This window comes from Pteropus medius, unplaced genomic scaffold (genome assembly GCF_902729225.1).
Source record: "Pteropus medius unplaced genomic scaffold, Ma_sr-lr_union100, whole genome shotgun sequence".
Lineage (NCBI taxonomy): Eukaryota > Metazoa > Chordata > Mammalia > Chiroptera > Pteropodidae > Pteropus > Pteropus medius.
The window spans coordinates 1699858-1844036 of NW_024349800.1; the positions used below are offsets into that span (position 1 = coordinate 1699858).

Sequence of the window (144179 nt, forward strand, 5' to 3'; positions counted from 1 at the left end):
TAACTATGTGCCAGGCATCACACATGTTAGCTCATTTTGTGCTCATCACAACCCAGTAATTTAGGTGCCATTATGATAGATAAGAAAACTAAAGTACAGAGAGGCTAAAAACAAGCCAAATCCCACAGCCAGTATGAAACACAAGCAGGACCCAAGGCCAGGGAATGTGGCAACAGCATCTGTCCTTAACCACCAGTTTGAGTCATTTCTACTCTTATTAGTCTTAAGTCATTAACTTCCCTAGGCTTCGGTTTTTCCTTTGGTGATGTGAGATGTTTGGACATGACAACCTCTCAAGCCCCTTTCAAATTCACTGCTTGGTGCTCTTGCTCCTTCTCAATATGTCCAGGGTAGCCCCATGCTAGTCACAGAGTTGAGCCTTAAAATCAAAGGTCGCTGCTGCCTCCATACCCTGGCTTTCTTTGTACCTCTCTGATCTGGCTTCTAAGAAAGGGAGGTAGAGAACCCAGGAGAAGGCTTCTAATCCTATTCCATGCTCTTTCAGGCAGGAGAAACTGCTCCAGAAACTCCCATCCTAACCCCTATCAAGGTCTCATGCTTCTTCTCCCAACATCAAAAGGTGGGAGCTATAAACAAGCAGAGAAAGCCTGGTGTGTCAGGGTCTTAGCATTGTGCTCACATGCTCACGCTCGCTCTCTCTCTTTCTGCTCTCTCTTTCTCTTTCTTTCTCTCTCTCTCTCTCTCTCTCTCTCTCTCTCTCTCTCTCTTCACACACACACACACACACACACACACACACACACAATGTAAAGTGGGTCTTTCTCTGACTTAGAACTTAGAATGTGCTAGGCACCATACTAAGAGCTTTATATCTATTCAATTCTTTAACCCCCACAACAGATATGGAAATCAAGGCTCAGAGAGGCAAAGTCACTTTCCAAAGATCATGAAATGGGGAATTGTCAGAGCCAGGATTTATACTCAAGCAGGCTCCAATGTCTGTGTTCTTGACCTCTGATGACTCATGGGCCTCAAGGACCCCCACCAGCACTTATTCAAAGTAAACATGCTCCCAAACAGTCCTAGCCACACCAAAAAGCAGGAGACTTAGGGAGGTTAAAAGAAGAGAGAGGGAAGGAAGTGGAGTGAGAGAGGGGAGAGAAAGAAGACAGGCAGGGAAATGCAGGCAGAGATGGCTGAAGTTGTCAGCCAGTAGTGCCTACATGTAAGGAAATTGCATCATCTGGTTTTCTGGTCTGACACCTGTCCAGGCAACGGCTAAGTTATTCCTTCCTTTTGTAGGGATGAAATAGAATTAAAAAGAGAGTAGGCAGAGGGTTGGGGGCTAGGGAAAAGAATAAGCAAGTGTCCATTGGTTATGAGCATGCTAGTCCCCAAGAAGTTCTTTTGACATATGCTAACTTGTTTAATCCCTATGACAGCACTATGAGATAGGCACTTCATGATCCCCATTTGCAGGTGAGAAAATTGAAGTTCAGAAGAGTGAAATAATTCACCCACAGTGATGCAGACAGTAAGTGTCCCCGAGTCTCATCTCTAATTAGCTCAGTATCTTCAGTTTCCATGTTCACGAATTACCATCGTAGCACATAGTCCAGCAGTGCTAGCTGAAGGAGGAACAAAAGAAACATTGTACTATGAGTTAGGAGACCTGGTTTCTGGTGTCACTTCTGCCCCCCAGCAAATTCTGATCTTGGGCAGGTTCTTTCCTATCTCTCAGCCTATGTTTCTCCATTTATAAAATGACCAGATTGATATACATCATAAGCTCATATAGTAGTAGCAGTAGTAGTAATATTAAAAGTAGAGTAGAATTAGTAGCTGTGGTAATAGAAGCAACAGTAGGTGCAATAATAATAGAAGTAGTAGTAATAGTAATAGAAGAAACCATAGTAGTAGCAGCAGTAGTCCTAGTGATAGAAACAGTAGCCGTGGTAATAGAATTAGTAGTAAAAGAAATAGTAGTACTAGCAGTAGAAGAAGTCATGGTAGGAGGAGTCGTAGTAATAAAAGAAGTAGTCATCAAGGAAGGGAGGAGGAGGAGGAAGGAAAGTTGCCAGCAGTCTCTGGTGACCTCCCCTGCACCAGGCTCTGTGCAGAATGCGTCTGGTGCATTCACTCCTTACATCTCTCTTGTCAAACAGCTATCTATCATTATGCCCATGTTACAGATGGGAAAACTGAGACTTGGATATGTCATCAGTGCAAGGAGGTGGCAGAGTCTGTACCATGATGTTGCCTGTTACTGGGGCCCCTCTACCAGGCCAGGCTGCCCCTAAGTCTTCCAGCACGGCACTCCAGAGGGAGTGTCCTTCAAGCTTTTACAATGCTCATTCCAAAAGCCTTGCTACATCCAATGATTTGATACTCTTGTCCTCTGAATAGAAGGAAACTGAGAACTAACTTCCCTCAGATAAGGTTCTCTATAAATATTTTTCATGGAATGCCCTCTTTGCTTTGTTTTAAAGATCGGCATGAGACTGGTTGTCACCCAACACTCTGTTGACATTTCCTTTTTAAAGAACATAACATACATTCTTGGGCTAGACTCAAATATTCTTACATTTTGGTTTTTTAAAAAAAAAAAAAACTATGGAAAAACATAATCATTGGAAATGCTAGGTGGAAGCCCCGAGTTCTTTCTTCCTCTATGATAAAGGGCATAAAATGTCAACCCTCTACAATTCTAGAATTACTCCCTTCTCCAGCCCCAGCCCTAAGGACTGGCACAAAGCTTCAGAATAATAATTGAGAACATTAATTGAGCACTAAGTATATTTCAAGCACCACGTAAAGTATTTTATATGAATCATTTTCATTTAATTCTCACCATAACCTTATGAGACAGGGTGTTGCCATCAGCCCCATTTTATAGATGGTGAAACTAAAGCTCCCGAGCATTAGGAAAAATTCCTAAGGCCACAAGTAAGTGACAGAGGAGCAATCTTAAACACAGTCCTCTTTGAATCCAAATCGGATCCCAGACTGACTGGGAGTAGCTACAAATAACCAGCTAAGGGAATTTAAGTAACTGTAGAAAGACTGAAAACTTCATTCAGGACCTGCCCTAAAAGGAAAAAGCCTTGAGAGGTCGCTGGCAGCTACCTAAGTAAGATGAGGAGAGAGAGGCTCTGAATATATTCACAGTCACACATTCATTGTTTATTCAACAAACATGTACTAATCACCTGGAATATCAAGCAAATCCCTAGGAACTAGGGGTATAATGGGAACCAAGATGGACATAGTCCCTGCCCTCAGAAGCTCGCAGTGGGAAAGACAGCAGTCAATAGACAATTACATTCAGTGGAAGAAATGAAACACACATAGGTTAACATAAAGGAACTATAGCAACCTGCCAGGTGACCTGATACAGTCTAGGGGGAGGGAGAGTATAGTCAAGGAAGGCTTCCTAGAAGAGGTGACACTAAACTGCTATTTGAAGGGCAAACAGAAGTTAGCCAGGTATGGCTAGGAAATAGTGTTCTGGGCAGAGAGAGGGGCACGCACAAAGACCTGGAAGAAAGAGAGAACAAGGCAAGAATGGGGAAGTTCAGATGGTATGGATGGATGGTGGAGATAGAGGTTGTGATTCATGGTTGCTGGGTGATATGAACCACTATAGTCATGCAACTAAGAACTAAGTCTCCCAGTTTTGGGAGCAGTTCCAAGCTCGTTCTCTAGTTATCATCAGGGTCTCGTGAAAGTTAAGAGAGAGAATGTCCAGACAGTAATTAAATTTCAAATGCAAATAAATACTTTGACTTTTCAATTTTTACTTATCATTATCAAGTGAATCTCATTATCATCAATAAGTCAGTCCTCCAGAGCCCAGTCACCCAAGCTTCCAAGTCCACACAATGAAAAATCAGACATAGATCACGGTGCCCTCACTCATATGGACTTATCTGGTCGGGCCAGACAATCTCTCCAGGAGGCACACTACTGCCAGTCCATGCATCAATGTTAATTGAGCATCTGCATCTGTCAGAAATCCTTCGATTGTGAGCAACGGAAAACCTAATCCAAAGTCTTAGACCATAAGGGAAATTATTATTTCACATATCAGGAAGTCTAGAGGACCCGGAGTCATTTAATTCAGTAGCTCAATAATGTCATAATGTTCCAGATATTCTCCCCCGCATTTTTTCTCTCACATTGTCTTTGCTACAGCTCCTGGTGTCTTGCCCTATTGTTTGTTATACCCCAAAGTATACCTCCCCCAGAAGATATCCCTTCACATCTTATTGGCCAGAAATTGGTCATATGCCCTTATAATTAGGCCAAAATTTGGCTTAAAAGAAAAAAGAAAAGAATTGTTTAGACTGGATTCACCATGGGGAATGGAGAAAGTACCCGGCCCATAGCTCTTTGGAGAAGGACAAAAATAAATTCTTATGGGTTCTGTTAGCCATGAAAGGTGGGGGTGGGTGAAAAATGGATATGGGTCATTGTCTGCTGTAGTGGTCATGTATCTAGCATACAGTAGGCACTCCATATATGCTTTTGAATGAGGAAAAGGAACAAGCAAGTTACAAGAGGTGGGACAGCATAACAGCTGTGGCCATATATTTAATACAACCCTTTGAGTTTTAAGAAATAGACACCCAATTCAAAACTAGTGTCATAGAAAAATAGATTATATTTATTGGTTCATATAACTGAGAATTATGAGGCTGTATTGGCTTTAGGACATGGCTGGATCCAGGTATTCAAATAGCATTTCCAGGAATCTACCTCAATTTGTCTCTCAACTCTGCTATTCACAAGATGATCAACAGCAGCTGCAGACCCCAGTGCTCCCGCTCAACAACCCCAAGAGAAAGAGGGTTCTCTGCCCAACCTTCCAGTGCAAGTCCCTGATCTGATGCTCAATGGCCTGGCTCAGACCATGTGCCCATCCCTGACCCCATCCCTGTAACCATGAAGGGGCTAACTGGTCAGCTCCAGATCACATGACCATCAAGTCTGGGTCACATGACCATGCCATGGGCAGGGGAAGGGGAGGAGCAAAAGGGAACAAAGAGGCAGGGCAGGCACAGGGTGAGGAAGTGGGTAAAGGCTGAAGAAAGGATGTGACTTGGCTCCCTTTGGCACTTTCCATTGTTTCCTCACATCTTGCACCTGATTCTTCTTTGGTAGGAAACAACTGAACAGTCTGTTCATTTCGAAAGTCTCCTCTCCCTGCTAAACAACAAAAAGCACTTCCAAAAATCATTGTAAACCAAGAGTGGAGCAAAGTTCATGTTTAATGAATGGAAACTGACAGTCTTCAAATGATCTCGGTGGTAAAAACCTCAGTTCACCTAGGTTTAGAAAGGGAACACGGGAGATTATTAATAAAGTTGTATTTTTAATGGCCACGGTAAAATAAAGAGGGAAACTTAATTAGTGCCATTTGTTTTAAATGTAGCCATTTAATCACTGGTCGTTTTGTTCAGATGGAAAACAGTAGAGACAGAGCCAGAGCAGAAACAAACACAGCAGGCATGTTCTAACAATGCACAACCTAAGTTACATTTCAAGATGCCTGTCCATTTGGAAAAGGAGTTGGGTTGAACACATGAGTGAGTTTTACGTAATTTGGAACTGACTATAAATGCACTAACTTCAGGAGGATTTCCAAGATGAGGCCCTCCTGCATGAGCCTGTAGGAGGCAGCAAATGTCACGGCCCACTGGGGTGATTATATTACAAACATAAGAACATATTGCAATGTAGTTTCAGTGGGACATATTCTTTGGCCCAATTTTCTGACCATAAGACTTTTGCTCTTGCTGTTCTCCCCACTTGGAATGCCTCTTCCTGTGATCTCTATGCAGCTGGCTCATGCTTGGTCTTCAGATCTCTACTTAAATGTTACCTCATTGGAGAGGCCTAACCACACAATCTACTTCAAATGGCACAATGTGAGTCCTCAGCATCTCACCAGCTGCTGTGTGTGTGATTTGTTGGCATGTTTATAGATTCGTTTATATTCTCACTCGAGAATGGTCCCACATGGGCAGAGCCCTGATCCATTCTTAGTCACTGGTATATGGCCAATACCTCCACCAGCAACTGGCACAGCATTGGCATTCAGATATTTGCTGAAAAGTATGATTATCTCTGGTCTCTTCTCCCTGATACTTAGCCCAGGAAGGGGCCATAGCAGACTCCTCGCTCCTGTACCCTTTTTGTGCCTCCAAACCCTTACATAAACTGTTCCCTCTATTGGGTGTGCACATCCTGCCCTACTCTCAACCCCCTGGGCAACCTAATGAACCCCATTCATTCTTCATGGCCTACGTCAATATCATCATCCTTCTGTGCTTGCCTCAACCCCCATGTCAGCCCATGACAGAATCAATTCTTCTTCTACTGCCCCAGTCAATGCTCCTGCTTCTCTCTGATTGCACCCAGGAAGGTGATGGTAGAGCATGATAGAAATAGCACTCAGTCGCATGTCTGAATCTTGGCTCCAATACTTACTAGCTATGGTTGCTCAGAAAAATGTTTCACTTTTCTGGGCCTCAGTTTCCTCATCTAAAAAACTGAGATCATAATAGCTTCAACTAACAAAATTTCTGGGAAGACTGAATGAAATTAACTACATAGAAAATGTCCATACAGTCCAGTGCCTCACACCACTGTTTTAGAATCTCAGTATTAGTCACACCTAATATTGTGTGCTGAAAGACTGTGAATTCTTCAGGGGAGAAACAACATGTTTCTCTTTGTATTCTCATGGCTTACATTTTGCCTTGAACATAGTAGGTACTCAATAAATGCTTATTGAATTAAATTGGATGCCATTCCAACACGACCCAGGCATTTGAGTGGCTTCTGTATTCCTCCTTGACCTGCAGCTCTCTAGAGAAAGTACACACATATGGTTCACATCTTAAGCAAAATTTCAAGAGTAAATGTTGCCAGCCATGAGAAAATAACTATGCCTTGTGTTCCTGCACCAAATAGAATTGTTTTTAATCAAGTGTCTAGTCTGCACTGTGCCCTTCTAACCCATGTTTATTAGTATGAGTGATCAAGAGTTTACTAAGAAAAACTGCACAGAGGGAGGAGGAAATAACATTTGGTTGGTATCTGAGCCTCTCATCCCTCTCTGAAATGGATGCATCTTCACATTTCTCAAGCAGAGATCTGCGTCAACTTTAAAATTCCAATCAAAAGGCCACAGAATAGACACACGCTAACAAAATATTGTTTGCTTCCCTGGTTTTTAGTGTTTTCCACAAGAGCTTTCAGCTCCGAGTCCCAAGACTCTGCAAATTCCTTTCCAAACCCACAACTTCACCATTCACTCAGGCACCAGCCATTTTCTCAGACACCTAAGGTGGCTCCAGCATCTCATTCCAAGATCTGACTACGCTTTCTTTTTTCCAACATTATGAATGTGCTTATTTTTAAAACATATTTTTCTTGGAAAGACCTGTATGTCCCCATTATAGTCTTTCAGACTTCAACAGAGCATAATATGCCCCTTAAAAAGTCAACCACAACTGATTGAATAGCTTCAGTGCATTCATTTAACGGGAAGGCAATGAGATCTGTTACGTCGTTCAAAGATGGTAGTGGGGTTGGGAAGGGAAGGCAGTTATGGGTTATGAGGTTACAGATGTGCCATCTGGGGACCCTTCTTCATTCAGCAAGTTGTCATTAACTTGGAATATCTCCTCCATTCCATGGATTTTATGCATGTTTTCTTATTCAATGGAAAAATAAAAGGAATAGGTCATTGAGACCTTTCATTTTTCTCATTCCTGTCATTATAAACATGAAGAAACTGCCCTCTTTTAAAATGCTACTGAGTTAGGGCAGCCCAGGGATATTTCAAGCCTGCATTCTGGCCATTTCTCTCTGTTTTATGTGGCTTCCTGCTCTCATATCCGATGAAAATAGCTCTTTCCATAGCAACACCACATAGAGATATGGCAGGTTTTGGTTTCTTTTTTAAAGCAATACTGTTTATCTTGAAACTGAACAAAATTTTCCCCCTTTTTCTCTCTTCAATCACACCAGTGTTGGCAGGCTCTCTTAAAGGGCATGTGAGGACACCTTAGCGATCTTTACCAAGGGATTGCAGTCCTTTCTCTAGTCCCCCAAATGACATTAATCCTGTATACTTGAAAACAGGTATTTTTTTTATTAAAATTATTGGAGTGACATTGGTGAATAAAATCAAGTAAGTTTCAAGTGTACAATTCAACAATGTGTTATATATATTGTGTGTTTACCACCCAAAGTTAGATTTCCTTCCATCACCATAAGAAAATGGTTTTTAACTTTCAGTGCTTGAGTCCAAGTTCTGAGTTTGATGTGCAAGGCCATTTTCACAATTGGCCCAGCGTGCTTCTAAATTTTCATGTCTTAACACTGCCTACGTTTTACTTGACATGCTAATAATACCAAGCTGCTTATCTGGAACCCAAATGTACCTGGACTTTCCTGGCTAGCCCACCACTGTATTATAGTCGAAATCAAGATATCATCTCCTGCCAAACACATACATGTTTACATACACATAAATATAAATACATTTGCACTCAAATACACTCCCTATAGCATTCAGAAGTAAAGTAGAATTTTACTAAAGGCCTATAGAGAGGAAACTGAAGAAAGGTATTAAACTGTACATCATTTGTCCAAATCCTCTAATAATTCCTTTTAAAGTATTTTCTCAAAGTACCTTTCTGCATGATAACTGTCAAATACATCTCTCTCCTCTTTATGTAAGATTCTTCTCCAACTGAAGTTAACTCTTTCTCCTCACACCACCCTCAGCTCAAATATCCACTAAACAAAATAAGAGCCAGGAAACTAGCCAATAGATTTCAGTGAAACAAGACCATTAGGCGGAGCCTGATGACCCAGCATCCCTAGTGAGTTCCGGATTGGGTAGAGGTAGGTGCTGAAACTCAATTACTGTGTAGAGTTTACAGATACATCAAGCAGTCCTGACTCCATGGGTGCATATGTTGTTCTCTCTTCTTGGAATGTCCTTCTAACACTGCCTATCTGATGAGCTATTTAAGGCTTCAATACCCAGGTCAAGAATCAGTACTTCTGAGAAACTGTGGAGATTTCAGACATGTTTCTTCATCCAAAGGCAAAAAATGGATATCCAGAGCTGAGTACTCTGACTTAGCACTGTTACATGACTTGTTCACACATCCTTTGGCCTTTTATACCATAAATTCCTCAAAGGGACAGTCTTCCTCTCTGAATCTCAGTTCAGCACAGTGCCCAGTAGATAACATAAATGTACCAGTAAATGTTTGTCAGGTGGAATTTTATTTTTACCACACACCTGAGAGTTAGGTGGAATGGGTGTATACGTGAATAGAAATCACTGGATGAATTATTTTCCTTTCTAAGCCACAGGATATATTGTGTGCATGCTATAAGCACTTCCCATGCATTAACTCTTTCAATTATCACAATAATCCTATGATGGGAACACTATTATCATCTATATTTTACAGATGGTAAAGTTGACCTTTAAATTTCTCTTCCATAAATTTCTTTATTGTTCAAATATCTGTTGCCCACCCTGGGAGGCTCCTCCCTGTAGCAGGATTATACATTCAGGCATGGCTACATGACTTGCTTTGTTCTGTGAAAAGTAATAAGTGATATGTGTTATTTCCAAAGCTGCAAGAACCAGCAGGTGGTGTGTCCTGTCTCTTTTTCTCCTGCCCTATGATCAGCCTCTGCTCTATCTTCCTGGGTCCTAAAGTAAAGATGATGTGGAACAGAAATGCAGCTGACCCCTATGGTCAAATAGCACAGCAAAAAAAATAAACCTGTTTTTGTAAGCCACCGAGATTTAAGGGTCATTTTTTTTTAATCTCAGCATAATCCAGCTTAAGCTGACGAATGAACTCCACAAACCTAGTCTATTTTTGATGAATGAGATTAATATTCATCTATCCACATAAGCTATGAATCTTGAATTTTTGTCTCTGCTGCCTCTTCTCTCTTCCCTCCACCACAACCCCAACCCCAAAATGCACAATCTGTCAGTGCACTTCCTAAATCTCCCTGTAATGGAATGTCTCCATTTCTTTCTTCATCTACGATTCCACCGTCTTAAGTTAGGCCACCATCATCTCTCCCCTTAAGTGTTTCTTCTAATTTATCTCTCTTTATACCCTTGACTACGGAAATGATATATCTGAACTCCCCAGCCCCACACTCTACCAGCCTTTCTTCCCTCCATTCTCTACCTCACTATTCAAAAGTCACGTCCTCGGAGAAGCCTCCAGGAACCCCATAGTTTGGGTCTGGCCCCTAATTAAATGCTTTCATTGGACCACATACTTCTCTTTCATAATATTAATCACAGTTGTAATTTTAGATGTATTTATAGGATTATTTTATAAAGCTGCCTCCCCAACTAGACTGTAAGCTTCATGTTAATGAGAATTATGCCAAATTTATCTGGATACCCAGCAATTTCTGAAACATGGCAGATGCTCATATAAAATGAAGGAATGAATGAACATATGAAATGAAGACACTTTCTACTTGGATATTCTAGGGGTCTCTATAATGCTTAGAAAATACACCGACTTGCTATCCCTATTTAGCAGAAAAAAGGACAACTTTCCCCATTCAATTTGTTGGGTCCAAAAACCCCAGATACCACAGCAGTAATATTTTGTCAGTGTTTCCAAAGATCCTTTCATATGTACTCCCATCCACTTAGGCCCTCAGGCCATGTACATAAATCAAACTCTGGATTGCTCTGGACACTGACCCTGGGCCACAGGCAAATAAGATGAATGTGAGTACTGACAAGTAGGGCTGGGTCTCTGCAGTCTCAAAGTTAACTTGGTCTTGAGCTAAAATGGACTGTTTGTCTCTGGGAATGTGTACAGATGGTAACCAGAAATGGAGCACTGGCTGATATTTTCTCTCAACGACCAGCTAGGGCTTTGGGCATCCCAGAGGCATGGTCTGGGAAGTTTCATATAAACAGTACCAGAGGCCCACAGTGGGGCTCCTGTGTTTTTCTAGGCCACTGATTGTGGCATTGGCTGTGCCACTGTTCTTACTGATGGTGGTCCGATGAAGGAGGGCTGAGCCAGCTGCCAAGTGATGCTCTACGATTGGTAAGGCTATTTATTTCACAGAATTCCAACCTGAGTTCTAGAAAACGGCTTCACTTGAAGTTCACAGTACAGGGGAGCCCAAGCATGAGCAGCATCGTTCAATGAAAAGAACCAAGTTTTGCCCATGCTCTTGGGTTCAAATCTCAGCATAGTCACTTACCAGTGATATAAAATTGGCAAGTCACTGGATTTATCTGAGCCTTAGTATCTTTATCTGTTGAATATGAAGCAAGGTAAGGAGAATTCTTTCTACCTCTGGGATAACTAAATGATGTAATACATATAAAGCATCCAGCACGTAGTAGGCACTCAATAAACATTTACAGCTCCTCTTTATCTCTAATCCTTCTTCAAAGTCCATAGCAGAGTGAAACCCTCAGTTTTTATCTAAATAAGAGAGTAATTCTTTGAACCTCATACTCTCATCCTCACTTTAATGGAAAAAATAAAATATTTTTTGTTCCTTTAGAAGTATGGACAATTGGGGGTGAACTTTATGAAAACCAGTGGAATCTTAGAGAAAGAACCGAATATTGAGAGGTATCTGTTCCTATTGCAGAAGCAATAATATCAATGTCTATCTCTTCTTGGATGCCTCCCTGGGGCCAGGTACTGAGTTGAGAAATCTGCATCTCTGCTGGCAATGTGATCTTGGGCAAATCACCGGTCTATGCCTCTGTAGCATCTACTATAGAATAACGATAATAATGATATCTTCAGCATAAGGTTGCTTTGAAGATTAAGTGAAATAGAATATATCACTTAGGTTAGCTTAGAACTGTATGCATAGTAAATGTTCAGTAAATAGTAGCTATTGCTTTTATCTGTGAACATGCGAGAACAAGTATGCTGGCTCCCATGAGCAGATTACATTGTTCCCAACTCAGAGTTAGTGACATCGTATACATAGCATGAAATTAGCTATAGTGGACATATTTACACCACGGAAATCAGAAAACACTACAAATAAGGGCTTTTTATTTTCAGAGAGCATATTATCAATTATTTACCAACATGCCACACTAATTATTCTATTTTTACCCATGAAGAAAATGATGCTTCTGGAAAGGTCAAGTGACTAACCCAAGATCACACAGCCAGCAAATGGCAGAGTTGGAGTTAAATTAAATCTATTTGACACTTGACACTAAATCCCATGTTTTTTTCCACAATCAATATGCTGACATTTAAAATAAAGAAGAAGCAACCTACTCTTTTAATAGGTTCCTTTTATATTATGAGGGTCTTGAAAAGAATCCAAATATCTGACCTGTTGATTTTAATTTACCAAACTTTTATAACATTTAATTTTACTCTTCACAAGTATTAATTCTTTAAATCCTAATAACAACCTATTTATTGTTGTCCCATTTTCTAGATGAGGTAACTGAGGCAGAGGAAATCTAAGTAACTTGTTCAGAGTCATGCAGCAGAACAGAGATCCAACCCAGAATCTCTAACTGCAGAATCTATGTTCTTAGCCATGTTGCTAGACTGTGCTTCCATGTTAACAAGAAGCATTTGCTTCAAGATTCAGGACAACATCTGCTCTACTCTTTTGTCCTGGGAACTTAGTGGCACTTTTTTTTTTCACTCCTTGAGTCACAGAGAAAATATTTATGGATGCCCCACAATTGCACTATGGGGGCAGAAGTCAGTTTGCATAAGGGCCTAGCATGTGGACTTTTTCAGTCAAGCCTTCCCTTTGGAACAAGACCTTGTGTTGCTGAGGGTTGATGGCTGGAGCTTCTGAGAGCACAGCCTGAGGTTGTGCGTGGGAAAGATCTATATTGCCTTTTTAACTTTTTATTATAGACATTTCAAGCAGTCACAAAACTAAAGAGATTGATCATTTTCGATTTGAGGACTGATTTCTTTGTCTAAGTAGACAGTGTTCGATTCACCTGTTTAGAAGGTAAATGAGGCAAGTCCAAATATATTCCAATTCTAATCACTTCTCCCCAAGTCCACTGCTGTAACTTTGGCCCCAACTAATAGCATCACTGCCTGAAAAACTGTGGGTGATGTCAGTGGGTCTCCTGGCTTCCACTCCTAACTCTCTTAACTCTGGTTTCCATAAAACAAACTGTGAGAATTAAAGTATAAATCACATGGCATAACATCCCTACAAAAGCCCTCCAGTGGCTTCCCGTCACAAAAGAATCAAGTCCAAACTTTTGCAATAGCCTGTAAGACCCCAAGAGATAGCCAGTCTACATCCTCAACCTCATCTCCCACCAGTTGGTTCCAGCCAATGGTTCCCTTTCAGCTCCTCCAACGGGCTAAGTTCTTTTTAACCTCAGGGCCTTTGTACTTACTAATTCATTACCTTAATTTTTTTTCCCCCAATTGATGATATGGCTGAATCCTTGTCATCATACAAGGATCAACTCAAATACCAAATCCTCAGAGTGCTTTCCTTGATGGCCCTATTTAAAGCACTTCCCTAGTATGTTCTATCCACATTTTATTTCCCTCAGAATATTTGTCACTTGCTTATGAATTTCTTTCTTTAGTTGTCATTGTCTCTCTACCCTAGCTAGAATATAAATTGCATGAGAGCAGGGACTTTCGTCAAGTGTACAACTATCCCCCCAGTGCCTGAAACAGTACCAAGCACCCAATGCTGTTCAATTAATATTTGTTGAAGTAATAATAAGTGATGAAAAATGAAATATGCAATGGTGATGACATCTATTTAATGTCTGACAGTCTTGGAGTTCTCCTGATTAGCAGAGTTGCTGTGGAAATGCCCTGTAGTATCAATTCTGAATGGAGGAAGTGGTTTCCAAAACTAAGTGACATCCAGCCAGAAGTCCTCAAGAAATCAATGTGATTCATGCAACTAAGAGGCATCTGCCATTCTGCCTGCACTACATCTTCAGATTGGAAAGAGGAGGTGACAAACAGACTCTCCTGTTAGTTAAGACTTTGTGTAAGTATGGCAGGACCTGTGACTTGCTTCTAACCAGTTGAATATGGCAAAGGTGATGAAGTCTCAATCTCATGATTGCATTGTATTGATAAGATTCCATCTCAGCAGACTGGAATAAGAGAGATGTTCTCTCTCTGTTGGTGGCTGCCATGTTGTCAGAGGACCATGTGGCAAAGAACTGTAGGTGGTCTCTAGAAGCTGAGAGTGGCCCCAAATGACAACCAGAGAGAAAACAGAAACTTCAGTCCTACAACCACAGCAGATAAATTCTGCTCTCAACCTGAGGGAGCTCAGAGTGATTCTTGCACAGTTAGGCCTCTGATGAGACCACAGTCCTAGCTGATACCTGGATTGCTGGTTGGTAAGATTCTGAGTAGGGAGCCCAGCTAAGCTGTGCCTGAACTCCACACACACAGAAACTGTGAAATAATTAACATTTATGTTGTTTTAAGCCACTAAATTTGTGGTAAATTATTACACAGCAATAGAAAACAAATACAGAGGAAATTAAAGTTACTCATTCATTTACAGAAAGGTTTCTTCATTAACGATGTCTGTATTAAGTCCAAATCAGAAGCAATTACAATTTATAGAGTCTGCCTTCAAGAAAATGAAGAACATGATGTTTTTATTTACCATTTTAGAGACAAAGTTTGTTAACCAATGGCCAATATGGTTGTGATGTCCGCTGGTAGTTCACATTACATTAAGCAAAATGTCCCTGTGGACTCGTCTTCTAGAGCAGCAGGTTAAAGAGTCAAGGAGATTTGCTCCATTCCCCAGCCAGGCCTGGGGGGAGAAAGTCCCAAGGGATGGTATATGTAGTGGCAGCTACTAAGAATAGAACATAGCAGACTGAGACCCCATGGCCTGTGAGAAAAAGAAGAAAAAAGAACATTCTGTCATACACAACAAGGGCCCTAAATGCAAAGCGGGACATAGCAAGAAAGGATCATTGGTGGGCCCCAGTGTGGTAGCAACCCTCTCTTTCATCTCTATGTCACTCTGGGAAAAGCTATAAACATCTTCAGATCACTGGCTTGCTCAGGCAGGAGCTTAAGGGTGTGCAGGGGTGTGCATAATCTTGGTCTCCCTGGCACTCCAGATCACTAGTTGAGCTGGACTCCCTGGGAGTTATATGACAATGCTGGACAGCACCAACACTGGGCTGAATTCTGAACGACCGCTTCCCAAACTCCTAAATTTCATGACACACTCGTTATGGTCCCATGGGGATTATCTTCATCCCTCACAAGTCATTAAAGTCAGTGCCTTGTGGTGGCTGCCACCAGACACCAAACAAATTTTGGAAACGAAAGTACAGAGATGTAGCACAGATGCAAAAAATAAACCATCATAAATAGAGCCAAGAGACCTATCTACTTCCTAGGACATTATCTTCATATCAACTGGCAATCTCTGTCCACAACAGAGAGTGTTTTCCTCCTGGAGGCTGACGGTTGTCTCAGCTGCCTGGCTGTGACAGGGTGTCTGTTGGGCACACACAAGCCATACTCTGGGTTCTACCATCTTTTAGAAGCAAGGAGTAGAGGAACACACATCAAGGTTCTAGAGAGTAGGAGGAGAGCCAAGGAGCTCTCTGGGAAGAAAAAGGGATTGTAGAATCAAGAAGGAGATTGATGGAATTGAGGGATGAAAGGTGTTGGAATAGGATTGGCATGAAATCAGAGGGGAGAGTGTTAGACCAAGCTCAGGCCAGACCATCACTAATGAATACCGGCTTGCCTTCAGTAATAACCATGTCCCCTGAGAAGTGGTCTTCAACGTGTAGTTCCTATAAGAACAGCATCAGCATTACTTAAAAATTTGTTAAAAATACAGATGCTCAGGCCCCACTTCCGACCTACTACATCAGAAACTCTGGGGGTAGGGGCCATCCATCTATGTTAACAAGCCCTCCAGTGCATTCTGATGTATGCTAAAGTTTGAGAACCACGGCTCTTAGATACTCAATGCCCTCACGTTGTCTCCGAGTGTCCAAATCACTACTCCCTCTAGAAGATAACTGGGCTTTGTCTATATTCTTCTCACCTCCCCTCATGGAATTGTATGAGTCCTATGGGCCAGGCCTTCTCATCACTACTCTCCTTGGTCTAAGCCACCTAATTCATACTCAGGCATTAATGTTTGTCATAGATTGAATTAGTGGCCCCAATTTTTCACCCCTCCCTATAACCGGTGGCCTTTGCCTTGAATCTATGCAGTTCCTCCACCAAAGGCTGATTATATAAACCTATTCCTCTTCTTTGGACTTGGTCATGTGACTTGCTTTGGCCAACAGGATGTTAGCAGATGTGATGTAAGCAGGGGCTTGAAATGTGTTTGTGCAGTTGAGCTTGCCCTCTGACACCTCTGCCATCCCCATGAGATGGGCTCCCCCAGGGACACATCACCCCCTTCAGCCTGTACCCAAAAATGAACACATGTGCAGCAGAGCCAAACCAGCCACTAAAGCCAATGCATAGACCTGCCACTAAAGCCAAACGAAACTGTATACCACAAGATCCTGGGCTGGTTTTTTTAACCAGCAATAGCTTCCCAGTACATTGGGCAACCATGAATTTGGGTACTAGCCTCCTAGGTGATCTATTTCCCAATATATGAGCCTCCTACTAGCCCAGTGTCTTATGGCAGAGTGGACTTTCAGGCCTTGCAAGGAGACAATGAGAAATATATTTTAAGGGGGAACAGTTTGGGGGATGGGAGCTCTCCACTTCTCTCAAGCCAACTGAGAGCAGGGCTGCCCTGTGAGACACTATTGAGTCAGACAATGAGAAAGACACAGAGGACAGAGTGGGAGACAAAATAGGAGGAGAGACAAGAAGGGGTTTGAACGGAAAAGGAGGAACAGGTCAGGATGAGAAAAACATGACCTGCGACAAGTGTCATGTTGAATCCTCACTATCTCCTACTGCTGATGGCCCCAAAAGGGATTTGCAAGTGTCTCAGTTCCAAGCAAACCCATCTTCATTCGCTCCTGCTTCTGGCCATGCTACCCTGTCACTGCTCCTTACTTAGCATCCAGAATTGCAGCAGTGCCAGGATAAAAAGCAGCATTCCCTTGGTGGGAGGTATCCGGGAACTGTTTGTTTTGAGTGAATTATTCACTCTGGAAGCCAAGCACTCCCACCCAGATTCCTGCATTGCAATTAATTGTTGCTGAAGTGCTCTCTTAGGTGGGGTCATGGCAGTAAAATGCCACACAGGCTGTACACTCAGAGCTGCCTGGTAACTTAGGTGGTGAGAGAGGCAGCATGTGTAATGCCCTAGCCACTATGGTACTACCCTGGTCATGGCATGTGCCTTCCCTGTGTGGCAAATGATGCTTGCTATGAGCATAGCAGAGGCATTGTCCTACAAGCCAAATTCTATTCAAAGGGGAAATAATTTAATGAGCACTTTCTGGGTACCCAGAGGTGGGGATTTGGCAGCTTTCAGTACTGAAATAACGGTATCTGAGATATGTTGTAAAATACCCTCTCGTCTCAACTTGAGTGAATTCAGCTGGTTTGTGTCATACCAGCGTCAGCCACCCCACCGGCAAAACAGGGATGCAGGCTGGCCCCAACTTCTCAGAAAGAAAGAGGTGAAAGATAGTACCATTGGCTGAGCACTTGCTTTGTGCCAGGCATTGCGCCAAGTGGTTTATATAAATTACCTAATTTGCCTCCTAACTCTGTGAGGTGGTATCCTTATACCCATTATACAGAAAAGAATAGTAAGTCCACACAGCTGTTAAGTTGTTAAGTGGACAGGCGGGTTGGAATCTAGATAGCTAGAAGCCAATGTTTGCATTCTTGCTGTAACACACTACAGGGGCTTGTCCATTCTATCAATAGTCATTTTACTATTAACATTTTGATAACAAAGACTGGATCTGCTCTCTCCCTGGGCTAAATATTACACTCATTATCACATCTAGTCTTCTCAATGCCAGTGTTATCCTCATTTTAAAATTTAAAAAAGTAAAGCTCAGAGAGGTTAAGTAACTTGACTAAGATCACACAGCTATTAAATGGTAGAGCCAGGATCTGAACATAAGTCGGCCTGCAAAGTCTGAATCCCTAATAATGTGGATTTCCTTAGGTTGTGGGTATCTATACAGTATGGCCCAATCATGCCAGTTGAGAAGTGGTTACCAGTCAAGAAGAGAACTCTCTAAAGAACATAGCTTTCTCGAAGTCACATTAGACACCCCAGACCTCTAAGAGACACGTGACCTTGCTAATGTCTATGTCTATGGCAAACGTGAAGCTTCAAAAATACTTTGGGAATGAACTCTAATCCCTAATGCAGCTGCCTTGACCCAGCCTTTGGAGCTCACCTTTGGACACACCAAGAATGAAAACAATGACAACAGTGGATTTGAATGAGTGTCTATAAAAGTAAGTCACTTCTTGGACGAAAAACATTATTAAAAATGTATTCCAATGGATCACATTTCCCCAGCCTGAAAATATCCAAAAATGGAGATAAGAGAGATAAATTAGAGGAAACAGAAAGAGTCGTGTCCTATGATAGCTTTCTCCTAGTTAATCCAAAATATTCATGAGCTAGACAGAGACATACGAACATCTTCTATGTGGACATTTCAGAGGCTCCCTACCTGAGCTCTTATCATTATAAAACCATTTTTTATTTCTAAAAACCTGTTTTTTTCTGTTTGGTTTGGTTTTGTTTGGTTTTGCCTGCCTAGCATTGAGTCTCTCTTCTTCTGGGAGCATCGCCCTAATTTTCCTGGAGGGACCCTATTATCTCCCATTTGTGTTCAGAGGGTTGGGGAGAAGAGAGCTCCACTCCCAGTGCCAAAGGTACCTGATGTACCCAGGTTTCCCCAACTGGTATATTTTGTCGCCTGGTCATAGGGATTGGCTCAGGACTGGTTCTAAGTTCCGTCTGGGCCACTCGGAGGGAGCCAAAGGCCTCTGGGGAAAAGTCGAGCAGCCCTCCTCCCCTGTCTGTGCCTGTAGCTGCATGAGGGGGTGGTAGCAGGGAGACTGTGAGGGGGACCTGCCTGAGGGGGAAGCTGAGAGATGGTAAGGAAACTGACTCCTGACTATTTTGCCAAAGGAGCAGGAATAACCTCTTTCCCTCTGTGGCCAGACTTGTACTGTGAGAAATGCAGAGTTCAGTTGTCTACCAATGGCTACCAAAAAAATCTCAACTAATATAATATTAATGAGCAGAATACAAAAGAGACACACAAACAACCATCCCCTAAATTTTGCGGTGCTGGATTGGGAATCTAATATTAACCTGGCACCTCCTAGGAGGTACACCCAGGCCAACACTTTCCTTAGTTTGAGGGCATCTATACTGTTTCTACCCAAGTGGTCTTTCTTCCTGAAATAATCTCTCTGCTCATCTCCATCCAGTGCACTCCTACGTATCCTGCTAAAGCCTCCATCACTTCCTCCTCTAGAGTTAGGTGCTGGCTCATCTTGGCTCCCACAACACCAGCCCACAACTCTGTTATCACCTCTGTCACACTCTCTTGTTTCATATCTGACATATGGTGATCTTTGTTATTACCAATGTATGATATAGTCAATGTAAAAAAGAAAATCCTAATAAAACATGAATGAAAGAGATGAAAAGTAAGATAAATCTTCCCTTTCAACCCAATATTTCTCTCCAGAAGTAAACATCACCAACACTCAGTGTGAATCCATCCAGATGCTTTCAATTGCACTACACGGAAATGTTTGTTTGTCTCAGGACACAAAATCCCTCCAAAAGATGTGGCTTTACTTAGTTTGTAATGGTACTGTGGGGCCATTTGACCATGATTCCACCCCTGGCTCAAACATTTACCAATTTGTGATCTGGGATGAGTTAATTCAACTCTCTGTACCTCAGTTTCCTCATCTGTAAAATGGGACTACGAGTTGTCACCTATCTCATCAAGTTCTTATGAACATTAAATGAGTTAATATACTCAAAGCACTTAGGACAGGGCCTGGCATTGGTAGTGCTGTATAAAAGTTTACTATTATTAATATTAGTCTCTATCTTCACTTCTAGCCTTAAACAAAAATTCTAAGTGAAGATGCATTTCTCTCCATCTGTACAACTTCAAGTGATGCCCTCTAGTGATCCAGCCCATTTGCAGTCTCTGGCACTATCTCACCGACATTTCCTCCCCTTAGTAAGGCCCACCTTCATCACCATCACAATTTATTGAGTTATTATTTGCCAAGGCATATCTTATCTCATTTAACCCTCCCAATATTCCTATTAAAAAAAAATACTGACCAATGTTCACAGCAGCATTATTCACAAGAGCCAAAATGTGGAAACAACCCCAAACAGGAAAGAACTTGGTCAAGTTTCCCACAACTAGTAAAAGGCATTAAACTCAAGCCTGCCTGACACCTGGGTCCTCTATCTGCCCAATGTGCATTGTACGTGCTTAATAAATATTTGTTAGATGGACGAGATAAAAGCCATCATGATGATTATCCTTAATTGTCCCTTCTGCTAAGTTTAATCAGTGGCTTCCTGGAAACAGGGAGATGGCAAATGATAATCAAGGGAGAATAAGAAAGATGCTAGTGCTATCCTTGTTCACTTCAGGCCTCTCAAACCCCAGCGCAAGGAAAATCCTTAGAGCTGCAAGTCTGGGAAATTTTCCAAGACCATGTAAACCATGTTGTAGACTGAACAGGATGGAGTGGGGGTCTAGAAGGAGATATTCCTCCCTCAAAGCAGTAGCCATATTGGTACTTAAAAACAGTATGAATCAAAAAAAATTAGAGATAGGTTCATAGAGATTTGCTGGGAGTAAAGCTATCATTGTATAGGTGAGAAAACTGAAGCCCAAAGACATAGCGGACCAATCCAATGCTCTCAGCCCACTGGTGGTACAGCAGGAGCCAGAACCAAACCTAACAGTCCAGGCCCACAGACTGCAGTAGGAAGACAGCATGGTCCTGGTGTCCTGGATATACACTGGGTCAATCAGACCCCATGTGGATAGCTACATGATCTCGAGCAGGTCACTAAATCTCTAGGATACTCAGTTTCTCCATTGATAAAATGCAAATATTAATTTTTTCATTGAGATTAGTATCAAGAATATATTAACCCTCCCCCCTAAAAAAAATCAGTAAGTAAAATACAACCAATGCAATAGAAAAAGTAGGCAAAAGAAACAGACAATTCACAAAAAGGAAACATATGGCCAAAAACATATACATGAATTGAAGTTCCATATCATTAGTGCTCAAGGAAATGCAAATCGAAACCACAATGGAAGACAATTTTTTTTATGTGTGTATTAGTTTGGGAAAAAATTTCAAATCTAACAGTTCCAAATACTGTACTAGATGTAATCTGAAGGCTCTTTGATATATTGCTGGTAAGTGTGTAAATTGGTGCAAGCACTTTGGAAAACCAAGATGCACAAGAATGTTCAAAGCCACACTGTTAAGAAGAGCAAGAGTCTGGCAATCACCCAAAAGCTCCCAAACAGAAGAGTGAATGAATAAACTGTGGGCTATTCTCACAGTGTAATCACCTAAGCCATTACTGTGGATGAATTACAGAGAAGTACATAATATGGATGGATCTCAGCAAAGTATTATATGGGAAAACCAAGTCTCTAAAGCCGGGTAAAGTGTAGTAGTCTTTTATATAAAGTTAAAACAACTAGAATGAAACACACACACACACATACTTACGAGTACACACAGATGCATACAGCTGTATAAAGAGGAAATGCAGAGGGTAGTAGACCTGGGAATGAGGACAATGGCTACCTCTGTTGGGGTAGGGGAGGGAGTCATATGCTTAGATATGAGTTAGAGTCAATGTTTTTGATTTAAAGTCTAGGTCATGAGTGTTTATTGCATTGTTAAAATATGTAATTTTTAGTGTGTGCCATGGACCCGGAGTCATTATTAATTTAATTCTGCAAAGCTGAGGACCAATCATAATGCCAACCAAGATTCCTTCTTAGCAGGGATGCTGTGAGGCTTCGGAAGGAGTGGCCCGGCTCTGAAGCACTTTCATAATAGCAGCCAGCTCTGAGGTGGTGGTTGTTACAGTGTATGTGGCTTGAAAACATCGTGAAGGGAACTAAAGAAAATAAAATTTCCTTTTGCAACTCCTCCTTCTGCCTCCTTCTTCCACGGATTTTTGCAAATCTGTACTCTCTTGCCTGGTAGATAACAAAACCCTGCTTATTTCCAAAATCTTCACTGAGCTTTTCTGAATAGTAATCTCTTTAAAGTGACCTGTCTGCGCTACCTTCCCTTCAGAATCATAGTTGCATCTCTAGCCCTGTCCTTTTGAAAGATTTCAACTGGCCTGGAATTTGGGTTAAATTAAAAGCTGGCTTTCAGCAGGAAAGGGGTGTGCAGGGGGGCACCGTGTTGACACTGCTCTCTCCCACTCGACTGTAGGTGAGAGTTTTCTTTTTCCTCCCACACAACACAAGGAACAGAGAAGTCATTTAAGCCTTATAAATACTGGCAGACTCAAAAAGCAAAGTCGCCAGCCTTAAAAACATGTCTCTGTTTCCTTTGGCTAATTTGCAAACCAGTCATACTTTCAGATAAGAAGGTAAACAGAGGGTGGAGGAGATTAAGGAGGACTATCTTAGGCCAGTATCTTTATAGAGAAACTAGGAGAAGAAATGTTACTGGAGTCTTTCCCTTTCAGGGAAAAGAATAGTAGCCAAGCCCATAATAGTCCCAAAACCAGAATGGTGGTAAGAGCAGGCATTTCTCACTGCACCTTCAAGAAAAAATCAGAACACCAGTGAAGAGTGCCAGACATATTTGCGCCAGATCCTAGTCTCAAGGCTCAGAGGCAGGGAACAGGGTTGGAAAAACATTGGTCAAGTCTATAGTATATAGAGCTCTGGGATGGAATGGGCAGCCTGGAGAGGTAGCAAGTGTCTCATCTCAAAAAAAAAAAATCCCACCTTCGGTAAGCCCCTCTTAGCAAGGATGCTGAAGAATGTTCTCAAAATAGTAGAACCAGATCAGAAGCTTGAAGGTGGGGAGGTATGGAGAATGAGACTGAAATTCTCTGAAACTGAAGGCAGAAGTTTACATAACTCCAGTATGGGTTCACAGTACCACTTATGTTCTCCAAGAAGCCTGTGACCCTAAGAAAGAGAATGAACCAATAGACTAGATGATCTTTAAGATTCCCCTGCCCACTCCCACCACCAAACTCCAGCACTTAGAATCCTTTATGTCTCTGAATTCAGGCTGGGGCAAGTAGATCTCTTATGACTTAAAGCTGGACCCTAACTGGAATGTGGGCTCTACGAAGGCAAAAATTTCTGTGTGTTTGCTTCACTGCTGCACCACCAGTGTCTACAACAGTGGCTGACACTTCCTAGGTACTTGGGAAACATGTGTTGATGAACATGGTTGAATGAACTCTAGCCACAGCCTCTATTTCTTTTTTGTAGGTGACCCAGAACAAACAATGTCTCTCATCTGGCCGGCAGTGGAAGCGGCTGGGCCTCAGTAAATGCTTATCTTTGGACCTTGTCTGCACAGATTCAAAGACACCTGAAATTTAATGTCAGCTCCTGATTATTTCATCTGATGAAACAACCATAAAAGGTCCCTCTACTCCGATTCTAGAAAGGAAGGTGTTAATCGTGGCCCCGGACACCAGATGTATAAAAGGCTTCCGCTATCCTGGACTTCAAACCTTCCCATGTTGTTGATATTGAAACCTAATTGTGTTGACCTTGGTCTCCAAGGTAAACAAAGCTTTACAGGGGAAATGTTTGGGTCTCAAGATTCCTGTTTGCTCCAAGTTTGGACGAAAGGCCGGAATAATGAGTATTTCCATTCATTTCCTTTTAAAGTGCTGCTGATAATGGAGCTAAGAGGACTGCTCAAAATCATCCCTATTGGTCAATTACCAATAACATTCTCTGGAATACAATCAATACGTCCCACCCCTGTGGAATTTCACTTAGAAGAAATGCCAAGAATTTTACCTCCATGAAGGCCCCAAGATCCTGAGAATAAAAGCAAAGAGAGAAAGGAGAAGGGAAGGTTAAGAAAGAAGAGGCTGACAGACAGCAACAGCTAATCTGAACTGTTGATCTTCACCCTTAGGCACAAAATTAGGCCTCTTAAGTATATTTGCTCATTGAACCCTTTGACAGCCTAAGTGAAGGGTTTTATTTTTTCCCATTTAATAGATGAAAAAACTGAGGCCCAGAGACTTGTCCAAAGTCACGCAGCTGAGGTGTGAACAAGCTGGGACTTACGCTAAAGCCTATGCTTTTAACCACTAGTTTGCACTGCCTGTCTCGATGCCCGAATCCTGTTCTCGCTCTTCTCCACGCTTCCCATCATCTGAAGATGGTTTCTGAGTTAAACTGTGACTTCTCAGGCCTGAGAGAAGAGAAAGCAAGCCTATGCAACAAGGACCTCATAGTGGTTCCATATGGGTGGGTTCTAGATTGTGAAGGCTGGAGATGGAAGTGAACTTTGTGAGTAGGCCGGAGAGCTTGACAGGGGCCAGGGCAGGGTTTGAAGCGGGAGAAAGGCATGGTCAGAACTGCATGTTAGAAGCGGCATGCTGATTGTGGCATGCCAACCCTCATAGGGCCCCAAGCAAGACAGACACTGCTGGGCTGAGGAAGTTGTCTGGCCTACGGCACTCCCGGAAGAGACAAGCCTGGCCAACCTCAGCCTCGTAACCCAGTCTGGGAAGCTGGCCCCTGTTGGGTTTGGCAAGGAGGCATTCATGAGCTCAGCAGGAGAGAATGCAGAGTGTCCTTGGTTTAGAGAGGAAAAAAGATCTGCTGCACAAGATTACAGCTGGGCTATCACACAGAAGGGCTTGGCAGAGAGCCTGGGCTACCTTTGTTTCTGACACGCATGGTGTTGCATCCAAACTGGAGTCAGGCTCATCCTTGGCACATGAGGACTTAAAGCTCTGAAAATGAGCTGTGTAAGGCTCACTACTCCAAGTGTGGTCCAGGGACCACCAACGTCAGCTTCACCTGAGGGTTCCTCATAAATGCACACTCTCAGATTCCACCCAGACCAGCTGAATCAGAATCTTTAGAGTCAGAGAAGTGCTATCCTATAGCAGGCTTGGACATAGGATCAGAATCCCTGGAGCTACATTTCTTGAATCTGCTTGACATATTAAGCTCCCCAGATGAATTGAATATATGCTGAATTTTGAGAACCAGTATAGGAAAACTGTGAAATGTCCTAAGAACCTCAATATGATAGCATTCAAACCATATCTTTCAGATGCCTCCTCCACTCAGGAGTGTCACAAAAATTCCCTTTGAGACATCCGTTAATTAGCAGTCCATCTATCTCTGAAAAAAAGGATATATGACAGCTTATAAATAGAGCAAGTGGTCAGCGAAGCAGCCTAACATTGGATTGCAGGAAAACTCTACAAGCCTACAATCCCCTAACCACCTTTCTCCACATCTGGAGTATTGCAGAATCTAAAATCTCACAACTGGGTTATTCCCATGTATTCCCATACTTCTTTTTAAAAGCATATTTACATTTAGACTAAGTTGTTCATAATTTTTCAGAGCCTGCTTTTCTGGATGGCAATCTGTAGGCAAGTCTTGTCTTTTTACCTCCAAAGAAAATCTTGAATGTCCCACTTCTCTCCACCGCCACTGCTGCAGCACATCTCGCTTGTATGCCTGCCAAGAACTTCCCAGCTGGTCTCTCTGCTCCTATACTCTTGCCCCACTCTGATCTCTGCCCCACATAGCACTCAAAGTGGTCACTGGAAGAAGTAATTCACATCATGTCATACTCCAGCCTAAAGCCTGTATCAGATTCCTTTGGCTGCTGTAACAAAGTACCATACACATGGTGTCTTAAAGCAACAAACACTTATTGTCTCACAGCTCTGGAGGCCAGAAATCCAAAATCAGTATTAGCGTGTCAGCAAGACCATGCTTGCTCTGGAGTATCCGTTCCTTGCCTCTTCCAGCCTCAGGAGGCTGCCAGCATTCCTTGGCTTGTGGCTCCATCACTGAAATCTCTGACTGTGGGCACATTGCCTCCTCTTCTTCTGTCTGTAACAACTCTCCCTCCACTTCCATCTTTATAGAGATACATGTGATGGCATTTAGGGCCCACCTAGTAAACCAGGATAATCTCAAGATCCTTAACTCAACCACATCTGTAAAGTTTGTTTTTGACATAACAGATAACATTTACAGGTGCCAGGGACTAGGATATGGATGCCTTTGGGGATCATTATTCAGCCTGCCACACTGCCTTTCGATTGCACTTGAAAAAATCCAAAGTTTTGACCATGGCCTCCAGGGTCCTATGTAACATGGCCCCTCCCCACCTCCTGGACCCTATCTCACTCCACTTTCTTCCTATCATAACCCATCCCTCTGGTCCACTTTTAGATCTTCAGATAAGTATGTTCCTGCCACAGGGCCTTTGTTCTGGCAGTTCCTTTTGCTTCGAATGCTACTATTCTTGGTCTCATTTGCTGAATGAATGAATGAATGAATGAATGAATGTTATATTCCTATGAACTCAGGAAACAAGATGGTAGGAAAAATAAAGCAGCAGCATGGGTAGAGATTAACTTTGCCTGCTTTCCAACTTTGCCTAGAAAGTTGTTTGGCTAAAGATGCTTCTACCCACTCTTTTTGCAATTGCCAAATGCCTTGAAATATTTACAAATCTTAGTTACTTGTAGGCTCTCTGGAAAGGAGTTGCTTTAGGTAGCGGTAGCCAAGCTAGAACTGAGTATTGATAGGAAAAGGTCACAAGGAACCATCCCCAGCCTCCTTGTTCTTAGAAAAATAAGATAGTCCTAGTTATAGAAAGCTTTTTGACATTCAACAATTCAATGATGTATCTTCTTCCTGTGGCCAATGAGTCATCATTGTAGATTTTGGTGGCAGTTTTATGAAGGCAACCACTAATGGCTGCATTCTGCCCTACAGATGGGAGGCCTGCCTGTGGTTAAATGACTTTTAATTATCTGAGAGCAGGTCTATCATTAAATGAAATTTCCTGTGTGCTAGTATGATGAAATTGAAGTTCTTTCTTGCCCCTAGAAAGAAGGAATCTGAGTTCTGTACAGTTATACAAATCAATAGCAGTCACTATATTATAGTTAGTGGTTGGTCTAGAGTGATCGACTCACCTTGTTCCAGTTTGCCTGGGTCTTTCTCCATTAGCATTTTAAATCCTGCATCCCAGGAAAGTCTTTAGTCCAGGTAAACTGGAACGACTGTTTGCCCTAGTGGTAGCTAACAGGCTTATCCCTAACACTTGAAGGACCAAGGACAAAAAGGTGTAAGTAGAGATCTCTGTAGTGTATGTCTAAATATATAGAAGTCATAAATCAAACTAATACACTGCTAAATAAAATTATATTCTATCCTCCTACCATGACAAAGGTCTTCAAAACAACCTAGAAGGCCAGGTTTGAGCTCTGAGCTCTGGGAGTCCCCTTTGGCTTCTAGTCTACCTCCATCTTCTCTTCCCATATCTAGCTCTGCCTCTCACCCTCAAGGGGTCTTTCTCACATAAGTGCAAATAGTCGAACTTCATCCACACCCCATAAACGACTACCTTTGGCTCTCCCCACCCTCAGGGTCTAGGGGTAACTGTGACAAAGTCTATCCTTGGTGGAAAATGGCCCTTGGGAAGAAGCCCATTCTGCTCTGAAAGTAGGATTAGAGCCCTTTGAGCAGGGAATTCTGGGGTCCATGGGATCTAAGCCTGGCCTGGAACAGGTGAGTGACCAGAAGGCCAGAGTGGAGTCCCCAGGACAAAAGCTACTCTTGCCTAAGTCTAAAATCAATCCTGGGAGTCACCACTCACTAGAGACTCCTTGAAATTAAAAATCATGGGATAATTTTCAATTTCCAAACATATCACCATGTCCTCCTGGGAAAATGTTAGAGTGTTCAACCGAGAGAAACAAAGTTTGCACAAAACCTCGTAGATGCCCTCAGACTATTCCTAGAAGGAACTAAGGTCTTCACTGGAGGAAATAAAATTATAGTATAGTAGGGAAAAGAAGTCATAGAGCAAAGAGGATGAACTACTCAGAGAATGGCTCTCCTGCCTGGAGATTGGTAAGAAAAGTATCTGCCACGGCAGACAGACTGGGAGCTTAAAACCCGTCCTTCTGAATCCATGCTGATGCAGGATTTCTGCTTCCCTTCGTGGGATTTACTCTGATAGACGATGCAGACTGTGCACAGAATATTAGTAGGGTAAGAGAACCACACACTGAAAATGACTGCTCTGCTCTTATGGCCTTGTTCATGTGAGGGCAGCAAGTGCCAGGCAGCTGGTGTTATGCAAATAACAGCATAGAAGTGATATGCTATGAGGTGGTAGAAAAGATCATGAAGACAGAAAACACTGATGTCATGATTAAAAGCATAATGTCAGAGAAGTTAGATTTAGATAATGCCTCTGCCATTTGCTAACGGTAAGACATTAGATGAGTTACTTTGCTTATTTGAGTCTTGGTCTTTCTTCCTAAGGAGAATCAAGATCCAAATAGCACCTACCACATCTAATTGGATTATATGTGGTACAAGGATTAATTGAGATCCAGCATATAAAGAACTCAACCAGTGTCTGTAACATAGTAAGTGTTCCAAACTATTGCCTACTAGTAGTAAGAAAAATGGTAGTAATCGTGGTGGTGGTGGTGGTAGTGATGATGGTGGTGACAGTGACAGTAATTGCACTATTGCACTAGAGGAATACTAGTTGTCAAGAAGAGGTAGTGCCATTGTAGTTATACGGAGTTTAGACAGACTAGTTGGACAGCGAGGCTCACTGTTCTTGAGTCTGGAAAGAAAGGAGGCATTTTTAAAGATAATGAGATACTGGGTAAAAGAATCCCTTTGGGAAAGGAGATGACTTATGAACTAACCCTGTAGGAACTACAGAATACCAAACAGAACTGACTGGGAGACACATGGAAACATGACTCACTCACGCCTTCACTGAGACAACATGGCACAAACTCAGCAATGCCCATGAGCACAGAGTCATCACAGACCAAGTGGGGGACACCAAGAGAAGCTGCTGAGGGAGCTCACGGTTGCATTCACAGTTGTATAGACTCAAGCTGAGTCACTGTAGCAATTCAGTAACATCTTAAGCGATAGAAGATGGCTCACTCACTGGCAAGCCTAAATCACCACTACCACTAGCAACTATCCTATCCCTGGCCAAATTTAGGTACTATTCAATTTGTAGATGAATCATTTCTAAATTAAGCATGAAGATTTCCAAATTAGCTCAAAATGATCTAACATCTGGACAGGAGATATATATTACTGAGTTGGAGGAGGGGACATAAGAAAAAATAGAAAGAAGGCTATGTTCTCTAAGAAAACTATTTTCTTTTGAAATATAGGATCTATTTTTACAAAAATGACTGACTCACTTTATTTTTCTGATCACTGAAAAGGAAAGAGAGTGCGTGTAATGGATTGCTTTACAACCAAATAAAGATGTCACGTGGACATTAGGCTTTCTAATTCAGTTTATATTATTCAAGCTGCGTTTAAAATGCACATGCGCGGCTACAAGATTGATTCATTTCTCAGTTGGATTGCCTAAAGTCTTTCTACTGTTACAAATAATTTCTCGAAAAGCTTTCTCATGTCTTCTGGGATACAGGAACATAGCTCACCTCAGGATGCTCTCTGACTTGGTCACCCCAAGTTCTTGCTCTTGTTCCCGTGGGCTGTGAGCCTCACTGCAGAGCTCTTTGGTCTTCAGAAGGCCCAGAGGCTCTCTTTGTCCTGACTTCTCTTTGCCCTGCTTTCTGTTACAGGTTTTCCAATCCCTAGGCACATAGTGGGGAAAAGCATTTATGGTTATTTTCATGAACTCTGGAATCAGACAGACCAGCGTTCAACTCTTGACTCTGCCACTTCACTGTACATGATTACAAACAAGTGGTTTATCCTCTCACAGCCTCAGTTTCCTTATCTGTGAAATGGGGATACTTAGACTTCTTAACTGAGAATTCTTGAGAGGATTAAGTGTGACACTTATATGTAAAGGACTTGGCTCAGTGCCTAGCTACATGACAAGAGCTTCACAAATACTAGCTCTTATTCTTTCTAATAGATGAGTATTTGGAGTTATTTATTTAGAAACTCTAGAAGTTAAGCCCCTGGAATTTGATGTTTTAGGTAATAAAAAACTATAATCTCCAGCCAAACTGAACTTTCGCCTCAGGCTCATGCTTTTCTTATCACAATGCTCCCCATTCATCACCTTTTGTTATAATTGCTTAAGATCTGTCTTCTCCAGGAGATTAGACTCTGTGAATCTTTTTTCACTGCTGCAGACCCAACACACAGAAGAGCTCTTGGTACAGAAAGAGATGTGCAATAATTATTTGTTGAATTATTGAAAGACTAAACGGCCAATGAACCAATGGAATGACAGACTGAATGACTAAATCACAGACCAAATGACTGAATGACCAATTGAGTGAATGAATGAATGAATTCATGAATGAATGAAAGAATAGTTGAATTGGTTGTCTAAATTCAACTGGATGATACGAAAATACTTTCCTAGCATGGTAAAAGATGAGACCACTAAATAAAGAATTTTAAGTTAGAAAAGTAAGGTGTTTTTTTTTTGAGGGGGGATATATAATAACTGTTTTTAAATATCTTAGCGTTCAATTCCCCTCCCCCCCACAATCACTGATATGATAGGTGATAATGCCCTATTGGAAAACATTACTCACTCTACACTCACATGGCCCTCAAATTGCACAATCCTTCCAACCTCCATCATAATCCAGGATCTGCTTGACAGCTTCTGGCCTCAGCATGTCTATCTATGTCAGATGACATCATGGCCAAACCATGTGTCTTGGGCTGTGAGAACAACTCGGGGAATCAACAGGAAGCCCCAGAGGTTTCACTTCCTAATTTCTGATAACTAGGAATCTTTCCTGAAATCTCCCTCCCACCCCTTTCTTTTGAGTGAGCTCATCTAGTCTTTCCAGAAAAGATGGTCAGTGGCAAAGCATTGCTGGACTTTGTCAGAGGGATTTGATGTCTTCATACCTTGTTCATCAGCCACAGGACACACTCATCCTTCAGAAGCTCTGGAATTCTGCCCACAGATGTCTGGACATTTTGCTGCATTCCCAGGGGGACTCTTAGAATGTACATAGAAGATCCAGATTATTCATAAATTATAACCTGCCTCAAACAAACATACTTAAAATGACCATTGAACAGTAATTTGACTATCCTATCCTCCTCCTAAGAATCTATCATTGTAATGAAATAAGTGAAACACTTATTTAATGCCATTTTTCCTGGCGTATGGGAGAAAAAATCTCAAATCCAGTTTGATCAAAACCTTAAAGGTTCCTGGAAAGATTTTCTAAGAGAACTAAGCATGGTGACTACCTACACGGCAATTAGCAAATAGTAATTACACAGCTGTCAGGTATAAAACATTCTCCATGCCAGGCGTTAGATTGCATGCTTTCTGTACATTAGCACATTTAATCTGCATGGCAGTGCTATGAGTTTAGTATTATTTTATGGAGAGATAACTTGAGGTTCCCAGCAGGTACCCAAGCAAGGATATGAAGCAAATTAGCCTGACTTTAAAGCTAGTGCTCCTGCACCTCCACAGGTTGCACCACAGACCCCATAATAGGAAGGAAGGATGACTGCCAATGAAGTGGAATGGAATCATGGAATATAACTTAGAACAAAATGGTGCCTAAAATCTAGAGGAAAGAATGGAGGGAAGACCTCATGAACATATGACCAAAGTTTTCTAATAGATAAGCTGTCATGATGCGAGAAAGGGAGAGCCACTCAAATAAGTTCCAAAGACTGGAAAGAACAGAAGCGTGACAGCTCTAGGAAGACAGATGTCAGCCCAAGGTAACGAAGCATCTTCTAACTATGAGAGTTGTCTAAAATTACTGGAACTGTCTGGTGATGGTATGAGCTCTTGGACATGGAAAGCATCCAAGCAGAAGGTAGGAAACATCCTATTGGGTGCCACAGAGGTGAGGATGGGATACCTTTGAGGTCCTGTCCAACTCCCAGTCCCTCTGTTTGCTTTGGGTGGATGCTCACTAATCATCTAAGAAAGTTCACCCTTGCCTGCACCCAATCACCATCATTGACATTCATGTAAAAGAGTCTATGCAAAACCAGTCCAATGTGACAGTTTAATCTTCTTGTGGATAGAGGAGGCAATAATGGGGAACTGTTATTCTGAATCTGCTTGTGATAAACAAGGAATAATTGGGTGAACATTAAAAGGGAGAAAAATCTTGACAGATGAAAGAAATTTGGGGTGTTATTGAGTGCCAAGAAATGGGCTAGGCTTTATATATGTTCCTTCACTAAAGCTAGGTACCACCCTCTTGAGGTAGGGCTGATCACTGCCATTTGACAGCTGAAACCATCTAAGAGAGAGGTGAACTTACCCAGGGCCACAAAGCTAATAAACAGTAGAACCAGGGTTTGAACTCAGATATGCCAGACTTCAAAATCTTCAGTCTTTTCTCAAACAATATGCTACCAAACCCAGTGAGGGGATGCTGAGTGGGACACTGAGAGAATGGTACTTAGAACAGGTCAATTTTGATGGGTGGAAAAAGAAATGGTAAGGCTGAAGCATGGAGTAAGGCATAAGGAAGTCAGAATGAAATGCTCAGACAGATCAATTTAATCACTGAGTAAAGGCAAGAAATAGAGGAAATGGATCAAACTAGACATCACTTCCTTCACAATTCAGTCTAATTTTAGTCTTGACCCCAATCCACAGAACTGGTCCCAAATCACAAACGATATTTAGGACATCAGACATTTCTGTCTGACCAAAACCCATATGTCAACTTTGCCCCCAAAGGTAACATAAAGAAACATCTTCACTATTTTTTTCTTCAGAGTACAGGATGATTTTAATATTCCATGGGGAGATATTACCAGGTAATTCAGGTTGATGAGGCTTTGGAAAATTAAAATGCCAACATGGTAAACAAAATGGAAAATGTGATAATGAGAAAAGATGTTAATGACAGCTTTAACTATACCAATTTTTATCTCCTCTCTGTCTCTTCAGTTCTCCTAAGAAACAGGGGTGCCACTATGCTCCCCCTACCCCTCACAATTTAGAGATTTTCTGATGGGTTGGGCAGGCCTGATTTTCCCCATTATCTCATGAATAGACTCTTATTCTAAAACTGAATTATATTTTAAATAATCCCCATAATTAGGTTGTTGAGAGTTACCTACAATTAGATCACAGGTGTTACATGCATATGTGTGGCGGGGGGAGATGAAATGTTTTTTATTTCCATGCTAGGGACCCAGACCCTATAATGTAGGGATTGCACATGATCAGCAAAGTGTGGCACATGGTGGACACTGCAAGAAATGGTTGCTGATGCTTCAGTTGTCATTTTCTATTTTTTATCAGTACCAACTTTGTAGTCTAGTACCCATGTTCCAAATTCAGGTTCTGCAATGAGCTATGTGACCTTGGGAAAATTACTTGATCTAGGGCTCAGTTTGTTCTTTGGTAAAATGGTGAGAAGACCGCCTGCTTCAGGAAAGTGTTGGGAGGATACAGTAAAACCACCCATGGATAGAGCCTGGCAAAGTCATGTTGGTGCTAGCTCAGAAATAGCACTTAGTACCAGTCATCCTGGGCATGTCTCGTGAAGCTTAAAAGTCTCCCCTTTGAAGGCCACTGTAAACTCACCACCCAGCCAGCCCCTCTCCAGCCTAGTGCACCCCTCCCACTACCCCCATCCCCAAAGATCAAAGTTATTCTTAGACTAGGAACTTGTAACTTCGATATTGTCCCCTAATCCTATTCAACAGGCTTTCTCCTTAGTGAGTCACGCCAACACCTCTCACTTTTAATGGGCACGTAGAACACTGAAGTATTTTGCTACATTTTGGCTGCAAATTCCATGCTGGCTAGCAAATTACAGTGATTCAAGCTTAGGATGAGAGTCCAGCTCAGCAAATTACTCCATGTTCCCCAGTGTCTCACACTCCAGCCTCATCCCCAAAGGCTCACGTCTAGATTCATGTTAGCTGGAACCCTGGCATGAGACCACTCTGCATTTGGGAAGGCCATCAGCACTTAGATCATGCTCTTGCATACAGCCTCATACTCACTCATCACAATAGGCTCTGTTTTCACAGATGAGGAGACCCAGACACAAGGGAGTCAAATACCTACAGTCACTGCCAGTGGCTAAAGGAGAACTCTTCAGTCAATCTCATGATGCAAGAGCAGCCGGCAGACCTGCCCAGGAGAAGGCCCTCAAATTTTTCTTGCCTCCCCCAGCACCTCTAACTGGCTTTCGTATTCCAATTCATTGCCAAGTCCCAAATCCTTTTAATGAATTCACACGTCAAAGGCCAAAAAGACTATATAAGAAACACACAGGCAGTCTATATCTCAACAACCTAGTGAAGGCTGCACTGGCATCACCTCTAAACCCCACTTTTGTATTTGTATGGGTCAGGGTCCTCAGTGGAAACTCTAAAGGGAAACTGAAGGGATTTTAATGAAGGGGCTATTAATGAAGGAGAAAACAGTATTCAGTGAACACAGTCGGAAAGAGGAAGCACCCTGGAGCCAGTGACAGCAGGAGGCAGGGACCACCCTAGGACTGATGGGAACAAGGGAGAGAACTGTCCCAGGCTGACATGAGCTGTGACTGTAGGCAGAGGAACACCACAACCTTCGAAACTAAGGCCAAACAGGGGGTAAGTTGGGGATTAAGTACACCCACCTCTGAACTCCCACTGGAGCCTCCTGCTGGCTGAACTCCGGAAAGACAGCAAAGGAGTCTGTTGCTGAAGTCCGGGATCAGCCTCCCAGGCACAGAGCTGGAGGGGGAGAGGAGGGGAAGGAGTTGATTTGGAGGGACACAGTGGACATCCATAATAGTCCCCAAAGGCTAGACTCCTGTTTCTCCACCTTCATCCAGGCTAAGCCCTCACTCCGAAGCCCAGCGTCTCCTCAGTGATCTCAGATGGGTTTGATCCCAACCAGATTTGAGGCCTTGAGCAGAGCTTTAGTTTCTCCCCAACATCTACCACCTGGGGTTGTTTTAAGGATTAAAACAATTTAACCTCATAAAGAACTGAAACAGCATGTGGAAAATACCAGGCATGTGTATTTTCTACATGCCTGCTACCCAGACAGGGACTGCTCCAGTTCTGCAGCAGAAAACCAGGTGATAGAGATTTGTGCATCCTCTCTCTCTCTCTCTCTCTCTCTCTCTCTCTCTCTCTCTCTCTCTCTCTCTCTCTCTTTCAATCTCTTTCTCTCTCTCTCTCTCACACACACACACACACACTGAGAGGATGAATAACCTGAGTGTAGCATTAAATATTACACTTATATATAAATTAAATATGCAATATGGTTCAATCCTCCAGGACCATAACTAGAAGCCTCTCCTGGATAAGAGTAAATGCTACTTTAAAAAGGAGATACTTAACTCATGTAACGTATTGCCCCAGGAAGCTTTAAGAATTAAGAGAAGTATTTCTTTTAAAAATAGATACCAAACTTCTTTGCTCCAAGAAATAGCAGAGAATTAAACATTTAAAACAGACCCAAGAATGATAGTGTTCTCTATGCTGTGTATCAAATGGCCACAAACTTACCAGCTTAGAACAATATTCATTTATCATCTGATAGTTTCCATAGTTTCCATCAATTAGGAGTTCAGACATGGCTTAGTGGAGTCCTCTGCTCATGGTCTCACACATCCCAGGTGTCTGGGGTCTCTTCTGAGGTTTGGGGTCTTCTTTCATGCTCACGTAGTTGTTGGCAGAATCCATTTCCTTACAGATGCAGAACTCATGGCAGCTTACTTCTTTAAGGCCAGCAGGACTGATGTAGAGGTTTTTCCTGTTTCTGACTTCTAGATCCTCTATTAAAGGGCTCATCTGATTAAGTCATGCTCGCTCAGGATGATCTCTCTTTTGATTAATCTATCAGAGACCTTAATTACATTTGCAAAATCCCTTCACTTTTGTCATAAGACACACCATAATCATGGGAGTGAAATCCAACACCTTTGCCTCATTCTATTGGTTAGATGCAAGTTCTAGGTTCCACTCAAACTCACGGGGAGGGGATCATACAAGCGCCTGGGTCATTGGGGAGGCATCCTGGAATTCTGCCCACTACAGATAGTTGTAAATGAACATCCAGATACACTTTCGTAAGGTAGAAGGAATAAAGTTCAATATTCTCATTTTTCAGAGACTCAAAGAATCTTAAATATATTGCCCAAATCACTGAGCTTGCCCTTATGATGGAGTTAAAACACACAGAGATTTTCTGGGTCTAAATCTTGTGCTCTTTCCACTCCCTCATCAACTTGGCAAAGAAGGGAATGGCTCCATTGCACCATGACGTGGGATATATACCTGATCCGCAGAGCAAATGGATCACTTGCTCCCAGTATATAATAATAAATTTGAATTGTAAGTGATCCTGCAGATAATGGTCAGCCATACCATTTTTAGCAGACCTAGGATCAAAATACAGGGTTCTAGACTCCTGATACAGCTCTCCTTCACAATGAGCAGATCTCCTTATGTCTTTCACTGTCCCTATCAAAGACAGTCTATGAGGCAAGAAAATACTTGGGTCTAACAATCATGTTTTGTTTTTATCCAGATGTTTTGGCCTTAAAGGCAAAGCCTTTCTCAATCTAGGAGATCATCCAAAAATCTGGAGAAAATTAGATAGTTATTCTAAAATTAAAGTTACTTTAAGAATGGCAAGAAAGAAACCAAAAATTTTAAGCTGTGAACAATTCACATATATATGGTACAAATGATGGTCCAAGTTGATACAAATTAAAATGTTGTGTGGTTCATGGTATATTTATATCAATTAATACACATTAAAATATACTATGTGGCTTATGGATTATTTATATCTACCTACTCTTAAGTATAGAGTGTTTTTAATGAAGACAATATGTTTTTAAAGAGCATAACCAAAGAAACCATCACTCAACTGAGCCATGCTTGCTACAATATAACCAAAAAAAAAAAAAAACATCATCAATGTGAGCTAGGATTATTGGGAATTTCCTAAGTGTCTGGCATGAAACCAAAAGATCTGGGTTCAAGGTTTTGCTTGGTCTTTCTAGCTTTGTGACTTTGGGCAAATCACTTGTCCCTCCCAGTGAAGTGCTTGAAACACATTATAGACCGGACACTCAGCTATGGACTCCCAGCCTCTTTGTCTGACTATCTGATAACGAGAGGTCGTTGAGTACCAGCCAAGTTTCTACTAGTACTTCTTGGGTGTCCTCACTAAGAGTTAAATAGTAAATCGGATATTGCCATTTCCCTGCTAAAAACTCTATAATTGCCCTATCCGATATGGTAGCCACTGGCCACATATAGCTATTGAGCAATGTGTCTGATCTCAACTGAGATGTCCTGTAAGTATAAAGCACACACCAAAGATGCTGCATTTCAAAGATGCAGCATGAAAAAAAGAATGTAAAACATCTCAATAATATTTTTATCAATTACAGGTGGAAATGAAAACACTTTGGATATATTGGGTTAAATAAAATATATATTATAAGTAGTTTACCTGTTTCTTTTTAGTTAATTTTAATGTGGCTATTAGAAATTTTAAAATGACATGTGTGGCACACACTATATCTCAGTTAGAAAACACTGATCTATAGCTTCCCACTGTTCTCAGAAAAAAAAAAAAAATTTAAAATTTAGTGTGACCCACAGGGCCCAACACAATCAAATCCCTGCCTACCTCTCTCATTCCTCATTCATTCTCCCCGTCTCTCCTCACCCTCCAGCCACATAGATCTTATGATCCCTCACACATAGCAAACCCATGCCCACCTTAAGGTCTTTGTGCTCATGACTCCATCCTTCTGCAATGTTCCTTCCATGGTGACTCTACTCATAGCTGACTCACTCTCCTTCTTCAGGTCTCAGTTCATATGTCACCTCCTCCATCAGGCCTTCCCGGACCACCTGATCTGAAGGGATCACACATCCAGTGAATCTCTTCTCCATTTGTTTTCTCTGAGACATTCATTGCCATCCTTAATTACCTTTTCTAATAAGCTGTTCACCTGCTTAATGTCTGTCTCTCCCTACTAGAATAGAAGCTATGTGAGGGCAGGAACCTTTCCTGTCTTATTCACTCTCTGTCATATCTGAAGCTCAGTGCCTACAAACACTCAGCTCGATGTTTGTTGAATGAATGAATGAATGAATGAATAGTGAAAAGAACATGAGACTCAGAGTCAAAAATCCCAGTTAGGACTAACTGGTGATAATGATGAGAACAACACTAGCATCTCATTCCTCTTTTCCCTGTAATCATCCTCAACAGTCACTATGAGAGGTAGTGTAGCATAATTGAAAGGATACAGTCTGGAGTTAGAAGCCCTGAGTTCAAATTTCAGTTCTGCCATTTACTGGCTATGTGATCTTGGATAGAGCCCTTGACTGTCCCAAACCTCCATTTTCCCCCAGAGTGGCTGTCTTGAAGTTCAAGTAAGATACAGCTTTGTCAACCAGAGAACCTCAGTGATATTTATTAGATCAAGACGTTCCTGAAGGGGATAGATTCTTTAGTTACCTGGGTGTCCCCAAAACCTAGCACAAGGCTTGGCTTAAGAAGTGCCCTAAATTGCTTGCTGGATAAATGAAGCTTCTAATAAGCCCCAGCAATGAACCTTGGGGAATTCCGAACTCTCTACTGTTCCAACCTGGAAAAGACACCCCATTTTCTACCAAAGAGAAGCAAAAAGGCCTCAGAACTGCAGTGTAATGGCCACGTTGTCTCCATTTTCCAGAAGTTGCAAACTATAGGAGTCTGTCCAGGTTTCCAGTCAAGACTCTGACTATAGGTCCTCTGGAACATTTGGCTTCAGAGTGGGTTTAAAGTGTCAGAGTCAGCATCCTCAACTGGGGAGAGAGCAAGCTCTAGCAGGGAGCAGGGATCACCTTTCTGCCCACGACAGGTTCTTTTCCAGAAAGGAAAGAATGGACCACCTCAAGCAATAGCTCCTGATTCTCACATTCTGAGAAACAGCCACATTTATCTGCCTCCTGAATTGAAACTGGGGCCAAGGGTAAAAATAAGGAGAGGAGAAGGTAGACTGTTTGGAACTAACAGTGTTAAAGTTAATAACATTAGAATTATTGCATGGAACAATGATTTCTCAAGATGGGGCATGAAAGATGGCTGGGGAGTGGGAAATGACTTCACTGAGAAGGCTTCTGCCTAGTTTGCAAAAGATAAAGCTTGCTTTTGTTATTCTCCTGGCTTCTATTCCCATACCTCAAATATAAAGGCTTCTGGCATGACATCCTAGTAAAATACTATTGTTCCTAGGATTTGCTACTGAAAGAGCTATTCACATGGAAACCTCTCCCAGGCCAGGCTTCTGTTGGCCACTGAATATTTACAAACTGGTTTAACATGCAGCCCACCTTGGAAGTTTGGACGAACCAGACTAGGTGTGTAGCACTGCACCATCTCTCCCTAGGCCCACCTTGCCAGCTCACTGCTGATTAAAAGCCAGACTCCAACCATCTTTCATTCAATAAATGTGTTCTGAGTGTTTATCACATGCTGGTGGTGGGGCTCTAGCTGGGAGCAAGCAAAACAAACATCAATTAGAGTGGAAATCCATGAAAGAAAAAGGCCATTCCTTGTCTTAGAAAAGGGGAGTCACAAACAGAAAGTTCTTTCCAGCCATGTGAAAAAGGAATCACAATTTGGAATCACTGGTCAAGATTTGGGACTGCCGGAGATGATGATATGTTAAGAACCAAATGGAGGAGGGGACTTTGAGAAGGAAAGCACCTCCAATAAAAAAAAAAAATAGTCCTAGAATGTGACTTGCAGCTCCCCCCTTCCTCTAAGTCAGTCACACATGATGTACTTTGAAACCAGCCTTCACTCACCCTACAACTTGGTTTTATTTTAGCCCACTTGAGCCCTGGTTTCTGGTAGGGGGCACTGTCAATGGGGTGGGTTACAGGATGAAACCCTCATGACAGACAGAGCAGTTTTCTCCCCAGGATGAAAAGGGCCTTATGTTTAGGACTCTGTCCAAGCAGAGAAAATGCCTCTGGGAACCCAGGTCTGTGGAGCTGGCTCAATAGAGGGATGTGGATTTATAGGCAGACAGCACCGTATAGTGAGAGAAAACTGGTTGATGTCATTTTATAGGAGTTGTTATGTTAGATGTTGCAGTACCAATTTCCTAGTTTGTGGCTTTTAATCCTGTGCACCTTCTCCCCAGGTGAGTTCTCACTCTCTCAGGTTAAAGCCTTCCTGAAGAGTTCAACTTTAGAGCAGCTTCCTTCTCTGATCCTATTTTCTTATCTGCCAAATGAGAATGATCGTTATTATCATCATCATAGTAATAATACCTGAGATGATTACAAGGATACAACAAAAGATGGCGACAGGAGTGAAGATGTACATTTTGGTATTTATAAAATCAGGACATTCTTCTTTTCCTCACGGAATCATAAGGATTTACACCGGAGCAAGTTATGAAAGGCATGAATAATATTTTACAAACATTAAGTTAAAAAACAAAAAAACATAAATTCACTGGATTCTCACCTCCTCTCTGGTGCTTGGAGAACTTGCCCAGGTTTGGGAAAAGTTAGCTGGCCAAGGCAACGCTACTGCATACCGCCTTCCTCCCCACTCTCCTCACACCCACCTAGGACAGACAAGGCAGAAAGGGTGGGAAGGGGAACACAGCTCAGTATTTATTTTTGGATCCAGCTCACTAAAAATACCTCGGTTTTCCTGTTTGATGACTCTCCCTTTTGACCTGAATGAATTGCGGGACCCAGCGGGACGCCCCACCCTCTGTTCGTTGTCCTTTAAAGGAGAAGGGCGTGGAGACGGATTCCTGCCGCCGCTCAAGGGACAGATGTGAGGCCGCGACCGCACTGACGTCAGGGCCGCGCTCTCTCGGCTGCAGCCTCCGGCCCAGCGGTGGCCGCCCAAAGGGAGGGGGGAGCCGCACGCTGGGATTGGTTGGCCAAGTGCGAGCGCTCGCACGGATTGGCTGGCAAGGTTTTAGAGGGAGTCCCACTCTCCAATTAAAGGGCCCCGCCGCGCCCCGCTGCGCGCAGAGCTCCCCCTAGGCCCGCGATCCTGGCCATTCAGCCACCGCTGTCTCCGCTGCGCTCCCTCGCGCCTCTGCCTGAGAAGCTTGCGCTGTTTTTCCAGCCCAGAAGAAAATGGCAAAGGTGGCTAAGGACCTAAACCCAGGAGTTCAGAAGGTGAGCTGTGATCTGTCTGTACTTACCCAGATTCTTTCTTTTCCCCGTTTCCCTCTCCCATGTGTTCGCGCAGACTTACCTAAAAGTAAGAAGAAAACTTTTTAAATTACAAGTCTTCACAAAAAACAAAAAAGTTGAGAGTACTTGTTTGAACCAATAGGCACACCCACCAAAATTTACTCTTAAAGGCCATTGTGTAAAGTATTTGCAAAGGATCTTAGTTCTTTGGCGATGCTAATTAAAATTTAAATAAGTAAAACCTTTTTTTTTTTTTTTTTAATGATAATCCTATGGTCTTTAGGGGAAACCTCCTTCCTCTCTTTCCTCCCGTTATTGAGGCATGTTGGGGTTAAAAGAGGTGTGGGGTGGGGAATGTAATTTTACTCACAAGAAATTTTCCCTTGCTGTCATCCTAGTGTTTTGTGTTGGACACTTTACACACACACACACACACAATACACACACACACACACACACACGTTTTCTTCAGTGGCTGATGTTGGCATTAGCAGCAGTTCCAGGACAGGGGAACTAATTTCTGTCCCTAGGGTCTGCACGTTTTTCTTTCAAGAAGGGCTAGCTGGGGCCCAAAAGGGCAAGGGTGAATTACCGAGGGGCCTGCAGCTATGACTGCAGCGCCAGCACCCACAGGTTACTTCCCTGAATACTGTTGGGAGAGGGTACAGGCCAGAGGCAGAGGACATGTGAGCTGGGAAAGAGCAAAGTGACAGCCTGGGCCAGTGGAGAAACTGAGGCCCAAGGCCACAGAGAGTTGGATCCATCAGGCAGCAGAGCATAAGGAAAGCCTTAAGCATTGAAACCCTGTCCCTGACACTTCTTCGCTGCACTGTATTGACCAAATCACTTTTCTGAGCTCTTTTCCTTGGCACCAAAGTGGGGATGATAGTCCCCTCACAGCAGTAATAACAGCAATGGTGCATTGTGGGTTAGTCTCCCAAAGCAGTATTTTAAAAAAAAAGATCTAATTGGCTTTATTGAAGGATACATGAATCAGGCAGCATCCTATCTATTAAATAGAGAGGGGCTCCAAAAAGTTCCAAATCAGTCATTTTAAAACTCTGATTTCAGAGGATTTGGTGTTGCAGGGCAAAGTCTTCCTTAGACATCTAACATTACCTGTAAGGTAGAACTGAGAGGGGGAAAAAAAGAAACTATTGTCAGAATCAAAATAAAATGCAAACCAGCCACTTAGGGGTGCAGCATTCATGCATCTTATTTATAGCTGCGCCATTGCACCACTGAACTTCCCCAGACTCCCACACAGAGTCCAGAGGACCCTTCTGAATGTGTACACCAAGTCAGACTTCCTCAGGACATCTCTGGAATGTACCATGCCCCCTTACATTTGCCAGACTATTTGCAGAATCAAGTCATCTCTCCTTCTACGGAATTTTCATAACACTTTAAACCATGGTAAGATACCTATTAATTATTAATTTCTACCTAGTAGCGAGTTAAGCATACACTGCTCTTATTTCTCTACACTCTTTTCAAACTCCTTGAGGACAAACCTTTCTTGCTTATCTCTGTTCCAAGACAACATGCCATCCACAGTGGGACTTACACCGCTGTAATATCAATCCAGCCAAGACCAGAACATTCATGGACAGTACATTTTGTGCATTGTTGTTTTTTAATTTGTTGTAGCACCAGGATATTTGTGTCTGAACTTACTCCCCAAATTCAGTTAAAGTAAAAAGTTCAGGGCTAAAGAGGGAGAGTCTCGCTATCCTCTGGAAAATCAGATGATATGGGGTGGTTTTAGCACAAGCTGGCTGTTGGTTATTGTATGGGGTGAGGCAAGGTACATGGAAAACCCCCTCAATGAAAGCCTAAGCCACCACCTGGAGGAAGCCTTGTTTCGTTTTGTTTGCTTTTATAATTCGTTTTATTATTATTATTATTAAAGTATAGTTAACCTACAGTGTTATATTAGTTTCAGGTGTACGACATAGCGATTCTACATTTATATACCTTACGATGTGATTTCTGCGATAAGTCTAGTAGCCATCTGTCACCATACAAACCTATTACAATATTTTTGACTGTATTCCTATCTTGTTTTTATCTTTCTTTGCATAGGAGAGTGTGATGATCTGAGTTAGAGGTGGAACATGTTCTCCTTCTTGTTTCCTCTAGTGCCAACTTCCTTGGCATGCAAAGGGTTTATTTTTTCATTTAGATCCAATTACAGGCTTAGAGAAAGAATGCGGTGGGTAGAGATGAAAGGGCAGATATTTTTTACCTCTTGGGACTGTGACAATCAGGAGGAAGATCACCACTTTGTAGCTTAACCAATGTCTTCAACTCAAAAAGTTGAGGGAAGGGAAAGGAGTGGGGGAGAAGCTCTCCCTGCTGAGGGTTAAGGCAATGATTAAACACTTTGTCATATCAACAACATGCTGAAAAGCTTTTATTGCATATTTATGTTTTAAATCTGCAACAATGGGGGTTTTATAACATTTGGCTTCAGGATGCATAATCACACTTAGGCATTTCCAAAAGATTTCACGGGCTCTTAGAGCTGCAAGGGACCTATTTACAAAATGAGAAATGGTTTTAAATGGCATACAAGCTGTCTTCACTGCCCTGCCCCCGAGGGGAGAGGGGTGCAGGGAATTCCCAGCAGCTGGAAAGTCATGAAAAGGTCTTCAAGAGAGAAAATAAAATCCAAAAACTGGAGTAGTCTTAGAGGTCATCTAACCAATCTGAGACATACTAAGGGACTTACCATGGGTCACATACATAGTTAGTGGCAGAGCTTAGAAACAGTTCCCTACCTCCTCTCATCTGTGCTAAGTCAAATGGTCCCATTGGGTGGATGCTCTTGAGTTACCATTTGTTTTTCTACTGTGAAAGAGATTTCCCAGCACAGAGAATTCCCTGAGATTAATGAAATAAATAGCCAACATACCTTGGGAAAAAAAGGCCTTGAAAGCCAAATGCCATTTCTCTTGGTGGAATCAATAATTATTATGGATTTGTTCTTCTGTTGTTTATTAAGTGTATTTTAGAATACTGGTTACTAGTATTCTTGTAATCAGATCTAGGTTCAAATCCCAGCACTACCCCGTACTAGCTATGTGCTCTTGGACAAACTAATTAACATCTGAGTCTGTGTCCTCAGCTGAAAATTGAGGAGACAGTAGCAGCATCTACCTCCCAACGTGGCTGTGATCATTAAATGAGATGATATATATAAAGGAGTTCAGCTCATGAGCTCTCAAATAGAGTTAGCCATTATTATTGTGGGTGGTAGTGGTATATTTTGATGGGTGTGTGAATGCTGAAAAGAGTCTTTGGTGAGTGAAAGACACATTTTTTCTCAATGACCATCCCACCTGAAGAGCAACTAATTTTTATTCAACTGAACCAAAGTCTGTTGCTCAGCCTTGATAAGCTAGGACAGTGAGTAATAATCATGTCTTTATTCTAGCCTAACAGATAAAAAAAATCTGCTTCCACAGAACAGAGATTACCAGTCATTGAACATTTCACTCTGGAGTCATAGAATTTTAGCCTAGAAGGGAATGTGTAGCTCTTTTCACTTCTTAGATAAGGAAACTGAGGCCCAGAGGGATCAAGCTCCTCACCTGAGATTGCTAAGAGGGTGTGCTGAAGGCCTTTAGGCTCTGCAAGAATACAAGCCCTTTGGCCGCCAAGGAGCCCTTAGAAGGTATTTAGAAAGGACTAGAACAAAAAGATCTAAGAGCATGTTCACTGTTGACTGAGCATGTGCCAATGGACTGGATCCAAAGGGTTCTATTTTTCAACCCTCAGCACAATGTTGGAGGAGCATTAAATGATAGTTCTTCTAAGTGCAGTCATTGCCAGGTTCAGCTGGGTGTCTCCCTCTACTCTCTCCACATCACATCCCTCTTGGCTTTCCTGTCCTTCAGCTTTCTCCTCCCATCTGTACTCAGCCCTTCCTGCTTTCACCTCCAGTTCCTGCAGCGTGCAAAACTGCTGGCACGTTGCCTGGGCAAGCCGATCCAACGTAAACACGGCTCCTCAAGAATTGTCATTGGCTCCCTCAATCTTAAAAATATATTAAGCTGTCACTTAAAGACTTTAATAGCCAAGGCACTGGAGACATGCCCATAGGTGTATATAAGCAACTTGGCCCAAAAGAAAGCCTTATTTTAAAAAAAGAAAAGAAATTATCCAAGTCCTTCTTAAAGGATTTCCTAAAACAGATGCTGAAGCCATTACTTCATAATTGCAGATGCTTGTCATATTGTGCAGAGGTGTCCGAATATATGGGGTTGGGGGCTAATGATTGACTTTCACCAGTGCATCCACCATGTGTGGTGGTGAGAGGCAAGGAAAGGCTTAATCACAGAGCATCTCTAGGCTTTAATTTAAGCCATCTCAGCTCCAAGACCTCCTTGCCCAGAGCTTGCAGCAGTTCTACAAGTAGGACAGACAAGTTTGGGAAAAGACAAAAGGGAGGAAGGAAAGACATCTCAATTCACACAGGGAACTTTGACGTTTTCTCACATCTTATCTCCTTTAGCCTTAAGGACTACCATGAAGAAAGATTAGTGTTCTTTTTACATGAGTAAATTAAGTCTGAGGGTTTAAATGACTTGCCTAAGATCATATGATTGCAGGTTAGGAACACAAACCCAGTCTTCTCTAATTCCAAAACTTAAGCTCTTTCCACTACAAGAAAAAACAAGGCTTTCATTAGAAGTGGAAGTCTGGAGAAGAGGGACTATGGCTATTGCTATGAGCTTCACAGAGATCAAAGTCTCCCTACACAATGATAGTTCGATTCAGGAACTGCCCAGCATTTGCCAGATGTTAGCAGGCATCTGTACCTCTCTGATATCTTTCGGTCACTACCAGGTTTATACTGCCACCCATGCTGTCACAGCCATTCCCCATGTATAGAACAAGGGCTTTCTAGATTTCTCCTGGTTCCTAGTTTTCTAGAAGATTTATAGAACTCTCTATGGAGGAAACTGATAGACAATCTAAATCATACCATATTATCCTGAAATTACTGAAGAAGCAGTAACACTTGACAAAAAGAAAAAATCTTGGAGATCCCAGACCAGAGCTTCCAAGAAATTCTAGCCTGAGGATAAACTTGTATCTCTCCATGCCTGGTCAGGCTGACTCCTGGTCTACCCAACAGCATGTGAATCAGGACAGAGCAAAACAGCCCAAGCCCCCACCAGGACGTGCTTTAAAAGGAAATAAGATCATTGAGGGAGCAGAAACCAAAGACTGCACTTGACAAGTCACTCCTTAAGGATAAAGGAGCACTGAGATCCAGCCCATGGTGGCTGTTTCAAATCCACATAATTTGTTTATGGATTCCCCCACCCCCACCCCCGCTTCCTCCTGTTTTAAAACATTGGCTCCTTTGTAAAATGAAATTTTGGAGAAAATAAATCATTATATAAAAGAGCTGAGCAGAATCTCGTGATCTGCTTTCATGCTACAGATGGGACATGGGGGAGAAATGGCAGATCCAAAATTTACACATGAAATAACTGAAAGGTACATTGACTCACGGCATCCTTCATGAGTGAAGGAAAAAAGAGTATCTTCCATATTTGTCATTTTCATGCTCAGAATACTCTGATTTCTTGTCTACTTTGTACTCTAAAACTTTGGAAGGACAAGCGAATATTTCAGCTCTGAACTTAGCTTTGGCCACAAGGTTTAGAGGCCATTTTGAGGAGTAGTTAATCACATGACCTTTGCAAGCATGGGCATCTAGATGTGACTCGTAGTTCTGCTGTTTGCTCTGTCTGCAACCTTTGCCAAGTCATTTATCTGGATCTCTGGTTCCTCATTTGAGAAAGAAGAATTAATAATAGTTCTACATTTAAATAATAATTGATAAGATGAAGCACATAAAGTGCTTGGATACATAGTAAGTGCCCAAAAAATATTTCTTCCTGCTATTATTGATATGCCCTTTCATCAGCACAGTGCAGAAATCTCATAGGTAATTGAGTGCTGAAACGTGGAAGACCAAGTTTAGTTTACCTACATCACATGTGGTTCTAAGATATCAGATTGCAGGACCTTCTCTTCGTAGCTAAACTTAGACCTAGTCATAAATATACTCAGGCCACATCATATGCAAAATCATGACAATGACAACAATTTGTCCTGGATGTCTGGTTGCCACACTTCTAAAAAGCAGCCCTCCCCTTGCATGGGGAGGCAACCAGTCATTAGCCTCAGCTGTGTGATCTTACACAGGCACTAACCGTCACCAAGCCTTGGATATCTTACTTATAAGACAGGATAATAGCCACTTATTTCTTCATTTAGCAAATATTTATTTAGCACTTATTATTATTCTGGCTGCTGAATACAAGAAGGTGAATAAGAATATTTTGATTCTTGCCATGTAAACTTGAGTCTGGTGGAATTCATTTCTCATAAAGATGGGAGAAAGGCAGAATAATGTCATTGTTCTATGATTCTTCATGTTCCTTGACCTCCCTTACCACACACAACACACACACACACCCTTCTTTCTCCTCCTTTGCCACCTACCCTCAGATTTACCAGCACTGCACACCTCTGAGCCACATCCTGACCCCAGTCATCTCTATAGTTTAAGGATGGAATGAGTATAATTCTTTTCCAGTTTTTGCATTTTAAACAGAACATTGAGTGAAGAGAAGTCTGAGGCAACAGGTACTGGCCACTGGCAGCTCTCAGGTACCACAGATAACCAGTGGCCCCTTCTGCCTTCTCGCAGACCTGTAGTGGTGGACAAGTTGTCTGTGTTTGCTCTATGTCTTCAGAGGCTCTGTTCTTTGTGGTGTTGGTGTCAGAGACACCAAAGGGCAGGAGCATGGGGAAAGGGCTCTTGGATGACTAATGCCCTGTAAGAAACCTGCCTTAAGAAGACAGCATCTATTGGGGCTGTCTGACTAAGTGGCATTTCCAGGTACTGATTCATGAGGCTGACCACTGAGGTGATTGACTTAATTCATCTGTTGGCTAGAAGAGGTGGAGGGAACATGGAGTTCAGCCCTGCCCTCATCCTGGAAGAGATCTCCTTACCTGCCAAGGCAAGCCTGTGCTCCCCACTCCAGCTCTGGTTCTGTGGGTGTCCTTGTTAAAGGGATCTGGCCCTAATAGGGGGAGGAGTCAGCATTTGGGGCTTCTTGCTTTAGAGGAAGTCTGGGAGGGAGTTTTGTTTTGTTTTGTTTTGTTTTGTTTTAATCTTGCTAGTAGATAGAGGAGAGGTTTTTAACCAGGGATCTGTGGATAGATTCGAAGGTATCAAGAAATGTAAATGCATGTTTATATCCTCAACCTCTAACTAAAATTCAGTATTTCCTTCACTAACGAACGAAGACAAAGACCTGACAGTTTAGCAGCCACTGTGCCTTTGTTAAAAAATCAAATATAGCTATTTTACATGATATTCACATTGGAAAAAGAATTTAGTTGCAGGCCTTGTGCTGTTGATACCAATGGAAATCTGATGTTTTCATAACCTATTCCAGCTATGGTAGATGCCCAATGTACCACTTATACTCATTCCTGTTCTGAAATAACAGTAATTAGATCCATTGCTAGATCTTATTAATTAACTTAATAAAGGGTGATATGTTACCAAATCACAGAGTTGTTTTTATATATTGATACCATTTCAATATATCAGTTTCCTTTATAATTCTATGTATTATATGCATTTAAAACATTGTTCTGAAAAGGGATACTTTCATGTCAGATAGCCAAATATATTAAGACTTCCATTGAAATTAAGGTTTAACAGTGTCCTACACACACACACACAAATACATACATGTAAATATAAACATACACATGTACAACTATAGTGAATTGAGGTCTGAGGTTCTTGGACTAGATTGAGTTCGAATTTCAACTCTGCCACATGTTTCCGATTACCTTGGATAAGTCACATTACCTCTGAGCGTCAATTTCTTTATCAATAAAATGGGACTAAAGGTTGTGGTCCTCACAACAATAATCTGTTTAAAGTTCTTAATGCAGTTTACCTCTCCCTTGATTTACACAGATTATCCATTCCACATGTCTTTTTTTTACGTGGAAGAAAACCACATAAAAAAAAGTCTACCAGTATAAAAAAAATACTAATGAGATAGGCCAATATAAGTCATAAAAATATTTATTTCACATCTTCACAAAAAAAATGTTAATGAAAATTCAGAAAAACCAAAAGAAATTTCATTCACTGTCGGTGTCTGTGCTGTAATCTAAAGCAACCAACTTCTTTTTCAGTCACTATCTTCACTGCTCAAAATATTTGGAAGTACTACTTTAGTTTCATTATTTATGTTTATGCTTTTGGATGATCTTTTTCCAATCCCGTCTTTCGCTAAGTTTTCATAATTTCTTTGATATTCACTGCCACATTTTGAAAAACCTTTTTGAAATTTTAAGGCTCGTTGGATATTTAGATCAATATCTGGAACTGCAGTTTCCAGTTTTGTGGCAAATTGAAGAGCTTTGTAAATATTTTCTGCAGCGAATGAAATTGGTTCAAGGTCAGTACCGTATTCGTTGGCAGGATGAACTTCAGATATTAAGTGAATTAATTCATTATCGATTAATTCATTGTCAACTAGTAATTCATTAATGTCATGTGCATTCAAATTGTCAGAGCTGCCTTCTTGAAGTTCGTTTAATAAACTAATAATGTCAGTTAATCCTTCTTCAGTTGGTGGAAACTTATTCCCTGGTAGAGCAACTTCTGGCCATATTGCTTTCCAGGAAGCATTTAAAGTCGATGGCTCACTCAAAGCTAAAGCAATATTCTTGATACTACTTAAAATTATGTATTTATTCCAGGCTTCTGTAACTGTAAGTGATTCAAGTTTATTAAAAATATTAAAACTCCATTTAATGTACTAATTAATCTTAAAGGTGGAAACAATGCCTTGATCTAAAGATTGTATCAGGGAAGTTTTATTTGGTGGAAAACATACAACTTTTATATTTGGATGTCCTAAATTGTATGGATGACCAGGTGTATATTGAAAAGTAAAAGTATTTTAAAAGAAGACATTTTACTTTCATATAATTTTTAGCTTCTACAGCAAAACATTTGTAAAACTAATCCCAAAAAATGTCAGTAGTCACCCAGGCTCTTTTATTTGTCATCCAATGAATGAGAAGATCATTAATTATGTGTTAGTAAGTATTAGTTCTTTGTACGTTGCTTAGTTAAGCTATTGTTTTTTTAGAAAGAGTAATTACCAATAATGGAAATGGAAAAAAAAACTGCATAAAATGAGACCACGTAAATTTAAATCACATATAAAAAGGCTGCGTGAATGGGGGGGAATATTTACCACATGTGAAAAAACTCACATGAAAAAAAATACTGCGTAAATCAAAGGACAAGTGTACTTGACAAATAATGAATATGCGTTAAATGAGGTATCTTTACTATTAAAAGAGCTAATGACAATGAAATTAATGAGAATAAAAACATTATTTTGATGAAACTATTTTCTACCTCTGATTTGGCCGACTTTAAATTTTTATTTTGTGCAAACATATGCAATTATTACATACCAGGGACTGAACTGGGAAGTGGAGAAGTAATAGGAAAGAATTCCCAGAGGCTGATGGATTCAGAAAAGGAACACCCAGTTCATCCATCAAAGATCACGTCAGTGTCTCATGACCTTGATCAGAGGTATGAACGGGGGCCGAGGGAGATCAAAAGAGGAAGTACTTAACCTTACCTGTCAGGTCAGGGAACGCTTACTGAAGAGGTGACATTTGAGCTGAGTGTTGAAAGATAAGGATAAATGAGCTATTAGGATTGGGTCACAGTCCAGTTTTATGCCTTCCAAGTCTGACACCAATATATTCCATCTTATTTAACTTCTAATTTGAGGAATATGATCCATGTTAAACTGTGGAGAAATACATTCCTCTGTATCCACCATCCATGATGTACATCTGTTATTTTCTGATCTAAGAACTGGTTCCTCTTGGCTCTCAACCAGAACCCTTTGGTACGGTAGGATAGGAGGGCCTGCCAAGCTGGCATGCAGAAAACTTCTTGTGGTGGTGGCTTGAGACTCCCCTAAGCCTAGCAATAGAGTGCCCACAAACCCAGACCCACTGAGTTTAAATTTTTGCAGGAAGATAAAGATTCATGTTGTGACAGAAGAAAATAAAGGATAACTGAGGATATGCAAAATATATGGAAAGCAAGGAACACACATAACACCTGTGAGATTCAGCACACTGCACGTGTGAGCAGAACATAAAAACATTTCAAAGTGAACTCACTTTTAAACTCTGAAGTCATTTAAATGATCAGTAGAGGAAGACAAATCCAAGATAGGATTCCTCAATGAACTGTGAGGGAAAAAATTGGCCTTCGAAATAGGGGAACTTGATTAACAAGATCTAGAATCTTGTGGCCAAACAATTCAGATTTCTGACTTGGTCTCTAAATATGGCTTCCTCCTTGCCATGTTTTAGGTCAGATGATGCATCAAAATGAAAAGCATATGGTTTGAATATTAAAATGCCACTGGGATGATTATTCTTGATTTTTGTTGGTTACATATGGTATGTTAAACAGAAAAAAAAAGATCCCAGGTGATTCCCTGCCAATTAACTGAAAAAAAATGAAATTATGATCATCCCTGTGTTTGCAAGGACCTGAAGAAGAGGCAGGGTTTGATGGAAAAGCTGTGTTTCCTCAAGTCTGTTGTCCTACATAGCCAATAAGCCCAAACAGCCCATGTGGAGAGCATCCCCTGTAAGAAGATTCACACTAATTAGGATGGCTGTTGTCACCCTTTCTGTACCTTTGCTGGGACAATCACAAGGAAAATCATCATATACCTATTCAACTAATACTTGTAATGTATATTTCAGCAATTAGAATTCATTTTTAGGGGGTGAAATAGGTCTTAGAGATTCTCTAGCTCAACTTCTTTATTTAACAGACAAGGAAATAGATCTAGCAGGTTAGGTGACTTGCTCAAGGTCACAGAGCTTATTAGGAAAAAAGCATTACACTTTCTATGTGGTGGGTCCTCTTTCTCTTGCTACAATATTCTGCTTCCCCCACACTGATCTGTTACTCATTCCCTGTCCATACATCTTATTCTTCACATGCATGCTGAGCAGCCTTCTCCATGGGCCAAAATCCTATCCATTTCTCACTTCCTTCCTCTATGAAGCTATCAGTGCAGACCAAGTTCTTTCTCCTCTGAACTCCTAGCATGGATTTACTCTCTTACTGAACAAACATTTCATTTTCTGAATGGCCCTGGAATATGTGCAATTGCTGTCTTGCTCATTTAACTCCTGTACCATAATATCATCTTGGTGCCTAAGTTCTCCATTTTATAAGCTCCTTGAGGGCAGGGACCATACCTTAGCTCCTTTGTGCCACCCTCCACCCTGCCCCCAGGAAGCCTGGCATACTTGAGGGCTCAACAATGTTAATAGATAGAAAAGGAAATTGAATGAAATAAGGTTATAGGAGAGAGAAGGAAAGATATCAAAGAAGTAAGAGCAACTATTTCTCCTTCCTGGCAGAGACAAGGAATCCTGCAGGGATAGAATGGGTTACAAGAACATGAGGATGGAGGATATAAGACAGACACAAAATAGAGTAGGTAAGACCATTAACTCCTCCAGTGCCTACACGTGTTGTTTAATCTAACACTTTCTGATTTGTGGACCGAAATCAGAACTAGCCAGGTAGGAGTGGGGCCAAAGGAGTGGGAGGGATCCTCCTTGGTAGTATTTAAGAAGGATCTTAAAATGAGAAGGAAATGAAAGTGAGAGGGTTGGGGAAGGCATTATTCCAAAGCGGACCCTGACTATTTAATGTCTGCTTCTAAGTTTATTATCCTCCTTCAAACTTGTCTCCAAAAGGTTTGACTTGAGGATGGTAGATGAGCCAAACCTTGACTTGTTTCCTTCCTTCCAACAACTAACACGAAGCTTCATCTGAACCTTGAAGCCCTGTTTCTGGCTGGAAGTCTTTTGAGAACAAACTCCAATAGTTTCCGTGATCTGGGGAGGCAGTTGGCTTAGCTCTCTAGACAACAGCAGCCACATCTCAGGAGAGTTGGCCCTCCTGAAAGTCAAGAGCCAGCAAGACGGCTGAAAATCGGCTGAAATTTAGTCCAAACCACTCATAGCTCAGACTGATATCTACTTTAAGTTTCTAGTCCTTGATGAATATTTATACCAAAATAGGGCCAATGGAAAAGTTCCATCTGTGTGGATTTTAAGAGTTTTGCCTTTCCTCAGCCACGTTGACCAAACTCAGGAAAGCAGTGGAATCATTGCCAAGTACATGCTCTTTGAAGTGCAAGAAATTCTGAGAAGGCCCTGGACCCCATCATATTTCTTCTTATTCTGAAGACTTAGAGTTGGCACACTTTTTTAAAAAAAAAAAAAACGCTTAATATCAACACCTCTCAGTGCTCTGTAATTTTAGCCAAGCCCTTGACACTGAGCTGACCGCAAATACGCTTTTGAAATAGTGAATGATAAGTCTATGCAAAGTTTTGCTGGAGGAAATTGCTTTGTTGGTTGATACTCCCCGCCCCCCCCCCCCCCGCTTTAAAATCATAAATGGGGCAATTAATCATTTTAATTCTGCGCTTTACTTTGCTAGTACAGAAATGCCCCCACATTTTCTCCTCAGTTTTATTAGTCATTCTATACTCCTCAGAACCAAAACTCCAGAAACTTCAGCCATGTTCTGCCCTTGATATGAGGGGTAAAAATAGAGGCTTTGCTCTTTCACTAGACATAGTAGCTGCACTTAACAAGCATGGGCCACGTTCTGGCATCATTCTTCATGGTTTTTTCCTAATGTTTACACCAATCCCATTTTACAGATGAGTAAATCAAGATTCAGAGGGATTAAGTAAATTGCCATGATGATGACATAACTAGTGTGATGGATATGAATTAAATGTAAGAAAGTCAATCCAAAGCTGCACACTAGTCTGTCTATACCATTTTCCATCTATTACCCAACAGGATTCCAAAAGGATGGGCTGTGGACACATTGGTCAAAAGATGAATTTACTTGGTACATTGACATGCATTAATGACATTGAACCACATTAGAATCTTTTTCCCTTTTCAGTTCTTCTGTCCCTCTGATTATGTCAAGGAGCAAGTCTGGACTGGTCCTAAAATGTCTTTAACACCTAAACAGTGACCCAACTTCACTTTTAACTGATGGAGAGTGGTCCTCAACCTCAGAGCTTTTAGAAGGCAATCATATTAGCTAGAATTTAATAATGTTGTTGCACATTTACTATATTTTTTATGGTTACCTTATATTTTTATACATTTCAGGGCTAAAGGTTTTTTTTTTTTTCCCCCAAGAAATAAGATTTTTAAATGATTTATTTAAAGAGAAATTATAAGTAAATAATTACACAGATGGCATATTAAGGATAAAATTAATGAAAAAGGAGCATAGAGTCCCATAAATATCTAATATTTGATAATCCTGATCTCTACAGAACATCACAGTTTTCAAAGCATCTCATATGCATCATCATATTTGATTCTCACAACAACCCCTTGAAGCTGGTAGAGATTACAACACATTTTAAAGATGAAAAATTCAAGATTCAGAGAGCAAAAACTGCTGACTGGGGTCATACAGATAGTGAAAAAAGGGACCAGAGCTCAACTTCAGCTCCTCAAGCTCCAACATGGACAGTGTTTCCCCAACACTGCCAGCAAATCATGTCAAGGGCAGGAGTAGATAAAGGGATATTCCAAAGCAATGAGCCATGACCAGAAATGCTATGAAAGTCTGCAGAACCTTATGACTCTCATGAATTGAGCTGAGTTTTCACAATTTCCTAGTGCTTGTATATATTCTGTTTCATGGACAGCCTGCAGTTGCTACATTCTGAGTCTCTCTACGGAAGTCTGGTTTTCTCTAATGAGTCAACTTCCAGAAGGTTTAGAAACTGGCTCTCCTATCAGGGAAACATCAACTTCTGGGGTACACCATGAAAGGGATGACACAAACTAGAAACAGGCCCCTCATTGAGGAAAAGTCAGGTTCTGTTCAATAAGAAGAGCTTTTTTTCCAAGCCTCCTTGCTTTGGGCTGTTGACTGGAATTCAGACCACAGGTCTAGGTGACTGTGTGGACAAGGATACCATAAACCAGTGGGTTTGGGTGGCAAAGAATATGAGTTGGTAGTTCTATAGGTCTGTATGTGAAGAGATTCCAGGAGCTGAAAAAACTCCTGGGGACAAAGCTGAGGTTTAGAGGAAATGGTTGAAGCCATTTGAGTACATTCATACATAAGAGAAGAACATGTTGAGAATGAAGAGCAGACAAGCTAGTGCTAGAACTTTGGAAGGGAGAGGTGAGCCATTGCTCGGGCAGAGCAGGGCTGGCTAGAGGGGTTAGATGACCAGGAGAAGCTAGAATCTTGGATGTCAGAGGAAACCAAGGTAGTTCTTTTCTCTTCCAATCTCTGCAAGCATCAGCCTCAGATATAGACTATCTGGTATATGTTACCTTTTAATGGGCCAAGAAGCATTGGTCAAGGCAAAAAAAAAATGGAAAGTGTTATAAAAGAAGCTATTCATAGAAATGATTATTGAGGAGCTACTATGTGCAAGGCATTATTTCAGGTACTGGTGATAGAGCAGTGAACTAGACTTGCAGGACCGTGCCCCCATAGAATTTATAGTGCAGCAGAAAAGAATGACATTAAAGAGTCATGTCTATGATTAAATAATTATAATCTTGTACTAAGAAGTACAAGATAGAGTGTTTTCTAAGACAGTGTGATAAGGGTACCTGAAGGATGAATAGGAGTTTATTAGGTGAAGGGAGAAAGAATTGGTCCAGGCAGAGGGAACTGCTTGTGGGCAGACTCAGAGGTATACAGGAGTTGGGCATTTTTCCTGGGGCATATGGTTAAATGAATAATTCTAAATTTAATTAAGAGAGAATTTTTTGGAAAAGAACATGGCTTCTGTAGTTATGATTTTACATTTTAATTGTGTTAGATGAGCTTCAAAGGTGAGATCTTGGAAGTGAATCATTTGCGAAGTGATTGACCATCGGCTAATTTCCGTTTCATAAAACTGGGCTTAGAAAAACTTGGCCTAAATACACTTTAAGATGTTTTCATTTCTAAGAATCTATGATTTTCATGTGTCAGATTTTCTTAAATGCAGGATTTAACTATATAAAATATATACAACTAGTGCATATGTAGGGGGAAACTTGAAGAAAGGATGAAATATTTGAAAGTATATTTAATGTTAGTTTTAAAAATATATGATAGCTAAAAAGAGAGAGGAGGGAAATCATTTATAAGAAGGATACTTGTTTTAAACCCCAAAAATGTCTTGTTAAAGGCATTACACTAAAATACAAGTTGTTTTTTTTTTTTTTAACATTAAGGCACCAATGTTGGATGAAGAAAGTTTTGTGTGTGTATGTGTGTGTGTGAATGCTTCCATTGTCATATAAGTTAACCTACGAATTTGGAGCTGAGTTTCACAGCAGGATCATTTACATAAGCAAAGACTTCAGACTTTTAATAACAGTGCTGTACATTTACACAGCACATTTCCTTTTGATATTAAGATTCAGGTAGGCAAGATTAAAAATTCTCCAACTTGGTTTGCTAAGTCTCTTCCATTTCCAAAATTATTCCAATAAAAGTGTGTCATCCTTGGAAAGATCAGTAATGCTGCAAGATAAGAATTCAGACACACACACAAAGAGACACACCACATACAAACAGACCAAATTTTAGGAAGATGGTCTTAAGACATCGGACCGCTAAAATCAGAAGAGTCTTATAAAACGGGGGGAGGTGCAAAAAGGAAGTTTGTCAGCCTCAAGCTTCCAGTTTTCTATTTGAGTCTATTAAAAGCTGAAACCTAAGAACCATGAAGCCAATTAGATTTTAATTTCCAAGTGTAACTTGAAGATATTAGGCCTGGAGACACCAACAGCTTGTTCTCATTTAGGAAGTAGGGAGGGGGGAGTAGTGAGTCTTTATAAGGACTTTAAATTTTCATTTATCTTGAAGTCCCCTAAGCTACTTGGTAAATCTCTAACTAAGATTCCCCAGGGAGGGTTGGATAATTTCTGGCTCATAGTGAGGCTGGTGGCTTTACTTATATCTTCCAAAAAGCTGGCAGGGCCTTTCTAAGAAAGAAAATTAAGACCACTTCAAGACAAAAAGATTGCATTGGAGCCTCTGGAAACACTTAGTTTGGCAAGAAATGCCAGGACAGCTCTTGCCCTTTGGGAATTCCTTTCATAGTCAAGGAAAACAAAGCCTACCCCCTGGGATCTGAGTGGTCTCAAAATGTCCCTCCCCTCCCCCCAAAAAAAGTCTGGAGTTAGGGGAGCAGGAGGACCCTCTTTCCAAGAATGATTTCAGTTAAGCAGCTGAGCCCCTCAGATAATGGGCTGACTTTTCTAGAAACTTGGACAGTTTTCAAAAACAGAAAAGAATTGTTTTGCCCCCTAAGCTGGTTTTGTCAGCCAGTTTGTGCAATTCACTGGGCATGACATTCTGCCAGTGTCTGCAGTTCAAAGGGAGCTGCTGTCAAAGACAGTTCAGTCTTAAAAATTCTATTGCTACAGTCCAACAGGGTTCCTTATACATAAGATTTGTGGACCTGTTTTGGATACAGCCATGTGTAAACATCAGCTATCAGCAAGAAGCAGGCGGAGAAGAGGCTGGCTTCCTTTCTGCTTCCAACCTCTGCCAAAAGAATGTCAAACAGAGGAGTCAGAGTCTTGGACAGGGACTGACAACTTCCTAGATCTTCCTTCGACCCTCAAACAGATCTGATCATCCGGTCATCAATTATTCAAGTTAGGATTTGGAATTTTTGCCGTGTTCTTTACTCTGTTTTAAGTGACCAGACCCATCACCTTTCAAAGGTAGAAGAGATATTCTGCAAATATTTTGAGACTGCCCACTTTCATCTGGGAGAGGGAGGCCAGCCATGCAAATTGTTTCCTAGCAGTGCTATAGCTCTTCCATCCAAACATGTTGAATCATGTCAGGCCTTTCCAAGAGCTGCAAACCCTTGAAAAATGTACAGATTTGAGTCTTATCGTCTCTGCCTTTTTTTTTTTTAATTTAAGTGCTAAAAATGCAAAAGAGTAAAATTATCAAAAAGGCAGACAGAAAGAAGGAAAAGAAAAAGGGGCAGATAATCCCGTATCTTGGCTGGCGGAGCACTCAGGGTCTGCTCCATCATGCCAAGTGATAATGTGGTAGGAGGCAGACATTACTAACAGACTCAGTTAACTGACCAAGCCAGATAGCAGAGAAAACTGTGGTTGCAGTAATTCGTTTTTAATCAGAAGGAGATTCCAGGAAGCAGACGGTTAAGGATGGGGTTTTCTAGGGTGGAGTGGGTTTTAAAACCAATCACCTTGAAGGCGGGCTTTATGCCCTTATTCTTCTCATAGCCCAGGGTCTGGGCATTCCTGCTTTCCTAGAATTTGCTGGAATCGAAGTTTGGCTTACCAGAGGGGGAGTGGAGGGGAGGAGAAGGCAAAAGCAAGGTCTTAAACAGAGAAAGCTTTCACTTTGTATTTCCTTTTCCACATGTGGATTTGTTTTTCTACTTGGTCTTCATAGCCAGATTAACCCTTTTTGTTTACACATGATGTGAACCTTGGGGATATCTCATAATTTCCTCCCCTGGAGGGGAAGACAGAACCAACCAAGTGATTACAACTATAGAAATATTCCATAAAGGGTCGTACATGGTGGTTAGGAGCTTATGGTGGAACGAGAGGAGATACCTCATCTGAGAAAATCAAGGACCTCCCTGAGGAAGTGATAGGAGGAATTGGATGGTGGTTTCCAGAACCTCCCCTTGGGGCATGTTCATCAAGGAGCCTGAACAGATGATTAGGACCCACTCTGGGAACCCCTGGAGCAGCAGGTCCCTTTCACCACCCCCAAAGGGTCGGAAAACACCACGTATCCTGCTAACCTTTCACACACTCTAGAGCAGCATGTCAGACTTCTGTGAATTCAGTGCTCCTTCCTGGCCACCCTGACTTGCACTTAAATTTTATGTGTTAAACATGACATGTTGAGAGAGGGAGGTCAGTAAGGAGAACGTGGTATATTTTGCCCCAAACCTAATTCTCCTAGACTTGAACCTGGACAAACTATCTTCACAGACAAAAACAAAACATCATTTCTTATAGAGAGTAAAAAGTACCCTTTTGTTGGACATTTGTTTAAAACTTTATTTGAGACATCAAACACTCCTAACATCATCAGCTAAATCCATCAGACTAACTCTTTCTACCCCAGCCAGTCTGTGCAATAAATTTAACACACACGAACCATTTAATAGGAAAATAATTGAATCTGTACCATGAAATACTGACGACTCAAGCACTTCTTCAATTAGCTCATCACCCACCAAATGTTTTTCTATTCTGTTGCTTTAAATAGGATTGGTCTTTTAAAAAAAGGAAGAAAAATAAAAAGTTTTCCATCCATTGAAGTCTAAGTACTAGATCAGTTGGGCTAATCTCAATTTTAGTCTGTTCATTTTTATCCTCATTACCTAATTCAGGAAAAGGGTATCTAAGTTGAAGAGATTTCTTCACATTTGTGCTTATCCAGACAGAAGAGTAGAAATGGCCAGCGGGCAGCCTTGGGGGAGAAGGATAGATTTGGACACACAGCCACACACACACTCACACACACAGTTCCCTGAAGAACATTTCTGTCCCCAGATATCACCTCTAATGTAGATGAGGACTTTGTTGCTGACTGTGTGAGAGTCGCTCTGGTTTTAGGAGGTTCATTCAAAGGTGCTAGTTATTTAGGAGGTTCATTCAAAGGGTGCTAGTTATTTCCATGGCTGGTTTGCATATCATCAGAGTTCAGGAGGGATGGTGCCGAATGGAAATTCAAACAGAGGGAAAGACCGCCAGCAGCCAGTTCTGCACACTCTTCTGCCTGTTGCTACCATGTTCTAAGCCAGTCATCTTAAGGCTGGATGGGATAAAAAATAGATCTCTCCATGATCTGGGCTACAAGTCTCATTTTTTTCATCTCATATTTAGGGAAACAGTTCTTTTAGCAATGACCTGCAGCCCTAGCTTGAGGCCTCCCAGGTAGAGGACAAATACAGCAACTGTTCTCCTTAAGACTGAAGGGGGAAAGGTGGGGAGCATTTATTTTTACATTAAAACAGAAAAAAATATATATTATGGAATAGCATGCCAAAAGTTATCCTAATGTAAAAGCAAACAGACTGGAAAAGACTTGTTAGCCTTCCCCTAGCATCCCTGGGTTTCCGGGCTCCAGCCTTCCCTCTGATGGGTGACAGGACATGTCACAGGGAGGGTTTATGGTCAGGAATGGGCAGCAAATAGAGTTTCGAAGTTATGGGCAGACAGTTATTGTACTGGTGAGTAATTGGTTTCATTACTCTATTAAAGTTTTGTAACCCTTTTTTGGCAACTCGTGTTTCTAGTCGTTGGGGAGTGTCAAAAAGTGGAAGAAGTCCAGACCACTGTGAAGATCCTGGGGTTCTTGAGTGGGAAAGTGAAGTACAAAACCCCCTTATACCTCTCAGCCAGGCCACTCCCCAAACGGATCATACTTCTTAAGGAAACAAAGAAAAACCAGCTCTCCCTGATGTAGCTTGTCACCATTTGGGCCTTAGGTGTTGCCAGTTTGGGCTTCTCCATCTGGTAGGATCTCTCAGTTCCCCCTGTAGCCCCGGAGGGTGGGGAGGACCACCCCTGACCTCAGGCCTAGCAGAGGGTCTCAGTATTCAAGAGAGCCCCCATGGGGAGTCAGCCAGCCAATGAAATTTAGAGGAAAAGGAAGGGTGTAGTTTCCCCTCTGTCTGGCTGTTAAGAGAATTACCATATTGACAGGAAAGCCTGTGAGGCAGGCTTGTGCCAGGATAGATGGGACCAAAATGAAATGACAATAACAAAAGTCAGATGTGCCATAAAAACGCACTACATAGGAATGGTGGTCCACAAATTGAGTATGGTAGGGGGAGATGTTAAGCCAATAATGTTAAAGATGTTAAAATCCAAGTTGGAGCAGCTGAGGGTACAACGATGCAGCCCGGTTGTTCCCAAACTTATCTGCACATCGGAATCCCCTGGGGAACTTCCAAAAATGACTGTAGCCTATTACCTGTCCCCAGAGATTGTGGCTAAATTGGTCTGGGATGCAGCCTGGGCTATGGAAGAGTTATAAGATCTTTAGATGACTAATGTGCAAACAAGTCCGAGAGCCACTGATGTAGCTCCTCATTACTCAAAAGTGTGGTCCCCGGACCAGCAGCATCGGCTTATCCCAGATTTACTAGACCAGAATCTGCATGTCAGCTAGGTCCCAGTTTCCTGGCACTGATTACATTTGTAATTCTACATTTCTGTGAGCTATTTGAGAAGTTAAGTGGAAGGGCACAAAACACCTGGAAAAGGCTTCTTGGCTTCACTTGCAGTTCATTGGTTAAATTAAAATGGAGATTCAGAATTTAGAGAGACCTGAGTTCAAATCCAAGCTCTAGTACTTTAATTTGACCTTGTTGAATCCCCTTAACGAAGGAGCCCAACTCCTCCTGGTTTGCATGGAGCTTTCCTGGTTGTGGCACTGTAAGTGTCTCATCCAGGCCCTGAATCAGTCTCAGGCAAGTAAAGATAAGCAGTTACCCTTCAGTTAACTTATGTGCAACCTGGGGATACCAGCAAAGTTATTAGTGGTTCTCAGACAGCTGTGCATCCAAATTACTTGGAGGACTTGAACAAGGCTGGGCCTCACCAGCATCATGCCTGATTAGCAGCTCTGCGGTTAGTACTGAGGATTGGCAAGGCATGTCCCCAGGCACTATTTGGAGACCAAACCTTGACAATCACTGCAAGATAACCTATCTCATATAGGGGTTGTAAGATTTGCAGGAGCTTGGGCTTAGCACCATGACTGGAAAACTGCAAAACCTAGCACTTGTTAACAGCTGCTATTAATTCTTTTTATTGTGGAAAAGATGGAACTTAAACTGATCCCTAAAGGGTAGGTGGGTTGAAGCTTCTTTGAAGATTAGATGACCATGAGATGAGTGTGTATTTAGGAGAACTACAGGAGGCTCAGGCGATTGAAAAGAGAATCTGGATAGAAACAGTAGATGATATGGAAGTAGAAATGGATAAATTCGAACAGGTGAGGTGGGCCACATCATGGGAGCCCATGACATCTAACACCCAACAACTCTTATTCTTTTAAAAGTAGTTCAGCATAATTTCAAAACAAGGTGGGCGCTAGTACTCTCAATATAAATCAGCTATTAAGAGTTATTAAGAGTTAGTGTGGTACCAAGTGGGTGCTAGAGTAATCGGGGAGATCACTTCATACATTATGTAAATGTCTGACCATTATAATAAAATAATAAAGTCTTGTTTAAAACTTTTTTTAAAAAAGGAGTTAGGAATAAACCCAGAAATGACCAACAAGTTGGTTATTTTGTTTTGTGTTTTGGGTTTTTATTTTTATGTGAAAACAATTCTAGAAAACAGATCCAACCATCTTCACAACTTGGGTCACAGTGCAAACTCCAGCCCCCTGGGCTGGTACTAAGCATGAATTACCTGCAGTCATTCCGGGCTTCCAGAGCGGGGCAGGTAAACTGAGCAAAGCTAGTGCTTTGGCGCTTTTCTCCCACAGCACCGTCTATGGTCCTGATTCACTTTCTCCTCTGGCTACCACCTCTCCAACTGCCCTTGCGGCCTGTTTCATTGCCTTGAATGTGTACACTTAGTGCAGAACAGGGTTGGATGATAGAAATCCTGGGACCAAGGTCACCATGACCTTGTCCTACTGACCCCAACCCTAACACTTCTAGGACTCCCCACCCCTGCAGACAACACTATCCATTCCCTTTGGACCCAACTGGCCTAATGCCCAGAATCAAGACCAGACTCGTAGGAGGTTGTCTGGGGTCTGGAGACTCCTGGTGTGGTAAGAAGTCACAGGATCTGTATTCCAAAGAATGAGTGTGAATCATGTCCTGAGCAGCAAGTCTCATCAGTCCTATGAGCTTGCTTTTCTCATGAGCCAAATACAATATATTTACAGCTTGGAGCTGATATGAATATACTTTGTAAACTGTAAAGTGCTTGGTGGAAAGTGCCATAGGAGAGCGGATGAGAGCATAGAGCTGAAGTAAGACCTGCCTGACTTCACTTCCTGGCTCCACCACTTACGAGCTATTGGATCTTAACCTCTTTGAGCCTGTTTCCTTATCTGAAAATGAAGTTACTAAAAATACCTCTCTCATAAGTTCGTGAAGAAGCTTAAGTTAAATAGTATGAAAATGCTTGGTATTTGCCCAATATGTAAGGCATACTCAATAAACGTGAGCTACAGTCATAAACATTAGGAAAGATGAAACATTTTTGCTTACAGGCCAGCACAGGTGAATATAGACTTAGAAGGAGCCATCACTCAGAGGTGCTCCAGTCCAGAGCATTCTGAATAGACCAGTTACTTCTCTCATGCATCACTGATGACTAGGAATAACGATCATACCTCACAGGTTGTCATAATTGTTAAGGAAGAGAATGCTCAAGTAAGTAAAATCACTCCATGGACTGTCAAGCTGTTATTTGGAGTTATTGATGGTAGTAGGGTAGTGCTGGGATCATTTTTCTGTGTATGATTTCAGTTCTTTTCTGGACCTTCCCATAACTTCGCCTCACTCCAACATCTCCATCTTCCCTCCGCCATCCTTTCTGGGACCCCTTAGGGGAAGGTTTGTTTTTAAGTAACAAAGCATGTTGACTAATTATCCTTATTAACACATGTGCTTTTGGAGCTTATCTATAAAAGACAAGTCAGAGAAGTTGACTCAATAGAATTTAGTTTCAATTCAGAACACCTCAAATCAGAAAGCAAACCCAAGAGGGCATGTGATTGTGTTAGACATAATTTTCAAAGAGATAAAATCACAAATCTTGTGCAAATATAAAGTGAAATTTAGCAAAGATTTTAGTCAACTCGTTAATTAATGAAAGAATCAGTAAGAGATTTGGACCAGTCCAAAAAGCTTTTGAGGAGGTGTAGTTATTTATAGTCAATTTAATGTTAGGACAAGACAGATGGGTTAGGCACATAACTAGCTAATGTCCTACAGGACAGTAAACCATAACCTTTAGGATTATCTTTTTCAAAAGGACAAAAATTATTTGCATTTGTATCTCTGTTTGTATCGTATCTACAAGCTTACATGTAACACCAAGTCTTGGAGTAGAGCAAAATAGATTTCTCTAGATAATCCTTGAGGGTGTTGGGGACAGGGGGTAATGCCATATTTGCCACCATGTGACATTGACGGGATGTGCCACACATCTTTCTGCCTTATGTTCAAGTTTTAGATAATTTTTTAACAATGGTAAATACTTATTTCAATTTACCAACAACCTTTTAATCTTACATGACACTTACAACAGCCTTATTGGGGCAAAAAGAGCAGGGAAACCTCGTTTTTCAGAGGCGGCCGAGTCGCACAAGAAGAGAGAATCTGAGTTGGGCGAACTCCCATCTCTAATTCCAGGTCCCATGCTCACCCCTAAATTACATATTGTACTTCCCATTTTGGGTTTCCCTTCATCACAGTCCTACATTGTTCTTGGTGAGATTCCACCCCCCACCACCGTAAGATTTCCCTTAGGGATCACCTGAAGATAAATGCTCAAAGGAGGGAGGAGTCTCCTGTGGCCCCTACCCCTTGAATCCCCAGGGCACCCCTGGTCTGATCTAAGTCCTTTTACATCTCTGACACGATTCAGTTCCACAACATCAGATGAACCATATCCTACTATCCTGAGCCAAAGAAAATTGTCAAAACATTTTATCCTTCTCTAAAAATAAAAAAAATAAAAAAATAAAAATAGATGCTACATTCCAAGAATCCATTTTTTTAAGTGACAGGTCCTTTTAAGCTCTTCTCAGCTACCGTGAGCCACTGTGCCATCTTTCATCTGAGACGAAGTCCACATCAGAGAAACCCACTGTTTATAAGCCAGAATCTCTCTTGAAACACTATTTCTGGTTGATGTTTACCCCTCCTCGATAAACACGATCGTCATTTTCTATGTTGGAGATAGCTGGATCTGGCTGACTCCTGGATGAATGGTAGGCAGTGGACCAATGGCTATTTATTGTGTTAAACAGTCTGCCAGGAAACTGGCTGCAAGTGTGGCCTGATGGCCCAAGTCTATTTCTTTCTCACAAGGCCTTTTTTTCCTCTCTCCCACAGACTTCTGTCACAGTGGAAAGTGTCCCACTAGCAGGCTGGAGACTAGGGCCAACTCTGCTTCTTACACCTAGTTAGAGAGGCAACACTTACATACATTAAACAGAGAGTAAGAAAGTATGTGGGGTGTACAATTAGTAAAGTAGTTCTGAAGTTCCTTAGAATTCTGAAGTTGGGAAAAAAATCGATTCAGGGTCTCTCATACTGTTTACACAGGAAATAATGACGTAAATGAACATTCAGTACATAACAAGTGCAGTCTGAGCCCTTTCCATGCAGGAACCCATTAAACCCTCACAGTAACTCCATGAGGCAGATTGATTCTTATGATCCTCATGACACAGATGATTAAAGTGAGACTCCGCAAGTCCAGTCACTTGCCTAAGTTCAACAAGAGAAAGGTGCAAAAATTGGGACTGAACCCCTGACCATCTGACCCCAAAGCCTGGACCTCTTAACACAAATAGCTGCCTGCTCTTTACCGCTCTTGCTTCCACCATAGGCTAGCATTTCAAATGCTCTGGAAGCCCTTTTGCATCCAGTGCCCTCTATTTTTGTTTGATCTTATGATCCTTCCCTCCCATAGCCATACACCCTTTTGTAACCTCTCACAGAACGAGGATTCTTCAGAACAAGATTCAGGCAATCTTAACCCAGGCCAGTTTTCTCATTTTACAGAGGAGCAATTTAAGATGAGTGAGGAAATGAGTTGCCTCTAGCTGCCCAGCTAATAAATGTCAGAGTGGGCACTGTAGGGCCAGCGCCACCTCCACCCTGCAGACCAGTGCTGTGCTGTGTTATACTGTCTGACATCACTACTTCTAAACCAAACCCTGAGCCAGCAGCTCAGTGCTCCTGGCCATGCATCAGGACTAATCCCCTTGTAGGATGACTATGAAATGAGCCACGCCTTAGAAGAACAATAATGCTTAAGCATGCAGGGTGCTTGGGCACTTACAAAATGCTTTCATACAGCTCTTCTGTGTCCAGGCTCACTGCCTCTGGGTCTATTTAAAACAATCCAACATGAAGCCTTATTCATTCATTGTGTACCTCCCAAAGTAACCTTTGGATCACTCAAATATTAAGTGTGAAAGGATCACTGTATTTCAACTAGTAGAATCCAAGGTGTCAAGAACAAGAGGCGGATGTTTGCATGGTTTCATACACCAGTGGGTTTAGGGAGCAAAGTTCTGCCCATGAATGAAAGTTACCAGCTTAGGATGATGAGTTGGTTGTGAACATCATCTTGTTTTTCAGTTTTAATATGAATCTAATACTGAACAGGCACAAGTGTGAACATGCTTCCCTTCAAATATGTGCAACATGGCTCTTACTCTTCGAGGCTGTGAATGTGAGTTAGAACGAAGAGAGCTGACATGTCCCAAAGAGCATACTCAGATTTTGACACCTTCCCCATCAAACTTTTTTGTACCTTTTTGCCCTCGCGCATTCTCTTCTTTCTGCCAGGAATCCCCCTCTCTTTTTCTGCTAGCTCATTTTACATATAGCCCTGACCCAGAGTCATGTCCTCTAAGAAGACTCCCTGGATTTCCCATATGAGTTTATTGACACCTTACTCTGTGTTCCTAAAGTCTCTGTGAAAATAAAAGCAGCACCATTATTAGTGCCTAATGCAGTCAAGCACTTTACATAGATTATCTCTGTACCCATATCACAGGTAAGAAAACTGAGGCTCAGTTAGTCAAGCTCAATGTGACTGTTAAGTTTTGAAGTTGGGTTTTGGAATCCGTGTCTCTCAGGCTCCAAAGTTCATGCCTTTCTACTATACATCAGACAACTTCTTGCCTCAAACCTACCCCCCAGGAGCAGGTCATAAGTATGATTTTCACTCCCTATCTCCCCCTAGACTGTAACTTCCTCTAGGGCACACCTGAGTCTTATGATGTATCCCTATACTTGGCACACAGTAGATGCTAAAGAAATGGTTAAATGGATCAATAGATTGTTAAATGAGGAGCTTATCTTTTTATCTTACTAATTGACGGAGCTTTGCTTTTGATAAAATCATAAGACATGTACACACCTATGCCAAGTCGTCCACACAGCACCTGACTCCCAATGGAAGTCAGAAGTTTCTTAGCCAGCAGATCTGTATATTAACCCACTGCTTCTCCAATTTTAATGTAATACAAGTCTTCTGAATTTTGCTGAGTGCAAATTCTGATTTAAGAGGGCTGGGTGGGGCCTGAGGGTCTACATTTCTGGCAAGCTTTCGATAATGCTGCTCATTTGAAGACCCCACTTGAGAGCCATTTGGGTCTAAACATAGCAGCAGAAGCAGCCATTGCTCTTTTGTTACCTTTGGCTGGTAACAAGTAATAAAACCTGACTCGTGCATTGGTCTCCTTCCAAAGGATGACCAGCTTCGAATACTCCTGATTTTCCATGTTTTAGCAAGATATTTAAGTTATGCTTTGAGATATAAACATTTGGCAGTATCAACATTTGTTTGCGCTTCGGTTTAATCACACCCTATCAATAACTTACAAGTAAATGAAGGAGAGGACATACTCACTGAAGGATTCCATTCCAGTGACAAGTGGATCAGGGGAGTAGGAAGGGTGGGGAAGGAACAGATGATCCTTCACAGCAGCCTTAATATCTGGCAACAGCTTGGGAGCCTGAGAATGAGCCCCCATTGCATTTTTATTGGGAAGGACCTCACCCTTGCCTGCCCTCTGGCCACTTTTTCAGCTGATCATCTGGTAAACAGTAAGTAGCGGTAAGCAGTAGTGCTCCTGGTAAATAGTTAGTAACGGCTTATTCATCTCAAGCCCTTTGAACCCTACGCAATCCCTTTGCTGGCATGCCAAGATTTTCAGAGGTCAAGCATCCCCAGTCTAAGACATTTAGAAGGAAAACACCCTCTTTTCTGCTCCTTTTCCAGATGTCCTTGGGCCAGCAGCAGTCAGCAAGAGGTGTGCCTTGTTTGAGATGCAAGGGGACGTGTTCGGGCTTCGAGCCACATTCGTGGAGGTAACAGAGTTTGTCAGAGGAGGCTCTGCCTGCTTTCACTTCTTAGCTGTCCTTTCAAGGAACCTTGGTCATTCTCTGCTGGGACTGCTTAGGATGCACATCGTGGGAAGGGGTGGCTCTGGAGCAAAAGCACTTCTGATTGGTCTAACTCAGAAATGCCAGAAAAGCCCTTGGGAGCCAAGATGAAGGAGAAAGTTAGCGCTCCATAAACCATTTCAAGGTGGAGGCTGCCAGGCTCAGCCCAGCAAGAACTGCACTGAGACAGTATGGACAGTTGTTAGTTGCTGCCGGGTCCACTCTCGGTAGAACTGGCTGTCCTGGGATTTGGTGCATGGGGTTGCTCTCCTCCCACTGCACTATCTATCATGCCCATTGGTGAGTTTTGATCTGTAAGTCATTGTGTCCATAGTACTTAAAAACCAGGATCCAGTATTCATGTCCAAGTAGGAGGGTCATAAGATCCAGGTGGATTTTTTTTTTTATTATTGAGGGCTCCAAAAACGAGGTAGGGCTGCCACACTTCACAACTCCCAGCACTATTCACTTCAGCATCTATGGGGATGGCAACCCAAGGGTTGTTCAGGCCTGTGAGAGAGAGGCTAAGCTCTGTAGGCCATGATAGTAAAAAAGGAGCTTTTTCTTCACTGCCCAGAGCATTGCCTTGGGCACTCAGTGAAGAGCAAAACTTGAAAGGTGTTTGTCTCAGAAATGTTGACTTCTACTGTGACACTGCAGTTATAAAAATATTTGTTGAACTGAGCCAAATATTTTGTTTTTAAAAGTTGAAATAACCCAAAACAGTAGATATTAGTATCTCCATTTTGCAGATCAGAAAACTAAGAATGAGTAATGAGGAGATGGCTACTAACTAGCAGGATTCAAACTCGGGTCTGTAAGAAACCTCATCCTATGCCTGCAACCATTCTGAAATACTGTGTGCCATGAGCTTTCAAAGCACAAGACTGTCCCTTGAGTCCATTCCCTGACACTCCTCACCTCAGAGGCATTCACTTGGTCTTCTGGATGCAAGGACCTTTCCCCTGCATAAATTTCTCCCTCGGTTAAAACACTCCTAAGAGGGGGAACCCTCACCCACACCCCCAACCCCACAGTGCATCTATTTTGGCCTCTTGAGCTCTTTCTGGCCTAGGGGAGAGTCAGCTTTCCTCTCATGTCACCCCATTGGTCCTAAAGCCACATCAGAGTGTCATAGAACAATGTTGGCTCCTCATCAGTTTAGGATCCTTAAGACAGCTTAGGAGGCCTCCTTTTAGAGTTCCTGGGGCAGGGGATTAATGTTCCCTAAATGCCTACACCAAGTCAGTTTAATAACGTTTCCCTCACAAATCACGGTCTCATGCTTCCTATTGCCTGACATCTGAGAATGGTCATTTAATATATTTTGTCTGGTTTTCTAGTTGTTTATGGGAGGAGGGCAATTCTGGACCCTGTTCCCATGGCTCAGCATTGTTTTAATCCCTACATTTCCTCATCATCTGTCAAATTATTTGAACCTCAAGTAAATTTATCCTTGAGAAATATAGATTGCAGCTTGTACATCCTACATATCAAATGTCATCTTTGATTTGAACAACCTTAACGGGGACCTAAATTCAAGCCATATTGGAGCAGTGAGGTCCCAGACCCTTAGGGAGGAAACCATGTCAAACCATTTTTATGCTCCAGTTCTCATACTTTCAATAGTTTGAAAGATATTTAAATGATCAAAGTGTCAGCCAGCCTGGTTTTGTGGGAAAGGCCCTCAACTAATAATCACAGGACAGAATTCTCTTGCTGACTCTGCTTGAACAAGACACTTCCCTTCTCTAAGTTTCCAATTTCTCATCTGAAAAATAGAGACATTGAACCTGATGTGCTCTAGGATCCCCTTCCAGCTTTACCATAGTTTTCCATAGTTTCAGGCAAATCGTTTGCAATCGAATGATTCATATGGTCAGTATAATTAGAATGGAATTAGTATTAATAGCATAGAATAGTAGAATTACTTAGAGAAGAGGATACAAGAGCAGACTTTCAGAACAAAAATGTTATAAAATCGTAAGGGGGTGTTCCCCCAGCAGCCTCTACCATCCCTCTTTCCAAATGGCCATGCCAGGTTTCCTGAGCATCTGGTCAACTTCACAGGATGCTGAATTTCCCTTCAGGACAAAGGAAAACACACCTTCAGCACTCCAGGTATTTCAGAACCCAACATAAGATCTCTTCCTTGCATGCAGAGATTGTTTTAAATATTATTGTTATTCTAATTAGCTTTATTTTTTCAATGTACACCGACTTCAGTGGGTAGAGAAAAAAACTCTGATTTGAGGAAAACAAGACGTAATATGAAAAATGGAAGAGAAACCACTGGCTCTTCAAATAACAAAATTTTGCATTCTTCAGGAGTTGCTGTTAATAGACTCCCCAATATCCTCATGGTGGCACCCCTTCTCATGAGGTCCTATCTCCAGGTCAGCTTTAGCAGCTGCCCCAGGAATTATAATATTAATTCTGCTTCTCCTCACCAGGACAGGAGATCCTCATAAATAATTCTACGGTAATATAATAGCTGGACTTCCTGTGGTTTTCAAGGAACAATGTAGAGAAAGTCAACCTGAGTTGCTTAAATTCCTGAAAGGGACCAACTAGTAATTTGGAATGCATCAGAATCACCTCAGGACCAGCATCACAAGTCCCATGCCTGTATCCCACTCTGGATACAGGAATCTGACTAGCTGGGACCAGGGTGGGTCATGTCCAAGTTTACCAGCTCTCCAGGTGATTTGGGTGCACAGCAGAGTTTGAAAACTCATCAACTAGACCACTTTCTATAAAGGGCCAGATAGTAAACATTGTAGGCTTTGCAGGCCATATGGTCTCTCTCACACCTATTCACCTTGGTCTTTGTAGCATAAAAGCATTAATTTATTTAAGGACATGGAAATTCAAAATTTTTTTACCATTTAAAAATGTAAAAACTATTCATAGTTTACAGGCTATAGAAAAATAGGATTTAGCCTACAGGCCATGGTTTACAACCCTGATGTAGACCAAGCATCTCATTTTACACAGAGGAAACTTGACCATGGACCTATGGTTTCTCAGTGTTCAGACTTGATTTGATGCCAAGGCTGTGTCTTTTCCAAACTTCCAGGTTGCCTATGACAGATTGCAGAAATGGTCATTTTAATATCATTGAGGACCTTTCTAGTGTATCTGTGTCCTGCAATCCAGGTACCAGGAAAGAGTGGAGTAAACTTCTATAAAGTTCCAGCAATATGCTTGGCAACATGAAAAGCATGAATAAAGGAGAAATAATGTTGACACAATCTCAAAGGACATCTCATATTCATCAATATTTTCCCATTTCAAAGTGTTTATATTCCCAGCATCGCCAATAGCATCCTAAGAATCTACATTAACCAAGAAAGCAGAGGACAGCTTCCTCACCCATTTACAGAAGGTATTGAGGAGGTCAGAGGACCCACAGGACACTGGGCTTTCCTTCGCCTCTTTCCTCTTCCTCCTCCTTCCACTTCCTGCTGTCGCTCCCACATTAAACCAATGGTGCTATCACTTCTCTTCTTAGGGAAGCAGTCTCCTCCATTCCTCAGAAAAGGGAGAGGCAAGAGAATATTATCTATCATGAATAAAGTGCTCCAATTTTGCAAAACAAGCAACCCCTTCTTATGAGAACAAAAAGAAAAGACCTCTTGCTTTTGCCCTGCATCGCCTTTAATATCATATTCTCTTTTGTAGTGCTAGAATTGTCCTTAAGATGAGCAGTTTTAATTTTTCTCAAATTGCAGCCCACTGAGTATGAATTAGACTGCAAGCTTCTCCTCAAATGATATTGGAATTGCTGCATTCATCCCCCACTTTAAGTCACACCTCACATCAGTGTGTTAAAGAAGCAGCTTCACACTGAAGAAATGTGTTTAACCTTCTGTAACTGGTCCAGGCCAGCAGAACTACCCCAGAGCATATACTACTCTCTTGTGGCCCAACCTGATTCTCCTTTGCATTATTTCCATCTGATTTTCTCCCCCTCTCACCTCAATTTTGGCTTCTTAAAGGTTGTGATGGGGCCTCCATCTCATTATATTAGACGAAGGTTTCTCAACCTTAGCACTATTGACATTTGAGACCAGATAACTCTTTGTCGTGGAGGGGACTATCCTGTGAATTGTAGGATGTTTAGCAGCGTCCCTAACCTCTACCTTGTAGAAGCCATTAGCACCCCATTGTGACAATTAAATGTGTCTCCAGATATTGCCTAATCTCCCTGGGATACAGAATTGACCTTGGTTGGGAACCACTGATGTAGACTACAAGGCATGCCCCTGCCAGTCCCACAGTGAATATTTATGATATATGACTTATGATATATGAGTTTAGAAGAGCAAAGGTGGTTTCCTTTGGGCTTGCCTGTCGTGGAAGTGCTCATGCAGCTGCAGTGGCACCTTGCTTGCTTACACTGCCCCATCCCTACTATATGTCTTGACAGAACTCACTTTACCTAATAAGCTTTTAAATCAGATGCTTAGAGCATCTGGGACACAGCCCACCTACAATGACAGTCCAGAAAGGGAGGGGCAAAATTTTCCTCTCACACTGTGGAATTCTCTGGATTTCTAAACCATGTTGTATGACACAAAGCGGCCAAACTCTTTTGTTTCTAATTGTCAGAAAGACATGTCAGGCTTTCCAGTGAATTTGAAGCTTCCCCAGGGTGCTTTTTCTTTTCTCAGCCTCATGACCAAGCCTTGCCAGTGAACACCATCCCTCCAGACCAAGGGATTCTCTAAGCTTTCCCTTGAGCCCTGTCTACCAGTTTCTTGAAGAAAATGTTCAGCTGTATTCTAACTTCAGAATGAGTGCTCAAGAGTTTAAAAGAAGCTGCAAGGCTCATGAATCTTGGGAGACAATTTCAATAATCTTTTGAACAGGGGTCCACAACTTTTTTTATAAAGGGCCAGATAGTAGATATTCTAGGTTTTGAGGACCAAATGGTCTCTATTGCAGTTACTCGAATCTGCCATTGTAGCCTCAAAGCAGCCAGAGATGATATGCAAGTGAATGGTCGTGGTCCTGTTTCAAGAAAACTTTATTTATAGTTTGTGGGCCAGGTCATGGGCCAGTTTCAGCCCACAGACCATGAAGACTCCTGCTTTAGAGCACTCTAATGAATAAAGCAGGCTTTGTCACCACAACTGCTATGAGGAAAACCTTCTGCTCTTTTTCCAGCAAAAGTCATGCGCCACATTCTCCACAGGTAGACAGACTGATAGAAAGACTGGAGTCTGCCAAATGCAGTCCCAATCCCAAAGGCCCTTTGGTCTCAGATTACCCTTTGTCTGCTGCTACCCTTCTCAAGTTACTAAAGTTAAACTTTGAGCTTGCTTTCAAAAGGGAAGATGGTGCCTCTCTTTTCTAGAGGTTGATCTCACTTGTCCCCATCTCTACCATGCCCCAGGAAAATTTGCAAGTCATGCAAATGCAGCCAAGAGGACCACTGCCTGAGCTCCGACCTGGAAGATGATCGGAAAATTGGCCGCTTGCTGATGGACTCCAAGTATTCCACCCTCACAGCCCGGGTGAAAGGCGGGGATGGCATCCGGATTTACAAGAGGAACCGGATGATCATGACCAATCCCATTGCCACTGGGAAAGATCCCACCTTTGACACCATCACCTATGAGTGGGCTCCCCCTGGAGTCACCCAGAAACTGGTAAGACAGCTTCCTCCAACAAAGTGATTGCTTTTCTGCCCTTGTAAATGTTAGCCATGCTGGGTTTTGAATTTCAAAGACAAGGTAAGAAGAAGGCAAGGTTGCAGAAATAGTAGAAATGACTATAGTTTCATTTCTGCTTGTACCTCACAATGTGATCTTGTAGTGAAGACTGTCTGGGCCTCAGTTTTCCTCATCCATAAAATGAGTAGAGTTGTTCATATGAACTCTTAAGGGCCCTTCCAACTGTAGTACAGGGTCACTCACAGTTCCCTTTGGGCTCCTCACTTCTGAACAGAGGATGGTTTATCATCCAGAATGCTCCAAGTGCTTGTCTTCATCTATGAGATGTTCATTTCCCCTCAAAGTGGCCTGGGATGTGCCATTTGCAAGCATCTAGGAGAACAGAGAAACAATCCTTGCTTCTCCCTAACAGCTGAAGTCTCTTAGGCTTAGAAGGGAGGACCAAACTAGCTTTTTCACAACTGTGGGGAAGAGGCACCCAGAGAAGGCTTTGGCAAATGATTGGAGAGGCTCTGAGGAAGGTAGAAAGGATAAAGCCCACAGAGAACAGGTGATTTGCATAAGGTCATACCCTGGCTGCCCCTTGGAATCTCCTGGGGACCCCCAAAAAAGCCCCTATGCACAGGCCTTGTCTCAGACCATTAAATCAGAAGCTCTAGATTGTAGGATCAGGATCACCAGATGTGAGCATTTAAATGATGCCCCAAGTAATGCCACAGGCAGCCACGTTCAAGATCTAGTAGACTAGATTGATGCTCCTTAAATTTCGACAAGCATATAAATCAGCAGCTTGCAGAAATATATCCAGTAGGACTGGGCCTAAGAGTCTGCATTCCTAACAAGCTCCTAGGTGATGCTGATGCTTACTGCTGGTCCCCAGGCCACACCTAAAGTAGCGGTCCTTAACATTTTTGGTACCAGGGACCAGTGCTCCTATGAGAGCACTGATGCCTGATGATTTGATGTGGAGCCAAGGAAGTGATGCTAGCTCTGGGGAGCGACTACAAATACAGATGAAGCTTCACTCACTTGCCCACTGCTTACCTTCTGCTTGCGGCCTGGTTCCTAACCGGCCACGAACCTGTACAGATCTGCAGCCCGGCAGTTGATTTCTACAAGTAAATGAGCTAAAAGAGGTCCTGGTCTAGATGATTTCTACAAGTAAAAGAGCTAAAAGAGGTCCTATAGACCTCTTTTATAGCTTGACATTTAATTAAATCTCTCCTGAGAGAAAAGCAGAGCCTTTGGAGTCCTGTGTGGTCCCATGTCCACAGGCTCCTCCACAGCTCCTGCTGTACCCTCTTCACTTAATACCTTAGGGTGTACTGGCCTTCCTCCTTCCTGCTCTGGAACACCCTAAGCTTTCCTCCTCCTCAGGGACCTTGCACTTGAAACATCTTTCTCTGCTCTCGCATGGCTGAGTCTTTCTGACAATCAGGTCTCTAACTATCCAAACTGGTAGTAGATGCCACCCATCTTCCTACTTTCTTTCAGTTCACCATTGTTCTTTAGAAGCTTTTAGAAGCAAGCTACAATTATATCATATATATATCTGCTTAGTTGTCCTCTCTCTCCCACACTGGAGTGAAATGAGGTCCATGAGGGCAGACATCATGCTGTCCTGTGCATCGTCCTATCCAGCACCTTCTACCGTGCAGGGCACATAGGAGGCTTGATGAGTACATGTGCTATGTCACCCTCCTGGTCAGTGACATTCCACATATGGTCTGTGGAATGGCACCACTTTACAAAATCCTTACGACTGGTCCACAATGACAAGTATAGAAACTGAGAATAAATGTTGGGAAAATTCTGTAGCAGTTGACATCCAAGCATGTGATCAGAGAACTCCTCTCATTGAACAGAATTCTCTTGTGTTCAGACTCACGTGGAAATCTCACGTGGCATGTATTCCATTATCATCACATGCAGTGAGCGCACAAATCACTCTGCAATAGGTGGACAAACTAACCAAACAAACCTGATCCTTTACCATAGAGAGTTTGAGCAGCACAGTTCTAATCTATAGCTTAAGAAGTGGGGGTGGGAAATCCCTTCTAAGTAAATAAAGGCAAAGATTTATTTTTTAAAGCTGTACTTTTTGAAAAGCGTATTTAAAAAAAAAAACAGTTCAGCATTCATAAGCTCAGACTCCCTGTGAGGTAGGAATCATTTTACATGTAAGGAAACACAGAATGCTTAATTGGCTTTTGCCAGTTTGAGGGGCTAGGCAGGCGCAGGTCCTGAGCCACAGAAGGTGACAATGAACAACAGCAGAACTGGGATATGCTGGCTGGTTCCAAACATGGTCTGCCTCCAGCGCCCAGGTCTGGGTAAGCCATCAAATGGGTCTCCAAGATGTCTGTGGAAACTAAAGCAAGCAGCTCATAAAAGAGCCGTCTGTGGGCGTCAGGATCTGGCTGGTGAAAACCCCAAATGCTTGGGCCCCAGACTAATCAGAGGACGGCATCGTCAGGCTATGATTAATGCTGGCTCATAAAACCACATGGTATAAAGGCCCTTCTGTCTGCTCCGCATCTGGCCTGCCGAGCAAGTCACATTTCTGAGATTGGACAATTCTCCCTTCCTACTCACCTTCTCTACTTTTTTTTTTTAAATTACCAAGTAATCAGGATTGATTCTACTTTAGAAATGGGACTTAATCTTGCTATTTGTTATCCTTCTCAACCAGAATGAAACCCAGAGAAATTCTTAAGCCTTTAAAAAACGGTCACAATAAAGCTAGTTGCTAATATTTCTTGAGTACTTACTATATGCCAGGCTTTATGCTAGGAGCTATATATGCACGATCTTACCTAATTTTTCAACTGTTAGAAATGTACTATTATTACCCTCATCTACAGAAGGGGAAACTGAGGCTTAGAGAGGTAACGCAGCTAGGCAGATGTCCCATAGCTGATTTAAATGTCAGAGACAGGTCTCGAAGTCAAACCTCCCTGACTCCAAAGCTTGGGCTGTTCCCTACCAGGCCAGGCCAGGCAAATGGGGTGGATCTAAGGGAAGGCAGGCATCTGCAGTTAACATTTCTAGGGAAGGCTTCCAAGAACAGGGAGGGCCTTGAATGGATCTTTGAAAGCTAGCCAGGATTTGGAAGGAGGCAAGATAGAGAAGACAAAGGGAACCAGCATCCCTTGAGCATTTTGTATATTTTATCTTACCAACACCTTGCCTCTCCTTATGTGCAGAGTCCCTTAACTGCCCCATTTTACAGGGGAGCAAACAGAGACTTGTGAGGAGCCTACACAGGGGTGGCACTCACTCATACCTCACCCTCTGCTTCCGTACCCATGGCAGAAATTGCTTATCAGTCAGAGCACTGTCTCCCATTGCACCTTCATTGGACCTGAGAATCTTTCTCAACATTGCTCTTCTCAATGCAAATAACTGCTATTTACCAGGATTGACATATAATATAAATCCATTTACTGTCCTTGTCTGACAGCTGGAGAAGAATTAGGAAGAACAGAATCGGGATTGGGTCTTCTGATTCCAGAGTCCATGTGTTTTACTGCCCAACCCTGAGAATAGAGCCTCTTTCTCTTCTACTTTTCTCTGCATTTTTAATTTTTCTCCTGATAAATCCTGATTCCGGAAACCACTTCACCCCAAGATGTCCCAGCCAGACAGCAGAGCATCAAGTGATTCAGAAAGGTCCTCATGAAAAATGTAAAACCTAACCCCATCTCCAACTGGTCTGAGAAGAGGCCTCTTACTAAAGATTTTGGGAACATGACCTTAGCTCCCTGGAGAGATACCTAGGAGATTATCTTATAGGCTCTGAGTGGCACAGGCAGCTGACTCAGACCCAACCCTCTCTCTCTAGCATGACATTCCCAAGTCTATAACATTAATAGTGATTTCCTGAAGAGCTGTATTGAGGTGGATTCTGAGACCCTTGTCAAGGTTGATTAGTAATGTCTGCCATGGGTGCGTAACTAGGAAGCATAGACAAGAGTCTTAGGCCAGCCAGGCAAGGCCATCAAAAAACATACATCAAGAGGCAGCTGTATGCTGAGGCCTTAACAGTACAAAGGCAGCTGGTACTCAGCTGGGGCTTGGAGCTGCAGTAGGAAAACTGGGTCCCTGGGAGGGAAAACTCCCTGTCTCCAGGGCCCCAGCCAGGAACCTGTGAGCTCTATAGGCCACAGACACCCATAGCTGGGACAGAGCCATGAAAGGACCCTGTGAATGCAGGGATCAACAAGAGCTGGGCTGTGCAAGACTTCTACCACAGAGTTTATTTGTAAAGCTGAGCAGGGAGGGAGGCAGGCCCTTGAAGGCCAGAGCTGCAGACATATTCAGGAACTGGAGAATCCTAGCACCAGGCAGTACATACCCAGTCCACTCACCCTGACGTGACAACAAAGGGAAACTCTCCCAGCAGTTGGGGGACATATTTTTCTTTCCGCAAACCATCTGTCTTTTAGAGAGGCAGAATAGAAGGGGTTGAGACCCAAGCTGTTGAGTTCAAAGCTATTTTTAGCACATACTAGCTGTGTGACCTTGGGGAGATACTTGGGGAGGAACTCTCTGTTCCCAAGGTGTAATATGAGTACCTTTCTCCTAGGAGTGTTGTGAGAATTAAATGGGTTAACATATGTAAGGCACTTAGAAGAATGTCTGGAACATTGTAAGCACCATGTAAGTGTTAGTTACTCCTATCATTCCTTAAACCACTCAACCTGCGGGAGTGGGCAGCCTTCACTGAAGAGGTTTCTCTCCCATGAGCTGAATATGCAGTGAGACTGGGACTGCTTCAACACATTCTGGCAGAGTGAGCAAAGCTCTCATTTCCTCTTCTCCAAAATCCTTCTTTAGCTCCCAGGAGCAGAGCAGGCCCCAGGCAATAAATGAGAAGAGCTGTTCTTCTCATTTATTCCCCAATGTTTGCTCCCCAATGGCTGTTTCCTAACCACCGGGCCCTGGGCCCTGCCCCAGCCTGTTGGCTGTTGGCTGTTGTTTCTCTGTCCTCTGATGGTCACAGCCACTTCCCCGACCCACTGTTCCCAGAGAGGCCCCAACCCTTGGGTGTCCTGCTTCAGACTCACAGGGGAGGACCTAACTTCTAGGCCCCTCCACACTCCTAAATTAGTCTTTGGATGGGCCCAGAAAACTTTTCACAGGATCTACAAGTGATTCTTATGCAGCGTAAAGTTGGAGACGGTTTCTCACACCTAGCTGTCTGGCATGTTAATGCTAGAAGCCACTTGCAGTTTCATAGTGATCAAGAGTGAAACCACAGGTTGCCCTGGTCTTCCCAAGACTGAGTCAAGGATAAGTCTTTCCCAGATGTGTAGTCACCTGAGTAGCTTCCTGGGGATTCTTGTTCTTTCAAGTATTGGGTGAAGGAGCTTGGCCTCTTTGGCCATCCAGAATCCATCACCTCCTTGGCCCCTTTCCTAGGCTATAAATTTGGGTTAGTGCTACTGCTCATCTCTCTCTTAGTTGTGATAAGGATCAAATGAGGTCGCCACAGACTTCTCACAATGGTTAAGAACTCAACGATCATGCAGATGAGGAAACTGAGGCTCAGAGAGGCTGGGTACTTTCTCTGTATTACATAGAAAGCAGCAGCAGGATTGGATCTAGAAACCCAAATTCCCTGATATCCCAGGACTCTGTCTACCATCGAGGCCATCTCCTGTGTCTGAGAAAGCACCTGGAAGAGTACGGGACAGTGCAGATGCAGGGATTAGCAAGGTATGCTGTGAGCCCATATTGCCAGAAGTCATCTCAGCCAGGTGATCCAGAAATCTAGGGTAGAGCCACCAAGGGGGCATCCACAGCTACCCCTCAAATGATGAGTTTCACAGGAACCCAGGTCTCTTCCTTTCCTTTTCTAAAAATGCCCTGATTCAGAATTTATTAATGATGAAACTCGGCAAATACCAGGCTCTGAACTAGTACACCACCCCTCAGGTTCCTCATCCCTGCTCCCTAAAATCAAGCAACAACTAGATTGCTTATTATGAATTACAGTATGACTTTCCAAGTCGTTTAGCACAATTCCAAGATGGGTCCAGCCCCAATGGCACGATATGGGGCAGGCGGTTTCTAAGATGGAAAATTTGGCAGCAGCCGCCTTGGCAGTAGGAATCAGGAAACCTGGTGAGGGTGTCAGGGTCAAGATCTGGGTTTAACACAGAAATGGAGAACAGTTGTCAAGAATAAACAATTGCTTTTCACAGTTTTCATGCTATATGACCTTGACCTTTATTCCCCCTTTCTCCCCACTCAAGTATAAACTTTTTGTTCATTTATTTTAAAAAGTCCTAATTGGACAGTTATATATGAACATATTAACACTCGGATGGTTACCATTCATGTTGACATGAAAATAGTTATTGACTTGAGACCTTGTCAGTTCTACTATTAGAAGGTGCCTTTGCATATTTTTCAATTAATAAACCATGAAAAATCTTATGCCCATGATGATTTAATTATACGTATCTGAGAAAGGTAATTTTAAACTAGATTGACTTTTTTTCTAATTGGGAGCATTGCCATGAGGTAAGTGAAGTAAAAATAATCAGTTTTGATGGAAACAAAATCTTTGTCACAAAGCCAGCAAATCTAAAATGAACATCAACTTAAGTTACACCATTTTCATGATTTGTGACTACAGCTTGAGAGAGAATGAAAGCTTATTTAGGCTTCTTTTGGGTGTTACCAAAATTCACAACATCTCTTCTTCGAGAATCCTTGAGTTCTATAAAAACCCGAAGAAGCCAGAAATTGTTCACCTTCCAGATTGTACCAATTCTTGGGTCTCTGCCTGGAGGCTTGAGAATCACAGTTGGTTTCTCTCCTCCTGCCTAGGGACTGCAGTACATGGAGCTCATCCCAAAGGAGAAGCAGCCAGTGACGGGCACCGAGGGTGCCTATTACCGCCGCCGCCAGCTCATGCACCAGCTCCCCATCTACGACCAGGACCCCTCTCGCTGCCGCGGACTTTTGGAGAATGAGCTGAAACTGATGGAAGAATTTGTCAAGCAATATAAGAGTGAGGCCCTCGGTGTGGGAGAAGTGGCCCTCCCTGGGCAGGGAGGCTTGCCCAAGGAAGAAGGGAAGCAGCAGGAGAAGCCAGAGGGTGCAGAGCCTGCGGCCCCGACTACCAATGGCAGCATTAGCGACCCGGCCAAAGAATATGTAAGTCTCTCCCAGGCCTCCAGGGCTGTTGCAACCACCCAGGCCAGGGCTGCACCGTCAGCCTTTTTCCCTCATTCATGCACTCATTCATGTACTCATTCATGCATTCACACCTCTAGCAGCTATTTGGCGCTCATTACTCTGTGCCAGGCACTGTCCCATGGAAAAAAATACAAGGTCGCTGCCCTCAAGGGGCTCATCATCAAGTGGAGGTCACAGACAACCAGACATCACAGCTTAGAGAAAGGGCACCTGAGCTTGCTTGGGGTGTGGGTAGGATTGGATTAGGAACTGAGGCCCGAGTTGGCTTCAGAAGAAGAATTAAAAGTCACTCAGGCCTTCAGGCTTTGAGGGGAAGACCTATGCTGCCCTAAAGAGATGAACATGTACAAAAAGGCCCTAAGTTCCAGACAGCATGGTGGAATCAGACGATTGAATGAAGTCCCACGTGACATATAGCGGGGTGAGCTAGGGAGAGGCAGGACACAAGGCTGGCAAGGTCATCAGGGGCACACTTCCTGCAAAGTCAGGCCATCCACCCATTCATTGCTCAAATATTAATCAGCCTGCGCTGTCTGCCAAGCCCAGGTAGTTAAACAAGCAGAGGGCACTGCCATGGACTTAGGGCTTTACTCTGAGGGCCATTTGAGCTGTGGTAGGCTTTCCATCGGAAGGATCACAGGATCTGAGCTGTGCTTCTAAAAGTTTACTCTAGTACGAGTGTGAATGATACGCTGTGACAGATGAGCCTCTGCCTGAGAAAACACAAAGGAGGGACCATAGTCTGAGCGGTGTAAGCTTCAGTGATGGGTTAATCTTATTCTGTTCCTCAGGAGGTAAAAGTACTAGCTTGAGATTGGTGCCACATGGGACTGATGTTTGCTAAGTTTCATGGCCCCTACACCCCACCTTTTGCTGTCCCCCACCCAATCCCTGCCACTTTCCCATCAGCCAAGTGGCCTCATGCTTGACATTTAGAGATAAAGGCTTGAATACATGAAGACTTCAAGCAAATTACCTGCCTTACTGGGAATGGGCTGACCCAGACCTCCCAAGGGAATGCCAGCCCAAACAATGCTGTCATTACATCCAGAGAGGACTGGCCTCTTTCTTTCCTGCAGTGACTCAAACATGTCATCCCATACTCTTGTCCTGCATCTCCAACCCCCATCTCTCTGGCACATTCACTTGGGATTGCTGTCCAGTGAACTATGACCTCACACTCTTTATCTGAGAACTCTAAGACAAAAGAACAAAACTTATTTTCTCTACTACAAATTTGGTGATGATGTCGAAAAGACCCATTTCTCAGGAAGAATACATGTCCCAGGAACTTTAAAACTTAGATGTAGTGACCATGTTTTATGAACTAGTTTCCTCCCAAACTCTGCCCTCTATCTACCCTCAAATAGCTGTCTGTCCTTAAAGCATAAGTATTGTGTAATTCCAAGTTGGAAGGCGACTTCTTTAAGTCGTCGTGACATTTTCCAGTTGCCATTCCCAAGAGAGAGATGCCGATCTGAGAACGTTATTTTATTCTTGACCCAGTCCCACATTTTGTTCAGTGAAGAAATGGGACAAAGATTGCTTGAGATTCCACATCCCTGTCTACAGTCAACTTTAGGAAATAGTGCTGACACTTAAGAAGCATTTAAACAAAATTAGAAAGTAAATGTCAAGTGACAGAGTCAGAAAATAAGGTCAAAAAATTGATTGGCCTGGGCTGGCTGGGGAAGACACCTTTCTCCTTCCTTACCCTAACCCCAATCTAAATTCAATAACTAATTATGTGATAGTGGCTTCATGTCTGTCACCCCCTCTAGATGCTGAGGTCTTGTCTTATTCATCTCTGTATCTGCAGCAGATGCCTTCGATAGAGATAGTAGGTGCTCAATAAATATGCGATCCATGAGTGAATGAACAAATAAATGAATAAATGAATGTTCAAACAAATTGAGCCCAGAAAGATGGGTACAATTTAGATGGCCCTTTTGCCTAGGAGGATGATGAGATCTCAATTTTTCATTTATTAAGCACCTGCTCTGTGCCTAATAACACACTCACCCTTTCAGGGTCTTTGTTTAATTCGCACAGTTGCCTGGTGGGGTGCATTTTACCAACCCCATTTTACAGGTGAGGTATCAAGAGATTCAGAGATAATAGTTAACTTTTCTGAGGTCCTGTAGTTTCTAAGCAGAAGAACACGGATCCAATACGCTTTCTAAAGTTATAAAACCGTGATTATTACCTGTTCCAGGAAGAAAGGAGGCTGAGTACTTTTATTTAGTCCCTTTTTGTCTTCAGTGGGGGAAAAACCTATAAAGGTAGCTAGACAGCCTGCCAGGCCATAGACCATGTGTCTCAAGCATCACCACTGTTAGAAGCAGGCTATACTCCCTGAACTATTCTGCCTTACCCCAGAGAGTGGCCTCATTAAGTGGGTGTGGGTGCCAGTCATCCGGGGTCCTGTGCTCCTTTGTTTCTCATAAAAGGGCAGTATAAGACAGTTACCAGGGCCAAGAATCGGGTGCGAATTCTGATTTTTGCTCCCCAATGAGGGCAATGAACTTGGCTAGAAATGGCCAGGGAATTCAACTTGAGGGCCCAGGTATGGGGAGGAAATTGTAGGACTGCACTCAATACCTCAAATCCAAACAGAGATTTATGAAAAAACAAATGGAGGCAAAAAATGGGACACGTGAAACTATTATACAGGAACTATATTTGGTAACCTCTCTGTTTATCACCCTAAACTAATAGTGATTGCTATCACTGTTGTTAGCAGCTACAATTTTGTGGGTGTTGCTGTGGGCCAAGGGCAATGCTAAGCACTGCAGTATCTGATTTAAAGTTCCCAACCACCCAGAGACATGAAAAAAGCCTGCGGGATTCTAACCAACCTCTGTGAGACCCCAAGTCCATCTTTTCTCTTTCCCAAAGCTTATTCCTCAGAAAGCGAATGGATATTATGGCATAAGAGGGTTGTGTGGACCTGTAAGTTTGGGAGACATTAGAGTAAATAAAAATAAATGAGTTTCTTTACAGCAGGACTTCTCAGGGCCTTTAGTAGGCTAAAGCAGTGGTTCTCAAACTATCACCTGGAAGGCTTGTTCAAATTCGGAGGGCTGGGTTCCACCCCACAGCGCCCTACTTAATAGATGTAGATGGGACCTGAGAACCTGCATTTCTAATGAGTTCCCAGGTTAATGCTGATGCTGGTCTGGGGGCCACACTTTGAGAACCACTGCTAAAGAGTATTAAAAATCACCTTACATATAAACTCAGTGAAAATGATATCACCAATTTGGTCTATGGCGAGGGGTCCAAGAGATGGTAACCCAAGCATTTTCCAGATTTATTTGACCTCCTGGCTTAGGAAGTCCAGCTTTGAAAATGCTGCAAAGCACACTCACATTCTTTGAGTTCTGGAAACACAGGCACAGAATTAAACACATTGCTTTACACCAGACCCTGGCCACTCGTGTCTTGACCACTTTACACTCAGCAATCTGGGACCATGAGATCCCACTTTCATCTATGCTGTGTTTAGCCTGCACTGGAGGGCAGTTCTCTCCTGTGAGGCTCCATCGTGCTGCAGCTCAGTCTGGTACAGACAAGTCCTTCTTCAGAGACCTTGAAAGGGGCTCAGTTGGGGGCAAGTGGGGTCAGGCTGCCGAGCCCTCCCTGACAGCTGCTCACTAAACTGCCCTCAGAGGAAAGAGTTATCCAGACCAGAGGAACAGTATAGCCAAAAGCCTTTTCCAGCTCACCTGTGTGAAATTCCCACCCATGGACTGAATTTTGAGTGAAGTCAGGCTGTGAGAGACAGTGTCTTCTGAGCTTGACCCGTCCTTGTGGCCAGGGCTGTCTGGTTATGCAGATCTGAGCATAATGTGCAGATCTGCGCCCCACCCCCAGCTTTCAACCCCTAGGCCTTCACACAGGGTGATCTAAAATTAGCCGTAGCACATCTGAGAATGAACCCAAGAGCTGTGGCTGCCCGCCCCAACTGCAGAGCAGTCCTCTGAAAGCATTATTAATACACTGAGGCTTGGAGAGACGGGACACCATGGGTAATGCCTTCAGCATAATCCGTCTTCGGGAGGAAACACAACAGCAGAAAAATCCCAGATGCTAACTAACCCCGTGTTCCTCCCAGAGCATGCCCTCTAAGTCAATGAGACCAAATAAAAACCCAAAATATTTAATCTCCCTCTCTTGCCCTCACCTGTATCACTGTGTGTGTGGCCGGAGGGAGAGAACTGTTACCGCATAGCAGGCCCATTCATCTCTTTGAATCCCCCTAACAACCAGCGAGAGAGGATGGGGCTGTTATACCCATTTTACAGATGTGGAGCTTGAGGCACCAGCTTGCTGATGAGAGGTGGGGTGAGGCTGCAATTCCAACCCAGGTCCTTCTGAGTCACAGTCCTGTGGAGTCTGAGCAGTCCTGGGTGGGGCCCAGCAGAATGAGTACAACAACACAAGGGGGTATGCATTTAGGTTTGCTGGGGTGAACAGCAGCAGTGTTTGGAGTAACTTGCAGCCCCGCCCAGTGGAGAATTGGGGGACTTCTTGTCTGCATGTGAGAACAACGGAAGGACTGCCCCACCCCAATCCCACTTGCCATGGGTCTTGGGGGATTCAAAGGGTTCTGTGGGCAGCGAGCTGCCAACTCCAGCAAGCTGGACAGTTTCACACCAGAACAGTGAGGCCCAGACCCACTTTCCCAGCCCTCTGCTCCCACCTCTCCCTCCTGGATGGAACCTATGGGTGCCTGCGCACCCTGCAGGCGATGACCTCAGTGCTCTGATTGCTAACATCTCCACCAAACCATTTCTCTGTGTTTGGAGAGCTTACGGAATATTCTCTCAGAAATTGAATATACAGATTTCCTGGACATGGTCATTTTGCCGAGGCATTTCCGCCCTTCCCTACACCCCAAACTTGTAACTGAAGAAAGGGGAAAGAAAGCCAGGATATAACATCTAGTGTAATCTCCACCCTTTAGTATTTGCCATTCCTGCTGGGACTCCCCCTGCCCAGCCCTTTCCCCACACCACCCCCTTTTTCAGGCCAAGCCATGGCACCAGAGAGAGTGACTTGGAAGAAGAGACTAGATTCAGAGAAGTGAAGACATTCCTTCAGGTTGTAAAAATTTGTTAATTTGCTCTCAAATTACAGTGTGGTCCTCCTGCCCCCCTCCCCCCACAAGAATGCACAGAGTAGGGACTGGAGGCCTGGATCCCCACCCTCCCACTAAGGTCTGCCTCTCAGATGGAAACTTACAGCAGCTGGCAGCTCAGCCTGACTCCAGCCCCAACAAGGGACATATTTGTGGGCAAGGGACTTCCAAATCTTTGTCAGAACAGATGTTTGGCATGTGGCTCAGCAGGCTGGCTTTCCTGCCAGCCCCTCTCTGGGAATTTGAAACCACTGCCCCACCCCCACACCTTGTACCATATGAGCTGGAGGACAGGAAGGTAAGAGGCCCAGAGAAACAGCCCCCCCAAAATTGCCATAGTAACCAGGCTTCTCAACGTCCACCTCCCTCCTTTACAGTGGAAATATTTTAATAATATTAAGAGAGATTTTTTTTTTCCACAGAAAATTCTCTTTATCCCACTTTTTATACTATAAATACTTTATGTTGCCACATAGGCCTCACAAGCATCTTTTCTTTTTTTCTGAAGTGGACTACATAATATTCTACTGAGTAAAACAGGAGTTGGCAAACTTTTTCTGTGAAAGGAAGAGAGTGACTATTTTAGACTTTGCAGCCGTACAGTCTCAGCCACAACTACTCGCCTCTGTCCTCGTAGAACGAACACAGCCATAGACTATCTAAACAGATGATAAAACTTTACATAAAAGTTTTATGTAAATAAAACTTTATTTGCAGACACAGGCAGTGGGCTGGATTTAGCCCAAGGATATAGTTTGCTGACCCCAGGACTAGAAGAACCATAAAAAATAATTTTAGCTTTTTATGAATTACTTTGGTTTTATCCAATTTTATTTTGCTGTTATAGGCTAATGGAAGATGGGCACGATAATAATGATGATGATGATGTCGTCTGACCACCTAGGTTGTGCCAGGCACTGAGCCAGAGGCTTCTCATTGTCATTTATTTAATCCTAAGAATTATCCTACAAGGTATATTATGCCCCACCCCCTTTTAAAGACTAAGACATTAAGAGAAGTTCTTAGCAAAGTTAAATAGCATTTTTAAACTTCAGGTCACAACCTCTCAATGGGCAGTAAATCATTTTAGTGAATTACAATGAGTTTTTTTTTTTCTTTAATTGGAAAACTACTTCAAGGGTAGTAAATATTTTTCTGGATACCGTTTGTCTCAGGGGTGTGTATGTAGATGTAGATGTGTAGCATTTATGAAGCCTTGGCTGTGTCTTCCCCCTTCACCAGATAACCAGTGAGGGAGATTCAGTTAGAAATGCCTAAGTTTTTCCTCTTGTGGCACAGAGCCCCATATTTGATAACTTGCCCCAAAGAGAAGTGTGAGGCAAAGTGGTTGGCCAGCAACAGTGACCTCCACGTGTAAAGCGTTTCACAGGAGCCAGCACCTGCTACATGCTTCGCAGAAGGAAACCGAGGATCAGAGAGGTGGGTGACTTGTCTGACCAGTGATGAAGCATGGTACAGACCTCATTCCAAAGGCTGTGACCCTGACCATTGCACCTTAGACTGCCTGTTGTGCAAACATTCCCCAGGAAGATGATAGTGTGGGGGAACAGAACGCAAGAGGCTAAAGATACCAGAAATGACACTGGGCCAGAAAAGAAAAAAATAAAACCTCTGGGATACATAAGGCTACAAGGCAAAGATGGTGAATAATCACCATAAGAGGAAATGAGGAGATGCTGTTTATAAATAAATTGTTGAGTATTTGTACTGGAAAGAACCCAGCGCCTGAATGCAAGGCCCTTCTGTTAATATTTACTGTATTGTAATGGTGAGATTTTCACAAGACACTCTGGGTTTAGACTGGGTAGGGCCCTTTGGATAAGAGCCTTCCAAAAGAGACAGCAGGATTGGGATAGAACTTCTGGCAACCCTGTCAGAGAGATTATTGCTGGTTTAGAGTGTTCTACATATCTGTTGATTGCTCTGAAGGCCAACGTGGCTCAGTCCTTCGAGACAGCTCTTTGGCTGTGTAACCCTTGGCCACTGTCCTTAATTTGCTGTTGCCTAAAACACTTTGTGTCTTGATTACTTCTAATTCAGACATCTTAATAGTTCCATGTACCCACATTTTATGTTCTAGTACCCTAATGCTATCTATCAAACCACCCCAAGATATAGAGGCTTAAAACAATTGCATCTGTTTTGCTCACAAATCAGCAGTTTGGGCAGAGCTCAGTGGGGATATCTTATCTCTGTCCACGTGGCATCTTTTGGAGCAGCTTGCTGGCTGGAGGCTGGGATCTTCTAAAGCTCCTTCACTCACACGTCTGGCCTCCATGCTGGGAAGACACAAACAGCTGGGGCTGGACCAGCAGGAGCTTCTGTGTGTTTTCTCCACGTGGTTGCCCTGCCATAGAGGCCACAGGACTTCTTTCCTGCCTACCCAGGGCCAGGGTGTCTGTACTGAGAGACGGGGCCCAGTGGAAGCTGTGTTGCCTTTCCAGGGCCAATTCCTTGGGGATCGATAGCATCTCTCCCATTCAGTGGAAGCAGGGACAGCCCTTGGTTGGAAGAGGGTTCAAGAATTTGCAATATCATTTCCACACATTGAGGGAACTCCAGCCCTTCGGGGTCTTAGCATCTGAGGCCGCTCAATCGAAAACATTCCTCAGCTTTCTCAAAGCAGGTGTTTTTTATAGATTACAAAGGCCTAAAGTACAGAATTGTCAAATTCTTTCATTTAAACCCCTTTCATTAAGAATCTCTCACCATTTGAACAAAGACAGGGCAAAACTTCAGCGGCACAGAGAGAAACTTTACATTTATTCTATCTATGACAGGTTTGTACTTTGCCTCCTCACCCCAGGGGGGCAATAGTTTGTAAACTAAGTTATATAGCAACTGTTGAAAAGAATTTCATGAGCAAGTTCTGAATTTAGATAGTTGTGAGTATAAATAGGAACCAACAGATATGCTAATGATAAATGTCCTCTGTGCCTTTAACATGATCCCAAAGGTCTTCTACTTGACCACACTATCTCCTTCATAGGCGAAGTAGCCTAAGAATGACCACTCTGGGCTTTCTTCTAAATAGTCTAAAATTTAAGCATCCCAGGCATTCCAATTGGCTTTTACTATAACCAAATCAAATTAGCGATATCATTTTTGCTGAGCTTATATATATGGTTATTTTTAAACACTTTATGACTGTGGTTCTCAATGAGTGGTCTCTTCTGACCACACCAGCATCCCTTGGGAACTTACAAATTCCTCTGCCCCATCCCAGACCTACTGAATCAGACACTCTGGGGGCGGGGCCCAGCAATCTGTTTTAACAAGATCTCTAGGGGATACTGGAGTAGACTCAAGTATGAGAATCACTGTCTTAGAGGGGGTGGGATTGGCGAAAGAGAGGAGCAGTCCTGCCAAGCCTGGCACTGATCGTAGCTGAGTCTGGGGTAGTGGCCGACAATGAAACTCACACAACTTGATGCCAACCCATACTTTCCCAGTGTTAAGGAAAGGAACCCCAGACCTCCAAACCCAAATGCAAATCCTGCTATTAACTTGTCTTTGTCATCTTGGGAAAGTGACTTAATTCCTCTGAGCCTCAGATTTCTTTCTCATCTATAATGAGGGCTGAGGTGGAGAATAACAGAAGATTTTAACTAATATTACTGAGCCCTTTTAAATCCGTGAACTCTATTACTTCATTTAATCCATGTTGCAACAACCCTATGATGTTGTTAGTATTATTATTGGTATCCCTACTTGACAAGTGAAAAAACTAAGGCACAAAGAGGTTGGGTAACTTGTCCGAGGTCACGTAGCTAGCCCCACTCTCAACCATCCACTGCAATTTAGCAGTTGCAAACCTCAGTACTAAGGATTGCAAGAGAATAAGTTTGTGCAGAAAAAGACAGGGCCAGGTTCATAGGACCCAAGTAGGCTAGGCATTCTGACCCTTGGTTGCCAGCCTGCCCCTGGTGGCTAAGGGGCCATCAGGCTGAAAGAGCCAGGATACTGTCAGATCTATCATTCTTTGAGATGACAGGGGCACAGAAAACAGCTCAGACGCAAGAAGAGGAAATTGGTTCCGGACACATGTTGACAAGGCTCATTACTCAGACATCTTGTTTTCATAAAATGGCAGTGACACTGTTTACTTAAAAGGGTTGGCTACTGGTAGTAATGAGGCCAAGAGCCAAGGATGCTGGGGAAACAAGGAGGGAAGAGACACGCCTCAGAGAGGTCCTTGACAAGAATTTTCAGATAGCTGAGAAGTTGAGACCAAGTTCTGTGAACACGAATCTCTCTTTAGTTTTCCATGCTGCTGCCGGAATTATCTCCCTACAGTGCAAACCAGAACACAGCACTCTTTGTCTCAAGAACCAGCAGCAACTCCCTATTCCCTCCAGAGTGAAATCCCAACCTATAACCTGGGATCAAAGCCACCCTTGATCACCCCCAAGCTGCCTTTCTGACCTCATGTCTTGTTTCCTTCTTTGAGTTGAGAGTGCCTGCCTGCCCCCAGACACATCTCTATCTCTCTCCCTTTCCTACTTCCATGTTAAGCAACATCTGGAAATGTGGAGTTGGGAGCCCCACTGATGTAGCATGGTGATATCAGATTAGGTGTGGATCAACAGTAAGTCCCTCTGTGTGAGAAGAAAAGGACTGGAGATTTCATTCTGTGAAATTTAGAAAGACAGACAGACAGAAAGCTCACTAGGTACTCAAACAGCCCTTGCCAAATAGTTTATACATTCCAGGTATGCTGAAGAAAAGGTGAAAAAAAAAAAATGAATGCTGATTCATCACTCGTTTTCTGGTTTAGACCCTCTGATGAATACCAGGCAAGCCAGGACTCAGTCTTATGCAGAGGCACAGGGTTTTCACACCATTCATTCTTGTGGGCGTGACTGAAACCACAAATCTAGCGCCTTCTAAGGAACATCGTCAGGCAGTCAGGATAATTAACCAAACACATGCATTCTCTAGGCACTCATTGAACAACCCCTATGCTTAAGGACTGCTATCAGTACATGGATATTCTTCGTCATGTGGTTTTCTTTCCTCAATTTCTACCATCTTATTAAGTATGTAATTAAGGAAAGAAATCTAACTATGGGCAGTGACCACACAGTGCAATATATGTATGACTTAATGTTGAATTGTATGCTTGAAACTTATTGGATTTTGTTAATCAATTTTGTTAATTAATTTTGAAAAAGAATACTGAGTGTTTAGGCTCAACATATGGCTACTAATCTTTACATGGCAAAATAATAACTATTTTGATTTGGGTTGACATATAATTGGTTCTTAGTACGATGGAGTTCTCATCTGAAGCCAGTGTCAGTAGATATTTTCTATGAAAGGCCAGGTAGTAAATACATCAGAGGTTGTGGGTCAAGAACCAAAATCAGTATTGTGTCGGTACTTTATGTAACAAGAGAAAACAAATGTCCACATTTTTTTATTTTTTAAATTCAAAATACAACTGACCCTTGAACAACACAGGTTTTAACCCATGTTGGTCAGGGTCAACTGTTTAATAATATAATTAACTACAAGTTTTTGTGATAGAGGTTGTATTAGTTCTGGCTGCCACAACTGGGAACTGAGAATACCACAGACAGGTGGCTTAAACAACAGAAATATGTTGTCTCACAGTTTTGGAGGCTGGAGTCCAAGATCAAGGTGTTGGCAGAGTTGGTTTCTGGTGAGACCTCTCTTCCTGGATTTTAGATGGCTGTCTTTTCACTGCATCTTCGCATGGCCTTTCCTCTGTGAACACACAGGGAAAGAGAGGAAAAATTACTTGTTCTCTGGTCTCTATTCTTATAAGAACACCAGTCCTAATTGATTAGGACCCCACCTTCACTACGTCATTTACCCTTAGTTACCTCTTTATAGGCCCTATCTCCAAATACAGTCATACTGGGGTTAGGTCTTCAACATACGAATTAAACATATGAATTTGGGAGAGGCACAATTTAGTGCATAACACAGATCTGCTAATGAGAAAAATGGATTAAGGGAGGAGAAAACATTTCATTGAATTGGAGTTCAAACGTAAAATCTATTCTTAGCTAGCAGGTCCTACAAGAACAGGCAGTGGCCAGGATCGTCCGCAGCCATGGTGTGCCAACGCCTGATCAAAAGGCCACATGTTGAAGCACAATTAACCTTAGCTTTGAGGTTAGGCTTATCCAGTGTTCAAATACCAGCTTTGCTTCCTATCAGCTGTATGTTATGGAGCAGTAGCTGAATCTCTTGAAACCTCGGTTTTGCCATATCTCGGGGAAAATAGTGATTTCTCTAAGAGAGAGCTCTAAAAGAGGAGGTAGCTCTCTAGGGTTTCTGTAAGGGGTATTAGTAATGAGTTCAAGAGCCTGAGCACAATGCTTGATGTAGGCCTTCCCCAAGAAAACGATAGCTATCATCATCATTGTCATCATTATCAGAGTTTTGAGGAGGAGATAATTCCAAATGACTCAAAGGATTTTATGGATTGAGTATGTACTCTGAGCAGGATGTGATGAGGATGACAATTTACCTCTGTGGTTTTCCTCCCAATTTAATCATGATAATAACATCATACAACCCCAGCTGAAGGATAGTCTACAAAATATCTGAGCAGTAATTCTCCAAACTGTCAAAGTCATCAAAAGCAGGGAAAGTCTGTGAAACCGTCACAGCCAAGAGGAACCTGAGGAGGCATGACAACTAAATATAATGTGGTTTCCTGGATGGGATCCTGGAACAGTAAAAGGACATTAGGTAAAATCTAAGAACATCTGAATAACGTTTAGAATTTAGTGAATAATAACATATCGACATTATTAATTAATTGTGACAAATATACCATATCAATATAAGGCCTAAGAACAGAGAAAACTGTTCATGGGCTATAGGAGAACTCTCTGTACTATCTTCGCAATTTTTCTGTAAATCTAATACAGTTCTAAAATTTAAAGTTTATTGCAAAATAATCACACATGGGTAAAATCCATTCAAAGTACAAGGTGAACCAATGAGTTTTTATATAACAAGGATAAAAGGTTGATTGATATGGTTTCAAATTCCACATTAACTTTTGAGAAACTACCACTTGAATTTTGATGTAGAATCACAGAAAACTATCAACAGTTATCTGGGAAGGCTATTAAAAAACTCCTCCCTTCCTTTTCCAACTTCTTATTAATATGAAGCCAGAAAATCTTCATATATTTCAAAGAAAACAGCATAAAGTAAAAGATGAAAAACGAAAGAAGTTACAAGAACCCAGCAGTTCTCTATTGAGCCAGTCATTAAAGAGATTTGCAAAAATATTAAACAATGCCACCTTTCTCGCTAAATTTTTCAGTTTTAAAAAATAGTTATTTTAAATTATAAATATTGATGTTAACATGTCAGTTTATTATTTTTTTAGTAAATTAATAATTATTTATTTTTTCTCAGTCTTATTTCTCTTATGGTAAATATCAGTAGCTACTACCCATATGAACAAAAACTCTTTGGGTTCTTAATTTTTAAGAGTATAAATGGTCCTGAGAACAAAAAGTTTGAGAATCACTGTGCTAAATAAGTACTTTATTTGGTCCTCACAACGACCTACTAGGTAGGCAATATTATTATTCCACTTTGCAGATGAGAAAACTGAGGGACAGAGAAGTATAGTAACTTGTGCAAGGTCACCCAAGCAGTAAAGAGACCGGAGTCAAAACTTGAACCCATGTGACAGTGCTCTCCTAACTACCTTGTATCTTTGGATCCTCCCCCACCTTTCTAGATCTGTGAGCTCTGCAAGGGAGTGGCCCCAGCCGACACTCCTGTGGTCTACTCAGACAGGGCAGGCTACAATAAGCAGTGGCATCCTGCCTGCTTTGTGTGCATCAAGTGCTCTGACCCGCTGGTGGACCTCATCTACTTCTGGAAGGATGGTGCACCCTGGTGTGGCCGCCATTACTGCGAGACCATCCGGCCCCGGTGTTCTGGCTGTGATGAGGTGAGAGGCAATGGGGCTGGATAGAGGGTGGCCACCCCCACTACTGTGGGAGAGGACTCAGAGGCCAAGGGGCATGTGGCTTTGTTGATGACGTGACCCGCAGATAGGAAAACTGAGATTCAGCTCTCACTTCGTGCTCTCAGTCTCTGTTTTCTCATTTGCAACAACCATGGGGGTGTTGGGATGGGTGAGAAACAAGAGTGCCCGTCCAGTCTTGTCCTTGGCACTTAGTAAGTACTCAGAAAAATATCATGGCAGGTGCACCAAGAGGCAGATTGCCCATGGTCCAACCTGGCTTTGCATCTTTTAATCATGTGGTTACCTAACTCCTACACCTCAGTTTTATTACTTATAAAATGGGAAGAATAATCTTGCCCATCCCATGGGGTTGCTATGCAGATGAATGAGATACTACATGAAAATGCTTGCCATGGGCCTGACTGAGTGACTAATAGGTGGGCACCACTATTAGTCTTAGGATAATATAATATAACATTAACATAACACAAAGCAATACCATAGTTAGAGATGCTTTGAAAGGGGTTCAACTCTCCAATATGGGTTAAGACTAGAAGAACTCTAAGATATATTAATAATAATTATGACATCTACTGTCTGCATGCATTTGGTGACAGGAAACTAACTTCATCCTGGGCATATATGAGGTATTTTGAGCCAATATCTGCCTTTTACTACCTTCCACAGTTGGTCTCCATATGAAGTTAAGGCCTCTTACTAATAACTCTGTCATCAAGTGAATGAATGTACGTGCTTTTCGTGAGCTAGATTAAGAACTGTCAGCAGGCCTGGCCCACAACCTCATTTTTGTGAGGACAGCAGTATACTCACTGGGACAACACTCTATCCTTTATTACGGGCTTATAACAGGTCAATAATTTGCTACATACTTTATATGTGTGATATGCTATTTATATCTCACGATAATCCTTTAGGGAGAAATAATCATTGCCTCCATTTTACATTGGAGAAAAGTGCAGCTCAGAAAGGTCAGTGATAATCATATAGCAGTGACTTTTCCAAGTGACTTATCCGTCACTATTCCAAGCACTTCATAGATAGTAACTTGTAAAAATTTATGAGATAGACGGTATTTATGTCTCCATTCTACAGATGTGGAAACTGAGACACAGGGAGATTAAGCAATTTGTCCCAAGTCACAAAGCTGTTTAGTGTTTAAGTTGAAACCTCATACCTGGTTCCTGTTTGACCCAAAATCCAAAGGCACATTTAACCAGTATGCTATTCTTCCCTTTCTGTGCCTCAGTGGATCCTCACATATATATATTCCAAGCACGAATGTCACAATATTACAAGCCCGAGTGACCCCGTGTGCTCTCGCTCTTGAAGCCTGGCCATTGGCAGTTTAGCTCTCATTGAGCTGTCCTCATCAGGGTATGTACTCTCATCTCAGAACACAACTGGGCTTTGTATTTGACCCAAAGAGTATCCCAGAGGCTAGATAAGTAAAACCTGCTGATGGTGGAGGACTTTATTTCCCCTCTGAAAACCTAAGATGCAAATATAACTTTCACCAAGTACTATACTTACCGGCTCAGACTGATGTCATATTTCTCCACCGAGGCATTTAAAGGTCAAAACAAGAATAGGGTAGGATGAACCACCATCCTACAACTTACCCTTAATTACTGCCTCTGCTGGATTCATTTCTTCTGCTCTCTTCTCCAGATAATATTCTCAGAGGACTACCAGCGTGTGGAAGATCTGGCCTGGCACCGAAAGCACTTTGTCTGTGAGGGCTGTGAGCAGCAGCTGAGCGGTCGGGCGTACATTGTCAGTAAGGGTCAGCTTCTGTGCCCAACTTGCAGCAAGTCCAAACACTCCTGAAGGGCTGCCTATCTACGGCCAGAATCCACAGGAGCCCACTCAGAAGGAAAGCCAGGAGTGCTGAGGCCATCTTAAGGGTCTGATGCAACAGCCAGCAAGCAACAAAAACAATGATTTTTTTTTTTCAGTGAGAATATATATACACATATATTCTAGGCTTGGTGATGGTGGATCCTTGAGGGTCAATAGTTTCAAAGCCAGAAATGTTCTGAGAAGTCTTAGAATGGAGTTGTTTTGTTTTTGTTGCTGTTGTTTCCCAGCTACCAACTAAAGACACAGTTGGCATCCTGCAAATGATCTCTAGGAGTTTCCCAGAATGCAATTCTGAGTGATCAAATCACATAGCTGTAGAATGTGCGTGCTTGTTCGTGAGCATGGGAACTCCTCCAGGAGTAGGCTGGGATCCCAACGATTGTTTGTTGCCTCCTTTCCAATGGAATTTGAATTTTAAATAAAAACCTTTTTTGGCATGATAAACATATCAATAAACATTTTACGCAGTCTGTGTATGTCCCTATCTAATTATTTACACTGGGGTAGTGATTTCACGGCATCCATTTAACCCCATGACCCTGAATGCTGGTGCTGGCGGAAGGCACTGTAAGTGCTGATATGCCTCTTCATCACTTGTGTCTCATCAGATTTCTTTAGGGGAGTGGAGGCCCTTGGAGCAGAACCCTCAACCCCAGTTTCAGGTACCCCCGATCACTGGTGAAAACATGCATAAAATGTTTCAGGGTACAAAAAGCAGCCTCCTGGAAACTGAGGAGCTACTTAAAGAGCAGGGACCTGACTCAGCTACCCTCAGAGGCTAGGGCAGTTAATGTATGAACCCCTCTGGGAGTAACACCAGGTAGAATGTTAGAGAGCAGTGAAACAGGGCCACCCTGGCTCATCTAATGAGAGATGCCACCTAGGACATGGTGACCAGTGTGGACAGACCTTAAGAAATGTGAGAATTTTATGAGAAATCTCTACTTTTAAATGTTGCCAACTGAACATTGAATGAGTCAAATAGAATAAGTCTGTTGGTAAGATTTTCTCGCCTTTTATGGCCTCTCTGAGCATTTGCAGCCCCAAATTAGTTTCCTTTCCATAATTTCCGAGGAAAGAAATCTCTTTCTCTACTGCAGATATAAGGACAAAAAAATTTTTTAAAAAAGCATGAGTTGTAGGAGCTCACAGTCCTGTCACCAGTGGTCTTCTCTGTTTCTTAATCTTCCCATCTGTTACCAAGCCTCTTGAATTTTACCACCCAAATTTCGCTCTCATCATACCTTTTCTGCAATATTCTCATTCATGTGCTTGCAAGTTTGACCAAAAGCTACTGCAATATCCTTCTAAGGTGCTTTTCTGCTTCCAGCTCCTCTCTGCAGCCACACTCATTTTCCCCGTAATGTCTGTTTTCTCAAAGAGAAGCTGTGGGTGTGTCATCTTCTTCACCTACCCTGCATGGCTCCCCATTGCCTCTCAAGTTAAGAACCAAGTTCTCACCCTGACATCTGAATCCTTCCAAAACCTGGCTTAGTTGTCTTTCTGGTCTGAGGCCCATTATTTCTCTGGATTTGTTTCCCTATTTGTCCTAGTCATGCAAAAACTCCCTTTGATCAATGCTTTGGCAAGTTCTGAGTTGGTTAATTGAAGACCATTCCTTTGTTGGAATTTTACCTGTCCTGTGAGGTGCTTTTCAAGCATGACCTGCTTTTCAGTCCCTTCCCAGAAACACCAGTGGAATATTCACTCATTCACTCAGTCATTCATGCATTCCACATACCTTCACTGAGCACCACAGAGTTCCAATTCCCATGCTGAGTATAGGGATACAGCACTCAAAAAACAATGCCCTCTGAATTTTATAGTCGGTGAGGGAGATGGACCCTGGGAAAATACTCCCTTAGTTGATTTAAAATTATAGCTACTTGGGAGGGGGAAAAAAATGGCATAGATGATAGAGGACCTGTTCATCCTTCTGATGACCAAATTAAAGTTGTGATAGAAACAAGGAGCAAACAGCAAGGAAAAATCACCTGGGATCTAGATGAACAAGCCATATAACTACGGAGAAATCTAAGAAATCACCCTGCAATGGCAGAAAGTAGGATGGGGCGAGGACGCGAAGCTGCTTGTCCTGAGCGGCTGAGTGGGACAGAGGCCATAGCAACAGCACAGCAGCCAGCAGCTGCAGACAACTCTTAAATGGGCCGTGATCGCGAGAGGACTTTGCAGTGATGGACCTGCTCGCTCTGAGCACCAGTGCCAGTTGGGCTGCGCAGAAGGCAACAGAGACTTACACGGGGACATTGAGTTGTCGGAGTGAGGGCCAAGGCACAACTCACTCTGTACGGAAGTGCGGCAGTATCCATTGTTCCTCTGTTGAGCCCTCCCCACTACCAGTGCACGGACTCAGCACCGCCATAGTGGAGACGTAGTCAAACTGGATAACAGAGGTTGCTCCGTCCAGAGGATTCCCTGAAACTTCGCCTCCCCCAACTCACAACCCCGCCCAAGCCATATCCAGGTGTATCCTCGCTTAGTCAGGTGCTCCTTGCTGAGCAGCTCCTAGACTCACACTGTAGGCAGCTGGCCTCAGTTTCTGGTGTGGCCTTTTGAAGCAACTAACTATAAGCACAGCACCTGTGGATTGCTTGCTGAATCTTAGCAGGTGGTCCCGGAGGGGCAGAGTCTTGGGCTAAATTTGGCCTGCAGCTGAACCCCTCTCAGGACTGTGCCACTGAACACCTACTTCACAAATCCATACTAATAAGACCGGGAGACTTAGGAGCTTTGCTTAGTACATAGAAACAGACATGGAAAGGCAGGCAAAATGGGAAAACAAAGAAGCAGAAACCATATGACAGAACTGAACAGAGATCCAGAAATAATGGAGTCAAGCAACATAACAGATGCAGAGTTCAAAACACTGGTTATAAAGATGCTCAATGAACTTATGGGAAAAGTAGATAAATTCAGTGAGAACTTCAACAAAGAGGTAAAAAACATAAAAATAGAAATGGGAATTATAAAAGTGAACCAGTCAGAAATGAAGAGCACATTATCTGAGATGAGAAGTATATTAAATGGAAAAAACAAGGTGAATAAAGAAGAGGAACAAATGACCTATACAGAGGATGAGAAAGCCAAAGACACTCAATCAAAATGGCAAGAAGAAAGAAGCCAAGACTATAATAATAATTTAAGGAGCCGATGGGACACCATTAAAGGTAAAAATATTTGTGTCATAGGGGTACCTGAAGAGGGAAAACAAGAAGTTGAATATATATTTGAAGACATAATGATAGAAAACTTCCCTAACCTGGTGAAGGAAATAGACATAAAACCCCAGGAAGCTCAGAGAATCCCCAAAACCAGAAACCCAAAGAGGCCCACACCAAGACACATCATAGTTAAAATGCCAAAGGTTAAATACAAAGAGAGATTCTTAAAGCGGCAAGGGAAAAGCAGTTAGTGACCTACAAGGAAGCACCCATGAGACTGTCAGCTGATTTCTCAAAAGAAACTATGCAGAACAGAAGGGCTTGGCACAAAATATTTGACAGGATGAAGATCCAGGATCTACAACCAAGAACACTTTATCTAGCAAAGCTATAATTTAGAGTTGAAGGAAAAATATTTTGTCTGGGAAGACAAAAAATAAGCTAAAAGAATTTATCATCACCAACCCAGTACTACAAGAAATGTTGGAGGGACTTCTTTAAAAATAAAAAACATGTATCAAAAACAAGAATAAAGAATGGTAATATCAACAAGTACTTCAAATGGAAAAGAATTAAGTGCTCCAACCAAAAGATAGAGTGGCTGATAGCTAAAGGGTGAGTACACCTGAGTAGGCAAAGAGGAAAAGGACAATGGTTAAAGATGGATATGAGGATGGCATATGCAAAGGCCCTGGGGCTGGAGCAGCACCAGTTTATTCAACGCCTATTTGCTGCTATATTAGATACCATTGTAACCATGGCACACACATGGGACTGAAAGAAGACTGGTGTAGCAGGAGCACCAAGAGTGATGGGACATTAAATTAGCACTGAGGCGTTAGAGGTACTCCAGTTTTGTGGGTGACAGAAGACTGGTCTCTGTTCTAGAAGCAATGGGGAAACTTCAAAGAGTTTTAAGCAGGGGTTGGTCATGACTAGACACATGATCTCTCCTCTGCTGAAACCCCAGCATGATGCACTTCCTTCTTCCTTGTGGGAAGAGCCCACTTCTCATTCTATAAATTCATTTTCCCAGCCTCCTTTGCAGCTAGAGAAAGAGCATGTGACCCAACCTTGACCAAGGGGGAGCTGCTTAGAAAGTTTTCTATCCTAGTGAAAAGAGGTGCTCTAGAGGAAATAACTCTTCTTTCCTTTCTTTTCGATATAATTTTAGACTTACCAGTTAGTTAAGAGAACAAAGAACTTTTCTTCTTGAACCATCTAAGGTTGTGGCTGACACAATGCTTCATCACTCCTATTTTAGTGTGTAATTCCTACAAATACGAACATTCCCTTACATCACCACAAACAACCATCAAAATCAGGAATGAACGTTCAGATCTAATTCATGTTTTGCCAATAGTCCCAATAAGGTTTTTTATAACAAAAAGATCTGGTCCAGAATTATACATTTCATTTAGGTATCTTGACTCTTTAGTTTTCTGTAATTTGGAAGTGTTTGCTCTTTCTTTGACATCTTGACATCTTAGAAGATTAAAGGCTACTTAGATTAGCATGTCCATCAATTGGGTTTGTCTGATGTTCTTTCATAATTAGATTCAGGTCATGAATTTTGGGTAGAAATGCCATGGAAATGATGCAGTTTTCTTTTTATTGTGCCCTGTCAGATGATACAAGATTTTTATTTATTTCATTAATGTTGTTATTAATTTTAAACACTTGATTATGCAAGATTTTTACAACGTCATTACTCTTTTTCCCTTTGTATTTAATGAGCATTTTGTGGGAAGGTACTTTGAGACTATGTTAACATCCTGTTCATAAAAATTCCACCCACTGGTTATTAGCATATATTAATGTTTCTTGACTGAATTATTACTATGATAGTTACCAAATGTTGACTTCTCTAATTCAATCATTCCTTTAACGTTTATTAGTTATCATTCTACTATAAGGAAAAGCTCATTCTTCTCTCTATTTATTTATTCATTCATTTATATCAGTTTGGAGTTGTAGGTTTCTATTTATCAAATTGTTTATCATCTATTACTATCATTATTAATTCTGATGCTCAAATTATTCCAAATTTGGCCAAAGAAGGCTCCTTCAAGCTGGCTATGTCCTTTTGATATGTCACCATCATGCTTTAAATAGAATTTTACACTCCGTCACAATTAGGAGTTTCTGGCTCATCTTGTATTTTTTTTACCCCAGCTTTGGAATCAGTCATTTCTCAAGGAGTTCTCTTTTCTTAAGCTGGGTGCTGTTGAGGTGAAACTCCTAGTCCAAGAATCTTAAGGACACAAGGGAACCAAATCAATAAGCTAAGGATGATGGAGCTGGTTAAATAGAGTTTAGGTCCCTGGTATGTCTTGAGCCAGTGAACTCACCTCTAGACTTCTTGTTACATGGAACAATTATTTCTTTATTCTTTATGCAAGAATATACATTTTCTCATTGTATAATATATTTCCTCATCATAGAATTTCTCATTAGTCGGACTCTTGTTAATTATAGCCAAAAACAATGTGACTGATACCCAAAATATTTCAGCTTGGGTGAATTACACATTTCTGAAGCCATTATACTCTCTAATTCATTTGAGTTTTTAATCAAGTCTGTCCCATGGGGATACAAATGATGGTGATAGGAGTATCTGACTCACTAGGCTATCAGACTTTGGCTTCAAATGTTTGGCTTTGAATATGAGAAGGTTACATGAAAGACAAGACTGTGCAATGGCACGTGTGTTGGCCATTTACATGTCTCTGCCTTTGACAAGCCAGGACCAGAGATGATGCTGTTGAAGGAAGAGTGTGTTTGTTCTTTTTTCTCAACTGCTATTTGCACTCAGTCAGTTTCTTCCAATTTAAAGCAAAATGATCTCTAGGTTTGATTTCCACCATTCTATAATAAAAACTGTAGCCATCAACATAAAATGTTTCTTTGGTCTGAGCTTGAGACAACACTGGTGTTTGAACAACAGCAAGGATTTGGACTTGCAGACTGAAGAAATATTATCCAGGACTCTCTTGCTGCAAATGAGGAAAGTCCAATTAAAACCAGTTTAAATCCCCCTCAAAATTAGAGGGAATACACATTTTAGAAGTTTCTTTCTAGAGAAAGTTCAAGAGAAGTGCCAGCTTCAGGAACAACTGAATCCAGTAGTTCAAATTTTGAAGTTAAGAATCTGTTTCCTTTCTCCCTCTCTCATCTCTCTTTTCCTCAGGCAGACTCACCCAGATTGTAGCAGACACAGCCGCCACCAGCAGCTGGGGTCACTTTGTCTTTGGAGTCAGTAAACCCAATGAAAAGAGGGCTTTCTTGGAATGACTTGGATTGGCCCAACACGTGCCTATCTTTTGACCAATTACTGTGCCTAGATGGCCAGGGTACTATAACTAGCAGTACCTTGATCACGGTGCCAACTAGCCAATTTCTGATGGGAACAAGAAAGGATTCAAAAAGACGGTCACACCCGAATCATATGAAACAGGCTCCTTGCAAAAGAGAGGCCCTGTCAGAGCTGGAAGTGGCAAAGAAAAGCCTTCTGGGCAAAACAGAGCTGGCTCAGTTCACCAAAGAGAGGGAGGGTGAATTAAACTACAGGAGCAAAGCACAAAAAAAGCATCCGTCAGAGAAATTGGATGAGAGCTAACCCAGGGAATCTAAGGGACTAAGACTATACCAAGATTGGGGAATGGAGGTTCCCGAGAGGCCTGGGAGGCACTGCAGCAAAGAGCAAGGACAGAAGCCAAGTCACAAAGCTCATCTTGAAGTAATTATCATGCCACTGAAAATCTCATTTATCTTGATTTTTTTTTTTTAATTACCGGCAAGAAAAGACAAATGTGTTCAAATACCTAAATAAAATGGTATTCCTAAAGGAAATGTTTAAAAGTTTTTTTCATGGCCTTTTCTGTTTAGTTCTGTGGAAGATGATGGAGACTTACTAAACTGTTTTTATGGGAAAAGTTTAATAAATGTGAAGGATGTACTTCCACGAGTTCAAATATGGAAAGTTTTAAAATAGAAGAGTGACACAAGCAGCTAATGATCCCAATATGTTAGATTATGCAGGCTGTTGGCACAGGTTCTGTTTTTTAATCAAATATATAAATTATGAAATATTATTGCAAAGAATCACAAGCCTTTGCCCTACAAGGAAATGGTTCATGCTTCAGTTGACAGGAGAGCTCTGTGGAGTTCATCTTCAGCTGATAAGGAGAGAGGGAACAGGAGTAGACAGGCAGGCATCATTGGCCAATACGAGGGACTGTCTGAAGCCAAAGCTGGATGGAAGAACATGCTCCAGCCAAAGTCCCAGGCCAAGTAGGAAGGTGTTTGTCAGCTCAATATGTTGCCTGTGTGGTCTCCCTCAGTAGGGGAGGTGTCTGTGATATCTCGGGCCTGAGCTTGCAAACAATGAGCTTTCAGTATTTGTTCTCATCTGAAAGGCCACCCTTTTGCCACCTCTGCTTCAAGGCTCTTGGCATGAGTGCTCCCTCCTCCAGGAAGCCCTTATTGATTCTTCTAGATGCTCAGAGAATCAACCAATTATGTGACTGATTTGGCCCATAACCAGATTTCATGATTATGTCAGACTCTGTGGTTTGTGTTCCAAACAATAGTCAATTCACTCACTCACTAGTTCATTCTTTTACTCATTCATTCTCTGTGAATTTACTCAGCACCTACTATGCCCCAAGCACTGTGTTACGCATTGGAAATACAATAGTAAAGAAAGGAGACATGGCTCCTGTCTTAAAGGAGTTATAATCTATCAGAGGAGAGCAAGAAATAACAAACAATTATCTACTCAGACCTGCCTGAATCCCAGCAGCATCCCAGCTTATGCTCCTTCCCAAGATGTCCCCAGCCTCCCAGCAAATAGGCCACTAGCATTCGTGATCTTTTCCATTAACTCACCAAATAGATCCAACATATCTGGCAGTGTAACATTGTCATGGAAAGTGCGAGCTTTGGAGCTAGGTGCCTCGATTCTAATTCTGACTCTACTGGGTCACCTTGGGTAAGCCATTTCACTTTGTTCCCAGGTTTCTCCATTATAAAATGGGGATAATAATAGTATTTACCTTATAGGGTTATTCTAAGGATCAAATGAATTTATGCATGTTTATAGGTTTAAAACAGCTCCTGGTACATAGTAAGTGTTCAGTAAGTACCGGCTTTTATCATTATTGTTGTTGTTTGTATTATCCAACAGTGGCCCATGGAAGAAGATGGCTTGATTGCAATCTCCTCTACTCTTAAAAACAGTGGTTTAAAAATTTTTTTGTTTGTTTTTTTAAAGTCTATCAGCAAACTTATTTTCTTTATTTCTAATCTCTGAGACGTTCTAGTAAATGCTCAAATATGATGTGCACACTGAAAGATTTCAGCATCCAGATACACACACAAGCACATATACACACACACAAACTGTGAATGTTGATACTGTCTGTAGGGGTCCAGAATGAGTCTCCCCAGAATGTGCCACCCTGCCATGCAGATTATTTTAAACTGAAAAATAAAGTCTAACAAACTCAAGAAAAGTATTTCTGGTTTTTGTTGCTTTTTGTTTTTTACCTTTCCCTTTAGCAGCCTAAAGAAATTCAGATAGAAAAGCCGGCCTCGGGAAGGGAACCTTAGCATATTCACCTTAGCATACATGAATTAAGAGTAACAGACAGGGAGGATCTAAGTAAGTCTGTCTGGTAGATTCCCCTCTGTGCCCTATTGTTTCTGTGTGGCCAAGAAAGAATTGCTTTATCACATATTTGCTTTTTTTCCAATCTACCTGTGAATTATCAACTTTTCCCTTGAATTCCCACCCCTGCCTCCCTCTTCTTAGTCCAGAATGGCATCTAAGACTCAACTGCCTGATGTATACTCAGGTCTCATATTCTTATGGAACTACCATATGTGTATACATAATAAATTTGGTCATTTTCTCCTGTTAATCCATCTCATGTTAATTTTACTATTAGTCCAGCCAGAAGAACTTAGAAAGGTGGGCAGAAAATTATTTTCCTACCCCCACAATACTCTTTCTTTATAGGTCTACCTGCCATTTCACAACCAAGTGTCAGCTGCCTTGTATTCATACTGTGCATGTATTAACAATGGCAGGTGACCCTTAGACTCACAATGGGTCCTACAACATCTTAAGAGAGTGCTTGGGAGAAGGCTGAGAAAACATACTGATAAGGCCATACATTTCATGTCTCACCTAATTCACTCCAGGGGTAAAAGCAACTCAGAAATTGAAATCCCCAAAGACCTCCAATTTAGAAAGATAGGGGAGATAATCATTCACTTATAGCATCACACCAGGGAGGCGAATATTCTAGAGAGAAGTACATAGTGTTTATAAAAATCATCTGGGGAGCTTGTTAAACTGTGAGTCCAGGTTCAGTCGGTCTGGGCTGGGGCCTGGGACTCTACATTTCTAACAAGCTCCGGTATCAATGCTGCTGGTTTGGGGACCACAACTGGAGTAGCAAGACTATGGCTTGTTAGAGTTGAAAAGGTTGATTAGAGGCTAGCCTAAGAAGCAGGGAAACTGAGGCCAGAGAGTAGAGTAGCTTTACTAAGGTCACACAGCAAGCTCAAGGTAGAGTCAAGGCTACACCCAGGTCTCCTGACCTCAAAGCCAACACCCTTCCTGGATCTGCTAACCAGGGATGGGATTCCAGTGCCTACGGGATCCAAGCAGTGAACTAAATGCACAAAGCAGGCCAGGTGCCAACAGCAGGAGCCAACCTGCCTGTATAGCCACTTGTTACTTCAGTTTTTAAAACACCAGCAAAATCTGTAGGCTACAACCAGTCTGCAAGTGGCCAGTTTGCATTCACGGTAACCTTATTTCAGGGTTCAGCAAACTTTTTCTATAAAGAGCCAGATAGTAAATATTTTAGGGTTTATGGGCCACATAGCCTCTGTTGTAACTACTCAGCTCTGTTGTTGCAGTGGGAAAGCAGACACAGACAATACATAAACAGATAAGTATGGCTGGGCTCCAATAAAACTTTATTTATAAAATCAGGAAATGGACCTAATCTGGCCAGTGGACCATAGTTTGCTAATCCCTGTCTTAGCTGATTAGACAAACTGGAGTGTGGGAGGGACACAAATGGTCTCTATTTGTACAAAATCTGATTCATAAAATAATATGTTAAAACTGTCACTTGTATTTTTCCACGTCAGGAATATCATCTGTGAGTTTGCAGAAATGGAAGACAGAATTTAACTATCTTGTTTCTGCAGTTCCAAAGGACACATTAAATGAAAACATTACATTCCTAAAATGGGGATTCATCTTAGAGTTATGATGTATATTTAATGTGCTCCAGTTTCTCTCTCCAGACCCTACAAAGTTGTTAAGTGGATGGTATGGGCAGTGAGCTAAAAATCCATGGATAAGCTAACAACAGATCAGTTGGCTTTTTCCAAAAGGCTAAGTCAAATACAGGCAATTGGATAGAGGTCTGAATGGTTATTCTAATGAGCGCATTAGAGGAGCAGAGAGGTTACCATCCCCAGTTAACTTGGGGCCAGACATCTGATTGTTCTCCCCTTCTGCAAACACTCTAACTGCAGTGCTGCAGAAAAAGATTTAAGAAGAGGAAAAATAACAGACACTATACCCCAGCACCAAATTACCCATCAAAGGAGTTAACACCAGTTGCTACATAAAGAGAGGAACTTTCTGAGAATCCAGCAGATTAGGGACACCGTTCTGACACTGTGCTCACTGCACCCACCCCACTGCTGCCCTGGTGTCTGGGCACTGCTGGCAGACCAGCATAGGAAAGGAAAAAAGTTCTTCTTCCCTTTATACATCTTAGGTTCATTGTCTGGGATCCATGAATCAAACTGATAAAAGATGGACTAAAAAAGAGAAAAAAGAACAGTTTTAACTATGTGCTTATTATGTAATTAGCCGTTCACAAAGCAAAACGTCGCTCAAGGAGGGGGCTGGATGAATGAGGCTTATAAACCATCTTAATCTAAGCAAAGGAAAGGGGTTTGGGGACTCTAGGATAGGGAGGCAAGTTATGAGAAGGTAACCAGAAAAAGTACAGTAAACAAGGGTTATTTAGTAGGGTTCATTATGTAAATTCAAGTCTGAACTTTCTTTATTGATAAGAGTTATTAAGAGTCTTCCTCTTCCTTTCACCAGTCAGGCAGACACCTTTATCAATAGAAATTTCCTTTTAAACGTGAATTTCTTTTTGTGCCCTGTTTTAACAGCTTTTCTTGCATCTTCTGGTTCTCAATGGCCTTTAGTTCCTTTGGGGGTGGTGTAGTCTGGTGCCTTTTATTAGCTTAGACTTTTTCTAGCTGGGGTCCTTTCCCAGCCAACCCAGGGCTCCCTAGGGAGTTCTAGATATGAATCTATAAATGAAAAAGGGGCTATATATTAAACCTGACAAGCTCGGGCAGGGCCTGCAAGGCCAGCCTTGCAAACTCAGTGACCAAAAGTAACCACACAGGTTGGTCTGATCATAAATTCCTCAGTGGGCAGGCCACCGAGGTCAGTCATGTCCCAGGCCTATAGCTTCCTTAGAAAAAGTCAATCTTTACTTTAAGTGAGCTCTGTCCATTGTTCTTATGCATCTAGGATAACATACCTTTGAAATTTCAGCATAATTTTCTTTTCTAGACCCCTCAAAGGAGCAACCAGAGGCACCAGAGCACAAGACCTCGGAACCCCTCATTGTTATCTTGCTATTCCCCGCATGCCATTTCTATGTGCTGTAAATGTTAATTATTTACTATCCTGTACCCACCAATGTAAAAAAGTATGTTTCTCCATTTTGGCTTTTATCTAATCCTACAGATTTCCCCCACTTTGCTTTCTCTCATCCCCCTAATCTACCACTAAAGGATGTCATGTAACTTTCCTTACATTTCTCCCTTTGATTCTAATGTATAAAATAAGCTGCAAAATTGCCGTTCTCTGGAGCATTTTCTCAAACCACTGAGATTTTTGCTTCCGGGCGTGTCCTCAAAATTTTGGTTCAGATAAACTCTTATAAAACTTTTCTGTTGACTGGGTATTTCTGTTGTCAAGCTTTCTGGTCTAGAAAGCAGAAAGCTTGAACTTAGATCTGAGCTTTCTACCCAGGGCAAGTCATAGTCGTGAAACCTCATAGAGGTTTCAGGTAACATTGATAGTTACCTGTATAATGGGGAGATACTATCCATCCTGCCCACCTCTCAGGATCAAATGGGAGAGCAAATAGGAAAGACGTGTAAGTCAGAATGAACCCTATCTGCATACAGCCTGCTTATTCAATATTCTCAGAAGAAATATTGGCTTTCTCTTAATCTGGTTTGAGATGAATATTCTTTCAATAGCACCTAATGAGCTAACTCAGGCATGTTCAAACATTTATTTAACTGTTCATGTCAATGAAATTTTATACAGTCTCCTTGTATATGAAATAAATGAAAGTAGGGCTACAAGAAACAGCAGGAGGAAAGGCAGCTAGAGACACCCCCACCCCAATCGGCTTATGCCTCAAACTGACGACAGCAGCTGAGGCCTCCCTGTAGACCCCAGGATCCCAGGGACCAGGGGAGAAACTCTAGGCCAGACATCACTGTAAGGCTCATTCCTGGCTACTGACCTCTGTGTCCTCTCAGGCTGCCCAGCCATCTCCTTCAGGAAGTTCCTTAACGGAGGAAGTTAAGAGGGAAGATCAAAGGCACAGCACACAATTTGACCACGTGATTCAAATCAGAGGGGCAGAAAAGGGGACTGTGAAAATTACAATGGTTGGAGATTGGGCTGGAAAATTGAGCAAAGGTTGTAAAAAGCCTTGTTGAATAATTTCCCTTCAAGTCCTGTCTAGCTCAGCCTTGCATCACATATGCTGTAAGTGAAAACCATCACCCGAACTTTGTCCAAGCAACCCACATAATGATGAGTGGAAGAGAACTAAGAGAAATTTCCCTACTTTTGCTTTTCCTTAACTGATCAACCAGTTAGAGCAGCATTTTAGCCCCGGAGCTGCCAGTTGCCAGACCAGAATTCAGGGTCTTCCAGGAAGAGAATGGGGCCACGATCCCACCCGAGATATTGATGGCAGGAAGGGAACCAGCTTTGAAAAGGGCCTGAAGCTAACCCAGGGCACACCCTTCTGTCTGATGTCAGCAGACACAGATCCTACACATGAAACACGAGCACAGCTCTTGGTCTCACATCACTGGTTAGCACTTGCTCAGTCCTATTTTTTCCCGCCAAACTGACAAACCCCATAGCACTTGGAAAAACAAACTCAAAAACAATTGTGTTTGTTTCCCTCACTGCATCATCGTAGATCACCAGATATTCAGCATGGAGCAGAGGAATATTATGTTGGGGGAAACATCAAGGCAGTTTATTCAATTAAGAAGGTGTTATTATCAGTGATACAGCCTAGAAGGCATGCACTGGGGGATACTACCGTGGGTCCATGTTTTGCCTACATGGAAGTAGGTGTTATTAATTTCCTTTTTGCAAATGAGAAAACTCTGGCTCGGAAAGATTATAGAGCAAGCCCAGGGTCACTTGCCTGGTAGCAGGCAAACCAGGATAGGTGTCATTACATTTCACAGATGGCAAAATATGTTATAGGAAACTGAGGCCCTGGGAGAGATGTGACCTGCTCAAGACCACATGGCCAGGGGGTAGCAGATCTAGGACTGAAATCCAGTTTTCCTGGTTCCTGGTGATGAGATCTTTCTACTCTTCTTCAAGAATGGTGGCTTAAGAATTTAAGTCTACACTAATGAAGGATACCAGAATAAATATGGCTTTTTGGCATATGGACTATTTGGAGCTAAAGGCCATTGAAAACCGGCAGATGCAGGAATAGCTGCTCTCTTAATTGTTCTCATACAGAAAAGAATTGGTAATTATGTCATATGATAGAGGTGTCAGTTAATGTTACAGTGACAATCATCAGCTAAATGTATCAAATCAACATGCTGTATAACTTAAGCTTACAAAATTTTATATGTCAATTACATCTCAAAAATTTCTTTAAAAAAAAAAAGTATTAGAACCCATGAAACAAGTAGCAATTATTGATGATGTTGATGTTATTTGTTGTCATTCTCATAATTTTTGACCAAAGTTCAAAGAATTTAATTGGATAGGAAGGCAAAGGAGTGAGTCACCCTAAACAAAGTATGTTTTTCTTGCTTTATTTTAATTCTTCACTTAGAGTCTGCCTGCAAGGCTATTTGATCCTTCGCTCTCAGTTTAAGAACAAACGGAAATCCCGCCCGCTATCCCAGTTAGTTACATCCACACTGAGCCTCGAGCCTGCTGGCTGATAGGATCCCTATGTTGATTGCAGTTTGAATGCAGTTCCATGAACCATGAGAGATAAATATAACCCCTATTCTCCCAGAATCCACACTAAAATCCTGACTAGCCCAGAAAAATACTTCTGAGCTGTATACTCCATCAAGAAAGTATAACAGGGGGCAGCGAAAGCAGTCCACAACCCCCGCAGAGGTGCCCAGATTCAATGCACACACTGAAGGTCCTGGAACCCTGCTCACAGTTCACCCAGATGGCAGCAGAGATGGAAGCTCAAGGCCCAGAACATTTCCTCATGAGCTCTTTTAGAGAGAGGCGGCCCTGGCACTCCAAGGCAGAGCTGGGATTTGCAAGTCCTTCAGACACTTTGCTGGTTTCTCCCAGCAGGAAAGCAATTCTGAAGAGAAAGTTTGGGCACTTTGAGAACCCTGTAGCCCAGTTAGGGTGACAAGGCTCACAAAGCTGGCCCACATGGAAGGGGATGGTGGTGAGGATGAGCTGCTCGTGTTTGTCCCAGGTTTGTAAGGGTCTGTTCTCTCACAGTCTCCTTTCTATACTGTGAGCCCCTGAAGACTGGACTGTGATGTTTTCATCACCTGGCTTGGTGCCTGGCACTCAGTAGGCCTTGTCGTCACTCACCAGATCAACTTCAGTTGTCTCCCAACTAGTCTCCACTCTTGCCCCCCATGACCCATTCCCCACAAACTGATTTTGACATGTGTCAGCTCATGTCTCTTCCTACTTACAGCCTGTGATGTCTTCCCATAGAATAAAATCCAGTCACCTTATCATGGCCTGTAGCATAGCACAGCAGGTGTCAATCTCTCTGACTTCACCTTCCACCACTCCCTTCCTCACTTACCATGTTCAAGCCATACTTTTCAAGATGCCAAAGATGTAACACACAAAGCCTGTTTCAGCCTCAGGACCTTTGCACTGGCTGTTCAAAGGGACGCTCCTTTCTTCCCCAGGTCACCACATGGCTAGCTCCAGCATCAACACAGATGTCACCTCTTCAGAGAGGCCATCTCTGACCACCTTTTCTGAAAGTCCCATATCCAGTCATTCTATGTTACATCACTGTAAGGGAAAAATTCCTCTATACCTACTAAAGGAAAAGTCTTTTTTTTTTTTCTATTCAGTACACTCACTACTCACAGAACACATCTGTGACCTGATGTGTGGCTTTTTTCCCCCACACCAACCAATTCTCTGACACCAGTTGGGTGTCCTACAACGTTATTTAATTCTGACACTATCTGGAGTTAGTGCAAATAGTGTCAGAATTGGTTAAGGGCTCAGTGTCACAAGACTGCCCCCACTTCAGACACCAATTACATGTCCCAGGTTGTCACCTACACTTCTGACCAACCAGATATAAATCAGAGTTCTCAGGACCTCCTCCTTGGGTTTGGTAATTTTCTAGAATGGCTCACAAAACTCATGGGAATACTTATGTCTACTGATTCACTATAAAGGACATAAAGGAGGAAGATGAACAGACAGATGAAGAGGTACATAGAGTGAGGTCTGGAAATGTCCTAAGTACAGGAGCTTCTGTCCCTGTGGAGTTGGGGTGGCCTACCTTCTCAACATGTGGATGTGTTCACCAACCTGAAAGCTCTCTAAACTCCATATTTGAGGAATTTTTATGGAGGTTTCATCAAGAGTGTATGATTGATTATTAACTCAGTCTCCAGCCCCTCTCCCCTCTCTGGAGAATGGGAGGTGGGGCTAAAAAGTCCAAGCTTCTAATCAGGGTTTTGTCTTTCTAGTAATCAGCCCCGACCCTGGAGCCCAGCAAGAGACACCTCACTAGAACAGAAGATGCATCTAGCACCTCTATTTACAAGAACTTGGGGAGCTCTGTTTCAGGAAGCAGGAACAGAGATCAATATATATATTTCTTATTATTTAACAATCTCTATACTTTTTCTTTGTTCAATATATCACAATAGGAGTGCATTTGTTTATTTTTTTTATTTAATTATTGTCTTCCCTACTAGAATGTAAGCTACCTGGAGTTGGGGACTTGTCTGTGCGTTATTCTCCAGAATTCTAAACAGTTCCTGGCACAGAACAGACATTCAATAAATATGACTGAAAGACCAAATGAATGAATGAATGAATGTTTGATAAAGAAATGAAGAAGAAAAGAATTTCTGTATTAGAGTTTGAGATTGCTTATTGCCTGCATGATTGTCTTCCCGTCCTGGCCTATACATTTCTCTAGGGCAGAACTTTGTTTCATGTCAGAGACTATGTCCCTATATTAACTACTTTTTCTTATTTTTCTGTATTCTTGATGCTCTGAAATCTGGGGCCTCTCTGACTGAAGAGAGGCTTTCCCTCTTAGGACTAACCAATTCTAAGAGATAGCAAACAACTTGCCTGGAGCTTACCTTTGATATGCAAACCAACCAATGTGAGTTCATACCCCAATCTTCTTCATTAGGCTCCTGCATCTCAGGTACATTATTCCCTGCACTAAATCACCCCAAGGCCCACAAGGTACTGGACAACTAGGGACCACCCCTGTAGCTCACAGCTCCCCAAACTATTCAAACTCTCCAGTCCTAAAACTCTCAGCCTGCTTATATTGCCTCACCTGGTCCTGCCCATGCTTTCCTCTGCTCTTTCCACCTCCTGAACGACCTCTGGTGCTTTCCAGGGCGGCCCCCATGGTGTGGCAACAACTCCATGGTGTGGATTCCAGGCGCCGAAGTTAAGGTCCAATTATGCCCATGAAATCATGATTATGTTATGCTTGGCAGAGAGGCTGTCCAGTGGGGATCAGCTCATAGCCCACCCCCAACATAGTTTAAACATTTTTATTAGTTGCTAACGGTGAAAAATCGTTGAAATTCCACATAGAACATCTAAATATCCATACTCTGTTGAAAAGTCAGGAGGTCCTGCTTTATCGGCCTTGAGGGACCTGCTTCCCCATTCCCACTAACCCTTAGCCCAGGCTGACAACTCTCACTCACATCATCACTGCCTCCCTCAGGTGTCCCTGTTCTCACCCCCTCCAATCTCCCTTCACACAGGCTCCCAAGGAATTCTACACCAGTGGCCTTGCCACAGGAATCTTGTTAGAAAATATCAATTTTGATCAGGTCACATTCTTTCTCTAAACTTCTAATTCTTTGTTTCTCTACAATTTTATGTCTAAACTCCTTACCGGGGCATTCTGCCCTTTATGGCCTGACCTCTGGCTACCTTGCCAGTTTCATATCTTTTCACTTATTTCAAAACCATCATAAAATATCATCATATTCTAATGAGGAAGACAGACAATGAGCAAATGAAGACATGAACAAAATTATGAAAGAGCTATGAAGTAGCTAACAAGCCAGTGTGATAAATTGTGAGTCACCTCGAGATAGAGCCATCTGGGAAGGCTTCTCAGAGGAGGTGGCCTTTGAGCTGAGACCTGGAAGGACAACTAGACTTGTCTAATGAGTGGTCCCAAAGGTTCATCCAGGTTCCCTGGAGTGGTAGATTCTAAAATGGATCTAGTCCACCATGTCTCCCTGTCTCCATGCCCATTGCAATATGACTTTGCTGCCCCTCACATCAAAAATCATTTCTATTTCCCTATTCCTTGAATCTGGACTAGTTTTGTGACCTGCTTTGCCCAACAGAATGCAAAGACCATTCTTTCCCCCACTGAACTGCTTTGGCACCTTTGTTGAAAAGTGGGATTGAAACTAGACCACTTTCTTATACAATATACAGTTGACTATATGTGTTTATAAAAGTCTATTTTGGACTCTCTTGTGTTCCACTGATCTATGTGTCTATCTTTTGCCAATACCATGTTGTCTTGATCACAATGACTTTATAGTAAGTCTTGAGACCAGATAGAGTAAGTCGTCCAATTTTGTTCTTTTTTAAAATTGTTTTAGTTGATCCATTTTCATTTGCAATTTGCACATAAGGAAGTAATTTGCATTCACACATAAATGTTATACTCAGCTCATCAATTTCTACAAAAGCGCCTGCTTGAATTTTGATTGAGATTATGTTGAATTTATATCAATTTGAGACAAATTGTCATCTCAACAATTTTGCATCTTCCAGTCTGTGATTATGGTATATCAGTCTATTTATTTAGGTCTTTCTTTTCTCTTATTGCAGATGTCTTCCATTGCAAAAGTCTTGGTTATCTTTGGTTAAATTTATTCATGAATTGGTTGATGATATTACAATTTCCAAAAATGTCATTTTCCAATTGTTTACCGCTTATATATAAAAACACAATTGATTTGGTTTAGTCTTAGCTGGAAGCTGCTTACATCTGACCTGCACATGTGTTTTCATTTCAATGTTCAACTAGGCGGGGCTGGGAGAATATGAAATATTTGAGAGTTCCCCTTCTCCAGCTGTCTCCTGTCCAGGACTCCACCGTTCACTCTCCAGTGGTCACGGAAGCCCCACAGGACCTACCTCTTGTTCCCAGGTCAGAAAGATAGTGGAATCACCATTGGAGTTTTAGCTACTGTCCATTTCACCATGACTGCTCCCTGCCTTCAAGCTAAAACCATAAAAACTGAAAGTACTCCATGTTAGTCTCTACTTTCAAGTTTTGACCCTTTTCAAAATCTCACTTTAGTGTACTTTCCAGAGCCTTTGGGTAGTGGCTTTTGTATTTTATCCAGTGTTTACAGTTATTCTCAGCTTGTTAGGAGCCTACTTTGCCATCCCAGAAGTAGAACTCTTTGTTCATTTTAATGCCTCCAGTTGAACAAGTATTAAAAAACAAATACATTTCAAAAAAAAAAGAAAGAAAGTAAAATAACAAGTGTTGGCAACAATATAGAGAAATTGGAACTCTTGTGCTTTCCTGGTAGGAATGTAAAATGGTACAGTCACTGCAGAAAAAAGTTTGTGTCAGTTCCTCAAAAAGTTAAGCATAGAATGACCATATGATCCAGCAATTCTCTTTCTGGGCATATATTCAAGAAAATCAAAAGCAGAGACTCAAGCAGATACTTTTACACCAATATTCAAAACAGCATTATTCACAATATCAATAGATAAAAATAACCCAAGTGTCTAAAAACAGATGAATGGATAAACAAAATGTGGTCTGTACATACAATGGAATACTTTTCAGCCATAAAAAGGAAAGCATTTCTGGTGCATGCTGTTTGCTAGGGCTGTCATAACAAAGTACCATAAACTGGATGGCTTAAACAACAAAAATTTATTTTCTATAATTCTGGAGGCTAGAAGTCCAAGATAAGGTGCCGGCAGGGTTGGTTCCTCCTGAGGGCAGTGAGGGAAGGATCTGTTCAAGACTCCTCTCCTCAGCTTTTAGATGGTCATCTTCTCCCTTTGTCTTTACATGGTCTTCCCCCTGTACGTGTCTGTGTTCAAATTTTCTCTTCTTATTAAGGGCACCAGTCATATTCGATTAGAGTCTACCCTAACAATCTCATTTTAACTTAATTATCTCTATAAAACCTCATCTCCAAATATGGTTATATTCTGAGGTACTGGGTGTCACAACTTTAACATGTAAATTTTAGTTGGGGGGGACACAATTAAGCTCATAACATGCTGCAATGTGGATGAACCTTGAAAATTTTACACTAAGCAAATAAGCCAAACACAAATGGATGAATATTATGTGATTCCACTTATATGAGGTACCTAAAGTAGATAAATTTATAGAGACAGAAAGTAGAATATGGGTTAACAAGTGCTAGGCGTGAGGTGGAGAGTTAGCATTTAATGGGTCCAGAGTTTCAGTTTGGGAAGATGAAAAAGTTCTAGAAATGGATAGTAGTTATGATTGTACAACATTGTGAATATACTTAATGTCACTGAACTGCATACTTAAAAATGGTTAAAAGGGTTAAATTCTGTTATACTGTATATACTTTACCACAATTTAAAATAACACTTTTTAAAAAAATAATTTGTTATAAAAACAAATTATTGCCTGAGTTTATTCTCTTTCAAATCTGAAAATTAGTGGAGTAGTAGAGGGTGTTTCTATTTTTCTTATTTCCTGAGAAATGAGAAATGTCAATTTTCTGTTGTTGTCTTTTTTCTTTTGAATTATGTACCTCGACCCAGTGACACTGGTCATTATTTAAAGATAAGAGACAGCTTATTAAAGGCAAAATGAGAAAGAGAAAACAGCTTCTGAACAAGTCTTTTAAAAATGAGATTACAGTCAGCTCTTCAGTTTGAACAGTGGGTCATCAATAACCCAGGCATTTAATTTAAATAGTATACTTGAAATTTCTTAGATAGTCACCTGGGTGTCCTTTTGCCCCAATAAAATAATATCTTTTAGGCTGTATACCTAGAAGACTGATTTATCTGTGTCAAATGGCAATACTACACACTTAGAGCACAGAAGGCTGTGGCCTTTTGAGTTTAATATACAAGGACAAGCAACTCTTGTTGTGGAAAGCACTTCAGGGTTTACAAAGCATTTCAGACTCTTTTTATTTAATACTCACAACAACTGTGAGAGAATTATAGCAATCCCCATTGAACAGGTGAGACAACTGAAGCTCTGGTCTTTCTTCAGGAGGCAACACATAGCTTAATATCTAGAAAGTCCGTTTATATAAACCATCTGGGGAGCATTTTTATCCTTTCCTCTGGTAGTTCAAAAATAATTGCCTTTTACATGTATCTGTCCAGTTTTCCTTACACGATTTATTGAATAGACAGTCTTTATCCCATATTCTTGCCTCCTTTGTCATAGATTAATTGACCATATAGATATGGGTTTACTTCTGGACTCTCTGTTCTGTTCCATTGATCTATGTGTCACGTTTTATGCCAGTATCATGCTGTTTTGATTACTGTGAGTTTGTAATATAGTTTGATATCAGATCGCACGACATCTTCAACTTCTTTTTTCTTTCTCAAGATTGCTGTGGTTATTCAGGGTCTTTTGTGGTTCCATATAATTTAAAGATAATTTGTTCTAGTTCTGTGAAAAATGCCATTGGTATTTTGATAGGGATAACATTGAATCTGTAGATTGCTTTGGGGAGTATGAACATTTTACTACATTAATTCTTTCCATCCATGAGCATAGTATATCCCTCTTCAATCTCTTTTTTCAGTGTTTTATAGTTTTCCAAGTAGAGATCTTTAACCTCCTTGATTAGATTTATTTAAAGGTATTTTATTCTTTTTGATACAATTGTAAGTGGGATTGAAACTAGACCACTTTCTTATACCATATACAAGAAAAAAACTCAAAATGGATTAAAGACTTAAATATAAGAAATATAAGACCTGAAATCACAAAACTCATAGATGAAAACAGGCAGTAAACTCTCTGACATCACTCTTAGTAATATTTTTTTGTATATGTCTCCTCAGACAAAGGTAACAAAAGGAAAAATAAACAAATGAGACTACATCAAAATAAAAAGGTTTTGCCCAATGAAGGAAACCATTAACAAAATGAAAAGACAACCTACTTTATGGGAGAATATATTCACCAATGATCCATTCAACAAGGTGTTTATACCAAAATATATAAGGAACTCATACAACTTAAGACCAAACAAACAACCCAACTGAAAAATGGGCAGAGGACTTGAATAGACATTTCAAAAAAGAGGATATACAGATGGCCAATAGACATACGAAAAGATGGTCAACATCACTAATCATCAGGGAAATGCAAATTAAAAACACAATGAGATATCACCTCACACCTGTCAGAATGGTTATCATCAACAAATCAATGAATAACAAGTACTGGCAAGGATGTGAAGAAAAGGGAACCCTCCTGCACTGTTGGTGGAATTGCAAATTGGTATAGACACAATGGAAAACAGTATAGAATTTCCTCAAAAAATTAAAAATAGGACTACTATATGATCCAGCAATTCTATTTCTGGGTATTCATCTGAAGAAATCCAAAACACTAATTTGAAAAGATATATGCACCCCTATATTCATTGTAGCATTATTTACAACAGCTAAGATATGGAAGCAACCTAAGTGTCCATTGATAAGATGAATAAATAAAGAAGAGGTGGTACATATGTACAATGAAATATTACTAAGTTATAAAATAAGAATGAAATTTTACCATTTGTGACAACATGGATGAACCTAGAGGATTAAGCTAAGTGAAATGTTAGAAAAAGACAAATATCGTATGATTTCACTTATATGTAGAATCTAAAAAACAAAATAAATGAACAAACAAAACAGAAAGAGACTCATAGATACAGAAAACAAGTTAATGGTTTCCAGATGAGAGGGGAATTGGGGGGATGGGTGAAAAAGGTAAATGGATTAAGAAGCACAAATTGACAATTATAAAAATAGTCATGGGGATATAATATTGTAACAACTACATGTGGTATCAGATGGGTACTAGACTTATCAGAGTGATCACTTTGAAAGTTATATAAATGTCTCCTCACTATATCGTATACTTGAAACTAGTATAATATCATATGTCAACTGTCATTGAAAAACTTTTTTAATTAAAAAATAATAATTGCCTTTTCTTCCCACTGGTGAAATAAAAGGGGATGTAGACAATCGTTACATAAAATATATACCTGTAGTATAAACTTTGAATACTCACTTTATTACCTTTGTCAATAAACTATAACTGCAGCAAGTTCCCTCACTTCCTTATGCTTAGATTTTCTCAACTGTAAAATAGAGATAAAATAGAACTTGTCTGGAACATAGTAAGGACTTAATAAATATTAGCCAATTTATTATTGTAATGATGATTATTCTTATGTTCTTGGCAAGAGCTTTAAACATATCTATTTCATCTATTTCTACAAATAGACATCTATCTATTAATATACATCTACATCATCTAACTTAATCATCTCAGCAACTTTGCAAAAAAGGAATCTCTAATCCCCATCTTATAGGAAGGGACACAGGGGCTCTAAACATTAAGTTACTCCCCCAAAATGTGTGCACTTTGGTTTTAAAGTCCATGGTTTAAAAAAAGAAAAAGTTGTGACTTTGAAGACCTGGATCCACAAACAATCACTGGTTTGTGGATTATCAGCAAGTTGCTTTGCCTTCTCCAACCTCTGTTTCCTTATCTAGAAGAGGGTTTTAACCTGCCCCTACCTCTTCCACATGTTTGCTGTGGGCACCAGCTGCCTCTGTGGCTGTGGAAACACTTTATCTTGACTGAAGATTATTCAAACTTCCCGGGTGTTTCACATCTGGTCCATTCCTTACTGTGCCCCCAGTTCCTAGCATATTGGATTTGACATAGCAGGTGTCCAATTAAAACTAGCTGGATGAATAGGCAAGTTAATAGCTATTGCTTCCACTGAGTAAAGGTTTCTCAGAACAGAAGTTTCCTGTATAATTCCACAAATCCCAGCAACCTGTGGTCCTCAGAACAAGAGCCTGAGAAGATGGTCACAATATTTGTCCCAGGTATATCTGCGATTCCAAAGAGGAAAATAGATCGTGAGTTCCAGGAGAGATAGGGACACTGTTATCCCATAGCAGCTATGCCAGAGGGAGAAATGGTTGGTGTCTTTGCAAAGGCTGCCAGGTTATGCCCTGCTTGCCCACAAAGCCCTCTCCACAGGAAAGGTACAGTCCATGGAGTATTCAGAAACTGAAGTTTACAGAAAAAAATAAATTTCATTCATGACCTCGTTTTGGCACCACAGAGTTCAGTCACTATTTTGAAGTCCACACTCAGTAAAGAAAAGTACTCTAAGTCACTTGCTGACTGCCCTGTGACTATCTCTGCACGTAACTTGGGTTTTTCCTACACTGCTCAGCAGAGATTAAATTCTCATTAGTTTTTTACTGTATCTTGAAGGAAGCATATATCTGATGATGAATCTTGCCTAGAAAAATAGAACTCTCTAGAGGTAGCCAGATAAAGCTGTAAAGGCTTTTATTTTATTTATTTTATTAAGGCTTTTATTTTTAATTTAGTCTCAATTTTGAAATGCTCCATTGCAAAGAGTCCAAAGGAATATACATACTTTCAGTGTCCCAAGGACTTGGGCAGCTAGACCAGAAGAAAAAGGAGCTGAAAGTCAAAGAAAATGAAGCCCACCTTCCAGGGACTGGTGGAGAGGTGTTGGGACAAAGCAAGACCTCTTCGCGCACAGGAGTGTGACTTTCCTGGTCACACTGATGGTCATTCACAATATCATTATACCTACTCATCGCAGCATGCAGATTCAACTATCAGTTCTGCCCCTTATTAGATGTTTAAGTTGGACAAGGTGCTTAGGCCCAGAAAGCCTCAATTTTCTCATCTGTAAATGGGAATAATGACGCTTGTCTACATCAGAGTTGTTCTGGAAAGTCCCATGATATACTGAGTGACAAAACAGCTTTAGAAATGGGGAGGTGCTTTTAAGAGTTTGAGCCTTCTTCAGATGTCTTATGTGTCATCCTTCCCACCTCTACCATCCCTTCTCCCAAAAAACAATGAGCTCTTTCAGGACAAGGTCCATCTCTTGTCCAGTGGTGAAACGTAGGTCAGAATGAACAGGTCTGAAATGAGACACATCTGGACCTCAGTCTTATTCCCAGCACATTCTGGCCACGTTGAATTTGGCTCGTTTCTTAGACTGAGACCGGTTTTTCTCTTCTGGAAAATGGGGTCATAATATTTTCCTCCTAGGGGTGTCATACAGATTAAATGATAACAATTTAACAGTGTCTGACACTTAATAGATGTTCTAATCAATTCCATTTTCCTTTTTCTTCCCCCAATACACTTGTTTTTATAATCCCATAGTTATCAGGACGGGGCCCCTGCACAAATTAATTTGGCCCCTGTGCCAAATTAATTTGCCAATTTATTGAACAACAATTATTTATTCAAATTATTTATTTGAACAACAATAAATAATTGTTGTTCAATAAATACTTGTTCTAGACCAGCTGGCTAATTCATCTGACCTTGTAGTTCAGCAAAAGAATCATTTCTAATTAAGTGCTCCAGCCCCCGATTCTCTTTGTGGGAAACCTAGAGGGAACTAATAGAAGTAATATTCATTAATCAGCTATTAAAAGCAATAAGCTAGATTTCAGTGGTCTGGTATAGAAATCATCATCATCATCATCATCAACATCATCATCACCATTTCTTATGTAGCCCTAACCCCATGGCAGGCACTGTCCTAAGAGCTTTACATATATTCATTTATTTACTTCTCATAACAACTCTATGGATACAGGTGCTGTTAAACCCACTTTTCATGTAAGGAAACTGAGGCACAGAAGCTTTAAAGAAGGTCTCCAAGCATTTGAAAAGTGAAATAATTCATTTCCCAAAGCTATGAATGTAATTTCCAATTATGTAATTTTAAATACACACAGGCTAGTAAATTCACACACTACAATGAGTTTAGGCCAACCACAAAGTTAGAGGGCACTGTCCCCAAGACAACCTTTGTTCCTCACACCAACTGCAGATTTGGGAGGGTTCCCAAAACTCTCAGGGTCAATATTTTGCTAGAAGAACCCACAGAACTCATGAAAGCTCTTATACTCACAGTTACAGTTTATTACAGGGAAAAGATGCAAACTAAAATCAGCCAAGACTAGAAGTGCACAGGGCACAGTCCATGAGAAGTGCCAAACATAGACCTTTCGTCATCCTGTCCCCGTGGGGTCATGGACATATTACTCTCTTGGCATAGATGTATGACAATATGCACAGAATATCACCAACAAAGGAAGCTCACCAGAGCCCAGTGTTTAGAGTATTTCTTGGGGCCCCATTATATCTGCATGATTGACTGATTGCCCACATGATTGCTCTAATCAACTGATATTGCATGACCCAAAATGCCTACCCTAAATCACAATGTTGGTCTTTCTGGTTTGACCAGCCCCACCTTCAATCACATTGTTCCCTTTTGGCTGGCCCAAGGCCCTCAGGCAGACAAAGATAACCTCCCAAGAGCCCAGAACCCAGAGCAAATGCCAGACTCCTTTAGGTCAAAGTTAAACTCTTTACTGCACACATACATGTTGCATTTGTATTTACACAGATATGTATGTAAACACATAGAAGAAAGACTGGAAGGAAACATATCATAATGTTCACAGTCAAAATAGAATGAAGTAGAACCTAAGTATTTTACTCTATGTGTTCTTTTTATATATCTCTACTTTTAAAATCTTTTCAAGTGAGAATATATTTGCATATTACTTGTAAAAATAATTATCTTTAAAACTTAGAGAATAAAAAAAAAAGAGAGAAAAGAAAACAAAGTCTATTGTGGCTTCTAGGCAGACAGACAAGGCGCCGGGTCTGAATTGCCACATCATCCTATAAATAGAATGAAATCTGCTGACTTACAGAGGAATGACATGAGTTGGCCATATCACAGAATTCGGAGTTGGGAAATCCTAACAAAATAGCACACTGCTAGGGCTCAGGAGGAAGGGGAAGGAGGGAAACAAATCCAGGAGAGAAACGATCATCAAACAAGGGTCAGCTTGACCTGCAGCGAGCTGGTAGACAGGCTGGGCTGAGTCCTGCCAGTAGATAAGGGGGGACGGTGACTGGGATGAAGAACATAGAACTCAGATCTTGGCCTTGAAAGTGGGGGAGGGGAGGTAAAGGTGAGAGGAACAGGAGGAATCTTCCCCACTTTGATCTTCTATTCCAAACCCTGGCCAGGAACCCAGGAAAAGTGAGCGGCAAAGCCTCTGTCCCTCCTGCATGGCACTCCATGGCACTGTTCTGTCGTCTTGTCCTGGCATGCAAAAGCATTTCCAGCTCAGCACCCTGGGGGCTCCCTGATTTACACCCCACTTCTCTGTACAGCTCAAGGCAGGCCCTGGCCCACCTGTCAGTGGTCATCAGGACAAATTCCCACACCCTTACTCTGTGGAGCCCAGCTGTTCCAAACAAAGGCAAAGCCTGGGATGTTCTGACTTTTGAAATGTAGTTGCACCCTCCCCTCTGAAAAGACTTTCTAACAAAACCTAATGGTGAAGAAAAGCAAAGTTACTTGCATGAAGAACACAAATTAGAAATCATTTGAAACCATAATTCAAGCATCCTATGTAATCTATTTATTCATAGATAGCAATCTATTTATTCATTCAAGCTTACTATAAACATTATTCATGTTCTCCACCATTTTTTTCATTTTTAGAAGAGTTATAGATTTTTAAAAAGAGCTCATAATGCTATTAGAAGCAGAGGTGTGAAGTAATAAATGCAATGTCTGCTATATACCAGGAATTGCACTGACTCAATCCTCAAAACATTCTGCAAAGTATTACCCTCATTTTACAGATGTGTAAAACTGAGGCCCAGAGAGGTTAAGAGGCTCAAGGTCATACAGCCAGAGAGAGGAAGAGGCACTGTACAAACCCAAGACTGATATCAGAGTGCACAGTATCTCCAGGAGGTCCTAAGAGCTGCTAGTTCCCCCAAGTTCCCCCCGCCCCCAGATGGCCTGGTTCCAGTATATCATACTGACCCATGGTTAGTTGCTCCCTGTCAGGACTTGTCCCCAAATTCTGTAGCCTTCTGAACCCAAAATGACCTAGGCTGACTTTAAGGTCACCTATTAAGGGGACATATTTTCAAGGCCAAAAAACAAGTCCAGAGTCTAACAAAATAATTTTATCTCCTTCAGGTGTGAAAGTCAATCTGGGAAGTTGTCATTTAGACACCAAAGTGTGATGATTCCAGGGATCATTCAATGGTTTTTGAAGACCACAAGGCAGAACTTCAGGCCTTGGGACTATCCAGAAACTCCTGTTCCCACAGAGCACCTGCACCAGGTACACCTTGGGCCTGCCCCTCACCAAGAATAGGCATGGATGTTGGTGATTGACATGTGTCTCGCCCAGCGGCCTACAACCTGGAGGATAAAAGCACCCTAAGCAATGGTGAGTACAGAGACAGACGGTACCCAAGTACCAAAAACACACTGTTGAAAGAAAGGAGGAAAAGAGAAAGGGAGAAAGGGAAAACAGGAAAGAAGAAAGGAAAAGAAGCCGGAGAAATGTGGGAGCTACAGTCACTCTAGTTATACAACCACTGAGGTCCACCCCTGGAAAAGATTCCACAGGTGAGCAGACCTAGACCAGGTAGAAGGCTCCTCTTTGCCTGCATCTGTTACCTAGGGCCCAGTCCTTCCTAGTGGCTTCAGCCAGGAGCCTAAGCCTTCACCACTGGAGGTATCAGCCCCAGGACTCCACACAGGCACTGCCCTGCCAATGATGCTGCCTCAGGGCTTGCCTGCCCTTTGTTTACAGGGTAACCTGGAGACTGGGTGGCCCTCCAAACAGAGAACAGCCTGGGCTAACTGTGCATGGGACACCACACATCTACCTCATTGCCTTTACCAGTACAGCAGGGAGTATGTGTAGACACAAAGTATCTGGACTGCAACTGGCTTCCCCAAGTACCTGTGTGAGCAGGTAGAGAACAGGAGGTACATGTAATATGTTGAATGACCTCCCCCAAAATGATGCTGAGTAATGGCTTCACTTGAGCCTGAAAGAGACATGCGTGCCTGGTCCCATAGGTCGTGTTTCAGTGACCAGGTGAGAGTACAGGCAACACAGAGCTGAGAGGGGCCACCAATGTCAAATGAGAGAATTAGGACTCCACAATATCCAGACAGCCCGAAATGACTGCATGAATCCTACAGGGTGAAACTGTAATAGGGACAGATGGTTTGAAGCCCTGTGCTTGGGCCCTAAAACGCAGCTGCCCAAATCCCAGAGAGGGTGGTGCGGCTTAACAGCAGCACGTGTAAGAAAGATGGAAGGGGTTTGTTGGTGTAAAGAGTGTGGCATGTCTGCCAAATGGAGCTGTGATAGTGGACACATGAGGATAGGCATAAAGTGAGTGTCCAACGCCTCCTCTGCTTTGTGCTTCCGGGGCCCCACGCTATGAGGACAGTGAAAAGCTGGGATCCATCCAGGGGAAAATGATAGGGACAGTAGTGAGGACTGAAGCCATGTCATATGAGCAATGGCTGCAAAAACTATGTTTAGCCTGGAGAAGAAGCTCAAGGAAGACATGAGAACTGTTTTCAAATATCTGAAGGGCTATCACCAGGAAGAACTGAAACATGTTCTATGTGAATTTGCAGGGTGAAACCAGAGCAATGGAAGCAGCATCAAGACATTTTGGGGCAACGGAGAAGTCAGGCTGGAGCACAGTCTAGAAATTAGAGTTGCCCAATAATGAAATGGGTTGTCTCCAGAGAGACTGAGCTCCCCATCACTGAAGGTAATCAAGCACAGTCAGAACGACCACCTGTCAGGGGCATTGGGAAGGGTATTGTCTGGCCAAGGTGACCTCTGTGGACCCTCTCATCCCCAAGAACTGAGCCTTTTCCTGAGAGACCCCAGGAGGAAAGACCTGCCTGCAGAGCTAGGTGTCTCAAAGGGCTTTTTTCTTAAATTCTCTGGCTGAAGGCGGAGCCAAGCACTTTCAGCAGCTGTCATCCTGCTGATTCCTTTTCCTAAATTAGGCTCCCTGGGGCCTCACACCAGCTGGAGCCCAAACACAAGGGCCCTACATAGTCCAGAAAGTAATTAAGTCCATGATATCATCACTCAACTTGTCCCAAAGAACACCGAAGCCCCAGGGGCAGAGGGCCAAGTTTCTTCAAATTACCATTCTTGTAGCAGATTTTGGCCTTTTGTCCCTGAGGGCCCAGGCCTCTGCAAGGTGACACATGCCAAGTGGCAACTGAAATAGAGCTGAGCACTGGGACCCAGGCTGTCACTCAGGAGGGGGACGTTCAGTCAAGGACACTGGGGAAGTGGCCTTCGACCTCCCTGTCCACTTCTCACTCCACCGGAATCTGCATGTAGTTTCTTCTCAGTCAGCCAAGCAAAGTCAGGAATGGAGATGACTTCCAGCCATGAGTAGGAAGGGAGAGACACCTTGAGGTGGGCAGGGCAGCAGGGCTTCAGAGCAGAAGGGGCTCCCGAGAGCATCTGATCCACTCGCTCAGCAGATGAGCGAGCAGTCATCGTGCTAGGCATTTTGCTGCAGCAGCTAACAGGGAACACTCAACTCCGATGGTGGGAAAGAAAGGCAATGATAAGCGAACAAACATTTTCTTGTGTGGCACACAAGGAAATCAGAGCCCAGAGAGGTTGAGTGACTTGGCCACTCCTAACCCTCAAAAGAGCTTAGGAGTTCTGAAAACAAATTTACCTTCTTCCCTTTTTGGGATGACTATAAACATGGGAGGCATGAGTAGGATGGAGGCGTATGAAGGGAGAAGAAGGAACATGAAAATGCTCCCAAAATAGGTAGACCACGTTTGAATCCTCACTCAAACAAACCAATTTAAAATAAACATATGTTTACCAGCAGTTGCATATGGAGCAACCTAATCCATTCTGAAGAATCCGTGCATGAAGTAACACAGTTCTACGATTTTCTTCAAAATGATCTTGTAGAGTAATAGAAGGGAGAGGTGGTGACAGATGAAATAAGATTGGCCATGAGTTAATAATTGCTGAAACTGGGTGCTAGGTATAAGGGGCTTATTATTCTTACTATTCTCTCTACTCTATCATATGTTTGAAATTTCTTATAATTAAAGATTTTAAATGAAGATGTTGCCAACATTATGAGCATCACGGCTATTGTCACAGCCTAAAAACAGAATTTTAAAAGGATGTAAATATTTTGCAAAGGTCAGTTTTGGTGTTCATGATTATATTAGTGCCTACTGGTCTTTCTGGAAGATATCTGAGCACATTGCTATCGAGCAGGGCAGAGATAGAGAAAAGCACACTCATTAAAAACAAGGCAAATTTGCTCGCCCTCACTTCTCATTTCCAGGGGATCAACTTGCTGGCTTATGCTTCCTTCATGGGACAGAGGTATCTCTGTGGAAGCCCCTAGAAGATGTGAGGAGGTTTCTTCCCCCTTTGATTGCTTTGCAGTGGTCTCTCAGCTGTGTCCTGTCCCCAGGGCTGACACCAGCAAGCCTGCTTTGGAGACTAGAGCAACCCCTCTGCAGAGCCTGGCCCATCCCAAACACAGTTGCTCAAATGCCTTCTTTAAATAGCAGCCTTGTGTGGTGTTGCCACCTTTCTGCCTGCTTGAGGAAGCCAGGCTGAGAGGCCAAGCTGATTAATCTTGAGCTAATTTTTACCTGAGTCCACCTGTCGATGTCAATTTCCACAGGTCCTGAACAGTGCAGCCATATGGCATGGTGCTACGACAGCCTGTCTTTGAAGCAAGACTGTCCATGGTGTATGGTGAGTTCCACTGGCAGTTAGGGACACGGCTTTGGGTGGTCCGCAGAGCCAGCATTAAATAACATGTACTCACACAGTGAGAAATTTACAGTGCTGCATCATCAATTCTTTTCAAACCTTGCTGGTTACTGCAAGAGAAAGTCTCACTTTGACGCCAGTATGTCTCTAAGGCCTTTCTAATGCTAGCTAATCTCTCTTTTTAACAAAAAGACAGCAAGCCTTAGATTTGGAGTCTTTTCAGGCAACAGTTAAATCATCTAGCTAAGACTGAATAACTTTGATTTTCATTATATATGAATCTGTAGCCACTTTCTGTTTATTGAAATGATGCTGGCTTCCCATGTATGACCATAAGACAATGCAAAGAAATGTTAAGTAAATATATCTCAGGTGTTCTGCAAATTGTGAATAAACAGAGATAGATTAACACAGAGCTAATGAAGTTTGCACATGTCATTCCTGAAGCAGCCCCAGCACCTCCAGCATAAGAGATAGCTCGCAGAGGGGAAGCCAGAGTGGGGAGAGAAGGCGACCTTAACCGACTGGGGTTAAGATCTAATATCCAACTTTTCGAATTTTACAAAAACAAAGGACCGCATGAATATATTTTGTATGGGGTTTTTGTGTTTGTTTGGTTGGTTGGTTTGGTTTGGTTTGGTTTTTTGTTTTGTTTTGTTTTGCTTAAAAAGGGATCCCTCTGTTTCCTGGCCTAGAACTTTAGGAGTCATCCCTGACTTTTCCTTTAAATACTACTCATCATCTCCATCCCTAATATTTATCACCATCAACATCACGACCACCATCATCATCATCACTACCATCACCATCATCACCACCATCACCATCATCACCATCATATCATCATCATCACTGTCACCATCATCATCATCTTCATCACCCTCATTATCATCATCATCACTGGATAATAGCATTTAAAGAATGCTTCTTATGAGCCAGGCACTGTGTTTAGCCTCCACTTTACATCTCAATGAACCTTCCCAATACAGAGATACTCTTATCCAGTCTATCTCACAGATAATAAAACTGACTTGAACAGATTAAGAGACTTGCCCATGTTTATATACCAAGTAAGTAGCAGAGTCAGGATTCAAACCCAGTTCTGTGATCAGAGTCCAAGCTCTTAATCGCTGCATTTTCCTGCTTCGGTGCAATCTTGACCTAGTTTAGGCCTTTAGTATTTCTTTCCTGGTCTTCAATACTACCTAACCACAGGAACCAAACCATCCTTTGGTCATCCACCAGCACGATCTATCTAATGCCCAAATCTGTCTCAGAAACTCCCCTGCTCAGAACCTCCCAAAGGGGCTCCACCACCAAGAGAGTATAAACTCTTTGCACATATTGGGGCTCTCTGATGGAAAGCAACAGAAATGACTCTGAATAATTTAAGAAAGGGAAAAAGGCAAGGGCAGAGAATTTATTGGAAGAAAATAAGGTAGATCACTTAAACTAAGCTTGGAGCCTAAGATAAAATAAGTACTCATCATGAGTTTGTTGAAGGGGTAAAATGAATAACAGAATAAGTGAATGTATGGGGCAGGCTGCTTCGTGAACATCAGCAGTTTCCAAGCAGAAGTGCAGAGATCCATGGAACTGCTTCAGAAATCTCTAGTCTGGGCCACATGTAACCTCTCCCACTACTTCCATCTGTTTATGAGTTGAGAGGTTGCACATAAGACTCATTTTTAAGGGGTTCTACCTTTTTTAAACAAGTTGAATAAAGCACCAGCCTGGAATTTGGAGATTGACCTTCTAGTCTAGGCTCCACCACTCACCAGGTGGGTGTGTTCTTGGGCTGCTCTCAGCCTCAGTTTCCACTTTTGTAAGACGGTCAAATCCGGAAAGTCTAAGTTGCCCACATTCAGGGAAAAGAGTAATGCAGGTGATTGCATAAACACCGAAAAAGTCCAAATGTAATCTCTGTAGATCAACTTTCTTAATTATGTGTTTTTGAGTCAGTATTAAATGAACTCTACCCAGCAACAGGAAATGGTGAGGCCCTGAAGGTAATGACAGTAAGAGGGCATGTTCAGGGGAAAAACAGCCCTGAGTTTCAATAGCTACTACTAATAACTCCACTAAATACATTCCAGCATCGGGGTAAATAAGAAAAAGTTGAAAATTAAGAATGCACTAGAACTGGATTTTATCCACCATCCAGGAGGTGGATTAAGCAGACATAAGTTTTGGACAGATATCTGTGCATGTGTGCACACATGACTGTATGTACACTCATTGGAAAAGGCCCTAAAAAACTTTCCAACACTAACCCATACAGATGAGGAAGCTAAGACTCAGAGAGAATAAATACCCACTTCCTACACTGCTGTGACTTTTCTACCAATGGTTTCTATAGGGGCCAGAGCTCCTGATTCCACACCTCGTGTGTGCCTACTCTTCCATCAATTCCCCATACATAAATTCTTTCTAAATACATCCTGCCTGCTTTTGCTTCAAAGGGATCCAGTTGCCTAGGCAATCCCCTAGAGCAGGGGTCCCCAAACCCTAGGCCACAGACCAATACCGGGAACCTGGCCACACAGTAGGAGGTGAGCAGCAGGTGGTGAGCAAGTGAAGCTTCATCTATATTTGCAGCCACTGCCCAGGGCTAGCATCGCCGCCTCAGCTCCACCTCAGATCATCAGGCATTAGATTCTCATAGGGCCACCAGTCCCTGGTGCCAAAAGTTTGGGGACTGCTGCCCTAGAGGAGGCTGTGGTGCTTCTGAGCCCATGGGAGGCAGATGCAGAGGCCTTCCTCCATGTAAGTCCAACATACAGTGATTTGCTCTAAGTAGGTTGGCACCAACCCACCGTCACCCTGCCAAAAATCTCCCGTGCTCTTTGGGCTCAAGCCCAAGGTCATCATATCACTTTCCAGGGAGCAATGGAATTGGCCCCAGAGGAGAGAAACATCTGGAAAGTAGAAAATAGATACATATTACTCTTGGAACCAGAGCAACCCGTGCTCACCAACAGGCATTGGGCTCACCCTTAAGACACATGCAGGTGGGACCTGGGAGTAGGCCCAGTGTCTGGGGGTGGAGCCACACTCTGGGGGCGGGGCCAGGCCTTGAGAGGCCCTACCAAACCCCATACAGAAAAAGCTGCATTGAGACTTTCACACTCCTAGGTTATTGGCAAGAGAAATGATGCTGGTACAACTTCTCTGAAAAGTAATTTACATATCAGGAGTCTTTAAAATATTCATGTCCTTTGATAACTCCACTTTTTAAATTCTGAATGAAAGAAATCATCAGAGATGAACACAAAAAATGGGTATACAAAGTTTGTGTATGACATTGTGTCTATACATGTCATTATTATACCATATATCATTACATATGTACGATTAGTTACAATAGCAAATAAATAAAAATTAGAAAAGAAAAAGAAAAAATTAAATGCCCACTATTATGGGAATAATTATATAAACAGATTATAGCAATCTATATGCTAGAAAAATAGGAATTTTAAAATATCACGTCTACTCATAATGCTAAGAAGCAGAATGCAAAGTTTTAAGAACTGAAGGACTACAGCTATGCTGAAGAAAAAGCCTGGGAGAAAATATACTAAAGTAGTAACTGAATTAATCTAAGTGGTAAGATCCTGGGTGATTTTTACTTTGCGCCATGGTTTTCAAATGTTCTGTAATTAACTCCAATTGCTTTTATAATCAGAAAAACAGAGGGGCATCTTTTCAACCTCAGCATACCAGAACCCTCCCAGCTGACTTGCCTGGAGCGCTCTGTAAATGCTCTTCCATCCGGCCGACTCCAATTCTGCATTCGTTTGTCTGACTTCTCTGGTTGACACCATATCTGTTCTTAAACGAACTCCTATTTTCACCTTCCTACAGCATTCTCAACGCTTCTATCTACCTGTGATGTAACTCGAACCTCTTGCCGCCTCAGTTTCCACAATAAAATGGTCACACCCAGCAATTCTCAGTTCCCTACCCTCTTGCACCTCAAGATCCTGACTGCTCCCGGCCTCAATCAAATGAGGAACACTCCATGATGGCCCAATGGGCCCCAGCCTGGGTGAGTTCCGGGGCTAAATTTTTTCACTTCCAAGTGACCATGGCTGCAAGGTGCAGCCAGCCTGCCAGAAGATTCCTGGAGAGCTCCTGAATGTGTGTGCTGTAACTGGAAGTCAGCTCTCTTCCTTTGTGTGAACCATTGCTTCAACCCTCACCCAGGACACCACGAGAAATGTACTCACATCAATCCGGTCAGAGTCCTGGCAGCAAACAGTTAGCACACTCAAATTAGAATCCTTTTAAGGGAAGTTTAATATGGAGAAATTTTACAAAGGTACGAGCAGAGTGTAAAGAACCCCCAAGGGATCATTTGGTTCCTTAGAGCTAGCAACAGCCAACCCAAGGCAAAGCAGAAGTGGGAAGTAGTGAAATAAACATCCCCAGGATCACTCCCTCCTTCCCTCTGATGCCCTGACCAGATGTAAATGGAAGCATCTCACTCACCAAACCCAAAGCTTCCAATTGGCCAAACCCAAAGAAAGCCAGAGGGCAAGAGATCCCTTGTAGGATGGCCTCCCAGGGCTAGAGGGGCGAACGGAAGAGAGTCGGCCCACAAAGCGTTTGGGAATTTCTTGATAATGTCTACTGGCAATGAATGTATGTGTTCATAGAGAAGGTCCACATCACCCAGCATCCTGAATTTCCCTTGAGAAATTCCCCACCTGACATGTCAGCATTCCTTAGGCTTTCTCAGCAGTATTATTCCTCTCTTTCTCTCCTGTGGTCTCCACATAGTGGTCAGCCTTTAAAACCAGTCACTCTCTCCCCAACTTCAAAATTCTCACTCTTTAATGCAGAGCAATTTAGAGAGCATCCTGCCCTCTGTTTCAAGGGGTCATCAGAGCATTTCCTCCAGACCACACAGGGCCCTCCCCGAGAGGCAATCTGGCAGATCATTTTCTCATCTCATTTCACATTTTGTCATCTATGTTGCACAGCTCAAACTCAATATTAGCTGCAAAGCCTTGTTTGGAGAGTGTTGCAAAAACTGATTTTCCCTAATTGATCTGGATAAACATGTGTCTGTCAATACAAACCCAATCCCTTCACGGGTCATTTGCTGCATCTACAGCTACGTGCTCCAGGGCAAAGCTAAGAAGACTTTTCTGCAGCTTTATGAGCAGCAACTGAGTAGATTTTTTTTTTTTTTTTTTTTTTAAGAAAACTCTCTTTGTGTCAAGCTGGTGGAATGAGAAAAATAAGCAAATGCTTCCAGCCAGGAGGATTTTCATATTTGCATAATCAAATCTGGTCTTTTCCCCTGCAAGCCTCTAGATTCTTTTGTGTCTGGACACAATTACAGACTCAAACCCACCTGCCCATCTTTGCATAACAAGAGCACAGTTTAAATGACCTTCAATGCTTTATCTCAAAGAAGGAATTCACAGTGGTTAGGAGGAAGGACATAGGATTGCAAGCCCGAATAGTATAAATTTCAGTCATGACTTTTATCCTTACTCTTTAGGAAACCTGGAACAAGACACTGATGTTTTGTACAACTATTTCGACATTTTTCAAATGAGAAGAGGAATTTCGGCTTTCCCTCAGATCTAGAGTGGGAACCAAATGAGAGCAAATGAAGTTAGTAAAACACAGTAACAAAATAATAATAATACTATAATGACCCTTTATGACCACTTACTCTGTGTCGAGCATTATCTCATTTAAGTCCCAAAATAAGTCTTCAAGAGAGAAGTAACCGGAACAATAATAATAGCTGACATTGGATTAACAGTGATCATTATTGAGCACTTAGTATGGGCTAGGCCCTGTTCTAAGGTCTCTCCAGGCAGTACACATCTCTAGTCCTCGCGAGAGCTGTAGGAGTAGACACTACTAACATCCCATCCTGCAGATGGGTAGACTGAGTTCACAGGGATTTATAAATTAAGGTCTTAGGGCTTAGAAGAGCATAGCTGGGATTTATTAAAATGTAGGAGTGATTTCACAACTTATATATGGTGTGAGTATGTGTACACTATATATATCACATATTTGTAAATTTTATAAGTAAATCTAGTTCCATGAATGATTGGCAGGGAGAAGCATCACACAGGGCTCTATTAGTCACCTTTCCCAGGAAAGTGACACAAACAGAAATCCATGGATAGGACCCTTACTTGCATCCCAAAATGAAACTATTTCTGCTCTCAAGTATAGCTAAAGAGGTGACCTGGGACCAACACACCTTAAGAAGAGGCCAAGCCAAGTTTGGCAGCAGAAAAAGCTGGGCCCAAAACATCTACCCAGGAAGAATAATGTACTTCTGCTCAGCAGCTGCAGAGCTGGGGCCTCTCAACAACCACAGCTGTTACCAGCCACCCACAGGCAGGCAGGCACTCATCCACCCAGCCTCGGCAGGCCCTGGAGTGGGAGCCTGCTGTCCCTGTCAGCTGGTCTGCACACTTATCCCCTGGAGTCCTGGGGTCACCCCTTCTACACACACACCACACACACACACACACACACACACACGGAAACATACCATCTATATTGGCACACTTCATTTGCACCCAGGATTGAAAGCCAGACAGTCTGGCTCTGTACTTCCTTGGTTAGAACAGCACCTGGCACTAAATAAACACTTAATAAATGTTTGCCATAATCAGTGTCTATTGCAATCAGTGAAAAAAGGAAATAGGAATTGGAAGTTGTCACGGGTGGCGCCTGCCAAAGCCAGGTTAGAGGAATCCCAGAACGTTATAGTGATTCCACTGGGAGGAGCCAAGGGTTCTGTTAGTATAACACGGTCCAGATGTTGGGCTAGGTCTTCTGGATGGAGTCAGGAGGGCTGTTTGGCCATGAACCCCTAAGGTGAGATGCATGGACTTCTGGGTCTCTGGGGGCATCTGAAAGAAATGGGCAAAAAGTAGAGCATCTCTCCTTTTGATCTCTTCCAGGAACCCAGGATACTGTCAGAGAGGTCAAGGACCAGACTGAAAGATAGCTGGCACCCAGGGAGGGGGCAAGAGAAGCAGCTATTACCTGAGCCACCTTCATTCACAAGATTGGAGCATTGTGCTGGACATGGCCCTACATGAGGGGCAGAGTGGAGGCCCCACCCAGGGAGTTCCCAAAGCCACCCTTGAGCTGACAGAGCCTTTTCTTGCCTCATCACATGAAACTAAAAAGTGCCTCTTATGGTGGTGGAAATTGAGGGCCCTGATGAAGCTGTGGTGATCTGTGGTCTCAGGAAAACCAAGCAGAAGCAATCAATTGGTTAACACATCTTCTAAATATGTAGGAAGAAAATGCTTTAAGAGTAAACGTGCAGGGTTCAGAAGCCTCTAGAATCATGGGGGGCTGGATCATGACTTTCTGAGACCTCAGAGAAGTATGTGAGTTCTAAAGACAAGGGGAAAATGAGTAAAGGAGAGCATCCTTTAATAGAGAATTAAGGGGAGCGGGGGTGGGGGGAGTACAGAATCAGCAGCTCAAATGTCATCTCTTCCAAGAGCCTTCTCTGCTCCCCCATAGGACCAAATCAATGCCCCCAGGTCTCTGTAGCCTCTCACTCCACTCCACTCAGCCCTAGCATGTTCGGGGCTGGGGCTACAGCTATGAATCAGATTTAACCTTTTGTTTCTTAAAGGATACAAATTTCAGAGAAATAGGGTGGGCTCCCCTAGAAGCAAATCCTGAGCCAAGGATTGCAGTGGGAATAGTTTAGTTGGAAGGCAATCCCCAGAAACAGTAGGAGGAGCGTGGGGAAGTGAGACAGAGCAGGAAGAAGCCAGGAGGCACTGAATACTGAGCAGGGTACTGCCGTGGGCACCTGGCGCTCAGTCCCACCGGGGAGCACTAGGGGGCGATATAAACACACCTCAGAGTTCCATTTATCCTCCCACGCTCACCTGCCACTGGTGGAGGGCTGCTCCCAGGGGCATCACTTCCCCAGCACTTCCCACTGCCCAGCTCAGTGAGGCATGATCAGCATGCCTGGAAATATGGAGTGACTGAGGAAAGAGTCTCTTATAGCTCTTATTGCTAAGTCATTATCATGTCTGCCTCCCCTAACTCAGATAAATCATGGGCTCTGGAGCCAGACATCTCATGTTCAAATCCTTGCTTCTCTCCTAGATATGGGACCTTGATTTAACTTTTCCAGGCCTCAGTTCCCTCCTCTGTCAATTACACCTATCTGGCCAAGTTCACACCAGGTGACACACATAAAGAACCAAGAACAGCACCAGACACACGGGTGGTACTCCAGAAATGTCCACTGTTATTTTGAAGGCCAGGAGTCCTCAAGCAAGATCATTGCCTGATTCATCATTGTGTTCTCCATGCCTGGCCCAGTTAGTGCCTGGCACAGAGAAAGGGCTCAATTCAGTCTAGAAAGAACGAACGAACGAACGAACGAACGAATGAATGAATGAATGAATGAATTGGATTCAGGAGCAAATGTGTTGATCTAGATCATTAACTTTTAGTTTGGCACCTCAAATCTGGCTTTCTAAATGTCACTATTGTTCCCCATGGTGTCTCTCTGGAAGTGTAAAAGTTGTAACTGGACTCTGTGAATAACAGAAAACATACTAAATGCATCTCTGAAGAAAATTTCTAGAGCCACCCAATATTCCTGCAAGGGATCTGAGAGCCCAGGGACTGTGAGAATGGGAGACCCTCACAGGGTTCTGATTTCACTGCACAGGGAATTCAATTGTTCGGGAGACGCTTCTCTGAGGTTTCACGTGTGAGCACCTGCTGCCCTCTGGTGGACAGACTCAAGGACAGCAAGAAGCCTTAGAAACCATCAGGTCTCCCAGCTGGGATAGCCATATTCACATCAGACAAAAGAGACTTTTTTAAAAAGGCTATAACAAGAGACAAAAAAGGACCCAGTAATTTCACTTCTGGATATTTACTCAAGGAAACCCAAAACACTAATTCAAAAAGACCTATGCATCTATATGTTCATTGCAGCATTATTCACAATAGCTAAGATATGGATGCAACCTAAATGTCCATCAATAGATGAATGGATAAAAAAGAAGTGGTACATATGTACAATGGAATATTATTCAGCCATAAAAAAGAATGAAATCTTGCCATCCACAACAACGTGGATGGACCTAGGGTAAGTATTGTGCTGAGGAAAATAAGTCAGAGTAAGGCAATACCATATGATTTCACTTATATGTGGAATCTAAAAAACAAAATAAATAAAAATGAAACAGAAACAGACTCATAGATACAGAGAACATTTTGATGGTTGCCAGATGGGAAGGAGTGGGGAGTGAAGAAAGGAGAAGGGATTAAGAAGTACAAACTAGTAGTTACAAAATAGTCATGGGGATATAAAATATAGCATCGGGAACACGGTCAATAATATTGTAATAATTATGTATGGTGTCAGGCGGGTACTAGACTTATCAGGGTGATCACTTCATAAATTATATAAATGTCTAATCACTGTGTTGTACACCTGAAATTAATATAATATCGTATGTCAACTATAATTGAAAAATTTAAAAAAATAAGAAAAACAATGAATGACACATTAAAAATTAAATGCCAAAAAAAGAAAAAAATAAGTTCATGGGGAGGGTTTAATTCTCTTTTAAAAAAGAAAGACAAAGAAAGTTTCCAGGAGTGCCCCGTGATCTGTCAGAGATGTGGCCTATCTCCCAGACTCCCAGAACAGTGGTGAGAGATCCGGTCAGGCCATGTTCAAGTGGGTTCCTAGAGGCTTGGGGTGAAGAGAGGGAAGGTGTCAGGGCCCCTCACCGACACCCCAACAATGGCAGCCATGTTTATATATATGGGTCCCACATAAGATTTTATTTGGGGGAGACATAAACAGTGCCATGAAAAAGGAAAGAAAAAAGGAGAAAACGAGAAAAGGAAAAACAGGATCCCAACCAATTCCTTGTAGTACAAAAAGAAAACTGACACCCAGGAGGTAAAAGGACTTCGTTAGCATCACACAGCCGGTGGAGGCCACCTGGAATTAGTACCAGACATCCTTTGTGTTAAATCAACATCCAGCACCTTCATTCAGTTGTCGGGTCACACTTGCCGCATGTAATGGTGATGAGCTAAACACGGGCCTGCCCCCCTGAGGCCAGCAGCTCAGTGGGGAGCAGCCATGCATCAGGCCATGGAACACCACACATGCAGCCTCCGCAGAGATACGAGCTCTGCGGGGGCTGCGGGGTGGCGGGATTTGGCCCCACCTGAGGGCGAGGGGAACCATCTCTGAGAAAGTGGTACATGAGCTGAGCTGAAGGATGAAGCAAACCAGGTCTCTGGCAGTCACTGCTGCAGTGCAGGAGGCCCGCTCACCGGCCACCTGGAGAGGCGCTGTGACAAACATTCAGCACATCCCACCTGAAGGAGCTTTGTGCAGGCAGGAGATGGCCTTCCCAGGCACTGAGCTCCTACTGCCACTGAACCCTGCACACCTGACCTCTTTTAACCTTTCCTACCCACCCTGCAAAGCAAGAGATTTCATCCCCATCTCACAGATGAGGAAACTGAGGCTCAGCAAGGTTAACAGAATTTCCCAGGACCACACAGCTGTTAATAAGCAGGGCCAGAATTTGGACCAGAGTGTATATGGTCCCCAAATTATGCTATTTCCTCAATCTCTGACAATTAAATGTGAGCAAAAGGAATTCTGAGTTCAGGTCATCAGGACAAAGCTGCTATATGTAGAAGGTTCTTTTCTGCTGGGAAACATAACTCCACTTGGGTCGTCAAGGGTCACATGTGAACCAGAAACTGAAATTGGCCAAGGTACAACAAGCTGATCACGTGTTAAAGGCTATGATACTGGGAAATATTAAGAATGACAGGACCTGGAAGGAAGGGAGGAAAACCAAGTCGGGGAGGAAGTCCCTTCTGCCTTCTTAGCAGTGATCCTCCCCACAAATGCACACACACACACGCCATATGTACTCACACTCCATGCACACACACACAGAGATATACACACACACCATGCACGCACACACACCCCCATACATCCTGTACATACACCATGCAGACACACCGTACACGCACATACGTTTACATGTGCATATGTACACACACATTCACCATGCATGCATATACATCCATGCATAAAAATATACACACATCATGCATGTATACCCACCATGTATGCACACACAAATACACACCATGCATACATACATGCACACACATATGCACACGCATGCACACATAGACATATATACATATACCTGTAACCATCACCATTAGGCATTCTCATCTTATAAATTTCCCCGACGCTCATGTTCTTTCATTTTCTTCTGCGTACATGTAGTCTCTGCTCTACACTGTCTTAGGGCAGAATTCAGATCTCTGTGAAAGCCCCACAAGCTCAACATGGCTCTGGCCGCCAGAGAGAGACCAGTGACTGCAGATGACTAGTAAAGAACAGGATACTGTTCTCCTTTGGTGAGACAATAAAAAAAAGCAAGCCACTGGAGTCTGATGTTCTTCTAAAACAAAATCAGACCAAAGCCACAGTCTTTGGTGGCCAGTTTTGGGGTTAGGGCTGCCCTTGTGTGCTCTCTCTACCCTCCATGGCTTCGGCTGGGTCTAGTGCTACAAGGTCACAGCTAGCTCAGTCCTAGGATAACAGAGGCAAAAGTGGCCAATTAAGTCATATCCTAGTGGCAGCAAAGGTCATAAAAGCAGATAACGGCACTGCAGAGAAAAACACGCAACAATTATCAACTAACGAGAGGACTCAGTATCCTTCCAGGATTTTGCTGGAACAATGGGAACCAAGGAGCCCTGTGGCTAGTGGCTCACAGGGGCTCAATTGGAACAGTGTCCCTTTGGACCCACTTTATTCCTGCTAGATTTGCTCATAGGGTTCATGCGCCAACAGTGTATATGGCCCACTGGGCCTTAACCTTAACATACTCCCGTTTTATCCTCAGATGACATTTGTATATAGCCCAGTTATATACCATTCTTTTAAAAAAGTTATTTAATGCCCCGAACGAAATATAAAAGAGAAATAAGAAGAAAGTAACTTTTAATATATGTACTTCAATTTGTGGATGCTCATGCACAAAGGCACAAGGAGCTCCAACGAAGTCCCCAGGTAGTTACAGGTTTGGACTTAAGAGAAGCAAGAGGATCAGAAGCCATTTCGAATGAGACATACAGAAAAATGAAAGAACAGAGGTGAACACTAAACAAAATTGCGTTAAGTAATAATCGATGAGACTAGGTAAGTTTGATGTGCATGTCAGTGGGATATCTGCAAGTCACATAGGACGTGGACTGGCGTTTAGGCGTGGGGATGTCTCCATGCGTGGCTGGACTCCACCCACCCAATGCCAATAATGTCACTTCCAATCATTGCTACAACCAAAAACTGTCCTGTCCATTTGTACACATCCCTGTAGGGGCAAAAGTGCCCCCGTTGATGACCATGGAGGCTGGCTATGGGGACACAGTGCAGGGGGCAGGGGAGAAGTTCCGTCGTTAACTAGACTGGAGCACACACAGCTTCAGGAGAAAGAGAACGTAGGAAGCCTTGAGGAACCTTCCCTGTGTCCCCTGTCTCCACCAGGTTTTTTCCACAGAGACCTGAGTGTACCCCTTACCCAAGGGTACCCTTCCTCCCATGTACAGAGACTGTGGCATTGGCTGGGGGTACATCTGAGCCCAGAAGATTTGTCAGGCTCAGGTGTCTCAGAGCCTCCAGGGTCGGATCCCTTTGCCCCTTAGTCAACTTTCCCTTGTCTTCCTGCAGCCAGGGAAGCTAGGAGTCCCTCTGAGCTTTGCTGCTCCCGTTATCCAGCACCTCCCCAACTGCCTTCCCGACCCCGCCCCTCACCCCCCACCCCGCCTAGTGTGAAGGAAACAGTAACACCCAAACCAAGGCAGGGAACCCGGGGTCCGGGCAGTGACAGGTGAGGATGCAAGTGCTCATTGCATATCATTTGTCAGTGATGCCCTGAGGAATGGCCTTAGACCCTTCCAGCCTTTCCCAACCAGGCCAGTTGTGTCCACACCCTCCCACCCCACGGGAGACAAAGGCTGCAGGCAGGCAGGAGCTTGGGAATCAAGCAAAGGTGCAGACTGGCCCTCCTGGGGTATAGTAATCCCTTTCTGGATGAGGGGCAGGCATAAATATGACAGGGGCCTCTGTTACCCACAGCCAAGTGCACAGTAGCCTACACGAGCCCCACACCACCCCTCCAAAGCCAATTGGGTATTCAGTCTGCAGGATGTCCCCTCCGCCTGACCAGCCTGGGTGCACCAGGTGACAGCCCCTACACGTGACTGGGTGCACAGGACATCCAGTTCATACCCTACTCAGTGGGCAGGTTCTAAGGTCGGCACGTGAAACAAGAACGTACATACACTCAAAAATCACTCTCCCAAACTTCCCCTTGCATAGGCGCCATGCTAGAGATCGGCATGTAGACCCTCAGTCAGTCCGACACAGGGGATTTGTTCTCCCCTTTGGGGACAGATGTGTTTCTTCAGTCAGGGCGTGTGTGAGCAGTGCTTACCCTTACAGCCGCCTTGTTGCGAGAATGCCCAGGCTGCACAGAGAGGCCACGTGTAGGTGCTCCAGCTGACAGCCTTGGTGGAGGTCCCAGCCATCAGCCACCATCGACCGCCAGATCTCTGGGTGAAAGAGCCGTTAGGCGATTTCAGCTCCCTGCTCTTGAGCCACCCCAGCCTTCACATCTTCCAGGTGAGGCCCCAGACATCATAAAGCAGAGATAAACCATTCTCGTCATGGCTGTGTCTGAATTCCTGATGCACAGAATAAGGAGTCAAATTTTAGCACATGAAGATTCTCTACGCCTAAGTGCATTATTTGGTGTGCATTAAGGGGCAGCCACTTTGTGTGCATCTTTAAACATTTCAATAATGCTCACGCTAGAAGAGGCACACAGAGCTGAGACTGACCCAGGGAAGAGCACAAGCAAACCACAGGCTCCAACAGGGCATTAGCCTGAAGATCAGAAGCAAAGGCCCCGCCATTTAAATTATTTGTCCTAAAGAAATGGGTGAAGTTGGTTGAATTCTTTCAGGCTGAACACGGACTCCATCAGAGGTGCTCCAGAAAAGACCTGTGGCTCGACAGATGATAAGCTGCATTCTTCGGAAGGACAGACACACCAGGGTTTATGGTCCAGCATAGCCAATGATGAGCGAACTCAGGGACCTCGGCTGTCTTCCCCGCGAACGAACGTAAGCAGCGGGCGGTGGGGATAGCTGTGCCATGTCAGAGGATGGTGCAGCCGCAGCAGTACCGCTCGGGGTAGTCTGCCACGTACACTCTGTGGTCGGTGCCGTAGATGTAGTAGACATGAGTCTTTCCTTGGTACCAGTAATGAACTTCAGTGAGAGGGATCAGCTCGATGGTCTGGCGCTGAGGAAACAATTGGCCAAGAAAAACTTCAGTGTCTGTTTAAGTCACTTGTCTGCTTAGGAACCTTCATTAGCTCCCTGCTACCTGTGGGGTGAAGTTCATGCTCTGGCATTGGCATTTTGGCTTCAATCTGCCTTTCTAGATATGTATCTTACTACATTCCCTCATATGCCCCAAGCTCTGGCCCAAACTGACTTCTTATCTTTAGCCATTCTCAGATTCTAGGTTTTGTGAAGTGGGGGCAGGGGCATCCTCAGTGGAGTCCCAGGATGTATGAAAAGCCACCAGACAAAAAGGGCATCTTCCAGAAACACTAGTTTTTAGATGGGGGTGGAGAATAAAGGTAGAGGATAAGGTCACTTTAAACTTTTTTTGTATGAAAAACAACCACTAGGACATATTAGGGAGTGGATTATGCCATTTGAATTCAATTTTAAGAAAAAACATTGACACTGAAGAAATTCCAAAGTTTGGCGGGCTGCTTCAGGCTATTTTCTCAGACCCCTGCCTCCCCTCACCACGGTTTTGCATTGACCTACCTTTGAAAAAAGTCTTTCTCAAATATTCCCCTCCTTTTACGAACGGAGAAATCAAGGCCCATGCGCTCACGGAATTTCCGGTTTGGAAGATCATTCGGGTCTTCCAAGCACCATCTCCTCACTGTAGCGGGACCTGTTTAATGCTCGGAGCTCCTCTCCAGCACCCGCCTCTACCCGGGTACCCCCTCCCTCCCACAGAGCGGTCCTCACGCCCTCGTTCTCTGGCTGCCTCTCTGGGCAGTGACTCGACAACCTTCTGAAATCAAGGAGCCCTGAATGAACTAGCAGCCCCACCCGGGGAGAACACTGGCTTCCTCCCAAGGCACCTGCCTCCATTAGCCTTCCGCGCGGAGCTATTTTGTTATCAGCAAGTACAGACAGTGTTGACACAGGAAAGTCACCCCTAACCATTGAAGCGAAGCATTCATGGGGATGTTCTGCGGGCCAGGTTCTGGGTCAAAATCCCTAAGTTCTTCTGCCCTATCTGCTCCCCTGTCTCAGACTCAGATTTGGGGACCCTAAACCCAAAGGGATTTGGGGTGGCTGGTCCAGGGTCCAACCCTCTTGCTTGCAGGAATTTTCCCTCCTTGGGAAAAGATCCCAAGTCCTCTTGCTGAGGCCCTAGGGAAAAGGTGAAGCAGGCCAGAGAGTGGATTTTGAGAAGCAGCTCCCTACCGTACTAGATGGGAAGCTGAGTGGCAACATGAATCTGTGGCAAGAAGGGGAATCAGAGTCAGGACATGCGTTTTCCATAAAGCTTTCTGTGCGATCTCTCACTTTCTTTCTCTGGGCCCCAGTGTCCTCATCTGTGAAATGAGGATAAAATGTCTATATCACAGAGTCG

The 144179-nt window shown here is 42.5% G+C and overlaps 2 protein-coding genes and 2 long non-coding RNA genes across 5 annotated transcripts in view; 2 read left to right on the forward strand and 2 right to left on the reverse strand.

Annotated features, from left to right (window-relative positions):
• Window positions 1-29510: 29510 nt before the first annotated feature.
• LOC120621422 (uncharacterized) lies at window positions 29511-41264 on the reverse strand. The gene is made up of 9 exons (XR_005658153.1): window positions 40889-41264; window positions 40707-40809; window positions 40332-40460; window positions 39560-39719; window positions 37955-38094; window positions 35723-36052; window positions 34840-34936; window positions 31118-31211; window positions 29511-29871 (listed from the first exon to the last, which is right to left on the reverse strand). It is a non-coding gene; the product is annotated as an uncharacterized LOC120621422 (long non-coding RNA).
• On the forward strand, window positions 41212-97154 carry LMCD1 (LIM and cysteine rich domains 1). Of its 2 annotated transcripts, XM_039886606.1 has the most exons (7): window positions 41219-41380; window positions 50954-51074; window positions 68609-68697; window positions 74174-74429; window positions 81294-81623; window positions 94568-94783; window positions 96491-97154. In XM_039886606.1, the coding sequence occupies exons 3-7, from the start codon at window positions 68609-68611 to the stop codon at window positions 96647-96649; spliced, it is 1050 nt and encodes a 349-aa protein (XP_039742540.1). In that variant the 5' UTR covers window positions 41219-41380; window positions 50954-51074; the 3' UTR covers window positions 96650-97154. The 2 variants fall into 2 exon arrangements, with proteins under 2 accessions (XP_039742539.1, XP_039742540.1); XM_039886605.1 differs by lacking the exon at window positions 50954-51074 and having other exon boundaries at window positions 41212-41380.
• On the forward strand, window positions 41823-62090 carry LOC120621424 (uncharacterized). The gene is made up of 3 exons (XR_005658155.1): window positions 41823-41859; window positions 60104-60232; window positions 60271-62090. It is a non-coding gene; the product is annotated as an uncharacterized LOC120621424 (long non-coding RNA).
• Window positions 97155-142649: 45495 nt separating the features above from the next.
• The window catches only part of SSUH2 (ssu-2 homolog), a 24666-nt gene continuing 23136 nt past the window's right edge, over window positions 142650-144179 (reverse strand). Inside the window, 1 exon segment of the mRNA XM_039888125.1 lies at window positions 142650-142796. Coding sequence (XP_039744059.1) covers window positions 142650-142796 — 147 coding nt within the window.

What these genes read in the sequence shown, in the direction of transcription:
- LMCD1 (XM_039886605.1), top strand. Translation starts at nt 41,339, where the DNA reads ATGGCAAAGGTGGCTAAGGACCTAAACCCAGGAGTTCAGAAG. An exon ending in TTCGAGCCACATTCGTGGAG is followed by an intron (nt 68,698 to 74,173) that starts GTAACAGAGTTT and finishes ACCATGCCCCAG; the next exon opens with GAAAATTTGCAAGTCATGCA. An exon ending in GGTGTTCTGGCTGTGATGAG is followed by an intron (nt 94,784 to 96,490) that starts GTGAGAGGCAAT and finishes TCTCTTCTCCAG; the next exon opens with ATAATATTCTCAGAGGACTA.